General features: G+C 41.8%; 1 protein-coding gene and 1 long non-coding RNA gene across 2 annotated transcripts; both read right to left on the bottom strand.

Moving 5' to 3' along the window:
• Positions 1-46769: 46769 nt before the first annotated feature.
• On the bottom strand, positions 46770-114061 carry CLIC4 (chloride intracellular channel 4). The gene is made up of 6 exons (XM_036914756.2): positions 113765-114061; positions 73660-73769; positions 63927-64052; positions 57982-58088; positions 48547-48728; positions 46770-47984 (listed from the first exon to the last, which is right to left on the bottom strand). The coding sequence occupies exons 1-6, from the start codon at positions 113834-113836 to the stop codon at positions 47820-47822; spliced, it is 762 nt and encodes a 253-aa protein (XP_036770651.1). The 5' UTR covers positions 113837-114061; the 3' UTR covers positions 46770-47819.
• Positions 114062-124746: 10685 nt separating this feature from the next.
• On the bottom strand, positions 124747-128857 carry LOC118926867 (uncharacterized). Its single transcript, XR_005030644.2, has 3 exons — positions 128724-128857; positions 127827-127977; positions 124747-126196 (listed from the first exon to the last, which is right to left on the bottom strand). It is a non-coding gene; the product is annotated as an uncharacterized LOC118926867 (long non-coding RNA).
• Positions 128858-143219: the final 14362 nt, after the last annotated feature.

The following is a 143219-nucleotide window of genomic DNA, read 5'->3' as shown; positions in this document are numbered from 1 at the left end:
TGAAAGAACGAACTGTTCCTTGTGGAAACCCAGAGCGCCCCCCACTGCTCCCCAGAGGGATGGGGGGGCTTGGTGGGGAGGGGCCTCACCCCCCAACATCCGCATCCGCACCTGTGTGGCCCAGCGGCTGGAGGGGCCGGGGAGCAGATTCCAGCCTTCCTATATTTAGTTCTGTAGCTGAACGCACACTGTTTTATGTATTTATATCCACCCGCAGAGAGAGCCCAGCCCGAGCCTGTCCCGGAGGGCGCCTGCCGGCAAAGCAGGTGGAGCAGCCCGGGGGCCAGCTTTCCGGCGCCACCTTTCCTTCATGCCCTCTCAGACTGCTGGAAACAGCTGTGGCCTCGGTGGCCCCATTGGGTGGCCGCTGTTTGGGCCACCCCAGCCCCCTCTGCTCTTTGGGTCTGCTGTCTGCCAAGCCTTGGCAGAGGTCATCCACCCGTTCACCAAACAGACCCAAGCCCGTCCTCACCCCCAGGTGCCAGAGCAAGAAGAAAAGGCAAATAAGCCACAGGCATAGGAGCGCCCAGGGCAAACAGGAGAACAGGTGTGCCAACACAGGATACACGGTGTGGGTGAGGCAAGACGGAAAGAGGAGCAGAAATTCACCAGGCGGAGAGGTGGCAGGAGGGCCTTCCAGGCAGAGGAAACTGCATGCGTAAAGGCTGGAGGACAGGAGCGCAGCCGAGCTGGAGAGGACAGTGGGGAAGGTGAGTAATTGCAGTGCGAGAGGAGGCATAAGGCCCAGGTCATGGGGACTGAAGGCTAAGCTGAGGGTCTTGGATCTGGGCCTGCAGGTACCGGGCAGCCAAGCCGAGCCATGGCGGCACACTCAGGTGGGTGCGCATTGGAGTGTGTGGTGGTGTGGAGCTTGGACTGCATGGGGGTGCAAGGACCTTCACAGGTTACTTCAATAGTCCAGGCAAAGGATGAAGGCTGTGCAAGATGGAGGGAGGAAGAGCTAAGTGATCCTAAGACATCTTTAGTCCTGACATCACAGGAGGACCCTGTGCCCCAAACCTCTGGTTTCAAAGTGTCTCTCAGTTTCTCAGGGCTTATGGCATTTGATGGAGCCACTGGAGGTCTTAATAATAGTTTTTGTTATTGCCAACTGTGCAAAAACAATGGCCCTGCCCTCCCCCTGGCCCTGCACCCCGCAAGATCTTAGTGAAGACTTAGGTTCTGCTACAGGACCCCCTGATCACACCAAAGGCCACATGCAGTTTCTCAGACTAAAGTATCCAGACACCCACTCACTCCATAACCTGAAGACATAACTGTTGTAAGACACTGAATCTGATGTTCCCAAGTTCTGTGTATTACATTTTTAAATCACATTTTAAAATTGCATTCAATAATACATAGTCATGGGGAAAAAAGTAGATAATACAAATTACCTCCCCCCACAAAAAAGCACAAAAAAATTATCCATAATCCCAGCCTTCCAAAGATAACCGTTGTTAATATTTTCAGGGTTTTTTCCCCATCCAGATCTTTATTTTCTATAAATATATAAATGCTTTTCTAGGATCACACATTTTTCTAGCCAGGTATGCATTGTACGTACAGTAAATCAATTAATACAATGAAAAAGTAGAAATAAACATGATCTAGAAAGAAATCACTAGAAGGATGGGGTTATTGCTGTTTTCTATTCTCTTCTCTGTATTTTTGGCATCTTCCAACTTTTCTAAAATGAGAACATCTGTTAGGAGTAGAGTAAATTAATTTCTAGACTTTGATAAGTATCCAGGCAGAGGAATTCAAGACCATTGTTGGACTAACTCAGTTGACATTAGCTGAGGCATCTTCCAGGTAGCCTTCCCTGAAAACCTCATACTAAATTTGATGCCTTCTCTGTGCATTTATCTCTGAAATAATAAAACAGTGACAACAGCAATACTACATGCCAGGTGCTATTATAAATATTGTGTCATTTTAAACTCAGCCCATTGAGGTATATACTATCATTTCCCCATTTTACAGAGGAGAAAACTGAGGAACAAGGACAGAATTCCCTCCCAATCCTAAGAAGAGCAGAACGATACCTGAAAAGGTTGAACTTAAGTTTCCAATCAGGTAAAGGTATTAGAGGATCAAAGTAAGAATTCAGCTGACTTTAGGGAAAAGGTTATATTTCTTGCACACCTGAGTTTGTGCCCCATGACCCATACTTGCCCTATAGGTGGATCATCAGAGGGAAGAAGGAAAGAAGAAATGAGAAAATGTATTTTTGTGAAAAACAGAAGCAGAAAAGATGCAAGGGTTTAGGGCCCTTTCTCTGCACCTGAGAGTGATGTGTATGCCTTTCTGATTTGTGATTCTCAGATTTCATGAAGCATTATATCAAAAGATAGAAATCACTGTCTCTACCTTTTGGTGACCCCCATTCCATCCTTTCCCACTCAAGGGACATCCTGGGAATGAGTCCTCATTATGGTGGGGCTCCCTCACCCTGGATCCGCACCCAGTGGGATTATCTGCCGGGGTGCTGGCCTTTCTCTGCCTCAGACAAGTCTATTTCTTTTTCCATGAAAACAACTCAGTCCTGAATCACTGACGCCTGAAATTACAAAAATACGAGGCCCATATTATCATAAAACTATTTTAACACACTGGGGCCCTCTTGGTGGCAGGAGGGGTGGCCAAGAGCTCCATGGCAGCTCCTCCCAGTTGCAGCCCCTGGAAATGCTCAGAGGGACAAGAAATTTGGTTTTCATTAGCAGCAAATGTGAGGAGTCCTGTCGCTCTGAATGGACCTTTGATTCTGGCTGGCAGTGGAATCTTTCCAGGACCCAGCGAGTTTTGTTTTGTTTTGTTTTTTTCATAGAAAATGGGTCAGGCCCTTCCAGCTTATATCTCCCCAAACTACGCGGGAATTGGGCAACACCCCAACCTCTTGACTTCTAAAGTCAACAGCTGAGGCCGGCAGGAGGGGCACCCGAGACCAGCTTTATTGACTCTGAGATTTTATTAAAAATGTTATGTTTCCTTGAGGTCTGCGCCAGACCCAACAAGAAGACTGGCCAGTGAGGAGCTGGCGTGGGCCAAAGGGATTTTCACCACCTGGAAGACAGCCCACCTTGACCTGCTTTCTTCCACCCCAGTGACCCCCAGAAATGGCCTCCACTTTGGAGCCTCCACAGAAAAACCCATTTCTTCCCTTCTGTCCACCACTCCACTTCACGTGAAAGAACATTGGCCTGCTCTGCTATTCATTCAACACATCTTGGTTAAGCACCTACTGGAGTGTTAGGTGCTTGAAATGCAGCAGTAAGTCAACATGCTCAGCCCCATGGATCTGACACCCTGACTGGAGAGAAAGTCCATTAACGGGCAAATAAATGCATTACATGATTTCAGATAATAATACGGGCTAATAAATAAAGTGGGTGAATATGATGGAGGAAGGTGGACACTTGGAAGGCAACACTGGAGAAAGTGGTCAGGGAAGTCCCGCTGAGGAGGGGGCCGCAGACTACCGTGAGCTTGGCCAGGTACAGCCCAGTGTCAGCTGCTGTGCTAGGTGGGGTATCTGTGCTGGGGGCAGATCGACACAGTGCCTGGAGTTTGGTGGGCACCTACTGACTTGGCAACAACTTTCCTGATGATGTGCGACGGCAGAGAGGAGCCAAAGCACTCTCCTCTGCCTGGCAGAGACAGCAGTACACCTTCGCAGCCCTGCCCAAGGGCTGTGTTCACTCTGCTCCCCATCACAGCATCATTGCCAGGGGCAGCTTAGGTCAGGCTCCCTAGAAGCAGATCCAGAGATAGGGATTTTTGTGGGGTGGTTTTTCAGAAGTGAATTGAGGGAAGTAGGGCAGAGCAGGGGAAGAAAGCTAATCCCTGATGCCTTTGGGCCAGAGGCTGGCCTCACTGTAGTCGCATGGGGCCCTCTGGAGCTTGACTTGCACCGCTGAGTTGCCCTTCAAGGAGACAGTCTCTTGTACTTCTCTGTGTCAGTCAGCCAGAGAGGTGACACATTCCCGGTAAGATCCCTACTAATGGGTAGAGAGCAATTTTCCAGTGAAGGGAGCGGATATGAGCTCTTGGCAGCCAGCACTCACATGATGTCAATGTGATGGACAGGGATGATGTTTGTGAAATGTCAAGATTATCAGGGACATTGTAATGCTTACCGCTGGGAAGTTACTCACACCCCCTTTGCTGGGCCAGTGCCCCCCACCATGTACTGTGAACCTTGGGAACAGGAAGTGGCAGGAATATGCGTGCAGAGGGTAGAAGATAAACCCTCTTCCACGAGAAAGCTACTAGCTCTTTTTTTTATTATGTTAAAACACACATACTATAAATTTACCATCTTGACCATTTTAAGTGTACAGATCACTGGTATTAAGTACATTCACATTTTTGTGTAACCATCACCATTCATCTTCTAAACTGAAATTCTATATCTATTAAACAATAACCCATAAGACCCTGGCAACCAGCACTCTGCTTTCTGTCTCTATGAGGTTTACTAACTCCAAGTACCTCATGTAAGTGGACTCATAGTGTTGGTCTTTCTGTGACTGGCTGATTTCACTTAGCATAATGCCCTCAAGGTTCATCCATGCTGTCACATACAACAGGATTTCCTTCTTTTTTTAAGGCTGAATATTATTCCACTGTATGGGCATACCACATTTTGCTTATCCATTTATCTGTTGATAGACATGGGTTGTTTCCATGTTTTAGCTATTGTGATAAGGCTGCTATAAAGATAGGTTTACAGACATATCTTCAAAACCCTTCTTTCCATCCTTTTAGGTACATACCCAGAAATGGGATTGCTAGATCATATGCTAATTCTATTTTTAATTTTTTGAGGAGCCACCATACTGTTTTTCAGGTGGCTGTACCATTTTACATTCCCATCAACAGTGCACAAGGGTTCCAATTTCTTCACACCCTGACCAACATTTTTAATAGAAAGCTATCAGTTTCTGGAGAAAGACAGAGATAGTTCTTCAGAGGTCCAAGCTGCCCAGCTATTTAAGCCACACGACCAAGAAGATTCCATAGTACTAGATAAGGATATTGGGTGGAGTTTTTTGGTAAACCCAAGGGCCAGTGAAGATTCCTAGGATTTTCTGAAGGAGAGAACAACTCTCCTTTTGAAAAACAATTTCTGGCATGCTACTGGATCCTAGTAGAGACCAAGTGTGAGACCAAGCGACTGTATGGCCCAAACTTCCATCACGAGCTGCATATCATCAGATCCACCAAGTCACAGTCTCAGGAAGGCGGAGCAGGAATCCATTATAGAATGGAAGTGATAGACTGTTTGGAACTGGCACTAAGCAGATCCAGAAGATCCAGGTAGGCTCCATGAAGAGGTGCACCAGACCCCCATGTCACCTATTTCTGTCACATCTACACCTACCCCTTCACACACACCTGTGACCTCCCGGTCACAGTTCCCTGCAGTCAACTGCCATAGGAGGGAAGGACTCAGGTCTGGTTCACAGGTCGGCACATGGACTACAAGCAATAGATGTCGTCATCCCTTCATATGGAGGAAGAAGCATTACATGTCGGCACCAGTTCCCGGGGTGGTTGGTCGGCAGCCTGAAAGGACAAGATCAGATCTTAGATGGTGTGGTTGGAGGAGACCTGCCTGAGGAAGAGACAATCGGGCGGGAAGTGTGGGAGACCTCAGTGCGCACAGAGAGCCTCTGCATGTACGAAGCCCCCCCACCCACGAGTCTCTGAATCTTGGGACCCTGTGAGGCGAGTCCCTCCGTGGCCACAGCAGGCTCTAGGTGTGGGCTCCTGTCTCAGCACCGTCTGCCCAGAGCCAACTCTGAGAAGAGGATTCATGTGAAAGTGAATTGCTTAAGGACGTGCTCACCAGACAAGCCAAGAACAGAGTGGGGGGCGCTGGACCCCGAAAACGAAGAAGTCATCTTGAGCTTGGCCTGTAGGGGGCCTGGAATGTCAGTTACTCCTCAGAGCTTCTCCCCAGCTGGAGGCGAGTGAGCTGGACTTCCATGCTCCTCCACGTGCACCTGTCAGACATTACCATGCTAAGGTTGCTTGACAGGGCAGTAGTGCCCCCACACCTCTGGCTGTGTGTGTGTGCATGTGTGTGTGTGTGCATGTGTGCAAGCAAAGCAGCTCTGGTAGCTCAAGGGGAGGCCTGTGAAGACAGTTGCAGGTGTGTGCTGTTAGAAGCAGAGGCACACAGGAGGGGCTCATGGAAATGGACTGTCAGCTACAGCCTGACATGCCCTTGGCATTGCCCGGTACACTGGATCACATGGTGTTACCCCCCCATATCCACGTTCTTCCTGGAACCTCATTTGACTGGCCTTATTTGGAAATAGGATCACTGCAGATGTAATCAGTTGAGATGAGATCTTACTGGAGTAGGGTGGGCTTCTGATCCAATATGACTAGTGTCCTCGTAAGAGGAGAAGAGCCACAGAGACAGACGCGGGTCACGTGAAGCAGAAGGCATAGATTGGAGTGACGCATCCACAAGTCAAGGGACCACCAAGGATCAAAGGTCAAAGGACCACCAGCAGCTGGAAGAGAGGCATGGAACAGATTCTCTCTCAGAACCTCCAGAAGGAACCAACTCTGCCAACACTTTGATTTCAGATTTCTAGTCTTCAAAACTGTGAAAGAGTAAGTACAGGGATGAGTACAGCACAGGAAATAATAGTCAAAAAAATTATAATAACTATGCATGCTGACAGATGGTAAGTACACTTACTGTGGTGTACTTAGTAATGTATATGATTGTTGAATCACTATGTTGTGCCCCTGAAACCAATATAATGCTACATATCAACGATATATTTTTTAAAAACTGTGAAAGAATATATTTCTGTTGCTTTAAACCACCCCATGTGTGGCACTTTGTCACAGCAGTCCTAGAAAACAAATACACCTGGGTGACTGGAAGGAGGGCAGTCCACAGAGCCACATGGCTTTGACAGGGAGGCCGACAGCCTGGCACTGTCACCTTTTGGCCAGTGAGAAGTGGAATAATACTTAACGTTCCAAACACAAAATGAGAAAAAAGAAAAAACATATACTTCACCACCTTCCAGGAGGCAAGGAACTGCCACCCCACCCGAGAGGAACCTGGGTCCGGGCTACGGACAGGAACACCGCTAGTCCAGGCTGGACAGCATACTCAGATGTTCCTGAGGTTGCTTTTGGAATCACACCTGCCCAGGTGGGAAGGTGCAGGGCTTGGCAGCTGGACTGAGGCCCAGTTAGGGGAAGAGGAGGGAGCAGCTGGGAGCAGGTGAGCAAGCAGGGGGCCCCTCTCTCCTTTGTCCATGAATGTACTTTTAGGAAGAACAGAGGAGTGAGGAGCCTGGCTGGGGTCTGGCCAAGTTGTCCCTCTGGGGGGCAGGCCAACAGCCGTATTGCCTTAGTTCTGGCATCTTGTCTTGAACAGGGCATCCACCAGGCCAGGGGACATTCGGGAGCAAGAATCCACTAGAAACAGCATCTCCCAAACTTCACTCACTCAAGTACCACCTTCCTGCTTTTTGCCACATCTGGCACACGGCTACATTAGTATTTTACTTAACATTTTTTAAAATTTGCCTCTTTCTAGTCTCTTCAACAAGCATATGAAAAGATACTCAACATCACTAATCATCTAGGAAATGCAAATCAAAGCCACAAAGAAATACCACTCCACACCCTCTAGAATGACTATAATTAAAGGAAAAGAAAATAGCAAGTGTTGGCAAAGATGTGAAGAAATCAGAGCCCTCTACACTTCTGGTGGGACTGTCAAATGGGGCACTTTGGAGAACAGTTTGGCAGTTCCTCAAAAATTTATACACAGAGTAACCATATGACCCAGCAATTCCGCTCCTAGATCTATACCCAGAAGAACTGAAAATAGGTATTCAAGCAAGTACTTGTACGTGAATATTCATAGTAACACTATTACCGACAGCCAAAAGGTGAAGTGAGTGTCCATCAGTGGATGAATGGGTAAACCACAAGTGATATAGCCATACAGTAGATTATTCAGCAATAAAAAGGAATGAACATGAAAGAACCTTGAATACATTATGCTAAGTCAAATAAGTCAGACACCAAAGATCACATATTACATGATTATGATTCCATTTATATGAAATATCCAGAACAGTTAAATTCAGGGAGACAGAAAACAGATGAGTATTGCCAGCAGCTAAGGGAAGGGGATAAGGAGTGACTGCTTGATGGATACAAAGTTTTCCCTTTGGGCTGATGGAATGTTTGGCACTAGGTAGAGGTGATGGTTGCACAACATTGTAAATGTACTAAATGCACTGAATTGCCACAGTCAGTGTACAAGGGAATTAACAAAAGATGGAAACAATCCAAATGCCCATCAGTGAATGAAAGGGTAAACAAAATGCATTACATTCATACAATGGTATATTCTTTGGCCATAAAAAAGAATGGAATACTGATACATGCTACAACGTGGATGAACAGGGATTTATCACAGGGGTGTGTCCAAGGTGTGACCCCACAAAGAACATGTTGAATGATCCCCAGAAGGCACAAAGCCAGCCCTCATCTGCACCCAGAAAAGACCATCCGGAAGCAGCCTGGTGTCAGAGCCGAGGTTTCCCAGTGCCCTGGCCCCCTCTTTCCAGGTCAGGGCCAAAGATAGTAACACCTGGCAGATCTCAAGAAGTGGACAGGCACCATCTGTCCAGGGATGGGATGCCCCATGAGACTGCTAGCCATGAGGAAATGGAGGCACATCTTCATGGGGCTTAATCATCAAGAAAATCTGCTTTTCCTAAGAAAGTTCTTCCATAAAGGAATTTGTTCAAAGGGAGAATAATACACTGTCTTTCAGCAATTCTAAGAGGCACCATTTCTCACATGTTTGTGTCTCTGAACTCGGGATGTGTCTTACAATAGCTGTTGGCCAGGGGCCCTCTGGATGGAATTATCATTGCCTGCTCAAGCCAAACATGACTCTAGTATGTGTTTCTGTGGTTTGGAAGGAAATCATGGAGACAATACAGGAGTATTCTTTTAACCTCTAAGAACCAAAGGGCTGTGGGGACGGGGTAGGGAGGTGGTAAAACAGACGTGTTTAGCAGCATTCCTCACCTGGGAGGGAGCAAGATACAATGGCAAAGCCAGTATGAAGGTCCAGTGCCAGGGTCTCTCAGTCCATCAATGGATCCTTTTTCCTGGTGATACTTATGCTCAATGGTGTGCTGGTAAACCAATCCCTGAGGGAGGAGAAAAAGCTGTGAATTGTAGCATTTGCCAATTGCCATGGTGTAAATATTCCCACCATGGCTGATTTTATTCAATTAACAGTTTAAAAACCAGTTCATAAAATTTCTGAATATTTAACAATCAACCCATTACTAAATCACAGATGTATACACACCTGGATAAACACTCATCAGATACACTTATGATTCGTCCACTATATTATATGTAAGCTTTAGCTCAATAAAACATTTTAAAAAACAAAGAAAGAGAAATCTGTGTCACCAACACTTGCCAGGGCAGAGGGAAATATTTCAAAAAAGCATGGGCATTGGTCACTCTGGGTAAGAGTCAGACTTTGAATGTGAAGTTTATTTTCATATAAATTTATTTCCATATAAATTTTCTTTTTAGGAATGCACAAGAGTGTTCAATATATGATATGCATCTAAGTGAAAGCTTAGGTTAAGTATAAGATAAAAAATACCAAGTGATAAGAAAGTATTATGTCTTAGTTTAATTAACAGCATTTTGATTTCCTATGCTATATAAATTAGCGGTATGTCTATACTCCATGATCTTATAGATTTGTTGAAATAACAGGTTCATTTATTCTTTTTTTTTAGCTTTACAGCTGTTCTCAAGAGTTGAGTAGAACACTGGACCAGGAGTCAAGAGATGGGTTCTAGGTCTGCTGCTGTGTGACCTTGGACAAGTCAATTACCCTCTCTGAGCTTCAGGTTCCCTATGTCTAAAATAGGGTGATAACACTATCTACCTCATATCGCTGTTGGAAAGATTGTGTGCAGCACAATTGAGCACCCTGCTTTTGTGGGTTGTGCTGAGAGCTCAGTAAAGGCAGCAAATCGTCGTTGTTACTGCTTAGACTCTGAGCCTCCATCTATGAAACGAGCCCAAGTCCTAGGTGTGCTGGGGAGAGCCACTGAGCTAATGCATATAAACGTGCTGTGCAAACTGGGAAGTGCTCTGCTAATGGAAAGGATTGTTAAGAACAGTCTAAAGACTGTGCGCAATAGACTCCGGAACACATCAGGGCAGCCCAGCCACAAGTGCTCACACCCCCCAAGGGAAAACATGAAAAGGGAACCACGAAAACAATGCATTGAAGCTCAAACCCACACTTCCACATGTGGAAGCATCTGTCAGCCTGCGGTTAGACCTGCCGTCCCAGCCTGGCCTCTTGGTCATATCAGAATGAAGAAGTGGCCATGGGAACAGCCTCCTTTTCTGGAAGGGGTGACGTAGGGACTCGGACAAGGGTGGGGGACGAGGTGCCAGAAGCCGAACTGAAAATGCTCCCAGCGAGGGCCCTCATGCAGTCCCATCGGCACCACGGCAAGACCGGAGGGCCCCAAGACCGAGGAACGTGGCCTTCACTGCCAGAGAAGCTGGGTTCAGATCCCAGCTCTGCCCCTCCCTAGCTGAGTGGCCTTGGGCTCACTTCTCTCTGAACCTCAGATCCTGTAGCCAAGAATAATAACTGCTTCGGGGATTGTTGGGAGAATTAAGTCAGACAATGTATGCAAAAGGCTTAGCAGGCCTGGCACGTTACGGGTGCCCCAGAGAACATCTCTATAACGCGGGAGAAGCAAAATCAAGTCCGTCAAGCTCCTTGCCCCCAGTGAATCAGGAGGGGCCAAGAGGGAAATTCACATTTAATGGGATGCAGTTAGTGCTAAAGATAGTAGGAAGGACCGGGTGCTGCAAAACGCACAAGGGTGCGGTCGCCCTGTGTGGGGGTGTGGCAGGGTTCCTGGGAGAGCCGAGCCTCATCCGGTGGGTATCAGGCAGCAGTGGCAGCTGGGAACCGCATTCCCGGCACAGTGTGAGCCAAGCCTGGAGGCCTGGAGCTGCCAGGCGCTACACAAACGGACGGAGCTCCGAAGACAGACCCCTCATCTCCAGGTTGGGAGTCACAGGGAAGCCAGTGTTTCTTCCTTATTTCATCCTTACTCAGCTGACAGTGAAACGGCTGTTGCTTCCACCTGTAGAATTGGAGACTGAGCTCCCCAGCACCCAAAGCATTTGAGTGCAACCTGGGCTGGTGTCCGGCCTCTCACCTCAAGCACATTCCTCTCTGTGCTGTAGGGGGCTGATGCCTGCCGCCTGCATTTCCCAAGCTCCCTTGCCAGCGGGTTTCCAGCTGGGTTTTGCCAAGGCAGGGCACTGGCAGACTTAGAGCAGGGTATGAGGAGGGAAGCCGGAATGTTCCTCCTCAGTGAGATCGCCAGCAGCCACTGCATATCCCCTGTGCTCCCGGTCCCGCCCAGCAAGGCTCCAGCTGGCACCGGGTGGCCCAGGGTCCCGGGCTCTGCCGGCCCCACCACCTCCCCTGGTTCGCCCCTCCCCACGGGGGTGGTAGTTTCCCCCGGGGACTACTCTCTGGGTTGACGCATCCACCCCTCCCTGGCTTCGCAGCTCTCCCATAACCTGGTTACTGAGGCCCTCTGTCTGAGATACTCAGTCTCCTGTTTCTTGGTTGGACCCTGAGTGACATGAGACCTTCCTGAAGGCATGTGACAGGACTCTAAGTCATGGACTTCCCCGTGTGGGGACAGGCCGGCTCCACCCCGCCAGGCCCTGAATGCCCACTCCGATCGCCAGCCACCAGGGAAGTCCAGTGGCCTTACATGGTACCCCCGAGCAGAGAGTCAGGTCGGGATAGCAGGGAAGAAACACAGATGGCTGGGAAGGGCCCTTGGCCCACAGGTTTACAGACTAGCTCCGGCTTGCGAGCCAGGAAAGGCCACCAGCACCCTCTGCGGCAGCATCCCCAGGGTGTTTGAGGAAACTGAGGCTCACGGGGCAAGTGGCTTTCTCAGAACTCCCAGACGGCAAGCAGCAGCGCCAGGGCTGGAACCCAGGTCTCCTGGCTCCTGGCCAGGGCTCTTCCCTCGTGTCCTCCTGTCCCTGGCCCACCCCCCGGGAAACAGGTTCTCAGGTCCTCTGTGAGAGTGGGCATCACCTCAGCTGCCTTCGGGGGCTGCTGAGGCGCCCCGGGGCGCCACCCTTCAGGAATGTTGCCTGTGCAAGCCTAAGGATGCTCACCGCAGGCTTGGTTAGAGTGGGGAGCTAAGCGACCCTCAGCGGGGCGTCGGCCCAAAGTGTGGCACGCCCACACCTGGCGCTCCCGCCCAGCCATCAGACCAAAGGTGGTCGCTGTGCAACCCCCGTGTGCTTTCATACCGGAGACCATGTTAGGGGTCACGGAGAACCCTGAGCAGGGGTCGGTGTGAGGGGTGGGTCCACAGGCAGGAGCAGGAAACAACTCGTTTTTCACTGAAAACCCTTTATGCTATTTGTGTGGCTGCCATGGGCACAGCATTGTTCTAAGAATAGTTAATAAAGCTGTTTTTAATATTTCATTTTAGAAAATAAGAAAAAAGTAGAGCTGGGCTCTGAGTGCTAATGTGGAAACATGCCCCCGATAAATGAACCATCACTGTGCGCAGTGTTCCCTTTGGGAGGAAAAGGATTTGCTTACATATGGAAAGAAAAATGCCTGGAAGGGCCCACACCAAACTGTCGACAGAGGTTAAGATTTGGGAAGGGGAAGAGAAGATAAAGGGCTTTGCCTTTTACTCTATATACTTCTGAATATTTTCACATTTTCCTGAAGAATTTGTTTTATTTTTGTAATTAAAAGAAGAAAGAAAGAGAATGTATTTTTAATTAAAAATCTCTGTGGTTTGCTGGAGTCTCCTCTGGTCTGCTGGCACAAGGCTGGCTCAGCCTGAACCTCCTCTGGCTAAAGGAGGGATCGAGACAGCCTCGGAGCCCTACCTCCGTGCTGCAGACAGCTGGGCCTGTGCTCTTAGGACGCCTAGAGAAAGAAAAAATGAGGTGGGGCAGGGGGTAGTGGCAAAGCCCTTGGCGTCAGCTAAATCCACCCCATATAACAAGTATGCCAAAGGTCCCTGTATCTTATGTACGTTCTGCATCCAGAGTTTTGTGTTCAGCTCCCCACAGAAGAAGGATCTGGACAGATAGGAGGGTTGAGAAGTGGGAGGTAATAAGAGTGAGAAGTCCAGAGCCATTTGAAGGACGACTGGAAGGGACCAGAGAAGAGACCGAGATAGCTGTGACTGGTAAGTGGGTTACATGTGCAGTGTGTTCCATGCAGTCCCAAGAGAAACGACTGGAATCTATAGGAGGAGACATCCAGTCTATGAAGCTGGGCTTTGTATCAGAAAGAACTACCAAAAGAAAAGAACAAAGGGGAAGGCATCACGCATCCTGGTTCCAAACTTTATTACAAAGCTATAGTAATCAAAAGAGTATGGTGTTGGCATAAAAGATGCATAGATCAATGGAACAGAAAATAAATCTCAGAAATAAACCCATGAGTATACTGTTAATTAATTTACAAAAAAGGAGCCAAGAATAATACTATAGGGGAAAGGACAGTCTCTTCAACAAATGGTGTTGAGAAAACTGAACAGCCACATGCAAAAGAATGAAATGACCATTTTCTTACATGGTATACAAAAATAAACTCAAAATGGACTAGACTTGGATATGACATCTGAAACCATAAAATTCTAGAAGAAAATTAGGTAGTAAGGTCCTCTACAAGAGTCTTGGCAATTTTTTGGATTTGACACCAAAAGCAAAGGAAACAAAAACAAAAATAAACAAGTGGAACTTCAAACCAAAAGGCTTTTGCACAGCCAAGGAAACCATCAGCAAAGTAAAAAATTAACCTACCTAATGGAAGAAAATATTTGCAAATCATATTACCTGATGAGGTTAATATCCAAAATATATAAATAACTCATACTCAGTGGAGAAAACAAACTCCAAGTAAAAATTTGGTGGGGGATCTGAATAGAGAGTGTTCCAAAGAAGACAGATAGACGGCCAACAGGTATGTGAAAAGATGCTCAACATTACTAATCACCAGGGCAACGTGAATCAAAACCCTGATGAGCTATCACCTCACACCTGTTACAATGGCTATTATGAAAAAGACAAGAATAACAAGTGGTGTTGAAGATGTGGAGAAAGTGAACCTTTATATGCTATTGGTGGGAATGTAAATTGGTGCAGCCACTGTAGAAAACAGTATGGAAGTTTTTCAAAAATTAAAATAAGATCCAGCAACTCTACTTCTGGGTATTTATCTGAAGAAAACAGAAACACTAACCTGAACAGCTATATGTACCCAATGGTCATTTCAACATTATTTACAATAGCCAAGGTGAGAAAACAACCTAAGTAACCATCAATAGATGAATGGGTAAAGAAAATATAGATACAATGGACAATGAGCCACAAAACACAAGGAAATCTTGCATTTGTGACATAGATGGACCTGAGGGCATTATGCTAACTGAAATGTCAGACAGAAAAAGACAAATATTGTATGATCTGTCTTATATGTGAAATCCAAAATCAAAACAAAATAACCACACTCACAGATACAGAGACTAGACTGGTGGTGCCAGAGGCAGGCATTGGGGGAGTGGGCAAAATTGGGGAAGAGGGTCAAAGGTACGGTACAAACTTCCCATTACACAATAAACGTCCTGGGCATGTAAGGGACAGCCTGGAGACTATAGTTAATAATACTGTATTGCATATTTGAAAGTTGCTAAGAGAACAGATCCTAAAAGTTCTCATCACAAGAAATGAAAATGCAGAACTATGTATGGTGACAGATGTTAACTAGACGTATTGTGGTGATCTTTTGCAATATATACAAATGTGGAATCATTACGTTGTGCACCTGAAACAAATATAATGTTGAATGTCAATTAATCCTCAACTTTTTGTAAAGTTGAAGAAGAAAGGAAAAACTGCCAACAGACAGACGGAGCTGCCCTGAGCGGGGAGGGAGTGTCCCGTCATCAGAGGGGATGCTGCTGAGCTGGGCGCTGCCCAGCAGGGCACCCCAGGGATGGGTCGGCCACAGGAAGGAGGGTGGATTCTTTGACCTCGAGTCTCTTGCACCCTGCGAGGCTGTGATCCCGTGACCGGGGGACTCAGGACTGGGACAGCCCCCATCTGCTGAGTCCTCGCTGTGGGCCAAGCGCTGTGCAGAGGGCTTGGTGAACCCTACAGCCTTAATTAAGCCTCGCAGCAAGGCCGAGGCAGGGCTGCTCCGGCTCTCCTCTTTTACAGATGAGAAAAGCTCGGGGAGCCAGTCCCACCAGGCTGTGCGCCTGCAGGGCAGTGGGCAGCACTGGTCGCCCTCCTGGGACACCAGCACCCCAGGCAGCAGGACCCTATTCCTACCCACTCACTCCACCCCCACCAAGAGAGCACCCAGCCAGTCTGTCTGGTTCCATCTGCCTGTGTCTTTATAAAATGCATATTGCCTTAAATTTGCGTAAAGAGGAGTGGGGCGGAAGATGGCGGCGTGAGTAGAGCAGCGGAAATCTCCTCCCAAAACAACATATATCTATGAAAATATAACAAAGACAACCCTTCCTAGAATAAAGACCAGAGGACACAGGACAATATCCAGACCACATCCGGACCTGAGAGAACCCAGCGCCTCGCGAAGGGGGTAAGATACAAGCCCCGGCCCCGCGGGAGCCGAGCGCCCCTCCCCCCAGCTCCCGGCGGGAGAAGAGCAGGCAGAGCGGGAGGGAGACGGAGCCCAGGACTGCCGAACACCCAGCCCCCGCCATCCGGGACAGAGTGCAGGGCCCTCGATACTGGGAAAAAAGGGCAGCAAGAACAGTGAGCAGGCACTGGAGGCTGGGCGACAGAGGACATAAGAAAAGCGCGCGACCATTTTTTTTTTTTGCTTTTTTGCTGCTTTGTTTTGGCGAGCGCTTTTTGGAAGTCTTAAAGGGACAGGGACCCCAATATTAGGGAAACAGGGCAGAAAGACCGGTGAGCAGAGGCCTGAGGCTGGCACCGGAGAATAAAGAAAAACGAACGACCACCTATTTTTTTTTAATTAAAAATTTTTTTTTTTTTTTTTATTAAAAAAATTTTTTTTTCTTGTTTTTTTTTGTGGTCGTTGTTTTGTTTTGGCGGGTGCTTTTTGGAAGCCTTAAAGGGGCAGGGCGGGCCACTTAATCCAGAGGTAGGGAATCCGGGATCTCTGGGCACCCTAACCCCTGGGCTGCAGGGAGCAGGGAGGCCCCTTACGGAGATAAATAGCCTCCCAGCAGCTCCTGCTCCAACGCGACTCCACCATTTTGGAGTAGCTGCCCGAGCCAGGCCACGCCCACAGCAACAGCGGAGATTAACTCCATAGCAGCCGGGCAGGAAGCAGAAACCCTGTCTGCGCGCAGCTGCGCAGCACAAGCCACTAGAGGCCGCTGTTCTCCCAGGAGAGGAGGGCCACAAACCAACAAGAAAGGAAGTCCTTCCAGCCGTCACTCGTCCCAGTTCTGCAGACTATTTCTATCACCATGAAAAGGCAAAGCTACAGGCAGACAAAGATCACAGAGACAACACCAGAGAAGGAGACAGACCTAACCAGTCTTCCTGACAAAGAATTCAAAATAAGAATCATAAACATGCTGACAGAGATGCAGAGAAACACGCAAGAAAAATGGGATGAAGTCCGGAAAGAGATCACAGATGCCAGAAAGGAGATCACAGAAATGAAACAAACTCTGGAAGGGTTTATAAGCAGAATGGATAGAATGCAAGAGGCCATTGATGGAATTGAAATCAGAGAACAGGAACGCATGGAAGCTGACATAGAGAGAGACAAAAGGATCTCCAGGAATGAAACAATATTAAGAGAACTGTGTGACCAATCTAAAAGGAGCAATATCCGTATTATAGGGGTCCCAGAAGAAGAAGAGAGAGGCAAAGAGATGGAAAGTATCTTAGAAGAAATAATTGCTGAAAACTTCCCCACACTGGGGGAGGAAGTAATCAAACAGACCACGGAAATACACAGAACCCCCAACAGAAAGGATCCAAGAAGGGCAACACCAAGACACATAATAATTAAAATGGCAAAGATCAAGGACAAGGAAAGAGTGTTAAAGGCAGCTAGAGAGAAAAAGGTCACCTATAAAGGGAAACCCATCAGGCTAACGTCAGATTTCTCAACAGAAACCCTACAGGCCAGAAGAGAATGGCATGATATATTTAATACAATGAAACAGAAGGGCCTTGAACCAAGGATACTGTATCCAGCACGACTATCATTCAAATATGACGGTGGGATTAAACAATTCCCAGACAAACAAAAGCTGAGGGAATTTGCTTTCCACAAACCACCTCTACAGAACATCTTACAGGGACTGCTCTAGATGGGAGCACTCCTAGAAAGAGCACAGCACAAAACACCCAACATATGAAGAATCGAGGAGGAGGAACAAGAAGGGAGAGAAGAAAAGAATCTCCAGACAGTGTATATAACAGCTCAATAAGCGAGCTAAGTTAGGCAGTAAGATACTAAAGAGGCTAACCTTGAACCTTTGGTAACCACGAATTTAAAGCCTGCAATGGCAATAAGTACATATCTTTCAATAGTCACCCTAAATGTTAATGGGTTGAATGCACCAATCAAAAGACACAGAGTAACAGAATGGATAAAAAAGCAAGACCCATCTATATGCTGCTTACAAGAAACTCACCTCAAACCCAAAGACATGTACAGACTAAAAGTCAAGGGATGGAAAAACATATTTCAAGCAAACAACAGTGAGAAGAAAGCAGGGGTTGCAGTACTAATATCAGACAAAATAGACTTCAAAACAAAGAAAGTAACAAGAGATAAAGAAGGACACTACATAATGATAAAGGGCTCAGTCAAACAAGAGGATATAACCATTCTAAATATATATGCACCCAACACAGGAGCACCAGCATATGTGAAACAAATACTAACAGAACTAAAGGGGGATATAGACTGCAATGCATTCATTCTAGGAGACTTCAACACACCACTCACCCCAAAGGATAGATCCACTGGGCAGAAAATAAGTAAGGACACGGAAGCACTGAACAACACAGTAGAGCAGATGGACCTAATAGACATCTATAGAACTCTACATCCAAAAGCAGCGGGATATACATTCTTCTCAAGTGCACATGGAACATTCTCCAGAATAGACCACATACTAGGCCACAAAAAGAGCCTCAGAAAATTCCAAAAGATTGAAATCCTACCAACCAACTTTTCAGACCACAAAGGCATAAAACTAGAAATAAACTGTACAAAGAAAGCAAAGAGGCTCACGAACACATGGAGGCTTAACAACACGCTCCTAAATAATCAATGGATCAATGACCAAATCAAAATGGAGATCCAGCAATATATGGAAACAAATGACAACAACAACACTAAGCCCCAACTTCTGTGGGACACAGCAAAAGCAGTCTTAAGAGGAAAGTATATAGCAATCCAAGCATATTTAAAAAAGGAAGAGCAATCCCAAATGAATGGTCTAATGTCACAATTATCGAAATTGGAAAAAGAAGAACAGATGAGGCCTAAGGTCAGCAGAAGGAGGGACATAATAAAGATCAGAGAAGAAATAAATAAAATTGAGAAGAATAAAACAATAGCAAAAATCAATGAAACCAAGAGCTGGTTCTTCGAGAAAATAAACAAAATAGATAAGCCTCTAGCCAGACTTATTAAGAAGAAAAGAGAGTCAACACAAATCAACAGTATCAGAAATGAGAAAGGAAAAATCACGACGGACCCCACGGAAATGCAAAGAATTATTGGAGAATACTATGAAAACCTATATGCTAACAAGCTGGGAAACCTAGGAGAAATGGACAACTTCCTAGAAAAATATAACCTTCCAAGATTGACCCAGGAAGAAACAGAAAATCTAAACAGACCAATTACCAGCAACGAAATTGAAGAGGTAATCAAAAAACTACCAAAGAACAAAACCCCCGGGCCAGATGGATTTACCTCGGAATTTTATCAGACATACAGGGAAGACATAATACCCATTCTCCTTAAAGTTTTCCAAAAAATAGAGGAGGAGGGGATACTCCCAAACTCATTCTATGAAGCTAACATCACCCTAATACCAAAACCAGGCAAAGACCCCACCAAAAAAGAAAACTACAGACCAATATCCCTGATGAACGTAGATGCAAAAATACTCAACAAAATATTAGCAAACCGAATTCAAAAATACATCAAAAGGATCATACACCATGACCAAGTGGGATTCATTCCAGGGATGCAAGGATGGTACAACATTCGAAACTCCATCAACATCATCCACCACATCAACAAAAAGAAAGACAAAAACCACATGATCATCTCCATAGATGCTGAAAAAGCATTTGACAAAGTTCAACATCCATTCATGTTAAAAACTCTCAGCAAAATGGGAATAGAGGGCAAGTACCTCAACATAATAAAGGCCATCTATGATAAACCCACAGCCAACATTATATTGAACAGCGAGAAGCTGAAAGCATTTCCTCTGAGATCGGGAACTAGACAGGGATGCCCACTCTCTCCACTGTTATTTAACATAGTACTGGAGGTCCTAGCCACGGCAATCAGACAAAATAAAGAAATACAAGGAATCCAGATTGGTAAAGAAGAAGTTAAACTGTCACTATTTGCAGATGACATGATACTGTACATAAAAAACCCTAAAGACTCCACCCCAAAACTACTAGAACTGATATCGGAATACAGCAAAGTTGCAGGATACAAAATCAACACACAGAAATCTGTGGCTTTCCTATATACTAACAATGAACCAACAGAAAGAGAAATCAGGAAAACAACTCCATTCACAATTGCATCAAAAAAAATAAAATACCTAGGAATAAACCTAACCAAAGAAGTGAAAGACTTATACCCTGAAAACTACAAGTCACTCTTAAGAGAAATTAAAGGGGACACTAACAGATGGAAACTCATCCCATGCTCGTGGCTAGGAAGAATTAATATCGTTAAAATGGCCATCCTGCCCAAAGCAATATACAGATTTGATGCAATCCCTATGAAACTACCAGCAACATTCTTCAATGAACTGGAACAAATAATTCAAAAATTCATATGGAAACACCAAAGACCCCGAATAGCCAAAGCAATCCTGAGAAAGAAGAATAAAGTAGGGGGGATCTCACTCCCCAATTTCAAGCTCTACTATAAAGCCATAGTAATCAAGACAATTTGGTACTGGCACAAGAACAGAGCCACAGACCAATGGAACAGACTAGAGAATCCAGACATTAACCCAGACATATATGGTCAATTAATATTTGATAAAGGAGCCATGGACATACAATGGCGAAATGACAGTCTCTTCAACAGGTGGTGCTGGCAAAACTGGACAGCTACATGTAGGAGAATGAAACTGGACCATTGTCTAACCCCATATACAAAAGTAAACTCAAAATGGATCAAAGACCTGAATGTAAGCCATGAAACCATTAAACTCTTGGAAGAAAACATAGGCGAAAACCTCTTAGACATAAACATGAGTGACCTCTTCTTGAACATATCTCCCCGGGCAAGGAAAACAACAGCAAAAATGAGTAAGTGGGACTATATTAAGCTGAAAAGCTTCTGTACAGCAAAAGACACCATCAATAGAACAAGAAGGATCCCTACAGTATGGGAGAATATATTTGAAAATGACACATCCGATAAAGGCTTGACGTCCAGAATATATAAGGAGCTCTCACGCCTCAACAAACAAAAAACAAATAACCCAATTAAAAAATGGGCAGAGGAACTGAACAGACAGTTCTCCAAAAAAGAAATACAGATGGCCAACAGACACATGAAAAGATGCTCCACATCGCTAATTATCAGAGAAATGCAAATTAAAACTACAATGAGGTATCACCTCACACCAGTAAGGATGGCTGCCATCCAAAAGACAAACAACAACAAATGTTGGCGAGGCTGTGGAGAAAGGGGAACCCTCCTACACTGCTGGTGGGAATGTAAGTTAGTTCAACCATTGTGGAAAGCAGTATGGAGGTACATCAAAATGCTCAAAACAGACTTACCATTTGACCCAGGAATTCCACTCCTAGGAATTTACCCTAAGAATGCAGCAATCAAGTTTGAGAAAGACAGATGCACCCCTATGTTTATTGCAGCACTATTTACAATAGCCAAGAATTGGAAGCAACCTAAATGTCCATCAATAGATGAATGGATAAAGAAGATGTGGTACATATACACAATGGAATACTACTCAGCCATAAGAAAAGGGCAAATCCAATCATTTGCAGCAACATGGATGGAGCTGGAGGGTATTATGCTCAGTGAAACAAGCCAAGCGGAGAAAGAGAAATACCAAATGATTTCACTTATCTGTGGAATATAAGAACAAAGGAAAAACTGAAGGAACAAAACAGCAGCAGAATCACAGAACTCAAGAATGGACTAACAGGTACCAAAGGGAAAGGGACTGGGGAGGATGGGTGGGTAGGGAGGGATAAGGGGGGGAGAAGTAGGGGGGTATTAAGATTAACATGCATGGGGGGGTAGGAGAAAAGGGAGGGCTGTACAACACAGAGAAGGCAAGTAGTGATTCTACAACATTTAGCTATGCTGATGGACAGTGACTGTAAAGGGGTTTATAGGGGAGACCTGGTATAGGAGAGAGCCTAGTAAACATAATATTCGTCATGTAAGTGTAGATTAGTGATAGCAAAAAAAAAAAAAAAAAAAAAAAAGGGCAGTTCCTGTGTGGTAACCTCCAACGAGTTCTACACAAGGGTATAAAGGGCATATAAAAGTGTAGGCAAAGGGTCTGTTTGTGTTTATACAGAGGATCAAAGCCTAATTGGGCTACCCCGAAAATGAACTAAGATACGATATGAAAAAGAACTTCCAACATCTGCACCCTCTGGAAGACTCATGCCAGAAGATGATCATCAAAAAACCCCAACAAAGATCCACGCACTGCTACAGCTGTAGATGCACTCATCCCACCAGTTCCTGGACCTGCCATGGGAATGAGGAAGGAGATATCTAAGCTGGCCTGTGCATATAGTAAAACAACAAAATTGGACTGGATCTATACTGTTGGAACTCAACCAAGAATTTGGAGAAGTGCAAATTGTAGCGCTCCAAAGTCTTACAACTACAAACTATTTATTGTTAAAAGAACATATGGCATGTGAACAGTCCCCAGGAATGGGTTGTTTTAATTTGTCTGATTTCTCTCAGACTGTTCAAGTTCATTTGGACAATATCCACCGTATCATAGATAAGTTTTCACAAATGCCTAAGGTGCCTAACTGGTTTTCTTGGTTTCACTGCAGATGGCTGGTAATTACAGATATGCTTTGGTTATGTAACTATACTCCTATTATGTTAATGTGTGTGTGCAATTTAAGTAGTAGCTTAAAACCTATTCATGCTGAAGTACTCTACAAGAAGATATGCCAAAGAAATAATCAATCTTCCCATGTTTTCTTCCGCCTGCTACTTCTATAGCTTTTCTTCTTCCTTCCTAATTACAACCCTTAAATAGAATGCGTGCCTCATATCAAATTTACCGAGTATCATAATTCTTCCAAGTGGTAAAGATACCTCAAGACAAATGCTGGGCATAGAAGCCACAGGGCATAAATATGCAAAGAAGTAAAAAGCCAACTTTTTCAAACAATAAGGCTTCTCTCTCACTTACCAACTTCACATTTCCCTGTATGGCCCCGGAAGATGACTGGTTAGCCAGAGACGGGTAAGATTCCTCAAGGGAGGAACAACCTAAGACAGGCACAGTCGCAGGGGGGCCATCAGGTGAGAAATTGGGGATCAACAGAGGTGAGGCTTAGAACCTCACCCCCCCGTTCTGAGAGAAATCTTCTGCATACGTGGATGTTTTATTGCCCTGGTCTAGCTTGGATTAACACATAGTCTACAGGCACACACCTGATCATCTACATGTGCTCTCTTACAACACTAAACTATGTTTTCTACCTTTATCTTGTATCTACCTACCACTTCAGCATTTTATTAAAAATAATAATAATAAAGAGAGAAATGTGGTATCCACATATAAATCAAGTATAAAAACCAAATGAGTATTCATATTTGAACTGTTTATAGTTCATAATGCATGAGCAAAACCGAAAGTTTCTGTGATGACTGCCCTTGTACTGTTCACTATGTAACTTATTCATTATGTAAGAATTTGTTCTACATGTAAAAACTTGTTTGTTATGCCTCAGAAGATTGGAGACTGACAAAAATTAGGCTTGGGGTGGAATAATGATTGTGCATTGAGCATTGACTCCCCTATACAGAATTTTATTGTCGTTAACAACCATTTGATCAATAAATATGAGAGATGCCCTCACAAAAAAAAAAAAAAAAAAGGACAGACTTCCAATGGTAAAATAAATTAGTAACCGGGATGTAATGTATAGCATAAGGAATATAGTCAAGATATTGTAACAGCCTGGTAGGGTGATAGCTGGAACCTAGAATTATGTATATAAATGTTCTACCACTGTGTTGTACACTTGAAACTCATGTAATGTAATACTGTGTGTCAACTACCCTTCAATAAAAAATAATTATTAAAAAAAAAAAAAATTTGCGTAAAGGCCTTGTGCTGATTTCTTTAGTATTCTATTTTACTTTAATTTTGAAAAAAAGGTTAGGCCCTCACAAATGCGACAAGGAGAACACAATAAACTCCCACGTTCCTTTCACCTGGACCCACCAGTTCACACTGTGCTGCGTTTGCTCTCTGTCCACATCTCTCTCCGTATGTGCATATATGTGGAGATACATACAGAGAGAGTTTTTTTTCTGAACCACATGGACGTACATTGCACACATCAGGACCCTTCAGCCCTAAATGTTCCGGGTGCCTCCTGAAGGCAACGATGTTGTCTTACATAACCTGGGACAATGATCACATTCAGGAGAGTTCACAAGACGCAGCACTGTCCCTGACATAGAGTCCACATCCCGTTCCACCACCTGCCCCGACACTGCCCTTTGTGCCATTTTCCACGGACACGTTTCTAGTTTACAGAAACGGCTTCACGCTGGTTCCTGTCCTCCTGCCTCTCTCACTCAGCCTACAGTGCAGGATTCCCGCCTGTCCCTGCAGGCATGGGGCTGCCTTGACTTCAACTGCCGCAGGCCCTCCAAGCTTCCCGGCCAGCTCCCCCGGTGAGGGACACCTGCCATAGATGAGGCTGTGATGGACATTGTCCCCCCATCCCCTCGGACTTTATTGTGCTTACAAATCACCTGGGGCCCTTGGGAAAAGGCAGTCCTGTCACAGTTCACAATACAGTAGGACTACAGGAGGGCTGGGAACCGCATTTCCGGCCCACTCCTGGGAAATGCTGCCACTGCAGGTCCACACCTGGGGCCGTGAGGCCCTTGGGCGTGGACTTGTGTGTGCATCTGTTGGGGGAGGAGGTAGGGGTTGGCCCCAGGAACACAACTGCCACCTTTTGGGTCTTATGGAACTTAACATCACAGCCCATGGCCTGTCTGTGCTCCACCATGGCTGCCCCCTGGTCTGCTCGCCCACAAAGGCCCTCACCCCTTGCTGCCTCCCTTGCCCACCCCCAGGACTCCCCTTCCTCCCCCACACTGTGACCGAGATTGGCAATTGCAGCCACTTCCTGTGGTGGACAGGGACCCTCTGTCCTCCCAGCTGAGTAGCAACTGAAGGGCCGGCTGGACCTGAAGCCCAGCCCTCCCAGTAAGTCCCAGACACCCTTCCGAGAAAGGGATCAACTCTGAATGAATATGCCTGGAACTGAGCATCAATTATCACCATGGTAACAGACCTCATCTAGATGCCGTGCTTTTAGTTCACCTCAGCTTTACAGCCAAGGAAACAGAAGCACAGAGAGGTTGGGCAACTTGCCCAATGCTACACAGGCAGAAAAACAGAATGACTGGAGCTCACTCCATGAAGGATGTAACCAACTATCCAGGACCTTAAAATGTGAGAATTCTTCCACTCAAACCAGTTGCACTGGGAGAAAATAACATTTCTGGAAAGAACCATTTGCTAAGGCTCATTTTCAGTGGATGAGCCCCAGGTATTTGGGTTTTTTGAGGGGTGGGACCTCCAGGTCGACGAAGAAAAACCCCTGACTCTGCTGGGGGTGCCCTTGAAAACTGCCCTGGAAACAGGCTCCTGGGCCTCTGTGGAGCCCCCTGGTCCCTGGTCCTGCATCTCAGCCTCCGTCTGGCCCCACACCTCCCACACCTGTGACATCAGGGCTCATCCTGCTCCCTCACTTCCCTGCCTTTCTCCCCGGCCCCATCCCTGTGCACCCAGCTCTCGGGGATAGCGGCGTGGGGCAGGGAACTCATCTCCTTACGTCCCCAGGCCCAAACTCAGGGCCCCTTCCAGTTGGCCAGGCCTGGAAAGCAAAGGACATGAGTCCTCAAACACATGCCCACCTCTTGAGACCTTGTGCATAGGTGCCACCAGACAGACCCCGGCGGGCGGCGGGGACACGGAAGGATGATGCGTCGGCCGATCCCCGGGAAGGCCCTCTGCTGCCTTCCACGTGCCTCCGTGCCCCACGCCCTGCACACTTGGGCCCTTGCTCTGCTCCAGCCGCCCTGGCCTTCTTTGGTTGCTCAACCACACCAGCTCTTCCCTTCCCAGGGGCAGTCCCTCCACTCATGAGCTTTCCTTTAACGAGCTTCATACAGCTGACCTCTCACCTCTCGGCCTCCATCCAGATGTGAACTCCCCACAGAGGCCTTCCCTGGTCACCGTGCAGGGGCCCAGCCTCCGCGGTGGCTTTGCCACTGGCTGGAGCCAGTCCCTCCCGCTCTGAACAGTCCCTCTGGTTGATAGTGTGCCTCCCGCCACTGAAAAAGTCACCTCCAGGGACCAGGACCTCATCTGCATGACGGCTGCTGTTTCTCCAGCTCTAAAGAAGGGCCTGGCATGAAAACAGGTACATTATAAATGCTTGTTTCAGGAACAAGTAAGCAACTTACAGTTTACCCAGTGTAATCATGCCTACCACCTGCTCAGGCCACACAAGCCTGAAAGGCAGGTTCTTGCCTCTTGACGAGGAGCACGGTGAGGCGTGGAGGTGAAGGGGACTTGCCTCTGGTCAGTTAGCCAGGAAGTGGCAGGGCTGGATCACAGCCCGTGTCTTTCTGATGTCAAACCCCTTATACTTCAACACAACGTTATAAATGTTGTCCTGGTAACACATTCGTTGTGCTGTTTCTCCCCTTGAGTGGGGAGACCACTCTGAATCCCTGCCCTGCCGTACCAGTCGCCCAGGGGCCACCGTGCTGAGTGTCCATTTGGGGTCTCCTGATTCCCCACAGGCGCAGCCATCCTGGAGTCTGTCAGCCTTTCCCGCCTGTGCCAGTTACTCACCTCTGGGGCTCCAGCATCCTCATCTGTAAAATGGGCATCTTAACAATCCTCACAGCCTGCTACAGAGACACAGTTCAGTAAATGGAAACTAAAAGTTATTTTATTTATATACATACATACTCAAGTATTTTCAGTACAAAAGTACAACCTTGGTACACTGCTGTTACCAAAAAATTTAAACACTGCAAATAAAGCTAAAGAGTACCTGGCAGCCACTGTTGGTTGGGTGAGTAACTTCCAGGCCTTTTTCTCTGTATCTGGAGAGAGAAAGGAGGACACTAAAATGGTAAGCATCACCATCCAGCGTCCCTCGGTCCTACCTGGATTTTCCCACTCAGCACCTTGCCTCCGACATGGCCTCTGCTTCATCTTCCACGGAGTGTTTTTCCTTTCTGCCTTCTGTTTGACAGTCACAGTGTGCGCCTCGAGCTGGGCAGGCAATATCCCCATTTCGCAGCTAAAAACACTGACGTTTCAAAAAGTAAATGATACCTGCCCAAGGTCACACGGAAGGAAGGGGTGGGGCCACATCCCCAAGGACCTTCTGGCTCCAGGCTGGCGAAGACTGCCTTTGGGATCACCCGCCCACTCGCCACTGCTCAGCCCCTCGCCCCACCTTACATTCACTCATTCATTCATTCGGCCTTTGCCAAGGGTCGGCCTTAACCAGGCCTGCGGTGCGGCAGATTGCAACCGTGGCCGCTAGCAACTCACATTCCAGCGGGGGGATGAGAAGTCCGCAGCTGCCCCGGGACAGTGCGGGTCGCACTGCGCTTGCCACGAGGGGCCTTGAGACCAGGAGAGGATCTTCATGTCTACACTGATTTCAGTTTTAGAGCCCAGCATACACTTCTTTCATTACTAAAAACAAAAACAAACACCCAAAGCCAGCGAAGTCCACAGACAGAGGTGAGGAGGGGTAAAACCCGAGGAGAAACGAAAGGGCTTTGCGCACCGCGGGCTCCCAGGCAGCCTCGGGGGGCGGGCGGGAGGGCAGGGGGAGCCGGGGCCCTGGGCAGGGCTCAGGCCCATCAAAGAGACCCCGAGACCTCAAGGCCATTTCCTCCTGCACCCTGGATGTATTTATTTTATATACCTGGCCAAACGCAGGGGAGAAACCCAGGCTATAGAGCAGAGGGGCCAGGAGCGAAAGGGGAGAAAAGAAAGCAAGGCGAAGTGGCCCTGAACCCCCTCGCGCTGAGTCACGCAGGCTGCTAACGAGGATGACTCGGGAAGTCTAGGGCGCGCAGCTGCTGGAGATGCAGGAAATCGGATAAACGTAGATAAAAATGCACGTGCGCCCGTGCACACACACGCACACACGCACAGCAAGGGGGCTGCCTGAGGGAAAGAGCATTAGAGGAAGGAAACATACCGGGTTCGAGTTCTGGAATGATCTCAAGAGTCCCTTTGTGTTGAATCTTCCACGGTCAGAGGCCGTGGGCAGCGAGGGCAAGACCACCACCGTCTGATGCTCTGCTCAGCACCACAAACTCTCCAGAGACGCAGTCCCCTGCGGGAGCACCAGGGTCTCACTTCTTGTCCCCCCTGCCCTTCTGGGAACTGGGCCTGGGGACTGGGCCTGCTGCAAGGCATGGTGAGCCCAGAGTCTGTCTCTCTCTCACACACACACTCACTTACACACTCCCACATACAGACACACCGCACTGCTTTAATGTCTTTTCCTCTCAAAGGGAGCATCTTGACAAACCATCGAAACCATCAAAAGCCCTCCCATGTTTTCCACTGCCAGCCCCCCACCCTCTGGGCTGCAGTGGAATCCGGCTTTTCCTCACCTGTGGGGTTGGGGAGAGCCCGGTGAGGCTTGCAAGCACTAGGCACTGGGCCTGGTGCTAGTTTCGGCAAATGAGAGGTGTTACTCCTCATGGCATGTTATGGTCATTAGCAGGGACCGTGGGAGGGCCTGTGTCAAGGGGGTGGGAGGGATAAGAGGGCCTAGGAAGCCGGAGCAGGCGTGCCCAGGGGTGGGGAGAGGGGCAGGGTCCCAGCGGGGAAGCAGGCCCGCAGCCAGGGGCCGAGAGCGAGGGTCTGCTGCGGGGCGCTGGTGTGGGGCCTGAAGTCTCTGCAGGTCACCCAGACTGGCAATCACAACGGTGAACTGACGTGGATGGGGGCCAAGCACAGTGGGGACAGTGCATCTGCTGCTGAGCATGGGCAGGAGAAATACGGGTTCTGTCAGCAGGAAGAGGGACGGAGGGTGGCCTGGGAGATGCCTGCTGTCCACTTGGTTGTGCTGGAAGCTTTGCCTCAAACTGCGTGACTCTGGGCTCACACCAGCCTCTCCAAGCTTCAGTTTCCTCCCTGGGAGCTTGGGGTCTCATCTCCCCCCAGGTCTCTGTGTCAATCTCACTCCACCTAACAGCCCCCTCCTCACCTCAGAGCCTCCATAGCTGGGGCAACAGTCAGGAATCGCTACTAATTGCCTCTCCCTCTAAAACAAACAGACCCTAAGGAGTCACAGTCGAGGCAGCCGTTTGGTCTGCTGCCTGATCTCCTTTAAGCCCTGCCTGATTTCTTTTAGGCCCATTTATACAAAACATAACCTTATCTGACAACAGTGCTGAGTTCTGCTGTGGGCCACAGTGAGATGTTTGCTCTGGAGGACAGGCAATATGGCAAATCCTAGATGGGACGGGTGCCTGCAGAATCCAAATAATTTGGGGCCGCACCCCAGCCTCCTGATCTCCTCTCCAACTGTGCAGCCTCTGTAGTGAATCTGTTGACGTTAACAGCAGGTTCTACAGAAGGGAGTGCCTGCCGGAGCCCACAGACCCTGGGCCGATGCGTGGGTGGGGGTGCGGTGGCTTGCCTGCCATCTGAAGCACGGGCCGTGGGGAGGCTTTGGGGCTGATGGCCTCAGAATCTGCCCCCAGCCCATGACTCCCCGCTCCTCTGGGGGATGTGAGCTGGAGATTCAGGAGCCCCCAGCCCCCAACCCCACCAGGCTCCTCAGGCCCACGCTGATGGTCATGGCCAGGGCAGGGGGAGCTAGCAACACTGCCCCATTTTCTGGGGGAGCCTACGGCATGGCCCAGGGTAGCCAGGATGGCTGGGTGCCTGCATGGGCCACACGCAGCCTCACCTCCTTCCATCTAATGCTGAAGGGAGGGGAGTGAGGAGCCTGGGCCTTGTGTGTCCTTGTCACAGAAGTCCCTGTACCTTTGTGACTCCCCTTTCACCTCCAGGTGACTCGACTTCTACCTTGGGGACTTAATCAGGGTGGTTCTTAACCGGGGTAGTTCTAAACCCAAGATCGGGGTGGGGGCACCTGTTTATTTGAAATCCAACTGCTCAGCTCCCACCCCAGACCTGCTAAATGGAATCTCCAGTGCCCTGGCCCCAGAGTGGGCTCCTGGGCGAACAACTGCCATGTGGGGCACAAGTCCTAAGGCTCAATCCCAAGAGTCAAAAGACCCAGGACAGAGCCCTGATTCAGCCCCTTATGAGCTGTGTAGCCTTGAGCGAATAACTGACCCTCTCTGAGCCTGTGTTCTCATCCTTAACATGAAGAGGTAATACAGGAGGCGTGAAGAAAATCAGTGATTTCAGAAAAGCACACCACTGCTGTGTGCCAGAGAGCCTGTTGCTAACGACTGCCCTGCCTGCTTCCGGGCTGGAATCACTCTCTGCCCTGCTTTATTGGCCACATTTCCCCTCCCAGTCAGGGGTGCCGCATATGGATGCATAGCCTGTGTACTGCACAAAGTCCTGTCGCCAGAACTGGGGCTGAAATCCAACCTGACTCCACCTGCCAGGCACACCGGCACGTGAGCTGCGACCACAGCGCCCATTTCTCACCTGCCCAAAAGCCCCATATGTGCAGCAGTCCATGTGTCAACATCAGCCCAGCTCAGCCACCCTGTGAAGGTGGTGCCAACATCTGCCTCCCTGTCTCTCCCAAACAGGAAAGTGCCCGCCCCCAACCCTACCCCCACCTCCAGCTCACAGCTCACGCAGGCTGCGGAAGCCCCACTGTCTGCCTGTCCCCAGCGAGGCCCCGGTCATCGTTATACCCCAGGTGGAGGAGAGGAGAACAGCGGCCCACCGAAGCCTGATTTCTAAAACCAGGACAACTTGGGAAATTTGGAAAGCATTTTATTATTAGATAATATTAGGAAATGACTTAATTTTCCTAGGTATTTGGTGTTACAGGGGAATGTCCATATTCTTAGGAGATGAATGTTGAATTATTTAGGGGGGAAGTGTCATGATGTTTACAACTTATTTTGAAATGTTTCAACCAAAATATACAGACAGAGTTATAAAGATATAATACTGATAGGGAAAACAATTGTGGCCAACTGTCAGTCGCTTTTACAGCTAGGTGGTAGGTATATAATATATGTTGGACTATCCTTGCAATTTTTTCCATGCATTTGAAACTTTTCAAAATAGCAACATTTACATAATAATAAATATAATTAAAAGGAGTAGTGAGGAAGGGGACCCAGAATCAGCTGAGTTCTCTTTGTCCCGTCCCCAGCCTGTACTGCTGTCTTGACCTCCAGGAGGGACCCTCTTGGGCAGACGTGCCTCCTTTGGGCGTGTGCTGGCGGGCCCTCCCAGGAGGGCACAGTAGAGCCACTCAGAAGCCACTGCCCCCGCAAGGACAGGCATTACTGTCTCTGACTGGGTGTCCAGACACCATCCCCCTTCTCCCTCCTCCCCCTCAGGACACTCCTTTTGGAGTGAGAATCTCTAGAGAAGGGTGTCCTTTGCTGCACCTTGCATAATCCAAAAAACATTGGAAATGTCCATCAGGAAGGGATTGGAGACAGACAATTAAACAGCTGTCTGTCTGTACATTCTGACCTGAAAGTATGCCCATGACTCTGAGTGAAAAAGCAAGGTGCTTAACAAAACGTTTGATATGATGTTTTTTGTTTGTTTTGTTTTAATGTATCATTGATATACAATCTTAGGAAGGTTTCACATGAGCAACATTGTGGTTATTACATTCACCCATACTATCAAGACCTCCCACCCCAATGCAGTCCCTGTTCGTTAGCGTAGTAAGATGCTGTAGAGTCACTACTTGTCTTCCCTGTGCTGTGATGCCTGCCCCATGACCCCCCTGCATTATGTCTTTCTCTGCCTGCCTTATTTCACTGAGCATCATACCCTCTAGCTATGATATGGTATTTTAAAAAGGAAACACTAGCTATAGATGAGCATCATTATTTCTAGAGAAAAATCTGGACGGTGGCCCGCTGAACTGTTCACAGTGGTTACTCTTGGAGGGTGAGAGTAGGTGGAGGAAGAGAAACTTCATTTTTCTTGTCAAACACACCTGCATTCTTGGAATCAGTTTACAGTTCTAAACAGTACACAACTCAGAGCACTTACTACATTTCAGACAGCACAACAATACAGTACAACACACAGCACCTACTATGTGCCAGGCACTGTTCTAAGGGCTGCATGCACACTAACTCATTGAATCTACATATAATGTAACCCACACATTATCATCTTTCCCAGTTTAGAGATGAGTGAGGCACAGAGCAGGCGAGCAATTTGCCCAAGGTCACACGGCCAGTAAGCCCTGGCGCTGGGATTCCAACCTGAGCAGTGTCTCTCTACCAGTGTGGCCATAACAATTTCATTATATCACTTCAGGGGCCTCTACAGGCAGTGTTTTATTTACTCCTCACAAAGCTCTCAGAGTTGCTCTTTGCCTGGCCCAGGCGCTCCAAGAGCAGCTTCAGGGGCTCACCGGAGACGGTCCAGGCATTACCACTCTCGGCGGCTGGTGGGAGGCTCACCCTCTTCTTTGTTAAGGAGCTGGTAAGGGCACCAGAGGAATAAAGGTGTATGGGCGGGTAAGGCCCTGCCAGCCCCAGAGCACCTTTCCTTTCACAGACGCGTCCAGTGCCACAGAGAGTCCCGGAAACCAAGGCCCAGCTGCTCATTTGGCAGATGAGGGAAACTGAGGCCCAGAGACTGGCAGTCCCGAAGTCTTTCAGGGGAAGGGGGAAGAATAAAGGCCATCCTGTCCTTCACAGGTTCCTCGTCTCGTTCTCTATGGGCAGTAAAGACTGAGTCTTGAAATCCTATCTGCTTCCCACGCGCCACGAAAGGTAGGGCTGCTTCGAGGACTCCCGTTCACAGCTGGGGCCGGTGGCTCCTGGGCTCACCCCATCTTCAGTGTCGTTGGGGCCTGGATGGACATGTCACACTGCCCCAGAGCCACACCTCAAAATTCTGAGAATAAGAAGTGGCCCAACACCCTGAAGGAGACACACCCAAATGTTAGCAGCGGCGGATCTGGGGCGAGAAATTGTGGGCAATTTTTATTTCCTTCTTTGTACTTTCCCACAGTTTCCAAATTTTTATTTGGTGAACATTTATCACTGTTATAATCAGAAAAAAAAATACTGTACTTCTTTTTTTTCCTCTAGGAGAAAGCAGTGACATGTCACAGGAAGCTCTTCAGCTATTGAGCGTAAAATGTGTGACCCTTGTTAAACCAAGAAGAGGAAATGGGAGAGGGAGAGAGGAAGAGAACTAACATCTGTTGGGTGCCTACTATGTGGCAGACGAGGTGCTGAGAACCTACACTCATTGTGTCTGTAAACCTCACAACTATCCAGGGAGTTTGGTGTTCTGACCCCCATTTTACAGAGGGGGATACTGAGGCACATAGAAGGGAAGCGATTTGCTTGCAATTTGTGCCTCACCATGCTGCCTTTCCATGAAGTGGCAGAAAATACGACTTCAAAACCAGTTTGGTTTAAGAAGATCCAGAGGACCTGTTATCCTGGTGCCTCTTAGAGGAGAGCCCCCCCTCCCACATTCTTCCTGATACGGCTGCCCTGTCAGGCATCCTTGTAGTAACCCAGAACAGGGACCGATGTCTGTATTTACCATTTTCTTAATGACAGAAGGTCATTTTATGTTCCATGTACAATGTTTTGTCTTGCATTGATCCTCAATGCAGAGAGAGCTGAAGTGGACCCCATCTGCCATTTGGTTACCAGTAGTACTGAAAATTTGTACAATCCTTTTGGAAGAAAGAGGTGACAATGGAGCAAAAGCTATTAAACAGGTTACTGTCTTTTGTCTCAGGAATTCCATTCCCAGGGATGTATTGGTAAGAACTACTTCCGCTGAAATAGGAAACCACATGCATAAAGATGTTCGTGTCAGTATTAACTACAATAGCAAATAATTTGCAGTACAGCAGTGTGGTGGGAGATGCTATAAAAAGTGATCTTTTACAATGGAGAAATAGTTGATTCATATGTGGTAGCCAACCCACAAGAGACCGCCCAATGATCCTCGTTCCTGTAGTCACACACTAGAGCTAACTTGGTGATCAGTAGGATGGCACAGAGGTGACCGTGTGTGACTTTCAAGGAGAGGTCCTAAAAGATGTGGCAGCTTCCACATTGATCTCTTGACCCCTCATTCTGGGAGAAGTGAGCCACCGTTTCATGAAGAGACATGAGACGCACTACAGAGAGGTCCATGTGGAGAGGCACTGAGGCCTCCTGCCAACAGCCAGCTGAGGGCGCCATCTTGGGAAGGGATAGCCTCAAGCCCCAGTCAAGCCTTCAGATGATAGCAGCCCTGCCTGTCATCCCAGGTGCAACCTCATGTGCAACCTTGAGCCAGAACTGCCCAGCAAAGCTGCTCCTGAAATTCCTAACCCACAGAAACTATGATGGACAATAAATGCTGCTATTCAAAGTCACTATGTTTGGTGGTAATTTGTTCCACAACAATAGATAACCAATGCCCCAATATAATGGCATATCATGAATGAACTACAGCTACACACAACAATATAGGTAATTTCACAAACATAATGTTAAGTAAGCAAAAGAAGTCAGATACCAAAGAAGATATTCTTTGTGATTTTAACAATACAAAAGGTTGGAAACACTTAAAATTAATCTATGCTGTCAAGGCAGTGGCTTCCTTTGGGAGAGGGAAGTTAGTCAGGAGAGGGACCCCCAGGGGCTGGTAACATTCCACTTCCTGATCTGGGGGCTGTTTGGTTTGGATCATGCAGGTGTTTAGTTTGTAAAAATGTATCAAGCTGTACATTTATGATTTGTGCACTAGTACACTGTACTTCAATACAAAATATTTTTAAATGACCCTTTCATATGCGCTGTATAAAATGAAGACACCCATGATCAGGCTCTGGCAGAAAAAGGGCAGAACCTCAGGAGAGCCCGGACAGTGATTTGCAGTCCTGTCAAATGCACACGCACACAGAAGGCAGGGTGGAAAAAAAATGAAGTGTTTGTGTTGGGAGGCAGAGATTCTGGGTAATTTTTAAATCTTTAAGTATTGCATTTAAGAATGTATTATACCGTCTTGTCAAAGAGAATGAAAAAAGGACCGAGAGGTAGAATATATCTGCACAGTGAGTCTAACCAGAAGTTGAAATACAGTCCTCCAAGGAGTAAGCTTTTTATTCACCAAAAATCTGGCCACCCAGAATAACTCCTTCCCAAGGACTTTGCAAATTGTCCGAGTGTGGTTTCTCTAGCTGAATTGGTTATTGAAACTACTGCTTTCATATGGCAGAAGAGCAGAGGCCTGCTCTGCACGTTCGTGGTCTGGTTGGGCTTGCAGGGTAGGCGTGCCAAACAGAGAAGGTGTCGCCAACCTGGGAACCAAACCGAGCAGTAAGTATCAATTTGCTGTGAAGTAACAATGAAACTGGCAAGCCGGAGGATCCTTCCTGGTGCTGATAGTAACAGAGTCAGAGCAGAAACATCACCCTCAAGTCCCAGATGGTTGCCAACTCAGAAGGTGGATTGAATTCTCAGGTTTCATTGAGCTGTGAACTTTGGACTTTCCATAATGGCTTTCCAGAATAAGTTTCACACTAGGTTCTCAGTAATCAAACATTCCAACATTCAGGTATGGTCCTGAAGACACAGAATCTGTTTTGCAGCCCCTCCCAGGTGCCATTCCCCAGCTCAGAAAACTTCAGTGGCTCCCCTGCCTGTAACCTCACCGCCCAGCCTTAAGAGAGGTCCCTGATCTGGTTCCGAATTACAAGCCCTATCTGTTACCCAAGATTGTCACTTCTGGTCTCCCGGCCGAGTCCCCTTTGTATCCCTCACCTGGGAACTCCTTTCACCGACCGATATCTACAGGGAGGAGGGCTTTCTAAGCTTCAAAGCTGTGGAAGAAACCCACAAAGAAGTATTTCACAGATCCATGCTACAAAAACCAAAAAAATCCTGGTGTGATTAAAAAATGCAGGCAAAATTTAAAAACAACTGGAAGAAAAAAATGTTTGCAGCAAATGCCTCAGATGGTTTGAATCTTTAATTTGTAAGGAACCCACTTAAATTAAAAAAAATAACACACAAAGACACCCATAGATAAAAGGGCAAAAGACATAACAAAAAGTAAATTTAAGTGGCCAATAAACCTTTGGGGGAAAAAGAATGCTCCATCTCTCTAAGAAATACAATCAGCAGTAAGAGAACATGTTAGGAAAGACACTGCTAGCCGAAGCCACAGACAGATGGCCCTGGGGGTGTGTAACCTGGTGAAATGCTTCTGGTAAGCCCCGTGCTAATATGTATCAAAAGCCTCAAAAACGGTCCTACTTCTTGTCCATGTTCTTAAACCATTTCTTTCTAAACTCTCGGGCAAACAATTTGGTGATATTTTTCACTCTTAAGATATTCATACTTTCCGTTCACATTTCTGATTGTTTTCTCCAAAACCCAGAAGTTGAAATATGGCTGAAGATAAACCTACAGAGATTTCTATTGCAATGCAAATGTGTAATAATGAGAAGCTGTAAACAATCCATTGGACAAATAGCCTTGTAATAATCAAGAGTTTCAGGCAACGCGGGAAAAGGGTTATGTTAGCTCTAAAATTCTTAAAGAAAAAAAAGTCTTAGCCAACAGGCGGAAGAAAACGCCACAAATGAATTGCATCTGGGTGGTAAATTTGGGGGAAATTTGTGTATGTGCTTCTCTATTCTTTTCTGTACTTTCCAAATTTTCTACAATGAGCGGAATTACTGTGATAATCATTGAAAAGTTGAAAGCCTTTTATAAAGTACTGCCTTTGATACACTGTCAATTTTCCTAGTGAGAAGCAATTGTCCCTTTAGGAATCGGCACAGGGTAGGCTCAATAAATATTCGTGAGTGAATGAACAAATAGTGCTTTTAAGTCTCTTGTGAATCATTTCTCACCCTCTGCTTTTATTGCCTGGTTATTTGTGTTTATGTCTTTTCTCCCTAGAAGCTCCTGGAAGGCAGAAATCACATGTCTCCATTATTCACAAAAAGCCAGTCAATACTGTTACTTTTTAATGAATGAAGTATCTCATATAGTTAAGTGTGTTTTAACACGAGATAAGAATTCTGGATGCCAAGAATCTGTTTGTTAAACCCATTCCTTATGAAATCAGGGAATGCCCTGCAGGCCAAGGAGGGGGATTAACTGTGGTTCTGTAGCAGCTCTGTCCCTCCCCGGTGGCCACTGCGTGTATGTACCAAACCCACTGCCTAGGCCTGCGAACACTGTCTTGGGGGTCCCCGTTCTGCAACTAACGAGCTAAGGGGCCTTGGACAAGGCGCTCGCTCAGTGATGAGCCCAGGGTGCTGGAGTATTTCCAGCTTGCTGTCTCCATGATTTCTAAAAAGCATCTGATAATGAAAGTTGGTTTAGAATTCAAGTTGAAATGTATCTTTAAAACACTGCAGAATTTTTCTTTTAAAAACTCCATTGAAAAATCAATACTGCGCACCAGACAGACGGGCTCTACTTCAGGTTTTTTACATTTTTGTCTTTATGTGTAATTTTAAAAATAAAATAAAATAGGCAACCTCAAGGTTCTGGCAAGGATCATAGGATTCTTGGAGCATCTGTAGAAATTAGAAACAGTTCCTCTGCAGTAAACGATTTAAGAGAATTAGATTGATTGTTGAAATAGCAGTGTTTCCAGGGAAGGAAGGGAATGGAGAGAGATCTGGGCTTCCCCTCTCCTGCCCCTCCCAGTGGGAAACCTCCAGGCAGCCACAGCAGGACCGTGTTGCTGGCTTACAGTGACCTCTGCAGACAGCAGGTAGCTGTCTATCTCTGAGCCACGGAGGTGGAGGCCCCTTCGGCCCTCCCTGGCCTCCCAGAGTCCCCTCTCACCAAACAGGATCCCTCCCTTCTACACAGAAGTTGGAGCGCAAGTGCACTTGGCACACAGATTTGGGGTCCTTTGGTTCTGCTTGCTTCCCGCCACCCGTGGGCTTCCCGGGTACAGCTATGATCCTCCTGAACTTCCCACTAGAAAAGTCCACTTGGGAAGCTCTGCACTGCTCCATTTCTGATTTCTGCTGGGCCAAGAAATCGGTCTTCTGAGTCTCCACTTGAGCCCTTCCCAACACAGGGGGTGGTGACAGCATCGAACCCAGAGCCTGTGTTTAAGCTCTGGAGCCAGACGCCCTCCATTAGTTCCTGGGTATGTGATCTTGGGCAAATTATTGCACTTTTCTATGTCTCCTTATATATAAGACAAATTTCCTTATCTTAAAAACGGGGGAGAAGTGCGGAATAATCATCTCTATCTCAACAGATTGTTGACAAAATTAAGACTTGAAGCTCTTTATTTATATTTAAATTTATATATACATATCACAATACAATAACTGGCATATAATGTTGAATAAAATTATTCGTATCTGAGGAACTCAGAGAAACAGGGAGGTCTTGACAAAATTGAAGTTTACCCATTTTTTACTGTATAAGAAATAGAATTAGGAATGTGTCCCTGGCTTTTCCTTTTTTTTCCGAGGGACGCCCCAGGCCAGCCCTCCTCACTTGATACCTCTCCTTCTCCCGGGGAGCTATTTCCTCCCGAGCCTGCAGACGGGGACCGCTGCGTGGGCCCTTTTCCCACACCCCAGACACAATGTCACCGCCCTCCGCGGGGGTCGCCCTGCCTGTCTGACCGGGTGGCGGGGGTGCGCCCGCGGCCGCGCGGTGCTCCTGCGGACGGGACAGCGGCCCCGCCCCCGGCGCGGGGGCGGTGCTCAGCAGGCCCGGGAGGGGACAGCCCTCCGCCGCAGGGCCGTCCAGGGGACTGGGCGCCCTGGGCAGGGAGGAGTGGGGAGGAGCCGGGGACTAACCGCAGCAAACCCCTCGCCCTCCCTCGACCCAACTGCCACCCAGACCCGACAGTTTTGCATCCGAAGCGCTTCCTCCTGCTGCCCAGTCGGGCGGCCGAGAGCTAAGGGTGCGCACAAGTGCAAAAGGCCTGCAAGACCCAGGCGCACGCGGGACTGGGCCTGATGCAAGCAAAGCCCAAGGGCGACTTGACCTCAAGGCAGGGCGGCCCTTGGGGGTGCCGGCGGCAAGCGCCGAGGTGCAGCTTAGCGGCGCGCGAGCGAGCGTCCGTTCCACACAGGAAGGAGTGCAGGGGGCCGGAGGTGCCTTCTTTGCGCGCAGCAGCCCCACAGATCTGATAAAGAGGAAGGAAGCCCGCGAGCTGACAGCTCCCCAAACCGACGACGTCCTGCAGCTGTCCTCGCCCTGTTTGCAGCCAAGGGCCGAAAGAAGGGGACCCTGCGCCCCCTGCTGGTCATTCTAGACCCGCAGCAGTCCGGCGGGACGAGCCAGGGGAACTACCGCCCGCTCGCTCTGGCAGAAGGTGGCCAGACTTCCCCGGGACGCTGGGCGGAGTGAGCCTGGACCTCTACCTTCTGCTCCTTGCGAGAAACCTGCCCCAGCAAACGAACACAAGAATAGACTTGCTGGACACCCAATCACCTTAGCTGTCAGGGGTGGGGGAGGCAAGTCCACCCTGAGAAAGCAGGAACACTTCTACAGACAGCAGAGTACCGTCCGCATATTGCTACGTTCCTTGGGCTCTGCTTTGACTTGCCACTTACTAGCTGTGTGATCTTGAGCAAGTGTCTTAACTTTCCTGTGCCAGTTTTCTCATCCATAAAAGCGGAATCATAGTCTCTAACTCAGACCTGTTTGGGAGATGAAGTGAGTTAATGTATGTTAAGTGCTTAGAATGGCTCCTGGCGCATAAGAACGTATGTTTGTTAAACTAAAAAATTTAAATTTCAGTGTAGATTGTAGGCTTGTTTAGCAGCACTTGCTGTAACTAGTTTCTTATTATGGGGATTCTCTGGCTTTTTCAGTCATTAATGTCTAGTAATTTCTAGTAATTCCACTGTCAGACGTACTTTGTATATGATTTCATTCCTTTGAAATTTGGAGGCTTGCTTATGGGCCAGTATATGTTCTACTTTCAAAGTTCCACGTGCACTTGATCGGGTTTTCTGCAGTTGTTGGATATAGTGTTCCAATGCCAACTAGGTCAAATTGGCTGTTACTCAAACCTGTGATTCCCTTCTGGTTGTGGGTGTTTTCCTGCTTGTTCTATCAGATGCTGAGAGAGCTACTTTAAAGATCTCTAATTATGATGTATTTGTCTATTTCTCCCCTTGGCTAACTTTTGCTGTATGTAATCAAGGGTGTACTATTAGATACATATACATTTAGGATTGTTGTATTGATAAGGAAAATATTCAACACAGCCATCAAGGTCAGCAAACCGCTTTTTCCCTCTGGTTGGCAAAGCACTCCCAGCTCCCCGCTCCCCTCCTCCGGGCTCCTCCTTGCCCTGCACATGCCGATATGCCACATATCAAAATAATATAAATGCTTTCCTTGCTTGGGCTCAGGGCTCAGACCGTGGGAGATTACTCCCCTCTGGGTCCACGGGCGTAAAAGAAAACCTCAACACTCCCAGACCTCCGAGTGCCGCTTGGTTCTTCCATCAGTGATCCAGTCCAGGTTTTCCAATATTTTCCGTAACAGTTGTCTTCCTAGTGAACTTTTCATTATAAAAGGACGTTATAAATGTCCTATATTATAAAATGTCCATCTCTAGTAATAACTTGTTTCAAAGCCTCCTTTATATAAGTGGTAACATCTACTGATGTTGTTTACTGTGTCAACGGATTGACTATTCCATCCTTTGATTTCAATCTGTCTTATAAAATTTGTTTCTTGTAAACGGCATGTATTGGTTTTTGATTTTTTTTATTCAGTTGGGCACTCTTTTTTAATCAATAGTTTAGCCCACTTACATTTAATATAATAGCTAATGGTGTATGGTTTGTAGTCAACCTTTTGCTGTTTTTCCAATTTGTCCTATCTTCTGTTCCTTTAGTCCTCTCGTCCTTTCTTTTGAATTCATCAGATTTTTTTAAATTCCATTTTCGCCTTGAATCATGTATTTTTAAGTCTTTTGTTCTTATAATTCTTAGTACCTACCTTAGGGATTACAATATTTATTTGATTTATTGTAGTTTTCTTAAATTAGCACATTTACCACTTGCTAAATAATGCAAAGATCACAGAAGTACTTGACTCCATTTACCTTCCACCACTAATACATACCACATCGTATATGTTATGTCCTCAAACATTATTGTTTAAATTGTCAGTACTAACATACATTTATTTACATATTTACCTTTCCATTGGTCTTTTTTCTTCTGATTCCCTATTTCTGGGGTCATTTTCCTTTGGGCTGAATTACTTTCTTTAGTATTTTTCTTTTGTAGCCCAAGTATGCTGGTGCCAAATTCTCTCAGCTTTCGTCCGTCCAAAAATACCTTTATTTTGCCTTCGTTCTTGAGAATATTTTCACTAAGTATGGAATTCTAGGTTAGTAGATTTTTCTTTTTTTTTTTTAGCACTTTTAAAGATTCCTGTGTTCTAGCTTCCAGAGTTTCTGCTGAAAAGTCGGCCATTGGCTTTACTCTTGCTCCTTACATGTCATTTCTCCCTGGCTGTCATTAGGATTTTCTGTCTTTGGTTTTCAGCAGTTTGATTATGCTGTCGATACACGTGGTTTCTTTGCTTTTATTCCATATGGAATTAGCAGCTGATTATAAATGTGTGCGTTGATGTCTGTCAACACTTTTGGAAAATCCTCAGCCATTTTTTCATCACATACTGCTTCTGCCTCATTTCCTGTCTGTCTGGAACTTCAGTTACAGGTACCTGTATGTCCCAAATGTCTCTTATGGTCTTTTCTTGCAGCTTTGGGATTTTGTTGTTTTGTTTTGTTTTGTAATTCTTTTTTACCCTCTTCACTTCGGTTTGGATTTTTCTATAGACCTATTTTCAAGCACAAATCCTATCTTCAGCTGTGTCCATTCTGCTCGTGAACCCATACTATGAATTCTTAATTTCAGATTTGTGCTTTTTAGCTTTTAGAAAACAGATTTATTGAGGTATAATTTTACAAACTGTAGAATTCATTATTTTTAGGTGAACAAAATTAAGTGATTTATAGTAAATTTATCGAGGTAAGCCATCATACAATTTTTTCCTTTTCCCTTTTAAGAATGTACTTTGATGACATTTAAATTGAGTTTTAATTCAAACACAAAGGAAATCTGTCCCACTAACTATGTCAATCAACCTGTCAATACATTGATTATCCAAAATTTTAGCAAGGCAGAATTGCCCCCTTGTGATTTTTAAAAATTGATATATATTATATACCATAAAGCTCACCCTTTTGAGTATACAGTTCAGTGGTTTTAAATATATCCACAACTTTATACAATCATCTAATTCCAGAACATTCTCATCACTCCAAAAAGAAACCCCATACTCACTAGCAGTCACCCCCATTCTGTCCTCCCCAGCTCCTTGCAGCCACTACTCTGTCTCTACCTGTATGCCTGTTCTGGACATTTCACATAAATGGAATTGTACCATATGTGGTCTTTTGTGTCTGGCTTCTTTCACTGAGCATGTTTTCAAGGTTCGTTCATTTTGTAGCTTTTACTAGTTTTTTTCAGGCCAAACAGTATTATCTGAAAGATCGTATTTTGTTTATCCATTTATTGCTTGATGGGTATTTGGGTTGGTCCCACTTGGGGGCTATTATGAATTATGGTGCCATGAACATCTATGTACAAGATATGTGGAAGTAAGTTTTCCTATTTCCCTGATTATAAACCTAGGAGTAGAACTTCTGGGTCATATGGTAGCTCTATGTTTAATTTTTTGAAGAACTGTCAAACTGTTTTCTCAAAGAGGCTGCACCATTTTAAATTGCCACCAGCAATGAGAGTTCGAATTTCTCCACATCATTGTCAACACTTATGACTGTCCATCTTCCTGATTATAGCCGTCCTAGACGGTGTTTTTTTGTGTGTGTGGGTTTACTTACATTTCCCTAATGGTTAATAATGTTAAGCTTCTTTTATGTGTTTATTGACCATTTATTTATCTTCCTTGGAGAAGAGTAGTTATGTCTATTCAAATCCTTCTGATTTTTAAATTGAGTTGCCTTATTATTTATTGTTAAAATTCTTTTATATTCTGGATACTAGACCCCCCTTATCCTCAATCTGTATCCTAAAACAGTTCCATTGTCTCTAAAAGATCCCTCCTGCCTGTTTGCAATCAATCTTCACTGCAATTTCTACTCTCGGTGCTAATCAACTAGGCTACTTTGTGTTTTGGGTAAGCTCATCCCTCTAATGAGATTTTGTATTCTAAGTATTGTGGGAGACTTCACTCTACTTTTTGGAAGCCCTGGGCCGTTTCTAGCATGCCACGAATAGCTTTGGAGTTGAGCAAATGTCCTGTGAGAAAACTAGTCATGCATTTGGGGTGTTTCAGCTTTCCAGGGTACCCTGTAACTAAGAGCCTTGTGATTTTTCTCCAGTAGATCCCCGCTTCATGGGCCAAACTCAATCCTCAGTTCCAGGCACATAATCAAGAAATGCCCCCAGGGGAGAAAATGGCCAGACCATCAGTTCACCCCAGGAAGGCTTCCACCTCTGAAATTCCAATTCAGTCCTTAGTGCTTCCACAGCTTAATGTTTAAAAACAAGTTTTATGTTTTAAACATTTTCTCTGGTAGTTGCAGCAGGAGTGTTGTGTTGCTGTGATTTACTGTATCTTCTTACCTATCATTTACTATAAGCTTGTCTTTATATTGTCAGGCAAGATTTTTTCTTTTCCTCCCCCTTCCACATATATGTTGGCTATTTAAGAATTCTTCCTTGTGAATTTTCAAAATCCATTTATCCAGCTCCAAAAAAATCCTGGTGGGCTTTTGTTACACAATATATTGAATTTATAAATTACTTGGGACAACTGAAATCCTTATGCTTTTAAGTTCTCCATCCATGAACAGTTTACATAACAATTGAGATTTCTATAGGCCCTTTGATAGTATTTTGTACTTTTCTCCATAAAGGAACTGCACATTCTTTATTAGATCTGATCCTCGATAGCTTAGTTTATCTTCTAAATCATATTTTATTTTTTGGGTCAGATAATATGTTACTATAAGCTCAAAAACTATACATTGACCATTTCCCACCTGTTTTCCTCAGCCACCCAGATTTCCACCAGAAGAAACCAATGTTACTAGGTTATCGATTTTTAGTGTTCATATTTATAGTAATTACATTGATTTTCGTTCCCTAATCTTGTGTCTAATAATCCAGCTGCATTTTATTATTTCTAATAGTAGGTTATTTTGGATTCCTTTTATGTATATCCATCATCTGCAAAGGGCAGTCATTAGGTTCTTTCTTTTCCACTCCTTGTACTTTTTATTGATTTTACTGCATTGGCTAGGATGCCTCTAATAAAGCAGCTATAGAAAGGAGCTTGACAACAGCTGCCCTAGATGGCTCCTGTCTTATTCCAGACTTTAATGAGAGGGCTTCTGTTTCATATTATATATGAAATTTGCAGTAGGTTCTTGGCAGATGTCTTTATCAGGTTAAAAACAATTACCTCTGGTCCTATTTTGCTATGAATGAGCATCATGAAAGTTTTTATCAAATTATTTTATGTGCCTATTGAGATGACGATATAGTTTTCTCCTTTCAACTAGTAAATGTGCTCAATCACCCATTTATGGAAAAAAAGTAGTCTCAAATAAAACACTTTTACCCCAAGTTGTTATTTATTTTCATGAGGGGGGAAAAAAGAACCTTTTATGATAGTGAAAATATACTTTATTTTTTTTTAATACAACAGCTGCCAGCAATATACTGCCTCTAAAGAGAGAAAAGAAAATACAAGCATTCTACAATAGGTTTTCATTTGCCTTTTCAAGTAATTCTAAAGAAAATACTCCAATTCTGTTCAACATCATGATGTGAGAAGTTGACTATTTTTTCCATGATAAAAATATAATTTTGACACCCCCAAACTCAATAGTTTGTAAAGGGTGGAATAGAAAAAGCCCACATAGTATATCAATAATGAATGCTTCCCTCTCCTTGAATCAAATACTGATTATAACTAGTGTAAGAAGTTGGTTAATCAACAAACTTAATGAAACGTGTATCAAAATGTTCATGAAAAAATACATTTCTATTGATCCTCATTTTTTACCTTGTAGATATTTTCTAAGTGGATATTTTAAATGTGGATAAATAAAAGCTATCTACATGTAACTCTGGAGAGATTGAAAATTTAACAGAAATAAAAATGCCTAAAGTCTAGAGTTGATCAACTGAATGTAAGAATAAATGTCAGAAACCTCTTAATTGTACACAGATTGCTCAAGGGTTTCAAGATCAGCTGTGTAAGCCAAAGTTACCTAAAAATAGTATCTTATATGAATTTTATCACAAAAGTCAATCCTAGTAAAGGATTATACAGAATGGTTTAGATAATATGCATCTACATTTAAAAAAAGAGGAAGTTAAATCAACTGAAATAGTAAAGAGCTTTCCAACTGTTCAACACAAATATTTCTCAGAATCCCTTGGAATAAAGTGAGAGCTTCCCCTCAGACTCTAATCTGCTTGTAGGAGTGGAACAGAAGGGTTAGTTTAAGTGAAGGAGGAAATGATTCAGTGGTTGTAGAAATAACAGATGATTTCCATTATGTCAATCCATACACTACATAACTGCCATAAACCTTTTATGTCCCAAATCTCCCAAGATTTTAAACTCTATTTCTGCAAATATAAGAGGGAGTGAAAAGCATGCTATGGGATCAACCTTTTCACTAACTTTTGTCCATTTACCAGTCTCAATTTCATTTGACTAATTTACCTGATAAAGCTATCTTCCTACAGATAAAAATAATTCTGACTTCATCAAAATCATGACAGATAGACCTGCCTTCCTTGAACATCCAGAAAGACAGCCAAATATAATCATGGGATAAATTAAAAAGAAAAAAAAAATGAAGAGAATAAATATCCAAAGTGAAAAAAGGTCACAACTGAGTTTCAGGAAGTGTTTTTTTCATCACTTTATTTTGAGGAATGTAGCTCTTTCCTCATTAGCCCTCTATTCGACACTACTCAGTCTACCATTTACCTGAAAGAACAGATGCCCCTTTTCTTGAGTCTTTTTATACTCTAAGCTATGAGGCAAGGTTCAGCATCACCTGAACACCAAGTTGCCACTATTTTAAAAGCAGGTGAGAAGTGCTGATGGCTGCCTGCACACCGCTGCCGATGTGACCTTTTCACCCACTGAAGCTCTGGCTGTAGAATTTCTAAACATATAACCTAATCGTGCTTCTTCCTGGAACCAGAGAAATAATCATCCAATATTTAATTAAATAAGTGGTGCCCCAATTTTCTGATCAGCAATAGGAGTTCTAAGAAAGGTAGGGTAAAGAAATCTCCCTGAGCCAAATGGAGACAATCTGGAGCTTTTCTTATCTTTCTTTACCAAGCTAATTACTGATAGGTTAAAAAATGCAGTTACATTTACAAAAATCAGCTGCTTCTATAAAGTCAGTGCTTACTGAATGTTAGCATTTCAAAGGACGGAAAACACTGCTGTTTGAAAGCAGTATACTTGAAAATTGCCAAAAAACAGCCTATGAGAAATAGCACTTCTTAAACAAGTTAGGTATAAAAAAATTACCAAAAATGTATTACAGTCACAATCACAGTCTTTGGAGTAGTGCTTAGAAAGCCCATTTTTAAAAAATGAATAATTACATAGCAAGCTTTTGTTTTATTTATCACCATGTTCATCCTCCCTTAACAGAGCACATACGATTCCTGGTTCAGACTTCAATTTAAAAAATAAACACGCAGAGTGCTATTCCTCAATGTGGCTGTAGAAAAATTTAATTGAAGGAAGTGCAATGACTGAGATTAGGCAAAACTGTGGTAAATATATAATCACCATAACAACTATAATTTAGTCCAAAAGGAGTGAACCATTCTCCACTAAGGTCTAATAGTAAGTGAGGGTGGAATGGAAAAGGTGGCCATCTGTGTTTTATCTTTTTTTAAAAAATATAGAATGGATAATGCATTCTTTAAATTATCCACATTATATTAGAAAGAAAATTTACTTGTCATTTCGATAAACCCACCCTAAGGTTAATGTCTGTAAGTGTTAATTTTTCCATTACCAATCATTGTACTGCTACAGCTTAATCAACTAAGTAGTTTATATAGTGTTGCTCAAAAGATCTACAAATATCAAGGTCTATGCTTACCTAAAAAGGAGCTTTTTAAAATAAAGAAAGAAAGCACTTATGTTCAAAATGAATGGCACTGGGCAAAATACATACAACAACACATTTGGACAGATTATCAGGTGCCCATTGGTTTCTTATATGAATAAAATGCTTGAGGAAGATCCTGAGACTATCATCCCCCCTCTTAACTTTTAGCTTCTACATAGTGTCAGATGTTATAAGTGGTAAGATACATGCTTTCAGGCAAAAGTAAAAATCCATGTACAAAGTAAAATAGCAAAATCTGTAGTGACTTTGTGCAGAAGGCTCTCTTTACTCCTGGTAACATCCTTCAGCAACTTATCTAGGATAGACTAAATTGAAACAATATTTTGATACAGTAGCAATCCTTTCATATACTCATACTAAATATAAAATTCCAAAAATACATAAATATTCCTTGTACCATGCATTATGCGCCAGTTTTGGGCTGACTGATGAGGTCATGGTCACTCTTTTAAGTTAAACATCACATCTCAAAAGTTCTGCCATTGATCTGGCAGTGCACGGACACAATGGTCAGGGCTGCAGAGAGATGGCAAACTACCTCTGCAGTGAGTGCGGATGGAGTGTCTCCAAATAAGAGAGGAGGACATGGGGTAGGGGAGGTAGGCAGGGTGAAAGAATTTTAAAATAATACTGCTTAGGAGTGTATATTGAAAGATGGCTACTATAATTTGTCTACCCTTTATCCTGATCTTGAATAACTGCATGTTCATGCAAAATAAAGTCTCTACTTTGTAGGAAGAGGAGCAGTCTGTTAGGAAAAGCATATTCTTAGTCAGGGGAAGATGTGAAGATATCTCTGTCAGAAGTGCTATTTTACTTGGTAAGTCTTTTGGCTACATCACTATATGCTATTTCCACCTCCTTATCACTGGGACAGGTATTGGTGAACTCATCCCTGCTATAAGCATTAGTTAAGTATCTCCAGATGCCAGTCATTCCTTTTGGAATATCGAAGTTGCGATATTTTTTGGCCACCACCTGAAATACAAAGGGATCAAAAGTTAACATTTATTTTCTGTGACCTATAAACCAGACATCTCTCTGTTTCAGAGCAAACTAATTCTGTGAATCTCTGAAAACTGCTTCTATTTGAAAAGAAGTCTGTCACCTTCATTCTAACTAGAGTTTTCAATAATGGCAAGGGCTGCAAACTACACCAGAGATTCAGAAGCGTGACAGTGATTATAAATGCCTGTGTCAGCCATCCATCCAGACAGCCAAGTGTCATCACTGGATAAATAAAACACACGCACTATTTCAAATCTCTGTTTCTCCTTCTTGTGATCTGTAATGCACAACTAGTACTTATTATTATCCATTTAACAGAGTGTCTCAAACAATAATAAGGGATCAATAAATGTATTTCCCCTCAAACAGAAAAAGCCAGTTGATCACAGAACAGAATTTGACAATGTAAGTCAGTGTAGCAAACTCCAATTTAAAGTTACCTGTTACATCTTTGAATATTTTGCAGTCACAGAAAAACACACACAACATACTAGGCCTAAGAGTAATGGGACACCACATGTTACAAACCTACCTTGACAATGTGTAGTTTAGGCAGCAGGTTGCAATCAGCTAATGTCATTTCATTGCCATCCAGAAATTTACGTGTAGAAAACTTAATGTCCTCCATACTATTCTCATCAATTTCATCAGGGAGGGGAGAATTCAGATACTCATCCAGCTTCTGTAGTGTTTTCAAGAGACCCCTCTCCAAAGCTGAAAGAAAGGTGGGGATACTATAAGAAGGAAAGACACACAAACCCCAAACATGGATATTTTCTTGACTCCATATTCTGCTCCATCTGCTTTAGTACCACACTGTTTTAACTACTGTAACTTTATAAGCAATCTTGATATCAGGTAATGTTAAGTTTCCAAACATGTATTTTCAAGATCACCTGAGCTATTCTTATTCCCTAAAAATTTTAGAATTAGCTTGTCAATTTACACACACACAGTGAGAAAACCTGTTGGATTTTTGAATGATCTAAATTCAACACAGTTCCATCTTGAGAAGAACTGGCATCTTTACAATACTGAGTCAATTGATGAATACCATTTATTTAACTCTTTAAAGTTTCTTCAGTGTTTTATGTTTCATATGTAGAGGCCTTGCCCATTTTTTCTTAAGATTTACTCCTAAATGGCTGACATTTTTTTTTGTTTTGATATCATTAATGTACAATTACTTGAACATTATGGCTACTAGACTCCCCTATTATCAAGTCCCCTACACATACCCCATTACAGTCACTGTCCATTAGTGTAGTAAGTTGTTATAGAATCATTACTTGTCTTCTCTGTATATACTGCCTTTCCTGTGTCCCCCCCGCTACATTGTGTGTGCTAATCGTAATGCCCCTTTTTAAATGGCTGACATTTTTGATGGCATGAATATTTTTGTTATGCTATTGTTTGTGGCTAGAATGCAAAAAAAATACAACTGATGTTTATAATAGCTTTATATCCAACAACCTTGCTAATTTGCTTGTTATTCTTACAGTTTACCTGTAGATTCCTTTGGATCTTCTACATACAGAAGTATATTATTTAAGAATGATGACAAATTTATTCCTTCCTTTATAATTCTCATTCTTTTCATTCCTTTTTCTTGACTACTTTATTGGCCAAGACCTCCAGTACAATGCTAAATAGAAGAGACTGTGAGCACCCTTCTCTAGTTCTCAATCTCAACAGAAAATTTCCCTAGTTCGCCATTAAGTATGTTCATTATAGCTTTTTTTGTAGATTCTCTTTGTCTCTGCTATATCTAGTTTGCTAAGACTTCAATAAATAGATATTTATAATTAATACGTTTTATCATGCATTTTTTCTTCTTCTGAAATGATGTAATTTTCCTCCTTTATTCTATCAGTGTGATAATCTATACAGATGTTTTTAATGTTTAAACAATCTTCCATTCCTGAGTTAAACCCAACTTGGTTGTATTATCTTTTTTCTGATATTACTGCATTTGGCACACTTTCAGACTTTCACATCTATGTTTGAGAGAGACTGCCTGAAACTGTGCTTTCTTTTGATGTTCTTGTGTGGGTGGATATCAAAGTTGACCTCAAAGAAACAAGTTGAGAAGTATTTTCCTCTTATCTGTTCCCTAGAAGAATACATGCAAGACTGATGTTACATCTTCCCCAAATGCTTAGAAGAGTCCACAGTGAAGCTCTCTGGATCTGCAGTTTTCCTTGTGAAATGGTTTTAAAGATTAAAGACTATTTACATTTTTAATCCCTTCTTATAATAATACCGTTACACTATACTTTCTGTAAATTTATCCAAGTTTTCAAATTTATAAGCATACATTTTTTCAAAGAATTCTCCAAAAACCACGTAAAAGATATGAAAAATTTTCATATTTGCTTTATGGCTCAGCTTTATAATAAATTTCGCTAAGTGTTCCATGTTCATTTGAAACATTAAAGCACATTCTTCCGTTGTTAGGTACAGTGTTCTATATACATCAATGAGATTAAATGTGTTCATTGTGTTGTTCAATTCTATACTGTGACTGACTTTTTCTTTTTTGGCTGATTCTAACAGTTACTAAGAGAATGAATTAAAATCTCCCACCAACTGTGGATGAGTTTATTTCTCTTTAAGTTCTATCAAATGGCTTGTGCATTTTGAGGCTATTTGGTAATACAAATATAGAATTATCATACCTTCCTGGGAGATTAAACTTTTAAATCAGTTTGAAACATCCTTCAATTATCTCTAGTAATGCTTCTTTCCTTCAAGTCTACCCTATCAGTGTAGCTTTGCCAACTTTTTTGGCTAGTATTTACACTATTTTACTTTCAACTTTCATGGATATACATATATATGTATGTGTGTTTTTGTGTGTGTATTCTTATACAAAAGCAACATATTTTTAATCCAGTTGGCAAAGTTTAACTTCAATATGGAGTATTTAAATCATTTATATTTAATGTAACTACAAGCTGATCTAAATGTGCCATCACATATTTTCTACTTGCCCACCTGGCTCTGTGTTCTACTCTACTTTCTTTATTTTGGATTGTTTTAAAATTATTAACTCATTTCCCTCATATCCGCATGTTATACATTATTTTACTGGTCTTTGTTCTCTTGACTTAAATTTAAGTTTAATTACAACTTTCACCACTTCCAGGATAATATAAGTACCTAAGAACCCTCTAAGTCCATTAAATCCCTCCTCTCCTGCATGCACTTGTCACATGTATTAATTCGACATATATTTTAAATTCCACATGGTATTAGTTTTGTATAGACAGCATTCATTTATATTTTACAATATATTTTTACTACATTTTGCTTTCTCTTCCTTCTTGCATCTCTGGGTATTCATCTGAAATCATCTCCTTTTGCCTGAAAAGTACTTTAAGTATTTCTTTTGGTATGGGTCTGTTGGATGAATGCTCAATTTTTGTTTGCTTGAAAATGTTTATTTTGCCCTCACTTTTTAAAATTCATAAGTACAAAGTATGTCTTAATTATTATATTCTTGCATTTTTCAGCTGACAAACTTTGAACATTTAGTAAGAGAATTAATTCTCAGAGCAGCCAACGGACATAGGAAGGATAGATACTATCTTACTTTATAGATACGGAAATAAAGAAGTAGAGAATTTGCCTTATTCTCAGTATCAAAGAAAAGAGATCTGACTTCTTAGAATTTGACTTGTTATGACTACTTGGAATTGATAATTGAATGGTGAATTTTAGAGGCTCACAGAAACGGCAATAAGAAAAAGCTGACTGGTTTAGCAAGTACACATAATCCAGTGCTATAAATATAAATGTCACATCTTGAGGCGAAAATAAATTATTTGGATGTATTTGTTTTCACTCTTGGAGAGTTTTTAATTGCTTACAGAATTCTAACTCACTTTCTTTTTCAGCTCTTTGAAGATCCCAGATTGTCTTTTGGAGTCTACCATTTCTGTTGAGAATCAATGCTCAGTCTTAGTGCCTTTATCTTGAAGGACTTTCTCTCTGCCACTTTTAAGATTCTATCTCTGGTATTCAGCAACTGATCATGGTGTGCACAGATGTAGTGTTCTTTGTACTTGTCCTTCTTGGGTTTTGTAATTCTTGACTCCATGGCTTGTTATCTTTCATCAAATTCTTGGCAATTACCTCTTTTAACTACAGCTTTTGACTACATTTTCTCCTCTCCTTCTGGGACTCCAGTTATGTATCTGTGAAACTTTTTTCATTGTGCTCCACATTTTACACTGTTTGGTTTTTTTTTTTTTTTTGGTCCTTTTGTCTCTTTGCACTTCCATTAGACATTGCCTTCTGGCCTATCTTCCAACTCACTCTTTCTTTCTTCATCATTGTCTAATCTGTTAAATTCATGTATTAAAGTTCATAATTTCAGTATTGTTTTTTTAAATTCTAGAACTCCCATTTGGTTCCTTCTGATAATGGTTCCTTTGCTGAAATTTTCCACTTTGTTCTTCTACTTTGAATATATACATTAGTCATTTTAAAGTCAGTATCTGATAAATGAATTCTTTATGGTTTTTAATGTTTTCAAAAAATGTATTAGTTACATTCAGTCCTTGACATGACCACTATTACTGTTAGATTTTTAAAGCCATTAAATGTTTAAACTCAGCATTGATTTATATTAAATAATCTACTAAATCATGAGCTTTTTCCTTCTAATTCTTGTTATTAAATTTAATGCATTATTCTTACTTCTCAAATCATACTGTATGTCTGCTGAAGATAAAGTCTGTGCCTTTTGCTTCTGCATATCCCATCAAATCCATGGCAGTGTACCTATGCACATATTAGACACTGCCCCAGACTAAGTAGGGCCAATAATTAAGTATAAAGTTTTGAATTTCTTAAATGGAGATGGCTCAAAAGTAAATTTGGTGGAAATATATAGTAGGCTCTTTTAAAGTCCGATGAGATATTTGACTATTATATCTTGTGGGAAGCTAGAAATGAGGTGCACACTGCTTGTTGCTATAGAACTCTAGTAGCCACTTAGATATAAAAAACTGGTAATATTTTTTACTTAAGTACGTATCAAACAAATTGGAATATCAAGTGACAGACGACAAGATCAAAGAACTACCTATTTTATTAATAAAAGGTCACTCTAGTCATAGCCAGGATCAAGTTAGTTCATTTCTTAAAAACAGTTAAGCAGCATGGCACTGGAATCCAGTAAAATAAAGTTGATGAGTTAAGAGAGTCAATTTTTCAACTGGAGAAATGACAAGGAGTCAAGATATTTAAAAATAAAAGATCAAAAATACAAAGGCAATATATAACCTTTTATTAATTATATACAAGCTCTGATAATGCATACAGTCAGCTGAAATTTAAAGTTTATAAACTAAAAAGAATGCAATGTGAGAAACAGCTAGGTTAGTAAGGAGTCCAGGGCCATGACAGAAAACTTTTCATGGTTGTACTTAAAAGGACAGAAGATGAGAAGGAGACAAAAGAATCTCAGGACTATAAAAGATCAAACTTAAAAATTCAATGTGCTTCCTATCGAAAGCAGTGAATACAGAATAAATACACAGTATATATAAAGACTTGTTCTTTGATCAGATCACAATGAACACATCATAAGGAAGATAATAAAGAAGGAAGATTATATTAACTGAACTCAAATACCAAAATAATGTCTCAAATAGCACTTGAGTTGTATGGCAAATTTGAGTAAGTTTATGATCTTCAATCTGCTCTAAATCAATCCCCTTCCTGAATTAGTTCTCAAATGTATACAACAGAAAAATAAAGTATCCTAAATGTACAAGGTTTATAACATACGATGCTTACCATCCTAGATGCAAGGCATGAATTAAAATTAAGAAGCTAAGCAAAACGTTCTATGTACTGTTCTTTATAGTTTTAGACTTAGCAAAGCACCTGCAATGAAGATGAACTGCTGTAGCTGACTAAAATGTTAATGATTTTTCATAGTTAAGAATCTCAGAACAAAGGATATATTAAAGAAAACAAAGAATGCTGAATTAGTCTGATAGCAATTTTTATGCATCAACATAAGAAATGGCCAATAAAACAGAGAAAAACAGAGATTACCAAGAGGTAAGAGTATCACTAACAGTTTTGAAGATAAGCCATTGCAAAGGAATCTGAAATGGTTAAGCTAAAGAAAACATCAAGACTGACCACTAGAGGGCACTAGAAGGCCATCAGAAAGTAGCTCCCTATCTTCTGCAGTTAAGCAGCGCTATTATTCTCAATTCCCTCTCTGTGGCAATAATGCTGCTATCTCTAAGAGGTATTTCAAAAACTCTCAAAAAAATTAAGTAATTGCAATAGGGGCCATACAATTAGCTTTAAATTCATTATGGAAACCAAAACAGCTTTTTTTGCCTATGAGAATACAACAAAATTAAAAAGATTCACACACACACACTTACGCACCCACGCATACACACACACACACACACACACACACACACAAGAATACAACAAAATTAAAAAGATTCACACACACACACACTTATGCACCCACGAATACACACACACACACACACACACACACACATGAGAATACAACAAAATTAAAAAGATTCACACACACACACTTATGCACCCACGAATACACATACACACACACCAGGGTCAGAAGTGTGGGGAATGAATACTTGCACGTGTACACTTTTACGAGACAAAACCTTTTGATCTATTTGGAATCTAGTACAAGGACATTCATTGGCAGCATCGTTTGTCATAATAAAAAAAAGTGAGACAATCTGGATGTCTATGAACAGGGTAGTGATTAAATAAAAATTCACATTATGGAATATTAAGCAGCATTCTTAAAAAATAAGGTAGATCTCTATTTCAATATGGAAGGATTTTTACCACACAGTATGTGAAAAAGACAACTGTAGAATGTAAGTAAATACATGAATATACATTTATATACAAGGCTTGAAAAATTTCATAGCAAAAAGAAGGATACATACTATTAGGGAAGAGGTTGTATGAAGTGATTAAGAAGGGGCACTGAAATTTTATTTCTAAAATACTTTAATTTTTTTCAATAAGCATGCATTACTCTATTACTTGTATAATTTGAATGAGTAAATGCAAGATAGAAAGTATTAAAAATATTAAAACATAACCATACCTGCTGTAGAAAACAATACAATTTACAAAGAAGAAAATGAAAATTATCAGCACTTGCATGGATAAAACTGTATTTTAAAGTTATTGCTAGTCTTAATATAAAGGGTAATCTTATACAAATAATTTTTTAAAGGCCAGGTAACACATCAGTGGAAAACAGGGAGAATTACTGAGTATTTAAAGGTGATGAAATATACAATGCAGTTTCATAGCTACAATGAACAATCATCCTGATTCTAAACACTTCCAGAGACAGAGAGAGGGAAGGAAGAGAAAAGGGAGCCAGGAGGGAGAGTGAGTCTTGAATAAAAAGGTATTAGAACCTATAGATGCTTTGCCTCCATTTAAAAATAGGAATTTGGACATTATGAAATATGCCTCAAAACATAATAGGCAGATTTCATCATTGCTAAATTCATTGATCTCTTAAGAATATTGTAAGTACCAACAGACTAATAAAACATCTATTAGTTACATTTGGGAGCTTAATAAAGTATATAAATTAAATTGCAAAACTGAAAAAATTTAGTATATCTGGGATGAGCCATGCCTAACCCATCCCCATGAAGGGAATTACTCATTAATTTCTCTTTTAATGCTTCAAAAGATCATACAAACTCTTACTCCCATTCAACTTGGACATGTTACCAAAATAATTACACATTTTGTCTATCATCAGTATTCCTTTATTTTATTCTTTAAATCTTACTTACTTTGTACCCCAATCTATGCATTGGTCTTTCTGTTTCACTTTCACTAACCCAACACCATAGCAGCTAGGCATCAATCCCTTACCTAAAATTAAGTTTTAAAATGTCTTAAAATTGTCCAAACATACTACGTTTTGTAAAATATTTAATAGGCTGGTAAAACAAATCAAAGACTTGCCCACTCTGATTTGCCAAGTAAAATGACAAATCCATTTCTGTGTAAGTTGTTTATTGTTTGGGGGAATAAGGAGGTGGAATCACTTATTTCCTAGTCTTTCATAAGGCATTTAATTGCACTAAACAGACATATAAGAGACCTGCGACAAATAAACCTAAGGGAGACCCATGATGCTCCAAAGTGACTTGGAATATTGTTTTCTAAAGTCTCATGGTAATGACAGGCCCCCTTGGGAGGAAGTTGCTTGGCAACTGGAATTCTTATTTACCAATAGGTAATTTAATATAAAGCCCTCTAAGTTATGCACTGTGTAATCCATTATGTTGTTTGTTCTTGCTGGTTATAGAATTCTAAGGACAGTGAGTGTAGGTGGCTACTTAAGACAGTACCAAACTGATAGGAAAAAATAGAATACAAAGTTATACTTAAATGAGTCACTTTCTTCCCTATTCTCTCCCCATTACCCTATCCCTCAAAGCATTTTTTTTTAAGCAAACACATTTTATTCCCCTTTCTTCCCCACCAAGTATCAAAAAATTCATCCACCCTCCAGCTTCTAAAAGCCACATGGGGAAATAAAAACATGATTTAACTAATAAGAGCTCAAAGAACTATGCAGCGAGAGCACCTGGGTATAAAAAGGACAATTTTATGGAAAGAACATCACCTGCATTAAGGAATGACACAGAAAAGGTACTATCTGTGGATAGAAGGGGCTCCAATATAACTGTTTACTTTGTATGTGAAATACTTAGACAGAAACATTAGTCAGGAAAAAGGCAATTACTAAGGAAGATGGCTCCCAGAAAAGGCAGCTACTGGAACACATTTAATAGATGTAAGCGAGGCCTGAGCAAAAGGTTTTTCCCCTTTTCTCTTCTCTGTAGAAAAACAGTTCATGTAGTGATTATTATTCCAGACACCACTGAAATTCAATACTAACTTATAAAATGCTGCAATTTTAAAATTTAATTATCAAAAAATAATAGCCTGAATAGCTTGGAAATCTGCCTACTGAAATAACATAAGGAAATCAGCAAGTGTTTCAATTTATAAAAGATGTTTATATTTATATGTTTTTTTATTTCCTTTTGGTATTCTTGTTCATTTGCTGCTATAACTTCTACCCAAAAGAACCCCACCCGCACTCTCAAACTGTCTAAAACTATGATGGATTAAAGTGTCTTCAGGAGCTGGGACATCTCAAAGAGAAGAAAAAGGAAAATACTCAGTGCTGTAGTTAAAGACAAGGTTCATTAAATGGGACCTCTTTGAAAGAGGCTTCCCTTCGCTATGTATGTTTGGTAAAAGGAATAAGAGACTGTCCTTTAATAAATAAAATTGCATCTGTACTATCTAAGCAATTCTCACCATGAAAATATGACTTAATATAGAAATTCTAGGTTTAGGATGCACAGAAATTAGGAAGGCTGGTGAGTCTAAATGCTGTCTTAGAGCAACTCCAAAAATTGCTCTTTAAGAATAATTAGCACAAAAATCTACCCAGACTGATTTTAGGCTGCTAGCACTCAATAATAAACAAAAGGTTCAGTAATAATTTGAGCTAAATTACATCAAGCTATCTCAAACCACCCAATCTACTGTTTTTGATGCACTATTAATTCTATGCATAACTCCCTTCACAGTAACTTCTAAGAATATGAGAACAAATTCATTTAATAAACATTTTATCACATACCTACTATATGCTAGGCACAGTCCTTCTAGCTAGAAACAGAAAAACAGTAACTTAAGGATTCACTCTAGTTTATCATCAAATTTCTGATCAACTCTTTAGTCCAATTTTTTAACACTTACAGGAATGTCTGGACTCCAAAGTAATCATTTATAATCACTGTCATTATCGGGTATTTGGGTTTTGTTTATTTGTTTGGGGGGTATTTTGCAGTGGCAATTCAATCATTTGGAGGTGTTTTTGTTTTTTTACCTTCATTAGCCTCTGGCCTTGAATTCTTAATATATGCAGAGAACTTGGCAAAGATGTCCATTCCCGCAGTATTTGATTCTGGGTGTTTTGGTGAAAGCTTTAAGTACCTAAATTTAAAAAGTAATAATGGATTATAGATACTCCAAAGATACATTAGCATAAATTCAATCAACAAACCATTGTGCTAGCAGTTACAGACATCTTTTAACAGTTATTACTCTGAGAAATGCCACCATCTATTTTATATGTTTTTTCCTTAGGAAACAAAGCTCTACACAATATTTTATTCACATATTAATATTCTTGGCAACCGAAAGGCATCTGCACTCCATCTCCATCTATAAATTAGAAGGCTGGGGAAACAGTCAACCTGTTCAGAGACCTGTGCCAAGCCAACGGGCATCTTAGAAAGAGAACTCTGTAACAGTGCTATCCAAGAGAACTTTCTGTGATGATGGAAATTTTCCATATCTGAGTTGTCCAATACAGCAGCCATTTAAGATATTTGAGTGTGAATTTAAATTATCACAAAGATTAGAATTCATTTCCTCAGTTGCAACCAGCCACATTTTAACCGTAGAGTTTTCTCAAAGAGGAATGCCAACCAGATCCTTGGTGTGCCATGCACTGAACTAGCCCCGTGCGACAGTACCGGAGAACCCTGGCAGCAGGAAAAGAGTCTAGGCAGCACCCTGATCACCCACAGCCCGTTAAGGACAAAAACAGCAGGAGGCAGATTACTCACTTCAATCCTATTTTCAGGATTTTTTAAAACCTCCCATACATTAGATATTGTAAGGCCGGAGCACAGAAAAATGAGCTATCAGGAATTTTGCTAGTAAGATTTCTGTTGTGCTGTTATAAGGTTTTTCTACTTTGAGAAAGAGACATTCATGACACAGCTTTAAACACACACACACACATTTTACATATTTGAATTCCAAATACTCATACTCAGTATGTAATTCTTCCTCAAAACTGGAAAATACCTGTGAAAAAACTCAATTCTTTACTTCCTGCTTTGGCAGAGCTTATATCAGCTCCAGGAGTCAGGGCTGGAGGAATTCAAACCATGAGCACCATTTCAGGGAACTCATCAGCTTAAAAGAGGTGCTGCAAAATTTCATGGGAAAACGGGCTTGGGGGCAGTAAGATTATGAAAAAAAATCTCATGTTGAAAAAATAATTTAGATTTATTCACGTATTTTAAGATGCTGTCTTGCTACTTTGCTTTAAATTGAAATGAAGATGGAATTTCTTTTAAAGAAAAGTTCCATTGCAAGTTGTAGTTTCAGGTTAGTTTTTATATTCATATTTTTTATATTTACTATTCTGAATTCAAGAAAAGAAGTATCTTCTAAAAATTGGACATAGTATATATTGACAAGGAGAATATAAAATATCTATTGGATACCTATGTATTCAAGATACTCTTTTTAAATTTCTCTCAATTTTTACACTTGAAGACTTCTTATAAATGAAAAAATTTTAATGAGTTTTTCAATGAATAGTAAATGAATTTCACCTGAGTTTACATATATATATATATATACATATATATATTATATATGTATATATATATATAATATGTATATATTTTTTCCTCCTAGTTCTAGAAAACTTTACCCTCTGTTTCTTTTCTTTTCTTTTCTTCCGTCTCAGCTGAAACAGTTAATCCCAGATTTGACATCATGGATTTCCCTTGACTATAAAAACCACCAGCCTACAGTTTAAATGTTTTTACTGCTAATAATACAGTACATTCATTGACTCAGTCCAAACAAAAAATAGTGCAAGAAACACAAGTGCCTCTTTAATACATCTGTGTCTTCCTCTGGCCAAGTTTCCAAAACCATTCTTCTCCTCCCCAACCCATATTTAGCTGTACCTACTTTTTTCTAATGAAGTAAGCTTCAGAATTCTCAAAATAACAAGCTTGTAGGTAGGCTTGAATTACAAATCATTTATATATTCATTCATTATTCTTACATAGATTCATTTACTCTAATTATTAAGCATCTACTATGTCAGGCATTATACTAAGTGCTGGGGATATAATGATGAGCAAATAGAAGCATACTTACTAGAGACTCATTTTAATGAAGAAGGATTTGCAATCAGCATATCCTTATTCATACTGAAAAAAATGCTGCTACAATTCTTAAAAAACGAAACACTCTTCTTTAAAGCAAGTTAAACATGCCCTGTTCTTCTCCAAGACAAACCACTGAATTTGTACTATAAATTTATTAATTTAATGCCTACACCACTACAGCTACCAGAGACCATTCACCTCAAACTCTTATTTTGCCTAGAAGGAAATAATACTCTAGAAAGCTTACATACTTGGCAGAATCACTGAATTAAAAGTACCACCAAACTTAAACTCAGATTTCCGTGCCCAGCTCCAGTGTTGTTTTGTTTTTATTACAGATCAGGTTCTCTCTAAAAGATAAATCAAATTCTAAACCAGCAGGTCCAAAATCAGTTGCCAAGTTTTTCTGCATTCCCCACAAACACTGGATTTTAATAATTTGTCCATTATTATTAGTTGCAGCAAACAGCTTGATGAAACAATACTTTTCACTTATTGTGAGCATTCATTTCAACGTTATACTAAAGGAAGGCAAATAACTAATTTAAAGGCTATATGTCAACAACAGCACAGACATGAGCATCCAGGGTATTTAGACTTTCAGAGCAGTTCCTTATTCTGTGTTATATCACAGACCTTTAACAGTAGACTACTGAACAATAGTTCCATCTTAGGAAAGATCTCAGCCATTTTTTCCTTTCTCATGTTAATGTAACAATAAAGTCTGGTTACATAGCCTATTAAATTATCCTTGTAATTCAACTTTCACTGTCTATATTTCTTATTTTTAATAACACTTTGTAGAGTTCTTCCCCAAAATTTTTTAAATAGCTTTCTCTATCCTTCTATCAATGTTAGCCATCTATATAGGCCTGCAACATTTAAAAATGCAAATTTCAAAGGTTTTTTAAAAAGCTTTTTTTTTGCAAAGCAGTTCCTTCATTAAATCAAGTGGAACTAAAAAAAATCACATACTTTCCCCAGAAAAGAAGTGAAAGTTTCTTTAAAACCTGTAGTAACACAGACCAACAAAAGTTTCTTGATTTAAGCTTTTCATTAGTCTCTCAATTCTAAACAACTCTACACAGTTGCTTGTATTTATACTTCTCATGATTAAATCAGAACTGCTTGCATAAAAACACTCTGTTCTCAGTATCATCAAATGCCAAAAACATGTCATGAGAAATGCTAGATTCTAGTCTACCAGCTTATACAACTCTTCTGCCTTTTCTCTTCATCCCATCTGGAAACAAAAAGGATTAGTGTGGGAGAAGGATCAGCAACAGTTAGGGACCTGAAGACCTCCTGGTCCTAAGGGGAAAAGGCAGTGAGTCAGGATGGTCCCTGGATTCCCGAGACCGACAGGGGAAAAGGGAAAGGAATGCAAGTGGTGGTCCCAGAAGCACCTCCTCCCGCCCCTGCTCTAGTAACATTTCTGAGTGACAGAGATTATTACGCCGTTGGAGCATTTTCCGTTATGGGCTGCAGACGCTCCCGATCCAAACACGCTGTTCCAGCGCACATAAATAAAACCTCCTCAGAACTGAGACCTCATCTGCTTCTTAAGGATTCATTACATTAAGTTTGACAACCAACTTTGCTGGAACCACTTACTCACTACAGTAAACTTTCCTTCTTTCCTACCTTTCCTCTACACTTGAGCTGGCCAGCCTTCAATTTTTTACTCACTAGAGCACAATCCCAATTAAACACTGACATGTTACCTCTTTTACAAAAGTCAAATTCAATGAAATTAGAGACAGAAAGAAAAGAATACAGGAATCACAGTGTTTTGAAGTCACGAAGATCTGGCTTTGAAAGTAAACCCGTCAGCTCTGCCACCATTAACTGTGAAACCTCGGACAAATAATTGCATTACTCTTTTTCAATTTCTTCAGAAAGTCTTTGAGAGGACTGAGGTAATATCAAAATAATCCACAATGCGTAGTGCATGGCATATAATGAACACTTGAATGTTATTAACAGCAGAGTCATGAGCAGCATCAAAAATACTCCCTTCTAAATAAAGTAAACATTTTAAACTTTATTTTAGAAACTTTCTTGAGAATATAAACTACAACATGAAAATAAGGAAAGTACCTTCAGAAAGAATTTAGGTGAACAGTAATATCTCCAAGTTTTAAGTGAATTATTTAAACTGAAATAGACCATTTCTCCTTAGAGCATCTCTATAAATATTCCCTCACCACATGGAGCTGAAATTTCTATCACATTTATATGTATATATATTCAAAAAGCTATGATGTTTTATAGAGTATTGGATGTCAAGAAACCGAAAAGTTTTGACATTTGCTTTATTATTTCTCTTAATGTCTATTCCCTCTGAAAAAATATATGAAGGAATAATGAAAATTATTTATGTTGTTGCTGTTATTGGTGGAAAAGAAATTTAGAAGAGAATATGAGAAGATGTCTGTCTGACTGAAATGGGATGTAATGTTATCAGCATTCTGAACTCAAAAACTTACACTTCCTTGGAAGGATTTATACAAAAAACATTTCAGACAATGCTGTAAAACAAAATATAGTTTCCTTCATAGAGAATGAATAAGTTAGTCAACCTGTTTTTCTGTTTATAATTGAATGTTGATACAGTGATCTACAGTTACATGAGAGGAAGATCACTTTCACTAGTGTCTGAAGACAAGTTGGCAAATACAGGACTTTTTGGAGCTGACAGACTTGAGAATAAATCTAGTAGGTTCTGCAACAGTCTTACAACTTTTTTCCACTAAGTTGAACCCATGTGTATAATAGGTCCTTTCTGATGTGTATAAATCTTCAATTTATATTTTACAATGATCCCAGTTTTTGATTTATTGGTATTCTAATTATGTAACATGGCCTGGAGGAAAAGTCAAAAATAGTTTTATTAACGTTGGTCTGGAGAAACTTTAGTGGAAATGGAAGGGAGATCTGGACTCCTGGGAAGTAGAGATAAAAGAAGTTTGGGGCTCTTAAAAAGACAGGAAAGAAGACAGAGGATAAGCTTTAAGCAAATGAAATTTTAAGGTTGATACAAGATTGCTAAACAGAGAGCAATTCTGTTCACGACAGAAGGCCTAGATGTAGACAGAGGCATCATTATTCAGACTTTTAGTAGCCTTCCTGCCTACCAGCCCTAATCCTGCATGCTATGCTCCACCATACCTTCAGGGCCCCAAAATAAACACTACTTATTCAAAATTATTCTTCTGACTGGAATGCCTGTCACTCCTTCATTTACCTGCTGAATGCCATTTTTAAAAATTAAAGCTTAATTCAAATGTTATATCTTCTCTAAAGCCTTTCCTGAGTCCACTCACTCAGCCACACCACCATCACCCCCAACTCTCCACCCATTCTGACCTCAAAGAAATACATAAATAAAAACAATCCAAGGACACAGTCTATAAAAGCCAATTCCCTTTAAGTGGCCTGACAGGAACTCCCCCAACAGCCCCCACCACCCTTCTGCTTACACATTCTGGCGAGGTTCATTTTGAACCTGTCTTTTCCCATCCCTTCTCCATCCTCTTTCAGTTTGGGACCTATATCCCTCAAATAACCTGTCTTTCCTCACCTATGTCACTGTACTAAACCTACTTTCACCATGCAACCTACATCTTAATCAGATTTCTACCTTTTACAGTATGGTTTACTGGCCTAACCAGATTCTAACAACTGTGTAGCATCAATTACAATGAATGAAGAAAATTCCTAGTCATTTCAAGTTAATACTCTGTGAATTTAACTCAAGTACCATCAGGAGAAAAGTTTCCAACAGCCAGATAAGATAAATATTTAAAGAGATGGAATTATTTCCAGGCACATTTTCTCTGATACTCACTTAGGAGGACATAAGACTTCTTCAAGGAATTCTTCAATCTTATTTACATCCGTTTTGACTTCATTGTTGAAAGTTATAAATGGTGGATGGGTCCCAGGAGCCAAGTTTTGCAGGTCTGCAGGCTTCCTGTTAGGCAAAATAGTGGTCAAAATCAGATCATTTTTTATTCTGAGAAGGCATCAATACTTCACATTCTCAGAATTTTAAATATAAATTTTAAATATAAAAATGAGTAAGAAATAGTATTTTTTTCTACTAAGTATAACAGCTGCAATAGTACTCTAAGAGTCAAACCTCCATGAAGCACTTAATTTATATGAAAATTGGGAGAATCTGACTTTGACCAAAGACAAAATTCCTTCATTCCCATTCCAAATCTAACTGAAATGGTGGCAGAATGGGGGGGAAAAAGACTTGGTAAAGTTATTCTCTAGTCGCAATTCCGGCACCAACTCACTGCACAAACCATAACTTCTCTAGGCCTTCTTCTTCTTTTTCAATAAAGGAGAAGAGCAGCTAATTCCTACAGGTCTTTTCAACTATAAGGTTCAAAATCCAAGTGCTAACTCTTTACATTTTCTTAGAAGTCTAGACTTAGGGAGAAAGATCATCAGCTTTGACTATCTAATACTGAAATCACTTAAACATAGAAAAGATAGTGTAACCAAAGATAAGAGGCAACACAGAATAGACAAAATATTATAGTGAATAAGGAAGTCTTAAAATATGTATTACGTATGTGTTACTTTAGAATTTTACCCAATTCATTTAAGAAGTTATCAAAAAATCAAATAGAGATGAGTCAAAAAAATTGGTGTGTGATAGATAAAATAAATGAACACAAGGAAAAACATCAAAAAACTCACCAAAGAAATTCAAAACTACACAATGAAGACACTATTCTATTAATTAGGAAAAACTAAAAATACAGAACACTGATAAAGGTGGTGAAACTGGTAGGCTTACAAGTATTAATAACAAGGAATGTTGGTAATACCTATTAAAAAGCAAAATGGCTCCCCTAAGCCCATCAATGAATCCTAGAATCAGTAACATGACCCAGTAGGGTTTGCATCCTAATGATTAAATAGGAAGCACTCATCACCACCTATGAAGTATTCATTCAAAAAAAAGTTGAACCTGAATCTAGAATCAAGCCTCTTAGGGCAGTTGTCTCTCCAAGTGTGGTCAAGGGGACCCTTTCACCAGGTGGTCCATGAAGTCACAACCAGTCTCAAAATACTAAGACATCATTTACTTTTTTCACCCTTATTTTCTCAGGCCTGTAATGCAGAGTTTTCCATAGGTTACTTGATGGGTGATATCACAGGGTAGTATGTACAGAACCAGATATTATAATCTGGCTTCTATTAAGTCAGACATTAGAGATGTGCAAAAAATGTAAAATAATGCCACTCTTCCTACTAAATATGTCTTGAAAAAGTTATTTTTAATTAAAATTATATTTTTGTGATAATGAGTTCATGACTGTACTGTTTGAGTTAGTAGATAAATAATTTCTCAGCTATAATTTCTAATATAGTAAAATCGATAGATATAACCCACATAACTAAAAGCTCTTTGAGATCATCAATAATTTGAGTACAGGGTAGTCCTGAGATCACAAAGTTCATTTACAGGAAATATGAGGAGTTTAGAGGACAAAATTAAGTGATACCACAAGGAAGTAATCAGCCAAATCCAGAATTTGGGACAATCTACACTTCAACTAATTAGATGTCTACCAACGGCATGGAGGAAGCAGCAAAAATTGGGGGTTACAAGGGGCTGTTGTAGATTCAGAAGAATTTAAGAGACAGAACAACCAAATATAATGAGTAGAATTTGTTTGGATGTTGATATAAACAAATCAAAGGTAAAAAGGCATTTTGGATGATTCTGTAACATCTTTCCACATTGATAGATAGTAACCACACTAAAGAGAGTGAGGATTTACTAATATCGGTAACTGCTGAACCACTGTGTTGTACATTTGAAACCAATAAAATTTTGTGTATCACCTTTTTTTTAAAAAAAGGTATTTTGGAGATAACTGAGGAAATTGGATTATACACAGGAACTAGATGTAATAATGGCATTGTGGCTGGGAAAGAAACTGTCCATATTGTCTGGAGATGTACACTGAAGTAAGTAGAGTTGAAATGACAAGATTCTTGGGATTTGCTTGAAAACATTTCAGAAAAAGGAGGATAAAGAAAAGAAGGGACAAAGCAAATGGGCAAAATAACTAAATGGAGGCTCCCAGCAGTTTTTTCTATTCTTGGGTATGTTTGAAATCTTTCATAATTAAAAACATAAACTTAAAAAAGGCAATATGACAAAATATTGCTTCCAAGAACTTGCCCCCATTACAGCCCTTCCTGCCTCTTCTCCTTACCACAAATGCACAGAATTTGAATAAAAGGTATCTTTAAGTGTATCATGAAGGTGAATTACTTTGTCATTAAAAATAATTTTTAAAATAGAGTGTACCCTAACATCTATAGTCAGCCTACCTTATCAATTTCCCCTGGTCTTATTCATATTCATTCTCTCCCCCTGTCTTTCTCTCCTTCTCCTCCCAGCCCCGGTTCTGGCTTTAGTGCCTCATTGCTCTGTGACTACATTCCAATCAAAGATAAAAAGATTGATTAATTACCGGATCAGCCCAAATTTTCTAACTCAGAGCCTCCCTCTACCCAAGTTCTAGAGCCTATCTTCTCCCTTCCAAGCCAAAGAAAAATAAGATATGTTATCTATCAACTTCTGTCAGAACCTAAGCTCCAAAAAAGGACTTTAAAAAGCCAAAATCTAATTTATTTTTCAGCTTTCTTTTACTGAGCAATTTTTGATCTGACAAGGTAAAATTGAGCACAAATGATCAGAATATATGAAACTTAACTCTCCCAGATCCACATGTATTTAAACAGTGTGGTACATCTTTAAGATGCCAGTAACTTTTTAAAGTACTCAACTCCAAATCAGAACTAATCCTTTCCTGTTTCTCGTTTCATTGGTTGCTTTTGTTACTCCTTTTACTCATCACCCAACCACCTGTTCTTTGTTCACTAATGGGTCCCGCACATCCAAGACCATCATCATCTTTAGTCTTCAGGCCACCCAGTCACATCCTTACTCACAGACCCATGTTTGATCCCACTTATAATTTATTTCCTCCTCAACTAGGAAAGACCTTGTACATAATCAAGAGTCTAGAAAACCTAATGGTTTAGGGTTTACATATTTATTTTCAAATCTTAACATTTTAAAGTTTTTTAAAAAAATAGCACAAAGGTAAGAAAGAACAACAGTACCTCATCAAAGTAAGTAGAGCTAATAAAATTTGTATAAACACACAGAGAACTACACACACATATCCCGTGAATGTTCCCAGTGATGAGTTTAGAACGTTCCTTAACACTGTCATATACAAACTGTGATCACCTGGAAAACACTTTTCTCATACCAAAGTTACAAAATATACCCATCAACATTTTTATGTGTAAGGTAATAACATACATCCATATTTTTTAACAAATAAGTTTTCATGAACAGGGTGGAGTGAGGGAAAGGGAAAGGATTAATGCTTTAAAATAATCCATGGGGGGAGGGCAGCACAATAAATAACAGCTATTACATCTATAGTAAATTATGAAAGCTTTTAAGCTCACCAAACAAAAATATTTATAGAAGAGGGATAAAGTTAGTGTGATAGATAAGACAAAAACAAAGACTGAATAAAAAAAGACCTGGTTAAAGTCCCAAGTTGAATAGTTCTGCCATTTACCAGCTCTGTGACTAAGTAAATCACAACCTATTTGTGTCTGATTTCCTCATCTGTATTATGGATATAAGACCTACTTTACCAGTAAGGATCAAATAAAATAATGCCTGTGAAAGTGAACTAAACCAAAGTATGCAAATGAAGTCATTGCTCCTCTCACTGTACATTAACAAAGCGTTATGCAGGAGTTAAGATTGGCAGTTTTAAACTATTTGAGTCTATATTGAGTCAAAACGGGTTATCTAGCATTTACTGATTGGTATAAGAAATTTGATTAATGTAGAGGTATGTATGTAAAGTGAAACCATTTTACATTTGTGACTCGTGAATAGTTCATCTTGTTTGTGCTGAAAAGCTATACAGACTTTTTTTTACAGAAACAAAAGTGATGAAACTATTTCCCCTGTTTAACTATTGAGATGAAGGATAACCATGTTAGGTCCTTAATACAAGAGTGAGAATAGATTTGAGAAGAAATTTAATGTCTCCAAACAGATTAGTAGACTTCAAATAAATGGACAAGTTGTAAACATCGTGGTGACTTAGAAGACATATCAAGTCATCATAGAATCTAAGATTCTTCAACTTCTAGTTCTCACATGGCATTCTAAGGCCTCAGGTGTTTTGTGTGACCCACAAAGGCTCATTTTACAGATGTTTCACAGAAACTTAACACTTCAGAAACTACAGTGTGAGACAAACAAGACTGAATCAACAGGCAATGACTAGAAATTTCAAGGCATTTTGGTTTACTTCATAAAAGGCTTTCAATGAACATTTCACAATTCATTTAAATTCATTTAAATGTTTCCCTTAAGTGATACCTAGAAAAAGCAAACTGCATAGAATTCACACCTTGAGATAAAAACATGAATATTCTTCAAAGTTTTGGGTTTTTTTTTAATTACTTATCAGAGTAGTATTTTTTTTTTAGTCTTCTAGATAAAAAATGTATTCTGTTCTCTTGCGTTTTATTTCCAGATGAGGAAAAGGAAATAAGAGAAACTAAAACAAGAAACAGAGCTTTGAAATGGAATGAGAAGGAGAAACCTTATAGAAGCTAATGTTTTAAGCAATTTAAGTGACTTAACTTCAATTAAAATTTAATTCAGTACACTTGTAACAATGGAAGGATGTTAGACTGGTGGCTCAGTTCCAGTAGCTTCGGATAAAATGAGTAGAGAGTAGCCACAGGACATTGGAGCTGGTTCACAACAATGACTTACCTGTAACTAGGTAACTCATTAAATGGAGAAAAAAATACTAAGTATGTAGAACTTATCTCTTAAATTGAGTTCTTTTTTGAAGGTGCTGATTTTTAGGGGATAAAATTAATTCACAGAAATCAAGAGAACAGTGGATGCTAAATGACAAGCAAAAAAAAAAGTTAACACCACAAACCCTTTGTTTCAGAACACTTTACTTCTATTAATTATTCTTTACTATATTTGCTATATTCTAATACTAGAATCACTAATTGAATAAATGAATCATGGACAAACTAAAACACATGCAAACCAAGATCCGAGTTTCTAAGCATTTATCTATGTGTCCCAGTTCAAACAGTCAAAGGATTTTATTTATTTTAATTAAATATAGTATACTATTAATCTTTGTGTGCTTTAGTGTCAATTTGTGGACCTATCATTTTAAAACAAAATAGTATCATGAAAAGGTTTCAAATACAGCTTCTACTGATTCTCAACAGATTTTATTAACACAGTTTATGTAAGTAGAGTTCATACTGATTAACAGCTTTAGAAAAACATTCACTTAACAATCCATTTTTGTAATTCAGCTCTTAGAGGCCTCAACAGGATTTATTGCCTTTGAAATCATCTTGAAAAAAATAGTAATAAAGATATGTGGCTCCCTCTGTCTGAAAGTCCCTGTCTCTCTCTCTCCCTTCTCCACAACACACCCCCACCCTGCCCCCCCACACTGGGTATATATGTGACTCAGAATGCACTCATGCGACACATATTGTGGGACTGTTCTTAACAAGGGCTTCATGTAGCTCAAGTCAACTCTACAAAAGAGAAGAATGTAGTCTGTCCTTTCCTAACTGGCCAGCAGCAGGAAATGGATGATTTCTCTAGAAGGCTGGCCTGTGTATTCCATTTAGTCTCTCTGTATGTCATTCATGCTGCTGTTACTAAAGATCTACCTGGAAATCAAACTGATCTCTCAACTTGCTGAAGACTGTTTTCAGAAGTGTGAAACCACAGAGACATGTTGATGAGAACAAACTATCTGATGAATCTCTTTGGAAATCAGATTTTGTTCTGAGTTTATAACTGCCTTTTAAGATATGCAGAACTATAAGTTTTAGAGCTTCATTGTAACATTTAAACTATTACAAAATTGTTAAAGTTTAAACTATCACAATAATCTTGCAAAACCTTAAGCCTTTGTTATGGCAATTTACACATGGGTCTCACAAAAAACGTTGCAAATGGTATGCTGACATGTGAAGCAGAAGGAAATCATTTGTGACAAGACAAAGGATCAGCTTCAGTGTTGATGGTGGAAATGGGAAAATAGAAACATACATTTCCCAGACTTTTTTAAAGTGTTCTTCTTCAATTTACGTATTTTCTCAGAGAATACCACTGAAGAGGGAGTCTAATTCACTGGTAATATAGTAAAGATCACTGCTTATACAATAAAAGCTGATTTCTTAAAGGTGTCATTTCTATTCTCATTTCTGAAAACCAGAGAAGTTTACACCAAAAAGTATAGGACAAAATATAGCCACACTCAGCTATAACCAGAGACTTGGTTATAGCTGTTCTCATATTTCCATTGCTGTTCTCATATTTTCTTCTTTCTCTTCCCCCTTGCCCACCTCTCTGAGTTAACTGTGCTCTAAAGAGGCTGACCTCTCACTTAGGAACTTCAGAGCATAATGAAGACAGTGACAGTCTTCAAATAAAGATCTTGATCACTGCCATGAACCTGTCACTAAAAAGGACCTATAACATCAGTGTAATAAAACAATGAATTCTTCTATTCAATTACAGGTCTATAAATGGTTTGATAAGAGTAGTAAAAATACCCTGAACAGTGTTCAGCACATAGTAGACACTGAAGAAATGTTTGTTTATTTTTCCCTTCCTTTTACCTGAATTTAAAAATGAGGTTAACTGACCTCCAAGAACATGAGGTGGCTTGCCCAAGGTCCCAGGGAAATCAGTGACAGAGCTCTTCCCACAGAACCTGATCTCTACTCCTAACGCTTTTCACTTTGCCATTTGATGACATGTGATAACATCTTTAATATATGCCTCAAATGTTAATATTTTCACTAACAATTATCTGACGCTTTTGTTCAAATGGTAGTTGATATAAACCTAAATTCCTTCAGAAGCCTGGGCACTTCTTTTATCTGCAAGTTCCATAATACAATTGCAGCATGAACATAAAATTAGGTTTAGAAATGCCTCCCACTAAAGCATTAAGGCTGCACTGGCAGGCAAGCAATGGGAGATAGTTCCAGCCTCACAGGAGTGCATGAGTACCACCAGCAGAGTCATAAACACCAACTGAGATTTCAAAGGGAATGTGTCACACAGTCCCAGCACTAGAAACCGGCTTGTTCTTATGGATGAAATGTCATGTAACTATAATTTTTTCAGAACACAGAGTGGGCTTCTAAAAAGCTCTCAGCTGAGTTCTATTGCTCTCCACCGGTTTGTTCTGGGATCAGAGTTTGTAAGGAAGAATTGGGCAATTAACAGGAAAATAACACGCTAGGCATTTTCTCCCCCACAGCTTTCTAAAAACAGTCATATTCAGAGTTTTGAAGTTACAAATGTATTATGAAAGGTACTTTTTACCACAGGACGTTTTATTCCTCTGTGATAACTTCATTTTACCCTGGCTTTTAGAGCCAATGTTCACTTCTTGGGGGTATCTTCTCTTTGAAATCTTATTCAAGACTATAACTGTGCAAAATCTTATTCAAGCCTGTAAGTGTGTAAAGGTCTGGAAGGATAAAAACCAAACCTAAATGCAATGATATCTGTGAAGGGGAAACATCACCAGGGGCTGGGGTTACAGTACCAGGTACTACTGCACACTTTTAATTGCTCTTAAGAAGCATTTTGTAGGTGTACTGTAGACCTAAGATTTCTAAAGAAAACTAAACATGGCTCCAATCTTGAATGTTCTCTGTTGATTTTATGCAAGGCCCTAGGAAATAAACATACATCCTACTTTGAGTAGTAATATTTTCTAATTAGGAGGTCTTGAATATTTCATCCTACTTCCCATGTGTCACTTTTTACATGTTGGGTATATTGCTCTTAAACATACACAAATTTTAATCAACTTAAAGGAAAAATGCCTTATAAAGTTTATAAATGAAAAGTGAAAGATGATTCTGAAATAGCCATTATAAGTTCACTTCCTTTTCTGAACCAGACTTCCATGTTTATGGCACTATCACCGGTATGTATCACAATCAAGCACTGTATTGACCTGCTCAAAGGAGGCTTTTTCAAAGCATGGCAGTCAACTCCCTTGCTCCAAGCCAAAAATGGAATAGGAGAAATCCATGTATTTTAAGACACAATAAGGGTGTGTGCCTAGTGGCATGGTCTATTTTTAGAAGTCACACTGGCAAACTTCCTTTGTGAATGCACGTAGAGAAAAAATAGTAATAGAGGGGTAATTTCATGAATTATTTCATTCTCATAATAGCTCTGTCCAGTATGAGCTAGGTATTTCTTCAGAAGAGACTGTAGTTTTAACTCTTACTACCCCAAAGGCTTATCTCTACATTCATATACATAGCTAAAGGGGTTCCTGGAAGACTTCATGGCTTTTCTTTCAATAAATTTTTAGTCTACAAAATCTCAAATAAGTGCACTAGCATTAAGTGAAGAATAAATGTTAAAGAACTGACAGAGGTCCCAGAGAATGCTAACCTAGAACTAGGAATGAGATTACAGTTCTCAGGTATCTCTCACCTTGTGAGGCCCAGAGGGATAACATACATGAATTCTACCACCCATCAAGTAATAGCCTGTCAATATTTTCCCCTGGACACTATTCATAACTGATACACTTAAAAAATTAGCAGGAAACCATGCTGTGGCATCTGTATAAAGAGGAATACATTGCCACTGCTGAATCCCAGATTTTTCTGTTGGTATATCTGTTCTTAACCCTTAATTTAACTCTTGTTTTCCCCCTAAGTATGAACTCTTGATTCCCCTCTAAGTATGAATGTTCTTCACCTCAGGCCTATTTGCTAAGGAAAAAGAGAATTTCCTGAGTAAAAGGAACTTATTCATTATTAGGTCTCTTCTCAGTCCCCTCCACTTTGGTCTCTGGAAAGTAAGTTAGAAGCAACTCTTCAGCCGGTGTGAACAATCACAGAGCCAGGAATAATTTCTCCTATTTTACAATTATGTTCAACCAAATGTGGTTCAAATAGAAATTTTTAAATGGTTAACTCATAGAAATTATTACTTATAGAAATGTACTATTATTCCCTGCAAAGCAGATTAAATGAAAGACCATAATAGTATTCACCCTCCTAAAATCCCATTCTTGTCTTTAAGGATCCAGATTACATATGCCGTGTGTTACAAGAAGTTGTCTGCTCATAAAGTTCTTCATAGCACTGTGTTTACACCAGAAAGTCAAAGACTTCACTGCACCCACACGAAAATTTAGCCCCTGGTACTGCTCTTGATATTCAAGGTAAACATACAGTAAGTTCCTAAAAATACTGAGTGTCCACATGCAATTTACTGACATTGTGAACTACCGATAATACTTTAACAAAGTAAATTTGTCCATAAATCACAGCTGAACTTTAATACATTTCCTATAGAGAACATAGGCAAGCAAAGTGAGGAATGGGGAGAGGATCAAACTGAAAACAGTAAAATATATACTCAACTTACGTTTGATCCCAAACTGCACCCCAAGTCTTACCTTTTCAGATCAACAGTTGTGACACTAAATACAACTCCTTTGAGCCAAAGAATCATGAAAAGCCTCTGGGAAAAAGGGCAGTTTCCTATGCTTTCACCATCACTGCCAGCCTGAAAAACAGAAATAAACATTAAAAAACAAGGCCAAAGTGATGACACTCAAAACAGACCTTTTTCTCAATTTTAATCAAGGATACAAGAAGGCAGGAAAAGTTGCACTGCGGAACAAAGGGTAGAAATTCAGGTTTTTATTATTTTCCTCTTCATTTGCCTCTTCTCTTTTAAAAATGGCCAGTCTGGTACAGCACTGTCCAAAAGAACTTGCTGCAATGATAGAAATTATCTGTACTACTTCTGTCCAATAGAGTTGTCATTTGTGACATATGGCTAGTACTTAAAATCTGCCTAGTTCCAACCGAAGTTACTTTTTTATTACTTTAAATTAATTCTATGAAATGTAAATCATTTCGTGTTCTATAAGACACTATTCTTTATAAGGCAACATAAAAGGAAAACTGGTAGGTCTGTCTGTTTCCAAAGATTTAAATATAATCACCAATCTCCCCATTCAAAAAAAATTCATTATAAAAATCTCATACTCTGTTTTACACATTCCTTCAGGGAGCAAGAAAATAACAAAAGATATCTTTATAATAAGCTATTTGGAATCCTACTTAATGAATGGAGCAGTTGACTTCCCTGAACTCAATGACGAGGTAGAATTTTCTTAAAAATCAGAGTGGGACAAGTCTTTAATTCCATCATGTTGCCCCAAGTTTAAAAAGGAGGGAGAGGGGATGGGGTGCCAGCATGCTGAAGAGAACATTCTGACATTTGCTAGGGACCAACATGAAAGGGCAAGCTCCCAGATTCTATTTCAGCCAATTGGGACCCGGATCCTACCTCAGCCAATCGGGACCTGGATCCTATTTCAGCCAATCAGGACCAGGATCCTATTTCACCCAATCGGAGCTTGGTCTCTCTCCTCTCCAGTCAGCAACGAGCTCACCCACCACCCTTAGACCCTGCCAATTGACCAGAGCCATGACCTATCACCCCACCAACTACCCCTAGATCCAGCCAATCAGTCAGAGCCATGACCATCACCCCACCAACTGCCCTAGAACCCCATAAAACCTTTGTGGTATTGAAACTCGCTCTCTTTCTCTGGCATCTTGCCACTGCGTTGGTGTAGATGAGAGGTTGAGCTCGAGTTAGCTCGAATAAAGGCTCTTTGCTTTTGCATCGGTGTTGGCTCCTTGGTGGTTTTCTGGGATTCGTGACTTTGGGCACAACAAACACAGCCCTCTTGACCATCAAGTCTATGCAGACAGCCAGAAATAATGTTCACCAACAAGTCATACAAAGGTGATGGTTGAAGTATTGTTTATTATACTACAGTAACTCTCAAAAACTCAGAAGCCATTTCAGTAAAATTCTATTAGTAAGGACATCAATTCCTAAACTAATGAGAAAACGGTTTGGGGGAATTTTTTTTTTTTTTGGTACCATTAATCTACAATTACATGAGGAACATTACGTTTACTAGACTACCCCCTTCACCAAGTTCCCCCCACATGCCCCCATTAGTCACTGTCCATCAGCATAGTAAGATGCTGTAAAATCACTACTTGTCTTCTCTGTGTTGCACAGCCCTCCCCGTGCCCCTGGGGGAATTTTTTTAAAAAAGCAACTACCTGATTAAGCAAAATACAAGCAACAAAACACACAAGCATATGAGGAGGATTCCAGAACCCTACCCTCATCAGACAACATAGTTACAACTGAGCTTGGTTAAAAAAAAAAAGTCATTTTTTATCAGTTAAAAACAAAACAAAACAAAACACAAACAGAATTGTAGCCAGAATGAATTATATTAATTTCTACTGTTGCAACTTGTACAAAAATGTACTTCCTAAAGAAGGTCTAGTTCTTAAACTTTAGTGTGATTAAGAATAACCTAATGAAACATTTAAAATGAAGATTTTAATCTTCCAGGCCTTACATCCAGAGATTCTGATTCCAAAGAATTCCTGGGGTGGGGCCCAGGAATCTTCATTTTGTTATAGGCACCTCTGGAGATCACAAAGTAAAGCATCTGCTGGACACATAGAGAAACACTAGTTGTAGGAAGGTCAGGATGATATTCCTGCCTCAGAGAACAACAAGTCAGGTTATAGTCCTAGGTTATCTGCTATATTTATATAACAAACTGGTGTCCAAAGTTGTTTTTTTGAAGATGCTGACCATCCATGCACATATAGAACACTGAATAGTATTTCAGTTTGATGTTTATTACAGAAAAGAAAAACTTAACACATGATCTTTCTACATAGCTTGATGATTAATGTTTTCACACAAGGTTGTGGCTTTAGATTCCCAAATTTAATTATCATTGTTGTTTTGCTCTTTTTCCCCCTCCCAGGTTTTACATGCTTAGCAGCACAAATGTAAGAAAAAATACGCCATATCTGAGACCTAGTGAAAAAGCAGTAAAATTTCATAGACAAAGAACAGGTCTGACTCAAGGTCTTCATCCTATTCCATTTATTTAATCTAAACTATGATTTCCCAAGCTGCCTGTCACAGCAGTGCTAAAATAATTAAATTGGTAAAGAAGATGTAATAAAGATGTTACATGTAGACACTGGAAACACATTAAGCTAAAGGCAAGATGGAGATAAACCAACTGGCTACAGATCAAAAACGCCACACCATAATTTCCTACAGCAGTGTCCGTAGAGCACATCCTAGAGTATGGCCAAAAGGTTGTCAGTACACAGACCACTTCATAAAGACCTGGTCAGCATGCCTCTGCTTTCACCTCCTTTGTCTATCTATAATTTGCTCCAAATTTTACCAGTTTACTTCTCTTTCAGGTATATCACAAGCTTTTACACATTTAACCCCCTTATAAAACTATTTTTTTGTACATATACAAATAAAAGCATGTGTACTCTTTAAGATAGATCTAAAAGACTGTTTTATTAACTACTCCCAAAACTCATGAAAATTCAAATAAGAAATACTGCCACATATTAGTTTTTCCAAAGTTTCAAAAGCATTAGAAAATTGGTGGCTACTAGCCAGATGATGTTTTCAGAAAGTATAATGAAAATAAAATATAGTGAAACTGGAAAAATTCTAATTTCCAGAGGTCACAAGTCAAAAACTTTCTCCTTTAACCCATGTTGCATTAATAAAACTCCTTTTCAACATTTCAATAAAGTTCCATTCAAGTTAAGGATCAAAATTACTCTCTTCAGTATGAACTACGTAGAATACTACCTACTGGTACAACTGAGGAGGATATTATGGTATAGCAGACAGTACTACACACTGGAAATCAAGATACCTTTATTCTATACCCTGCTTTATTTATTAATAACAATAAAAGTTAACACATAAGTATATCTAACAAAAGCATCTAACTATGCCTTTTTTAAAAGTTTGCCTTTTACTGCTTCTAACAGTACAATCATTATTTTAAAAATAAATAAAATTGAAATGCTACAGGAAAGTCAAGAATTCCTGTACCCTTGGACCATTCACTAGTTTTTACTCATTCTTCTAGATTTTTACTTTCTATGTACATAACAATTTTTTCTTTTAAAATGCGATCACACTACATGTAACATTTTTGCAACTTACATATTTTATTCTCTATTTAATGTAACCAGTCCTCTGGCCAATAGTGCCCCGCCAGGATGGTGTCAGCGAAGGCCAAGGAAAGAACCAGGGCTTTCAACCCTGCCAGCCAGTAACAGGAACCCCTCCTCCTCCCTGCTGGGGTGGGGGTCAGAAGAAGCCTAGTACAGAGTAGTCAGGACTTTCACCATCAACCAGAGGTAACGGAGACCATCTTGACTGGGGTGTCAGTGGAGACTACATGGGGAGCACCCCACTTAGCAGTAATGAGAAACCTCTCCACCTTGGGTATCATCAATGGAGGCCAGCTGGGGCACCTGGATTTTTATCTCCACCTGGCTGTAACAAGGCAGTGTTGTAACCCTTCTTGTCTCCCACCCCACCTCCAGAGCAGTGTCAGAAGTCTTTTCCGAGTGTCAGAGAAGTCTAAACAGAAAGTTTAAACAAGATCCAGAGTCTTATAACACAAAAATGTCCAGGTTTCAACTGAAAATCACTTGTTATACCAAGAACCATATCAAACTGAATGAAAAAAGGCAAGCAATAGATGTCAACATCAAGATAACAGATGTTAGAATTGTCTGAGAGATCTTAAAGCAGCCATGATAAAAATGCTTCAATGAGAATTTATGCACAGCTTGAAATAAATGAAAAAACAGACAGCCTCAGCAAAGAAACAGAAGATGTAAAAAAGAACCAGACGGTAATTTCAGAACTAAAAAATACAGTAATTGAGGATGGCCTCAACAACCATATAGAGGGGACAGAGGAAAGAACCACTGAACTGACAGCAACAGAAATTACCCAATCTGAACAACAGAGAAAAAGCAGATGAAAATGTAATGTTTCTTACATATATATCCATGTTTTTTTCTGTATTCTTTTTTTTTATTAAGGTATAATTGATAAACACTCTTATGAACGTTTCACATGAAAAAACAATGTGGCTACTACATTTACCGATATTATCAAGTCCCCACCCATATCCCAGTGCAGTCACTGTCCATCAGTGTAGTAAGATGCCACAGATTCACTATTTGCCTTCTCTGTGCTACACTGTTTTCCCCGTGATCCCCCACACCATGTGTACTAAACATAATACCCCTCAATCCCCTTCTCCTTCCTACACCCCTCCTCTTTGGTAACCACTAGGTCCTTCTTGGAGTCTCTGAGTCTGCTGCTATTTTCTTCCTTCAGTTTTGCTTCATTGTTATACTCCACAAATGAGGGAAATCATTTGGCACCTGTCTTTCTCCGCCTGACTTATTTCACTGAGCATAATGTCCTCCAGCTCCATCCATGTTGTTTCAAATGGTAGGATTTGTTTCTTTCTTATGGCTGAATAATATTCCATTGTGTATATGTACCACATCTTCTTTATCCATTCATCTACTGATGGACACTTAGGTTGCTTCCATATCTTGGCTATTGTAAAAAGTACTGCAATAAACATAGGGGTGCATGTCTTTTTGCATATATCCATGTTTTTATGTCATCCATATAATGGTTATTTTTTTAAGGATAAAATGTATTTATCCATATAGTGGAATATTATTTGACAATAAAAAGCAATGAAGTATTGATATATGCTACAAATGGATAAACTTGGAAAAATTATGCTAAATGAAAGAAGCCAGTCACAAAAGACTGTGTAGTATACAATTCCATTTATACGACATGTCCCAAATGGGTAAATCCATAGAGACAGAAAATAGATGAGGGCTTACCAAGGAGAGAAAGGGAAGGTTTGGGGGGTGACTGTTAATGGGTACAGGGTTTCTTTATGGAGTGATAAAAGTGTTCTAAAATTAGACCATTTGGTTGCACAACTTTGTAAATACACTAAAAACCAATACATTATACGCTTAAGATGGGTTCATTGTATGGTATGTGAATTATACCTCAGTAAAGCTGTTTCAAATATATAGATACAGATTACAAGTATAAATACACATATTGAAAAAATTTTAACTTGGAGTAGTTTTAAAATTATTATTTCATATTACCAAAAAAATACATGTCTATATGTTTTCTTAAAAATTAGAAACACAAATAATCAAAGCAAAAACTTGAATTATTTCCACAGACCCAGAAATAACCACCAATTTCCAGATAAACGATGAGTCTAAGCATTCATTTAGGTTTTGTTCTTATAAAAGGGGTAGTTTTGTTTAACTTGCTATCTGGAGTTCCTCTCACACACCTCACCCTCCCCTCCCTCCCAGTCTTTGCTGTAATTCCTGAATTGCCTAATACTAGTATTTAATCATTAACTGCTGGATTACTCCTACATTGTGGAATAGGGGTCAGTGGTAGATGACATAAATATATAAATGTTTCATTAATTCAAGGTTAAGAAACTGCTTACCTAGAAAACCCAGTTTAATCAGCTTTTGGAGTAGATTTTAAAAACCCAAGAAGTTAAGCTTGAACTTTGCTCCTCTCTATTTCTTTGTGTTTATGGGACTGAAGGTGAGGGGAGATGGTGATTAGAGGAAGAGAAAGAAATTGGGACCTGAAGGTAAGAATGGGCTCCAACTCTAGAGGGTATTACGCTCAATGAAATAAGCCAGGAGAAGGACAAGTACCAAAAGATTTCACTCATTTGTGGAACATAACAAAGGAAAACTGAAGAAACAAAACAGCAGCAGACTCACAGACTCCAAGAAGGGATTAGCAGTTACCAAAGGGAAGGGGTTGAGGAGGGTGGGTGGGGAGGAAGGGAGAAGGGGACTGAGGGGCACTATAATCAGCACTCACAACACAGGTACGTCACTGGGAAGGCAGCACAGCACAGAGAAGACAAGTAGTGACTCTATAGCATCTTACTACGCTGATGGACAGTGATTGCAATGGGGTGTGTAGGGGGGGCTTGATAACATGGGTGAATGTTGAAACCACAATGTTGCTCACGTGAAACCTTCGTAAGATTGTATATCAATGATATCTTAATTAAAAAAGTAAAAAAAGAAAGGGCTCCAACTATTTTCCTTGACACATTTTCTAGGGACTGTAGAGAACACTGTGTTGTAAAAAAAAAGTTAAAAACTTTAAGATCTCATTAACCTTTAGTGTGGACTCTATCTAAATTAGCTGTCTGAATACACAAAATGGCTTGCTTTGACTTAGATTACCTGAAAAGTCACAAAACAATATGATAAATGGGCAAAGTTACCTGACTTCTATTATCTATTTCTTAAGAGATTTTCCTAAACACATGCTTCTTCCAAGGTTTAGGAGTCTAAAGGTTTAATAAGCTGTTTTTCTTCTAGGTCTACAGAGTACGCAGGAAAATAACAAGGTTTACAATCAGATACATCTGGATCTACATTACCTTCAGTAAACTACTTAACATCTGTGAAACTTGACTTCCTATACCATGGGGATCAAATCACTTAGGGTACACACAGTTCCTGGCACATGGTAAGAGTTTAGTAAATGTTACTTGACTTAAAAGATACTTAATGCACAGAACTCAAGGCCTAACAACAGGTTCTTCAATTCAAGGATTGAACATTAGAATCTGTAGATTACTTTATTCTTTCAGAAAATAAGAGAAGGAATCTAAGTATCTTCCACATTATCTTCCAAATGGCATATATTATGGCCCTGTACTTCACCACAATCTATATAAAGTTTAAATAGCCCTCTAAATGGAATGAAGAAAAGATATCACTTAAGAAGACGTCAAAAACCTCTGGCCATGCAAAGAATACATCATGGTTTCCTGGTCATTATCATATCATAGGACTAATTCTATAAATAAAGTCAAAGGCTACATAGAGAGAAAAATTACTCTATCCCAAGCTCTGCCTATGTACATGAAACACAGCTGATGGCAGGACACTGGAAAGACCTCATTTGCTAACTATTTTCCTGCTCACTATCACCACCTCATAAAGTCTACTCTCCAGATAAAAAGCTTGTGCAATTTAGAGAGGAACTGATTAGTTTGAAATTACACGAGGATACCCAACTACCAGGGTTCGATGACATTCCAGGCAAGACTGTTGGAGTTCACATAAAACATTTACCTTATTAAAGATGAACTCTACTCTCCCAGTCTCTTCACATTATTAATCTAGTTAATCCTCATGTTCTCTAACTCAGCAGAAAATGGTGGGTAAGAGCCAGACTCTCAGACACCACCACCACTTCCTAGCTGTGTGATTTTGAAAAACTGATTTAACCCCTCTGTGCCAGTTTTGCTCTTCTATAAAATGGGGACAATAAAATGACCTACCTCATTGGATTGTTGGGGAGAACAAAATGAGTTAATACATTAAAGGACTTAGAACAGCACAATGCTCTAAAACCAGGGGACAGGGAGGAGTTATTAATTGTAAACCCTTTCATACTTTCTGATATATGTGCCAGGCACATGAATCTTTTATTAAAACAAAAACAAGCAAACACAAACATCCCTAAACACATGAAAATGAAGTAAAATGAAGTTCTAGAATGAATGTGGTAAAGCTCTGAAGATGAAAGACATCTGTGTAACAGAAGTATGTAAGAGGATTCTCCCATCTCAGGATACATAAAAGTCCATAAGGAAGTGGGTTTAAAACACAGATTACCAGGTCTCACCTCCTGACACTCTGATTCAGCATGTCTGTGGGGGGGGCCCAGGAATCTGCAATTTCTAACAAACACATTGATTAATTCTAAGTCTGATGCATTTGGTGGGCAGACCATATTTTGGTAAAGGCTGACATAGAATAAAAACATGCCAAAAAATACTGAAGTTTACTCCACAGTTAGACTTTGAACATGATGCCTTTTGGACTTTGCTCTTTGTAGGCCAGCAACCTGGTCACCATTTGCTAAGGTCAGATTTGGTCAATAACACTCTCCTCTCACACTTTAAAGGAATGCCACCCTATCTTGCCTCAAACTTGGGCATTATCAAGACTTGAACCAAGCCAGCCTAAAGTCCCTAAAACCTAAACACTCAAATTCAAGAACATTCTTATTCCACACAAATAGCAGAGGTAAGTACATTTTAGCACAAAAAAGTAACATTTCTGTATTTGGTCTTAAGACCAAATATAATGTTAAGGACAATTATGGTGACCCAGAGTCCTTTACAGATCAAGTCCTTTATGCTGTAGGCTGGGTATATCTGGTTTAGAAGAACAGCTACAATTTGTAATTACTATATTCTACTATTAAATGATTTGACTTACAGGAGGAAAAAATAAAAGATTCTGCTGTAATGTTAGGGACAAAGGTCAATACCTGACTTGCAATATAGGCTGGATTTTCCACTTAGAAGCCATATAACCCTGGGTAAGTCACTTTACCTCTTTGGGTCTTAGTTTTCTATTCTGGAAAGGGGAGATTTGGGGTAGGGAGTGGAGAGTGCTTTACAAAGGTGACAACTGTAATGTTGTAGTACAAGATGCATCCCTGCTCTTAGGGAATGCACAGTGAAGTATTTAGGGATGAAGGGGACAGTGTATGCAACTTACCAGAGAAAGAGTAAATAATAAAGCAAATGGAAAAATGTTTACAGGTAAACCTGGGTAAAGGGTGTTCTTTGTACTGTTCTTATTCCTACAACTTGCCTGTAAGTTTGAAATTATTTCCAAATAAAGCCTTTTAAATTATTAACCTAGTTTCCACTTCTGTCCTAATAGTTCCTAACTATATTATAGTTTACTTTTTTTTATAGTTTACTTTTATTATACCACTTATGTATTATTTCCAAAGGCAGGTAAAAAAAATCAATCTTTAAAAAAAAAAAAAGATTTATTTTTTAATCATTCATCAACCACGTGAGGACCTACACTAAACACTGGAGATCCAGTGATGAACAAAAGACATGGTTCCTGCCTTTGTATAACCTGTCACATATAAAGTTTAATCTGAATAATTTAAGAATTTGAGAACATACTTAAAGTGAAAATTTCAATATAGGATACAATGAAACTCAAAATATAATCCCCAGTCGTATCACACTTCAAATAACACTGTGTAAGCATCCTTGTGAGTTTTTACAGGCTTGCCATGGCTCCTCCTCTGAGCTGGTGATTCAGCTTTTAACAGGACTTGATGTTCTCTCGCTTTAGTCTAAATCACTGTGAATTCATTCAAAACCATGCAAAAACATGTTTTTTCACTTTATTTTTAAATTTAAAAAGAGGGAGCAACTATAAGTAGTCAAAGTTTTCATGCTTACCTACCTGAAATAATCTACTATAATTTGCAGTTATTACTAAAGTCATTAAAATTCAAAGCTACTTATATGCTGTTAGAGGAAATAGCTAAATTACACAATTTAGCCCAGTGTTTTAGCCAAATGTCATGGTTTCGTGAAACAGCTCTTTTTTAAAGCTTCCTATTCTACCCACAACTAGGCATAGTTAAACCTGTTGAATGGGAGAGAATCATCTTCCAGGAGTGTCAAAGGTTGTCTGTTTCTGTTTCCTTTGGTAAATAACCAAATTATGATTCAATCACCTAATATAGCTAATAGTTTAACTTTTTTTTAAAGAACCTGTAGTTCTCTCTCCTCCTTTTCTAGGATGATTTCCCTACCAATGTCCTTGAGGACCCATACTACTTTTTCATTGTCCCCTCCCATTCACCTTGCACAATAAGGCCATCTCCCTTTCATGACTAAAATCACATTACCTTCTGCCTGAAATGCCCATGGCTGCACTGCCCTTCAGGTCAAGCTCAAGCCTCACCTCCAAGAAACATTTCTAGAGCACTCTAAGCCCAATTACCTGTCCTCTCAACTTCTATTCTGGTTTCTTAAACTCTGATGTCAACACACATCATCAGAAGATCTTGTTAAGATGCAGATTCTCGTTCAGTAGATAGGGTGGTGCCCAAGATTGGGCACCTCTTACAAACTCCCACGGAACAGTAAGCCTATGCCACTTACTTAACAATTGATCCTGACTGGCCTTTTAATCTCTTAAATTGTTACTGTGTATTATTAGTTTACTATTCACATATCTGCACTGCATTTTCTGGGCTAGACTGTAACTTCATTGGGATAGCAACTTTTTTTCAGTCTTCCCGTAGGTCCTCATCTGCTGCAGATGCCTTACTGTTTACTGGCTTTCTATTGATTAGCTGTCTATTGAAAGGCTAACAATGAGAGATTTTTGAGTTGAGAAGAATGTGTTCCAGGTTGTCAGGATAGAAAAAAACCTTATTACATCAGTCTTCCTGATTAATAATTTTCTCAATCTCCAAGTGTCTTGAGACACGGCTAACAAACCACAGAAGCCCTTAACAGCCAACTGTGAAGGTTACCTACCCAACATCCAATCTCCCATGTTATACTGCTGATAGAACTCCCATTTTTGACCAGACATACATTTCTACTACAAGGGATGGCCCAATCCTCAATTCTAGGGGTAAATTCTAACTAACTCTAATCCAGTCATGATAGTTCCATTCCTCTTGCCAGTAAGTAAGCATAATCACATGACCCAGTTCTAGACGTTGAGATAGCCTCCTGAGAAAAACCTCTCTCTTAAGACAAAGATGCCAGAAGAGGAAACCCTTGGATATGAAACCTGTGGCTCCTGTGGCCAACCTGACAGTAATGTGAGGCCGCAACCAATACCAAGGAGGAGACAGCCAAGAGAATCACAAAGGGAGCCAGCCCCTGACATACTATACCCATCGAGCAGTCCTCCTACTAGACTTCTTTTGTTAGATATGTTTCCTTAGTAGCTCAAGACAATCTGAGCTAAAATTTTCTATTATTCACAACAGTAAGCATCCAAACCAATATCACTACTTATCTCCAATTAAGACTACAGGGAAGAATAAAAATATTTAAGTGTGGTAAAGAATGAAAAAAGAACTCTCAATACAAGTTGAAGGGGACATCAAAACCATTCCAGAGCTCTGGCTTATTTCCAATTAAGCCATTCTGTTTTCGACAGGCTGCCATTTAGACTTTGCTCTAGGATTATTTCAGCAGTCTGGGTAGCATTTTCCACTGAAATTCAAGCTTGGAGTGAGGGGGGGGTCTCTTTCCTCATTCACAGAACATCGTACAGAACACATCGTACAGAACCCCTCATTTTGTAGGAACCAGATATATGTATTCCAAATGTGCAACACATTTACTGAGGACCATCTATCTTCCAAGCATTGGGAGTTGACACTGGGGAAACAACTGAGAGGCAGTTAAGACCTGACTTGACGAAATTTAGATTTTTGTGGAAGAAACAGACAATAAATCTATCAAGTTAAAACCTGTACACTGCAATAAGTGCCTCAAGGGAAACAAAGTACTAAGAAAAAGGACAAGGAGCACCTATTTTAGATAAAATGGTCATGAAAGGTCTCAGACTTAGAGAATGAGAAGGAGCCAGCCATGCAAAGGGCCAGTGTTGAGTATGAGAAAAAGTAGTATTGGCAGAGGCCAGATCATGAAGGACTTTCTAGGCCTAATTATGGAGTTTAAATTTTATGTTTACAGAAGGAACAGGTTAATCATTCATACAACAAATGTTTACCAAGTGCCCACTGTGCAGAAAGACATCATTTAACACAATAGTTAACCACTACACACACACACACACACACACACACACACGTTCTTCTGCTTAACCTACTCTAAGATATTAGGCACATAACTTAACGGCTCCATGACTCAGTTTCTTTATATTTCCCCATTCCTTATAATGGGGAATATACCTACTTCACAGAGTTCTTATGAGGTTAAATGAGTTAATACATGAAGATCTCTTAAAATACTGGCCAACATCTGGTCAGTGTTCAGAAACAAAATATGTACCAAGTAGCAAACATATTCCTGACCTATTGAGCTGGGGGGCAGAGTGTGGGGAATGGGGTAATGGGATATCATTGAAGGGTTTTGGTAAGTGGGGGTATACATGAGGGCAAAATCCAATTACCATGTTAAGACAATAAATAATGCTACCATATGTAAAACAGGTTGGGGCCATGGAGCTGATAGTGAATGGAAGCTGGGAAACCTACTGCAGTAGTCCCAGTGGAATGTGGTTGGATTATGTGGAGGCAATGGAAATGGAAAGAAATGCATGGATTGAGCTCACTTGGAAGAGTACAATCCTAAAGACTTGTGGAAAGTGAAGGAAAGAAAACAATCAATTAACCCCTAGATTTCTGGTCTGAACAACGGGTAGAAGAACACCTCAAGATAGACGTGAGGGTGCACCTATACTTTGCTGGAGGATAGAACAGGAAACCCCTTCAAAAGATAACCACAGAACTGCAACCCTGGCCCTAAAATACTTCTCAAGTACGAAAGGCTACAAACGAAATTTAACGTTGTGTACCACAGGATGGACTTTGGGAGAGGTAGAGACAGGGTTATTAACTTTATACATCTCTGTACTGTTTTATTTTTCTTCTTTCTTTCAGATTTAAGAAAATTCTAAAAGAAGATGTTCCAAATGTTTACATATATTACAATCTTGTTCCTGTCCCTAATCACTGCCAAATATTAAACTGCTTAAATACAACAGAACTTCTTTTGAATTCTTCATATTGCTTGAAAAAATACTGAATGCAAAGTAGGCACTCAAAAACTACTGCTGAAATAATGAAGGGAATTAATGACAGTTGAGAAAGTATCTACTGAGTGCTTTTGTTCTCTGTTACATATTTGAAGCATATGCTAAAAATGAAAACAAAGGCTCTAATCTGTACTAAAACCAAATCTGAAATGTCTCAACCAGAATCATCTGTTAAAACAAAGCATCAGATATACAATAATCAGACTTTCTATCTAAGCACAACAGGACCATAATGAAAACAAGTTCTCCTGGAATGTTTACATTCACTCATTAAAAGCCTAAGATAGGGGGAACATAGTCAATTATATCTTTAAAAGAAATTATAAACAATTAAAAATACTGAAGAATAAAAGAAGAAGACCAAAGTATAATAACCCTTTTTCCTGTCTGGATCAACCTTCACTCTATTCCCTATAAGAATTAACTACAATAAATGAAAATGTCACCAAAATTGCATAGAAACAAGTTAATAGCTACCATTTAATTTAGCAGTTTCTTACTTGATGTTCACTATTATGAAAATGCTATATATAATATATATATATTAAGTATTTATATTAAACTTCACAATAACCATATGAAGTTAGGTATTATTTTCCTTAAGTTTCAGATACGGAAACAGATTTAGAGAAACTAAGTAGACATAGGTCATACAACTGAGGAGTGGCAGAACTGAAGTCTGAACTCTGAAGTCCACACTAATAACCACTTTTACAGTTTCTTACACTAAGACAAGGAGATGCTGGAATCTCACCCACTTAGTCTCAAGACTTTTATGGTACAACTCACTCATATGGACATTACTATCAAGTAAGATAAATTGGCTGAATTATAACTATTATAATGAGATTCACACATGTTAGTTTTCTAGTAACCATATTTTAAAAAGTAAAGAGAAACAGGTGAAATTAAATTATATTTATTTAATTCATTATGTCTAAAATATTATCATTCCAACAGGTAATCAATATAAAAAGTTATTATATTCTATTCTTTGTACTAAATCTTTAAAATTTGATATATATTTTATATTTACGGTATATCTCAATTCAAACTAAACACATTTCAATCACTCAATAGCCACATATGGTTAATAGCCATCATACTGCTCAGTACATGCCTAGAGAAAAAGTCTCTGAACAACCAACACTGTGTCACTAGGCCTATGTACTAAAGGTCACGTACCTGACTCATCAAGTCAACAGTCAAGCTCTTGGAAATTATTTATTCTTATTCCAAGCAAATTTTAACAAGTTTGTTTATCTAGCTTACCAAACCACAAAAGTCTACAATATTAAGTTAAAAGAAATGGGCTGTATCAATAGACCTAAGTTGGCAAAAGAAGAAATAGAAAAAACACACATAAACACACACATGCACCCATGCATGCACACAAACAAAGGAGATCTAGATTCAGAAAGCATTAACAGCTGAGGCCATTTAGCAGAAAGGCAAAAATAGTCTTACGTACCTCAATAGTTCCTGAGGCCACTGCTGCATTACCAGATTTGTCAGAGTGCTGACATTCATCTACAGTTAAATTCAAAATTTTTAGTAGTCAGGGAAGTACTAAGATATTTTACAAATGTTTTCATTTAAAACAATTTGAGAACTCTGTCCTATTTTTGCATTTTACATATAAATCTAAAACTATTCTAAAATTCTAGAATTTTTAAAAAACAATTTGAGGTTCCCCATCTGGCCAAGTAGTTCCAGTAGACGAACCCTCTACCCCCATAACAGTAACTTCTAGACAAAAACAACCATTTGACGACACTGGACAGGAAACAAAAGCACACAGATGCTCGAGGGGAACTGACACTTGGAAGAAGGGATATACATTGGAAAAGTTTCCCCATTTTTATCTTTCAACCTTGTGCCATGCTGAGCAGCTAAAAACTCCAATGGAAAATCCACAGTCCTGCTGGCTTGAAGAACCAAAGAACAGAAATCAGAGTAACCATAACCACTCAAAAATAAAGTAAAACATAAAAAGAGGGCCAGAGAATGGGAGCCCTAAAATATGCATAAAATTCTGCCCAATCTCTGGCTGACCCCAGACATATGTGCACAGTTGAGGACTCTGTGTAGGCTGGCAGAAAAGAACTGAAATTTGAGCAGCCATCCACCACAGGGAAGACAGTTTTACAATTTAAATTCACCTGAGATAACTACCTGCTTTAAAAAAAGGAACATAATCAGTACTCTTCAGAGGAACATAATACAATCCAAAGTTTCTACAACTTGTCATTTGCAATAACCAGGATGCAATCCAAAATTATTTCCCACAAGGAGAAACAGGAGAACATGACCCATTCTTAAAATAAAAAATAATCAAGGAAAAATACCCTAACATGACCCAGATACTATAATTTGCAGGTAAGGATTTTAAAGCAGTTACTATAGCTATGCTCCAGGACATAAAGCAAAATATGCTCATGATATAGGAAGAACAGGAGATCTCAAGAGAGACCACCAAAAAAAGAAGAAAATGTAAATTCTAGAACCAAAAAAATACAATATCTGAAAAAGAGAACTTTTAAATCACTAGTTGAATGTAACCACAATATAGAGGAAAGAAAGAAAAAGATCAATAAATGTGAAGACAATCCAAGAAATTACTCAATCTTAAAAAGAAAAGTGGAAAAAAATCAACAAAGCCTCAAAGACCTATGGGAAGATATCAAAAGGTCTATATTTTTAATTAGTATCTCAGAAGGAGACAATGAGGCAAAAAATTTTTCAAGAAATAATGGCCAACTTTTCCCGAATAAAAATGAATTTAGTTTCAAGAAGTTTCAAGAACATCAAGCAGGAATAATATAAAGAAGGTCACACCAAGGTATATCATAATTAAAATGATAAAAAGCAAAGAAAAAAGAAAAATCTTAAAGCTAGAAAAAAACAGCCTGCATACAAAGGAATACTTATTTGAATAACACGTGAGTTCTCATCAGAAATAACGAAGGCCAGGAAACATGAAAAAACTCTTTTAAAGTGCTGAAATTTAAAAAAAGCAACAAAACAACAAAATCACCCCAAAATCTTATATCCAGGAAAAATATCTTTAAAGAATCAAGGTATTTTCAGATAAAATACGTAGAATTTGAATATTTGACATTTGAATGAGTTAATTTCAGGAACATAGAAAACTAATTTGTTTTTTATATTAAGGTGTGATTATATTATCAAAAAAGAAATATGTACTCTTTATGATTAGTTTTTCTCATTTTGGTCATATAGAAAAAAATGTACCTCAAACTTTTTCACTGTCTAAGCCTCATTCTTTTAACATCTTCTAACCAAAGATAAATTCACTAACTGCTAGTCTTCCCTTGTTCATCAGCTAAAGACAAAAATATGTTGGGGTGGGGTGGGGTGAATTTTTATGCAAGTCAAAATTCAGCAGCCCACTTTCCCTAAAGACAGTTTAAAAATATACATGCTATAGAATAAACTAGATTCTAAAAGAGTCCTGGGAGTGAAAGAAAACAATTAAGTGTTCAAAAAATATTCTTCTGTGCTTATGGCAGCCACCTAACTTTAGTGGATGAAAGCCATTTCTCTTTACCAGGAGGTTCCCAGACCTAGAAATTCCACTGAGAGTTCAGTCATAGAGTCAAAACTCAAGTCTCTCCCTCTGTAAAAAATCAAAATCTCCAGATTTTTTTTTTTTTAATGATTACACTTCAGGTAAACAAAAGGAAAAGAAAGAATTCAGAGGATAAATGAGGTATGTGAGAGATTTTAAAAACAGAATTACATATGCTATGCACAGAAAATTTGCTCAAACAATATATTTCACAGGATTGATTAACAGCTAAATTTTGGGCCTCAAAATGACTAAGAACAGTGGATTAATAATGATAACAATGAACAATGAAAAACTGCAGTTATAAAAATGCTATAGAATATCTTAATTAGCACTCAATAAACATAAATGACTGAATCTTCCTCTGGTATTTTACTTCGGATATCTATGTTTAAAATTTTCACTGAAATATATTACATAATAAATAAGTTTCCTTTAAAATTATATACTTAACAACATATTGCAACTGCTAAAAGTTAACACTCAGAATTCTTGTCTATCTTCTTGGCTGCCTAAAGTAAACTTCTAATATCTTGAACAGTATAAAAGAGCTTGTTTATTACTGAAATTTTTACTTACCATTTCAATATACAGGTGTTTCAAATATGATAAAGGCAAATTCTAACTTAGAATGGCTCTGCATCTGTCTTCAGGCAAGACAAACAAAACTCCCTTTATCTTTCAGGTAGTTCAAGAAAATACAATACATTGTTTTCTAGTCAAAGAATTCATTCTTGAAATATTTTTCATATCTCTGTCATTATCATAGAGAATTTTTGCCCCCATTATCACTAAGAATTTTTAGTGGCTCCATTATTTGTTTTCTAATGAGCTGCTTCTAATTATGAGAATTTCATTATTTGAATCTTACTTTGAAATCGGAGGTTTCAGCTTTCTGTCTGTACCAAAATACCCAAGACTAAGGTTACTTTGGTATATGAAATAAACCAGACTAGACTGGACATCACCTCTAAGAAACGCACCAACTTTACATATCACAACAACTTGAACCTGGTCTTCCAGTTATGTAATTTGAAGTTTCTAGACTTCTAAACCGATCTGTTATTAAGTTTAGATTAATGGCTATCTGTCTAGTGAGAGACTCATAAAATCCAAATTACATGTCTCAAATTCAGTAATTGAATACTATTTTTCTCTGGTATTTTACTATGAGGTAATATAGAACACACCAAAAACAGACTTCATACTCTCTTGGACGCTTTTATCCTTACACTAGGCATAACAATTTGCCCCAAAATGCTAAAAATTATTTACTGTTATATAGGAGTTATCTCTTATATAACAAGATTTGTGTTAGGTGGGAGATACAAAAGATGAAGAAAATAGTCTCTGATCCCTTATCTCCTGAAATTCACATTCTAGCCTGGAAGACAGAATGATGAAAAACTATTCAGATGAGCGACACAATATACAAATGCACAAAGTGCTCCAGAAAGATAGTAGGAAGAAGTAACTCTGCTGAGGGAGCAACAGGATCAGAAAAGGATTCAGAAGATATCTGAACTATTTGGTTTCATGAACTAAAACCCTTGAAATGATACCACCTCACACCAGTTAGGATGGCCAACATAGAAAAGACTAGGAACAACAAATGCTGGCGAAGATGCAGAGAAAGAGGAACCCTTCTACACGGCTGGTGGGAATGTAAATTGGTTCAACAATTGTGGAAAGCAATATGGAGGTTCCTCAAAAAACTAGAAATACCATTTGACCCGGAATTCCACTCCTAGGAATTTACCCAAAGAAAACAAGTTCTCAGATTCAAAAAGACATATGCACCCCTATGTTTACCGCAGCACTATTTACAATAGCCAAGATACAGAAGCAACCTAAGTGTCCATCAGTAGATGAATGGATAAAGATGTGGTACATATACACAATGGAATACTATTCAGCCATAAGAAAGAAACAAATCCTACAATTTGCAACAATATGGATGGAGCAAGAGGGTATTATGCTCAGTGAAATAAGTCTTGCAGAGAAAGACAGATACCAAATGATTCCCTCATTTGCAGAGTATAACAATGAAACAAAACTGAAGGAACAAAATATCAGCAGACTCACAGACTCCAAGAAGGAACTAGTGGTTACCAAAGGGAGGGGTGGGGAAGGGTGGGTAGGGGGGTAGGGAGAAGGGGATTGTGGGGTATCATGATTGGTGCACTTGGTGTGTGTGTGGATCACAGGGAAGACAGTGTAGCTTTGAGAAAACAAATAGGGACTCTGTGGCATCTTACTACACTAATGGACAGTGACTGCAATCGGGTATGGGGAGGGATTCCATAATAATGGTGAATGTAATAACTACATTGTTTTTCTTGTGAAACCTTCATAGGAGTGTATATCAATGATACTGTAATAAAAAAAATAAAATTAAAACCCTTGAAATGAAATGTTAAGCTAAACTTTACAAAGTCAGTTGTATACCAAAATATTTCTAATAAAATATGCCATAAAGGTGTATCATTCTTCTCTTTGGAAGTTTAGTACATTCCTAAGTGCCTGAATGTTTTTGGCACACTTGCAAAAGGCTCCAAAAAGCAGGACGAAGGTTGAAAACAGTTATTGTGAGTTAAGAATGCTTGTGGGACTTTTAAAAGTCCTTCTTTGAGAACAATATGTGCTTTGGCCAGAAACAGGAGATTTATTCCTTCATTCTATTTTATCTATAACCCATATCTATAACCAACCAATCAGAAGAATCCTTTTACCACTTGGCCACACTGAGATCTGCCTTAATGGTAAAAAAAACGAATAAACCAAGAAAATACTAAGTAAAACAGATGTCCCTTACACAAGACGAGAGTCTAGCTTTACCGCAAAAAATATGTGTGAAAAAGATGGATAAAACCACCAAAAGAAAAAAAGAGAGAGAGAGAAAATAGAAGAGAAGAGAAGAATTGGTGATAGGAAAATGACAACAGGGTCGAGAAACTAAAGAAACTAACATTTACAACCTCCCTCAAAAGAGGCATAAGCAACTATTCTTTATACACAAAACAGAATTTTTTTAATTTGTGTGTTTGTTTTAAAGAAAGATTCCTTGTAAATGGTTTGTGAATTTTTTGTTTTTGTTTGTTTTTTTAAGGGACAAAGGAAGACAGACCATAGGACTAATTTGGTAACTGCTTAAGTGAAGCCCAAAGTTAAAAAACAGAATAAAACAAACAAAAAACAAAACAAAACCAGATCCAAAAAAGCACTGGCTGATCTCATTAGCTCTCCTTAAGAAACTTTATAAATGTGACTTCACTCCTGGATTACATGTCTATATTTAGTTTATACCTAATATGGATAAAGTCCCGAACTAACAGCCATTTCCTCTCTCCACAAAAAGAAACTTCCTTGCTTTTTTTTCTATCAACAATGCAAAGATTAGTGTAGGCTCCTCTGAAGGGAGAGGTTTAAAAAAAAAAGAACAGAGAAAAATATTAATAATTTAGAATGTTATTTTTGCTAAACTTAGACTGCTTTAATGCTTCGAAATTGGAAAACAATCCTAAAATCAAATATGTGATGTTCAAGTCAAGTGCCTTAATGAGTTTATAAATAACTCCTTTAAAGAACTTTACAAAGTACTAATTAACCAGGACCCAAAAATGCACAGAGGTGAGGTAATGGAAATTTTACTGTTTCCTTTCAAATTTAAGCAAGAAAACTGAAAGCAACCAAATTCATTTAAAGAACCATCAGACTCTCCAGTTGTATGTTTTAGAAATTACCTTAAACATTCTCAGAATTTTTTGTTTTTCAGGATGAATAAAACAACAAATACCCTGTTAGGCAAAAATTCAAGTTTCAAACAGAGAAAAAGAATATAAACAAACAAAAAAGCTTTTGGGGGTTAAGAGTCATGCTCTGGCTGACAAAGACCTTAGTACAAATCCCAGTACTGATACTTACTGGCCCTGAGACTACACACATGCAATGACCTCTCTAAGCCTCATGTGTAACAGTACTGATAGTACGTATTTCAGAATTTATATGTGAGGATTAAATTAGCTAACATATGTAAAGAGCTTGGCACACTGTACCTGGACCATAGCTAGCAGTCAGTGCTATCTACTACCTTATGACTATTCACCTGACTTAAACAGAAAAACAAATACCTACTGCTCATTTTTGTGTATCATGTTTATAGGAATAAAGTAGCTTCAAGAAGCTTATAACATTATAAAACAAAGGATTTTAAAGTCACTTTATGATCTTTCCATTATGTATAATTGACAGCCATGCTGTTTTAAAATTTTATCACCATCCCATTGTAGCATACTGTGAAAAAAAATTTTTTTAAGAAACAATCACAGGGTCTAGAAATAAATTAAGAATTAGGAGACTTCAATTCTTTCTGCCCTTAGCCATTAAAAATTACTCAACTTAAAACCTGTTACTCTACGCTAGCTCAATTTCTTCTGCTATAAATCAAATAGGAACAACCTAATCTCTCTTAAGCATGTCCTGTATTTCCCCTAAAGAAAGCATTAGGTAAATGCCAGTTAATATATGATCAGTTCAACTTTATAAGTGAATACCATGAAATCGCAATAGTGAAATGTAGCAGCATAGGGAGCTAAGTGAAATATATGCCAAAATCCATAATTAAAAAGTAATTCTGCAGAGCCACTAGATCCTATATGCCATAGATTATTTCTCTTTACTTCTTTTATTCTGTCACCAGAAAAACAAAAGAGGAGGAGGAGGAGAAACAAAGAAAAAAGAAAAACCAACACTCTCACTAATAATGGACTCTGGGGTTTAGTTACAAATCTAGAAAGGGTGGCTGAGGCAGATGGTCTAAGATGGCAGAGTCCAATCAGACTGTTCTTTAGTTACCTAGTAAGTGTCAACAAGATCATGGTTCACTGAAGTTAATGCAGGAGTAAGTTCAAGTCTGATCTTGGACTTTTTCTGTACTAAACCTGCTCTTCTGATAAAGACTGGAAAGTGGCATCCTGGCAAATGCTTCTCTTAATAACGCCCTGGGGACTGAAACCATGTATACTGAACATATAAACTAACCATGGGTCAATTCAGTCTTAATGCAGCATTCCAAAACACCCGTGGAATAATAAGCAAACAGTGCTTACTACATGTCCGATGGTTGAGTGCTTTCCTTATATTAACTCTTTTAAAAAGCCCGAGAGGTAGATACTATTTACCCCAGTGGAGACACTAAACTAGGGAAAGGTAAAACTAGGATTGAAACAGTCTACATGGCTCCAGAGACTATGCTCTTAACCACTACACTATGATAACATAACACAAAGAGTCGTCTCCCAAATGACAACTCAATGGTCTACTTGAAATATTAATTCTAACCAACTTCAACTCTGAAATAGACTATTTATTCCCTATATAGGACATACAAATGATACTTCAAGTCAGCATTCATCCCCTGGCTCTGACTTTGGGATCTCAGATCTCAAATATTACAAAGGAACCTTTACAAGCAATACGGAGGCAACACTATAATCCAGCACAGAGATAGGTCCCTGCTGAGTCATCTGAATGACTGCAACTCTTCATCCCATTGGCTGTCAAGCCACATACTCAGGGCCAGAGAAGTCATGGACTATCCCTTTGCTCTTTTTATTTGCAAGGAAGAAAGTAAATCTGTTCATTTCAATCTAAAGAGTCATTTTGAGGCACTAAATCAAAAGAGCAAATGAACTGAGCCCAGTGATTTGCATCATATTCTCGGTCTATTTCTCTGGCTTCTTATATGAAGATTTCCATGAACTTAATAAGCATTTGCTATTCCCCAATCATATATTTTATTTCTTCTTTTCCAACCAGCCTCCTCTGGAATCAACCATATGCAAAGGGAAGGGAAAAATGCTTCTGTCTATTCCTTCAGCAAACATCTTATTGAAGAACAATCAAATGAGTTAATACAAGAAGCACCCCATTAATGCTTGTATTATTTCAACTAAGTACAGAATTACTTTTCGATATATTTCGTCTACCTCTTGCATTTGAAAAATGCAACAGAAAAAGAGGTCAGTAGGAATAAGCATCTATTCTAATTACATACAAACCACATCTACATCTTTCTAGCAGTGAAGAAGGCCTCCTAGTCAGTGAATTATGATGAGTCTCACAGGAATACTTTCCCCTCCAAAATGATGGTGTACAGTGCTCCTTCTGACAGTATAGCTCTCATGGTTCATACTTTTAAAAAAAAATACCTTCCCTTGACATGTATCCCCTTCCACCTACCAAAACCTGTGTCTTCTACATAGCCCAGTTTCTCGTTAGCACTGGATTTACACATTAACTCTACTCTCTTACTTCCTATTCATTCTTCTACCCACTCTATTATGGCTTCCCCACCACCATTCCACAAGAGCTGTTACTATGCAGCCAGTGACTTCCAGGCTGAAAAATTAAATATTCATTCATCTTACTTGACACAAGTGGTCATCCCTCCTAAAAAACCTCTCCTAGCTTCTTTGGTACCTCCTTCTCTTAGTTTTCCTCTTCCCACTACTGCTCTATTGCAGTCCTCCTTGTTCTCTTTTTCCAGCTTCTCCTCTATTACACATCTCCTAAGTGTTGACAGTTACACAGAACTTGGTCCTGGGCATGTTCCCCACTTTTCATTCATCCACTGAATGATTTCACACACTTTGCCACCTAAGTATCATATATAATACAGCTCATTACTCACCTTCTGACTGTCCATTCATTAGGTTATGCTGTAAGATCCTTGAAGACAAGGAATCATCCCATATTCCTTTATCTCTCCAGCTCTCCAGCATGCATAAATATCTATGTGTATTTACATTTACTCACCTATGTATATATCTACCCTGCCTAGACTTCTTTCTGAGCATCAGATTTGTATATCCAACTTTCTACTAAACATCTCCACTGACATTTCTGTTACCTCAAACTCAACAAGTCAAAAACTGAACATTGTCTGCTCTTCCTTCACCTCAGTAAAAGACATTTCTATCAGCCAGTGATTCTAATTAGAAAGCTAAGTCATATGTCACATCTCTCTCTCACACAACTCTCACTATTTTCCTGACTCCACCTCCAAAATTTATCTCAAATCCATTCCCTACTCTCCATCACCACCCTACTCCAAGCCACCATCACCTCCTTCTCAATTGCAATGGCCTCTAAGTGGTTTTCCTTATTTCCATTCTTGTCTCTCTTCAATTCATTTTCTACAGAGTGGAAGACTATTCATTTTAAAATGCAAATTGAACCACGGCACTCCCTTCCTTAAATCCTTTTAAGAACCGCGCTTTTTACTAAGGATAAAATTCACACGATATACAAGGACCTCCATGATGTAGCCCATCTATTCCTCACTCTACACCTTACTTTTGTACCCTCTTTTCCAGTTACACTCTGAATTTCTTGAATATTTCCAGCCTTTACATGTACCAATTCCTCCAGCTTGAATGCTCTTCCCCTCATTCTTCTAATTACTATTCATGTTATTTCTCAGAGGCCTCCCCTCAGCTTCCATCTCAACTGGGTTTCCTGTCACTGTTTCTCAAGACACTCTATTCTTGTCCTTTATTATATACTGTCTTTGGGTATTTCTTTAACATGTCAAAAACTTAATTCCTGATCTCCTCCCCATTAGAATCAGCTCTTTCCCACAGACTTCTCCATCTCAACTAATGGCAACTCCATCATCTTAGTTGTTCAGAACAAAAATCTCAATCATCTTTAACTCCTTTTTCTCTCATATTCCATATCCAATCCTTAGAAAATCCTGTTTTCTCCATCTAAATATATCTAGAATCAGACCACTTCTCACCTTAGTCCAAGACACTATAACCTCCTGCTTTGAATTACGGAAGAGCTTCTTCCCTTGCCTATATATACTATTTTCTGTAAGGCTACCAGAATGTTCCATTAAATCAAAAATTGCACCCCCATCATTCTCTACACTTGTTACCCTACCTCCCTTTCTTCATAGCACTTATTACTAGTAGACATACATTTATTGTTTGCCTTCCTCAAGTGAAATATGAATGCCATAATGCTCAGTGATATATCCAAGCCACTAGAAGAGTACCTCAATATTTGTTGAATGATGAATGAAAGAAGAACAAATACTACTCTGGCAGGCAGAACTGGAGGTGGGGAAGAGGTTAGGGAAGCCATAGATATTTCAAAGGAAGGAAACACCAGTAAACATCTTCAATTAAGGCAGAGATGTGCAGGGCATGTTCAGAACCAGTCTAGTCAGAACATTAAGTAAAGTTGCAGCTGCAGTGGGGTAAGACTAGAAACACAAGTTGGGATCAGAGTTCTTTCAACTCTGAGTACCAGATCAAGGAGTTCATATCTAATTCAATGAGCAACTAGAGGATCCATTTAATATTTGAAGCAAGAAGTATCATTTTATTTTAGATATATTAAAATTATAGAATATTAACACACAACTAATTATTGAGGGAAAAGATGAAAGTTTCTTAAACTAATATACCATACTTGTAAATTCAGTAACACTAACTACCCTTCATCTGTTAGCATAAAACATGAACATTTCACTCATCTTTAAGTCAGTTATGTCATTTGGCTACCATGTAAATCATTTTTTACAGTCTTAATTCAACTGGATTTTAAAAAGCACGAGACAAAAAGTCACTGCACTATATAGGAAAAAGCCATCAGCAATCATAGCTCATTTACTCACCTTCTGACTGTGAGCTCCTTGAAAACAAGGAACTTACCCATAAATCTCTCTAGCACTTAGGACATAGAAAGTACTCAATGTTTGCTTCTATTAAGATCCCTATACAGATATACCTCAGAGATATTGCATGTTCAGTTCCAGACCACCACACTGCAATAAAGAGAGTCAAATGAATTTTTTGGTTTCCCAATGCATATAAAACTTATGTTTACACTATAAACATAGTAGACTGTAGTCTACTAGGTATGCAACAGCTTTATGTCTAAAGAACACAATGCACATAGGTTAGTTTAAAAATACTTTAGGGCTGATCAGGGTGGTAGTTGCTGAAGGTTGGGATGGCTGTGGTAATTACCTAAAATAAGATGAGTAAGTTTTCTGCATCAATTGACTCTTCCTTTCATGAACGATTTCTTTGTAGCATTCAATGCTGCTTGATAGCACTTTACCCACAGGAGAACTTTTCAAAACTGGAGTCAGTCCTTTCAAATCCTGCCACTATCTTATCAACTAAGTTTATGCAATATTCTAAATTCTTTGTTGTCATTTCAACAGTCCTCACAGCACCAGGAGTAGACTGCATTTCAAAAAACCACTTTCTTTGCTCATCCATAAGAAGCAACTCCTCTCTATTGAAGTTGTATCATGAGATTGTAGCAATTCAGTCATGTCTTCAGGCTCCACTTTTAATTCTGGCTTTCTTGCTATTTCCACCTCATCTGCAATTACTTCTACTTAAGTCTTGAACCCCTAAAAGTCATCCATGAGGGTTGGAATCTTCTTCCAAATTTCTGTTAATGTTGATATTTTGAGTTCTTCCCATGAATCATGAGTGTTCTTAATGGCATCTGAATGATGAATCCTTTCCAGAAGGTTTAAAATTTACTTTTCCCAGATCCATCAGAGGAACCATTGTCTATAGCAGATATAGCCTTACAAAATGTATTTCTTAAATAATGAGACCTGAAAGTTGAAATTACTCCTCAATCCATGGACCGCAGAATGGGTGTTAAAAGACATGAAAACATTAAACACATTGCTCATTTCCATCAGAGTTCTTGGGTGATCAGGTGCATTGTCAGTGAGCAGTAATATTTTGAAAGGAATCTTTATTTCTCAACAAGTCTCAACAGTGGGCTTAAAATATTCAGTAAACTATGTTGTTAACAGGTGTGCTGTCACCCAAGTTTTGTCGTTCCATTTATAGAACACAGAGTAGATTTAGCACAATTCATAAAGGCCCTAGGATTTTTAGAAGGTCAATAAGCACTGGCTTCAACTCAGAGTCACCAGTTGCATCAACAAATAATGAGAGTCAGCCAGTCCTCTGAAGTTTTGAAGGCAGGTACTGACTTCTTCTCTCTAGCTATGCTAAGTCCTAGATGGCATCTTCTTCCAGTATAAGGCTATTTCATCTACACTGACAATCTATTGTGTAGTGCAGCCACCTTCATTAATTATCTCAGCTAGATCTTCTGGATAACTTGCTGCAGCATCTACATCAGACTTGCTGCTTCACCTTGCCCTTTTCTGTTACAGACATTGGCTTCTTTACTTAAACCTCATGAACCAACCTCTGCTTTCTCCCAACTTTTCCGCAGCTTCCTCACCTCTATCAGCTTTCACAGAATTGAACACAGTTAGGGTCTTGCTCTGGATTAGCTCTGACTTAAGGAAATGTTGTGGCTAATATGATCTTCTATCCAGACCAGTAAAAGTTTCTCTGTGTCATCAATAAGGTTGTTTAGCTTTCTTATCATTTGTGTTTTCACTGGCGTAGCACTTTTCATTTCCTTCAACAACTTTTCCTTTGCATTTACAGCTTGGCTGTTGGCACAAGAGGCCTAGCTTTCAGCCTGTGTTAGCTTTCGACATGCCTTCCTCACTAAGCTTTAAAACTTCTAGCTTTAAATTTAAAGTGAGAGAACATGCCACTTTTTCTTTCATTTGGACATTTAGAGGCCATCATAATTAACTGACCTAACTTCAACACTATTGTGTCTTAGGGAATAGAGAGGCCCAAGGAGAGGGACAGAGCGAGCTGAGGCAAAGGCCAGTCACTGGAGCAATCAGAACATACACAACATTTATCAAATAAGTTCGCCATCTTATAGGGGTTGTGCTCCAAAACAGTTATGGTAGTAGTATCAAAAATCACTGATCACAGATCACCGTTACAAATATTGTTGGAAAATGGTGCCAACAGACTTCCTTGATGAGGAGTTGCCACAAACCTTCAATTTGTAAAAAATACATTATCTGAGGATCACTATAAAATAAGTATGCCCATACTGTGCTTGATCATCCTGGCAAAGACTGTATCTTACATCCTCCAACTATAAAATGGTTATACCTTACCTACCACATAGATGTTGAAGGGGAAAACTAACAGTGAAACATAATTTGGATTTTCAGAACATATTTTTCTAAAGAGCACAAAGGGAGAACCTTCCTTCAAACCATTTAATCAGTATCTATTTTATGAACAATTCTAGGTGTTGGAAATTCACAACATAAAAGCTTGCTTTCTTCCATCAAAGATCAAATAGGGTAAGTTCTCTTTTAGTGCCATTAGGAAGATAAATCCACATACAATCTGAGTTTCTTTGAAAAAAACTAAATAGTCAATTTTCCTTAAACCTACTTAACTCAATACATTTACATGTTAAATTGACCCTCATTTTTCATTCATCCAAGTATTCTATCATGAAGAACACTATTATACATAAATTCTCAATAATTCATGCAAGTTTATGAATAAGACTATCACATATAACAAAATAAAAACACCATTTATAGAAGGAGGTGTTATTAGTAATTTTTATGCCTTGCTTTCCTGTGTTTGCTAAGCTGCCTACAATAAACACATGTGGTTTGACCACAATGAGATATCACCTCACACCAGTTAGGATGGCCACTATCCAGAAGACAAAAAGCAACAAATGCTGGCAGGGATGTAGAGAAAGGGGAACCCTCCTGCCCTGTTGGTGGGCATGTAAATTGGTGCAACCGTTGTGGAAAGTAATAGGGAAGTTCCTCAAAAAACTAAAAATAGAAATACCATTTGACCCAGTAATTCCATTCCTAGGAACCTACCTAAAGAAAACAAGATCCCAGATTCGAAAAGACATATGCACCCGTTTATCTCTGCCCTGTTTATAATAGCCAAGATATGGAAGCAACCTAAGTGTCCATCAATAAATGAATGTGGTACATATGCACAATGATATATTATTCAGCCATAAAACAAAAAGAAATCCTGCCATTTGCAACAACATGGATGGATCTAGACGGTATTATGCTCAGTGAAATAAGCCAGGCAGAGAAAGACAAATACCAAATGATTTCATTATTTGTGGAGTATAGAAACAAAGTAAAACAGAAGGAACAAAATAGCAGTAGACTCACTAGATACCGAGAAGGGACTAGTGGTTAACAAAGGGGAGTGGGAAGGGGAACAAGGGAGGGGCACAATAATTCACAATCACAATATAGATTGGTCATGGGGACAGTAGTACAGCACAGAGAATACAGTTAATGATTCTGTAACATCTTACTATGTTGATGGACAGTGACTGCACTGGAGGGGATGAGGACTTGATAATATGGGTAAATGCTGAACCCGTGTGTTGTGTATTTGAAACCAACATAAGACTGTATATCAATGATACTTCAATAAAAATAAGTAAACAAACACATGTCATTTGTATAATTGGGAAAAAATTTTTTTACAAGAGCTAATACATACAAGTGAATATACTAGGAAGCAGAAAGGAAATAACATTACTTTTCAAATTTAGGGCCAAAATGTAAATTAAAACCAACAAAGGTTAGACATGACATGCTAAGTCAGTAAAAAATATTATATTTGTAATCAAGGGTCCTGCTGACATTTAGAAAATGTAAATAAAGTGTGAGTTATTGATGGCTAGCAACAGTTTTTACATGATTTAGTGAAGAATCAAATCCTAAACATTTTTAAACCAAAATTCTGGATTCTTGTGTTAACTAAACTATGCTGCAAATGTGATCAATATAAAACTATGCACTCTTCAAAAGTTTATGTCTTTGAAAAATTTTCAATTCAGTCTTGGACATAAGTATGGTCAAGGCCAAAACTTCATTTCTTAAGTCCAACCATCTTGTTTTTCTCCCAATTGATCTATGTAGTCTGCTGTCATGGCCACTCTTCCATTTTCCTAAGTGACACAACAGCCTGATTTGGTTTGTCTTCAGTTTTTAATGAACTTTCACATTAATAACCTACCACCTGGTCTCTATCTCCAAAATAAAGTAACTGGATGTTTGCTTTAAACAGGATGTTTGAATAAAACAGGCATAGAACTCACATATCTTCAGAAGTTTTTAATTACCTCAGCTTTCATATAATTGTTGGCTTTTGTATTCCAATTTTTGTTCAGATTATCTTTTTTTTTCTTCTCTCACACATACAAATAAATAGTTATGCTGCATGGTGGTAAAATTCAATACTTAAATTATTACAGATGATTGATTTAACAATTCTATGATAATGAGAACTAAATCCTTTTCATAAGAATGAATTATTTCACATATAAAGTTGGAATAATTTTATTATACTCCCTGTTTAGAGTCACATGGAATTTCAGCTTCAAGAAAAGCAAAAATATATATATATATTTGAAACAAAATGTATGCATGATGAACTCTGAGGTTAATACCTGGCTCTGGTTTTAATATTGTTACTTCTTCGAAACATTAACCATTAATATTTAAGATACTCCTAGTCCTAATGCAGTCTCATTTCCCAGATAAAAGAAGGCTGAAGGAATTCACCACCACTAAACCAACATTACAGGATATGTTAATAGGACTTCTGTAGATGGAAATGTTCTTAAGCTTAAATATTTTCACCAGTGAAAATAAACTCACAGTAAAGGTAGAAGACTAATTACTTACCAAGCAAGTATGAAATTAAAACAGAAGTAGTAAAACAAACTATACACAAAATCAGTCAAGGGATACACAAAAAATTATACATCTATATATAACATCTATATATATATTTGGAGCAGATTATAACATCTAATACATAAAGTGTAGAGGAGAAGGAGGAAGAATAAAAAATTAGTACTTTTAGATTGTGTTTGAAATAGAGCAATCATCAACTTAATACAGACTGTCACATATTTAGGAAACTATCCATGAACCTTATGGTAACCACACATCTAAAGCCTATAATAGAGACACCAAAAAAAATTTTAAGAAATCCAATAAACTAATACAGTCTCCTATTTTTAAATAAAGGAAAAAAAAAACAGAAACCAAGCAAGGCTAATTGATATTCCTTATACTGATACTTGGGACTGAGCACTGAGGATAAAAACCAAGTCTCAAAAAAGACAAAAGGATTAAGAGTTCCAAGAGAATTCAAAAACTGATGCCCTGAATTAAATGTAGATTTCTGTTCAGTCATACTTGGATGGTTTGTAGTCATGACCTAAATGTTATTTTCCTTCAGAAGTTCCCATTCCATTCTCTACAAGAGCCTCTAAAAATGGGTAAACCCATCCTAACTTACCCTCCTACTTTGATCAAAATCATACTTAATGCCTTAACCACACTTACCATCCTGCCTAACATATTTCCCTTTTATGGACTCACTAATTCCCTATTCAGGAGATACCAGAACCCTGAGGCTCCACAGCCCTAATGAAACAGGAAGTGGGAAAGTCTTGCTTGAAATCCTTTTACTGGTTTCCATGCACCTCTGTAAGCAACCTTCCAAATCAACTTTTAACTTTTAGTGACAGCCAGGTCCTCCCCATTGCCTCCTTATTATTATTCATTCCATGTTAGCATTCTCCTGTTTTCTGGCCTCTTGGCTCAGAAACCTCCTGTCTCTTCCCCATTTTGGGTTTCATTCTGTCAAAATTTTACAAGTTAACTGAAACTGTCACCGTGGCCTTTGCCAAGAGTAGCACTGTTGTCTTCAGAAATAGCTCAGACAACATGAAACAAGAATAGAGTTCCCATTAACTTTACATTTTACATTCATTTCTAGCTCCTAAATTTTCCCCTCTGGAAACCTCAAATGAATGGCAAACCACGTAGGTCCAAGGTAACACTGTCTTGACGTTGAGTTCATTTTTGTTCAATTATTAGAGCAAAGTTCTAAGCATCATTTCCTGTAGAAAATTTATTTCATTTGTCTGTGTTTTTAAAAAAAAGGTTGAAAATTGCCCTTGAAACAAAATACAGAGAACTCCCACTTTACACTGGCAAAACAGCTGAAGAGTTTGCTCATCTGTATGATCCATTTGCACCTTCCCAAATGTCACTGGGAAAATGCTAAATAGACAGACAGCAATCCAAACAAAGGGAAGTGTTGGGAGAAAAGACACAGCTAGGAAAATTCTATGTACTAGCACAAACCTAAGTTTTAATAAAAAGCCTCATCTCAACTTTTAAATAATCTCTCTCCCTGGCACTATGGATTTGAATCATTCCTGGTTCCTTTTTCGTTAAAAAGTATCAATCTAAATATACAAAAGTAAACTCAAAATGGATCAAAGACCTGAATGTAAGCCATGAAACCATTAAACTCTTGGAAGAAAACATAGGCAAAAACCTCTTAGACATAAACATGAGTGACCTCTTCTTGAACATATCTCCCCGGGCAAGGAAAACAACAGCAAAAATGAGTAAGTGGGACTATATTAAGCTGAAAAGCTTCTGTACAGCAAAAGACACCATCAATAGAACAAAAAGGATCCCTACAGTATGGGAGAATATATTTGAAAATGACACATCCGATAAAGGCTTGACATCCAGAATATATAAAGAGCTCACACGCCTCAACAAACAAAAAACAAATAACCCAATTAAAAAATGGGCAGAGGAATTGAACAGACAGTTCTCCAAAAAAGAAATACAGATGGCCAACAGACACATGAAAAGATGCTCCACATCGCTAATTATCAGAGAAATGCAAATTAAAACTACAATGAGGTATCACCTCACACCAGTAAGGATGGCTGCCATCCAAAAGACAAACAACAACAAATGTTGGCGAGGCTGTGGAGAAAGGGGAACCCTCCTACACTGCTGGTGGGAATGTAAGTTAGTTCAACAATTGTGGAAAGCAGTATGGAGGTACATCAAAATGCTCAAAACAGACTTACCATTTGACCCAGGAATTCCACTCCTAGGAATTTACCCTAAGAACGCAGCAATCAAGTTTGAGAAAGACAGATGCACCCCTATGTTTATCGCAGCACTATTTACAATAGCCAAGAATTGGAAGCAACCTAAATGTCCATCAATAGATGAATGGATAAAGAAGATGTGGTACATATACACAATGGAATACTACTCAGCCATAAGAAAAGGGCAAATCCAATTATTTGCAGCAACATGGATGGAGCTGGAGGGTATTATGCTCAGTGAAACAAGCCAAGCGGAGAAAGAGAAATACCAAATGATTTCACTTATCTGTGGAATATAAGAACAAAGGAAAAACTGAAGGAACAAAACAGCACCAGAATCACAGAACTCAAGAATGGACTAACAGGTACCAAAGGGAAAGGGACTGGGGAGGATGAGTGGGTAGGGAGGGATAAGGGGGGGGGAGAAGTAGGGGGGTATTAAGATTAACATGCATGGGGGGGTAGGAGAAAAGGGAGGGCTGTACAACACAGAGAAGGCAAGTAGTGATTCTACAACATTTTGCTATGCTGATGGACAGTGACTGTAAAGGGGTTTATAGGGGAGACCTGGTATAGGGGAGAGCCTAGTAAACATAATATTCGTCATGTAAGTGTAGATTAGTGATACCAAAAACAAAACAAAACAAAAAAAAAAAGGGCAGTTCCTGTGTGGTAACCTCCAATGAGTTCTACACAAGGGTATAAAGGGCATATAAAAGTGTAGGCAAAGGGTCTGTTTGCGTCTATACAGAAGATCAAAGCCTAATTGGGCTACCCCGAAAATGAACTAAGATACGATATGAAAGAGAACTTCCAACATCAGCACTCTCTGGAAGACTCATGCCAGAAGATGATCATCAAAAAACCCCAACAAAGATCCACGCACTGCTACAGCTGTAGATGCACTCATCCCACCAGTTCCTGGACTTGCCATGGGAATGAGGAAGGAGATATCTAAGCTGGCCTGTGCATACAGTAAAACAACAAATTTGACTGGATCTATACTGTTGGAACTCAACCAAGAATTAGGAGAAGTGCAAATTGTAGCACTCCAAAATCTTACAACTACAGACTATTTACTGTTAAAAGAACATAAGGGATGTGAACATTCCCCAGGAATGGGTTGTTTTAATTTGTCTGATTTCTCTCAGACTGTTCAAGTTCAGTTGGACAATATCCACCATATCATAGATAAGTTTTCACAAATGCCTAAGGTGCCTAACTGGTTTTCTTGGTTTCACTGGAGATGGCTGGTAATTACAGATATGCTTTGGTTATGTAACTATACTCCTATTATGTTAATGTGTGTGCGCAATTTAAGTAGTAGCTTAAAACCTATACATGCTGAAGTTACTCTACAAGAAGATATGTCAAAGAAATAATCAATCTTCCCATGTTTTCTTCCGCCTGCTACTTCTATAGCTTTTCGTCTTCCTTCCTAATTACAACCCTTAAATAGAATTCGTGCCTCATATCAAATTTACCGAGTATCATAATTCTTTCAAGTGGTAAAGATACCTCAAGACAAATGCTGGGCATAGAAGCCACAGGGCATAAATATGCAAAGAAGTAAAAAGCTAACCTTTTCAAACAATAAGGCTTCCCTCTCACTTACCAACTTCACATTTCCCTGTATGGCCCCGGAAGATGACTGGTTAGCCAGAGACGGGTAAGATTCCTCAAGGGAGGAACAACCTAAGACAGGCACAGTCGCAGGGGGGCCATCAGGTGAGAAATTGGGGATCAACAGAGGTGAGGCTTAGAACCTCACCCCCCCTGTTCTGAGAGAAATCTTCTGCATCCGTGGATGTTTTATTGCCCTGGTCTAGCTTGGATTAACACATAGTCTACAGGCACACACCTGATCATCTACATTTGCTCTCTTACAACACTAAACTATGTTTTCTACCTTTATCTTGTATCTACCTACCACTTCAGCATTTTATTAAAAATAATAATAATAAAGGGAGAAATGTGGTATCCACATATAAATCAAGTATAAAAACCAAATGAGTATTCATATTTGAACTGACTGTTTATAGTTCATAATGCATGAGCAAAACCGAAAGTTTCTGTGATGACTGCCCTTGTACTGTTCACTATGTAACTTATTCATTATGTAAGAATTTGTTCTCCATGTAAGAACTTGTTTGTTATGCCTCAGAAGATTGGAGACTGATGAAAATAAGGCTTGGGGTGGATTAATGATTGTGCATTGAGCATTGACTCCCCTATACAGAATTTTATTGTCGTTAACAACCATTTGATCAATAAATATGAGAGATGCCCTCACCAAAAAAAAAAAAAAAAAAAAAAAAAAAAAAAGGACAGACTTCCAATGGTAAAATAAATAAGTAACCGGGATGTAATGTATAGCATAAGGAATATAGTCAAGATATTGTAACAGCTTGGTAGGGTGATAGATGGAACCTAGAATTATGTATATAAATGTTTTATCACTGTGTTGTACACTTGAAACTAATGTAATGTAATACTGTGCGTCAACTACCCTTCAATAAAAAATAATTATTTAAAAAAAAAAAAAAGTAAATGCATTCCATGTTAAAAAAAAAAAAAAAAGTATCAATCTATCTTGTTTCCTGCATGAGGAGATCACAAATGATGTCAAAACTAACATTCCCATTCCTGGCTATTCCCAAGCCACCTATCCACCCACTTTTTTTTAAGATCAAGTTCAAACCTACCTCCATCTTTCCCCTTATTATCCCTCAGCCCAACGCAATGTGAACCACACTTGACTTGCTAAACATGTGCCATTTTATTAGGAATAAAACTGACAATATAAAATTTATAAACCTAAAGATAGGAAATGTTAAATAATTTCTAATATCTTCCATAGCACCTAACTCAGTATTAGGTACTTAGTTCATACCAATAAATGCTTTAAGTCACAGATAATCAGATGGAAGGGATCTTAATGATCACCTAGCCCAAACCTTTCTTCTATACTTTGCTTACATGAGTTATGCTTGACAATTAGGATTCCACCATTTACTTTTTTAGAACAATGGTTCTTAACCCTTGAGTTAAGAATCGTCAGGAAAATAAAGACTCACATAGAATTTCGATGGTTTACAGAATCCCCTGAATCCTATAAATGAAGCCCACATTAATTTAATAATAATATACTATCACCAACAACAAAAATAAGTGTTTACTGTGTGCCTACCAACATTCCTAATACGGCGATTATTCCCCAGCCTTCCCTGCAGTTAGATCAATCCATGTGATCAAGTTCCCCCAATGGAATTAGGAAAGGAAGTGACAAGCAGAACTTCTGGGCTAGGGCCCTGAAGTGTACTTTCTCTGTATTCTCCACCTCCCTCTGGCCCTAACCAGGACTTCTCAGCCACCTACCTTAACAACTCAAAGGACAATGCTCTCACGGTTGGTGTAAAAATAAGTTGGAAACAACCTTGGTCTCCAAACGACTCTAAGGAGAAAAGCCATTGCAACATCTAGAACACCCTCCCTGAACCACTAAGTGAGAAAGACAATAAACTTCCATCTTGCTTGAACCATTATTTAGGGTGGATTATTTATTACAGCAGTTTAGACTACCCTAATCAATACACATAAATTGCCCATTAATCCCCTCACGAACCCTATAAAGTTGTTGTTACTATTACCTAATACTAGAGGTCAGGAAACTTGAGGCACTGAGAATTTAAGAAACTTGCCTGACACACTACTAGAAGCCAGCTTCAAGGCAAGCAGTCTGGCTTCCAGGGTCCATGCACATTAGAAACGCCACCAAATAGCAAAAAGGTTATTATGTGTTATGCCTTCTTACACCAGATTAACTTTTTGCAACCGCCACCCCCATCCTAACAGTTTAGTAAAGACAGTGCCAACAGTGATTGTACTGGTTCAAAACAGTACAGCAAGAAGTTCATCTTCCAGCCTAGAAAAGTAATAAACTGTACAAAGATTACAAAAGTAATAAACTCTTCCTCAGCCAAGATCATAAATTCCATCACATCATACCAAAGCTACCAGAATTGGGTGGGAAAGCAGCACTGTCAGTAGGAATTGGGCTTACATGAGCAAAACAAAACAAAATAAAAACAAAAACCCAGTCTCTCTTCAACTTCTCTCATTTTGTAGTTCAATAGTTAATATTTACTTTTACCCAATACAGAAATCTTGGTTCCCAAATTCTGAACACAACCAAGAGAAACATTGATGGAAAATATGGTAGACACATGAAAAGACTACAGGTACTAAATAATGATGCGGGTTGGGAGGCAGGTGGAAAGATAAAACCACCTGGGGCTTTGGAGGCTGGAGGCTAGGCAAAGTTGAAGGAAGGAACAAGGTTTGAGACTCAGAACATCAGAACTGAAGTAAATAATTCCCAATTCCAAAGCAAGAAAACATGTCTTAACAGCAAAATGCTTGGAAAGAAGGAAACAATCTCATTGCAAACATTTGGTAATGTTCCAAGCACTCAGAACAATATACAGACCTTACCCTCTAAGAACTTGCTGTCTATCTAGTAGAGAGGGCATTTAAATATAACTATGTACATAGAAAATTTACTTTCTTACTGCGTCCCAGATAACTGTTCTAAGTTTATTACATGTTACACATATCAACTAATTTATTCCCATGAGGTTGATCTACTAATATCCCAACTGTGCAGATGAGGCAAAGGTTTAAGTAATGTGGCTTACGACACATAATTAGTAAACAAACCAATTGGATTAGACACACAGGCAGCAGCCAGATTATAAGAGACCTTATGCCCTTGCTAATGGGTCTGAATCTCACCCTATTGGTTGGTGGTTCCCAAATGAGGATGGTATATCAAAATACATACACCTATCAGGCCCCTCAGGGTAGGGGAAGAGGGCACTACCACTGTTGTGGTATTCCCGCTGTCTTTGTAAGGTGGCCTGCCTTCCAGACGTTGGTGTAAACAAACAAAAAGAGAACTGCTGTTATACAGGTGATGGGGAGCCACTTGGCTAGACAACTTCAAAAACAATACTCACAAGGAAGGAAATGTAGCTGTGAGTTCCAGTCACACTATTTAGGAAGGTATTAGCTATTTCTCTTAAATGTAAAGCTACCTAAACAGGCTCAATATCCTTTTACACTCACGTGTTTTAAGTGTAGATAATACTTTTTGGCTACAAACTCAGATTTGGCAGAATAATTAACACCGATTAACACACCACACTGGAAAACCACAGCCTCTGCCCCTCAGTGCTTTCAAAATAACTATACTTACAAGGGTATTTCCCACCATTTGCATTTCCCTTACACAGGTTTTGAGAAGAAAGCAAGAATTCTCTTTTACCACAATTTACCTGGCCCTTTTTTCTTTTTTTTCCAACTCTGAAACAACTACCCAGGTTGACATCACTACAAAGTTTTACCATGCTGAGTAACAGGGCAGCAGAAAACATTTCAACTCTTTATTTCACAAATGCGGAAAATAAGTCTCAGAGACGGAAAACAACTTGTCCAGGGTAACACAGGCAGTGAATACAGAAACTGTGACTAAAACCCTGGTTCTCTACCACCAAGCCTCATGAGAAAAGAGGACAACTGGTGGTAAGCAGGATGCTTTTAGGTTCACAAACAATTTTTAATAGTTATGCATATAAGAAATAGTCACCACACCTAATCCACAGTTTCACAGATACTGCTTAGGGCTAAGCTACGTTTTTTAAAAAGCAAGCTGTATTTATTTGGTAAATAATACCAATCCAACACAAATATGCAAAACTGGGAAGGGGTATGCAAGTGACTGAGTTTGAGAAAAATGCACCACACCCCTCTGCTTCTAATCAAAGGGTTAAATAGTAAGCAAGCCATTAAGCTTCTCTCTCTTCCTAATTCCTATACTTCATTTCTTTTTCTTGTCTTACCATATTGGCTAGCATCACCAAGACAATACTGGATAGAAATCATTACTGCCAGTATCCTAATCTAATTCTAAATGTAATGCTACTTGTAAAGTTTCACAATTAAGTATCTTTTTTTTAGATTTTTTGTAAATACACTGTTTTTAAGTTTATGGAAATTCTTTCCTATTTCTACTTCAGTAAATGATCAAAATCAAAACTCATCTCTGACCCACCCTTCTCCCTCTGTACACTGCCTTCCACTCCTCTTCCCCTATTTCAGGTTCCTTGCTACATTCTCTGCACCTCAAAGTACTATATCTGCCACCTATACATAGTACCTGAGACTCTCTGAAGATACTCTGCACATTCTATACCTGTCTGCTGTTTGAGGTCCCTGAATAAAAATGTTTCTAAAAGTTGTAACTAAAAGAAAACCCTAAAACATTTGTAGCCATCACTTGAAGATCATTTCTTCTCTCCATCTCTCAAACACACCCATCAATGTCTCCCCTTCTTTAAAATAAAAACTCAGCAAAAAAACAAACAAAATTGTTCTAGATTCCGGTTAACTTTCCAGTTCAGAGCCTAGCTCTGAATGAGCCTGCTTAAGTAAGTGACTAAGAGAATCTCAAGGCTTTCACAGAACTTTTGAGGGAGGCAGCTGGATCCAGATGTTCGTAACTTCTACTCTCCTTTGCTAAAATGAAGAATTTTAAAGAATAAAACAGGAAAGGGGTAGTAGACGTAGTATTTGTAAACAAATGAGGCAGTTGCAGAATATAAAAAATGACGACACCAGCGGGAAAATCAACCCTTTAAAGCCCAGTTAAGTTACGAATTCTTTCCCTCATCAGTTTTTCTTTTAAAACAAAAGGGAGCACACAGTCCTTCCCGAGGCAGCAACACCGAGGGGAGCAGCCAAAATGTTGCATCATACAAACACTCCGCGTCTGAGAAACAAGAAAACCAGATGGTGGTAAAATACCTAAGACAGGAAAACCCAAGCTGGGAATCTCGGTCTTTTCCGAAGGCCCAGTTATGTCTGCTTTTATTTGCTTTTTTTGCATCGAAAATTAAAGTTACAGTTTCATAGCAGCGAGAAGCGAACTGTTCTTTCAGAAAGCGCTCCACGAAGTTCCGCTCATCATCTCCCGACTGGCTCGACGCTTCAGCTCCCTGGGGACGGACTAGGAGGGCTGGGGACGGGGTGGGGCCGGGGCCGGGCGCCCGGGCGGAGGGACGCGACCCAGCCCCGCCCCGGGGGCTCGGCGGCCGGGGAGCAGCTCGTCCCCCCCGGACCCGGGGCGTCCGCCGGAGCCCGCCGCCCCAGAGTGCCGGCTTCTGGGGTCGCGATCCCACCACCCCCGCTCCCTCGCCCAGCCCGGGCGGCGGGAAGGCGCGAGTGGGCCCGAGACAATGGGCCGGGGGAGCGGGAGCAGCGCTGCGCTCAGCCCCGGGAGCCGCGCGCCGCGCGGGGGCGCAGCGCTGAGGGGCGCCCCGCGCCCAGGGACGCCGCCAGCCGCCGCCCAGCGGCGCCGGGAGCTCAGTGGCGCGGGGCTGCCGACGAGCGCTCACCTTGACGAAGAGCTCGATGATGGGCTCTTTGTCCTCCTCCTTCAGCCCGTTCAGCGGCATCGACAGCGCCATGGTCGGCTCGGCTGGGCTCCACGGACGGCGGCGGCGGCTGCTCTGGAGCTGCTCTGGCTAAGGGCTCCGGCCGCGCTGCGCCTCGCTGGACAGTCCCGGCGTGGAGCTCGCCTCAGCTTCGACTCCTCAGCACCGCCCCACGCCCGGCGCGCGACTCCGAGGCGGCGATAGCCCGAGCCGCTTCAAGCCGAGGGGCGGGGCCGAGGGGCGGGGCCAAGGCCGGGTGTCTCGGACTCTAGGAAGGAAATGGGTCGGCGGGAGCCAGGGAGGAGGACGGAGGCTCCGGCGTCGAGGGACAGCCGAGGGGGCGTGACCTAGGCTCGGGGGTGTGATCGGGTCGTGGGCGGGGCTAATAACCTCGCCTCCCGATGGGCGGGAGGGAAAGTCCCCCGGGGGCTGAGCCTGACACCGCCTCTCGCCAAAGCGCGGGCGCGTCCTCGCAGCTGCTGCGGGCGCTGTGCCAGGTGACCTCATGCCTTCGGCGGGCCTGGAAGGGAGCAGGCGCCTCCTGCCCTCTCCCCTGCTGCAGAGCCCGGGACTCATCGCCGTTTCCCGCAGCAGCCACCTCCCCCACTCCCTGTTAGGCGGAGCTCCCTTTTCCAGGACAACTTTTTGGAAAGTTTTCATCCCCTTGGAAATCACCTTTTGTTTCGTCCTCTGACTTCGTTTTTCCCTTTGCTTCTCCTGACATTTCTATCTTGGGAGCCAATGTCTTTACAGATATTTATGAGAGCCTACTGGGTTCCAGGCCCTACGGATAAGCAGTCTGGAACTGCAACCCCAGTGCCTGCAGGCAGCAATGAACCCCCAAGCCCTTGTCCATGGTTTTCCTTCTGCTGGGAGTGATTTCTCCACCGCCCCCCATTCACCTGGCAAACTTGACTATGCATCAATATCACCTGGGTGCTACACACAGACCTGCTTCATTCAGTTCTCTGAAGAAGGGGGAAATTAGCATTTTAACGAGCACCTGGACAATTTCGATTAGGTGGTCCTCAAACCAGAAAAATTGCAGTGGGTTTTAAGCCCCTGAGGACAGGAGTGGTGGTACTTTAAACTAGGCAGAAGGTAGACACCTGGCCCAAGTCTGCCACTGATGAATGCCTGGGGCAAAACTGTTTCCCTCTGGAAACAGTTACTTGTTCCCTCTTCTGACTTTCGTAATAACTTGACTCACTGCTTCTTCTTCCCACTCCCCAGGTGAAGCTGAATGGTGGTCCCAAAGAGGGTGAGACATAGGAGGTTTTTCTCTCCACATCCTTGGTACGTAGCACATGTCAGAAGGGTTGAACAAATTGAATGCTTGCGTGAAAATACAGCGAATCATCTTCCTCTCCCAAACCAAAGCAAATTGCTCAAATATTCTTATAGGGAATCTGTTAAGAGACAGTGAACCACAGAGGTTAGGCGCCCATGCTCTGAGCAAGACTAAGTCCTGAAACCACAAGGTCCTGAAACCCCTCAGCTTCAGTTTCATTATCTAGAAGGGCGGTAGGGGGAGAATTACTGGTCCTTGCCTTACCACGTATCCTACTCAGTGGTCGCTTTTGTTGCTGCATTGGGCCTTGTACTGTTCCCATTCACCCCTGCAGGCTAGGATGGCATCATATTCAACCCCGGTGTGACAACTAGCTTGTTTGTTGAAAAGACATAGATGCCAGGAGTCCCCTAGATGGGGACTTGAGCCAAAAACAAACTGAAGTGCCTGGCTGGACTCTTGAACTGAAACCAGCCTAGTGTTCTTTTTTCATGGAATCACAAACTGAACCCAAGTTCCCTTCCAGCCTCCCCCCTCCACTCTGCCTGAAAAGGAACCAAAGTAGTGAACCAGTTCAAAGAAGATCCAGGTTTAAAACGATCAAATTCAACCTCAAAGAGTCCAGACTGACACTAAGGTAAAGCAATATTTCAAGGTGGTCCTGTTTTCAGAGGTGTGCCTGAGAGTTTATCAAATTCTGTATGAATCAGTGAATACTCCCTGTGGTGTCTGTTGTAAGCTCATTCTGGCTTCACAGGACCAGGATATGAAGATGGCCAAGACCTGGAAGGAGGAGCAAACCCGGGCTCTTCAGTCCTCATTAGCGAAACTCAGATCTCAGCTAGGAGGAAGCCCATGACATTCTCCTTCACAGAGCCCTGAGATAGGGATGATTGCTGAAGCTCAGCCCTGGGCACAGTCACTCATACCTGTTTTTCCCAATTTCCACCCCCATGTGGCTCACATGAATGGGCAGAGCCAGTCTGGAGAGGAAGAGAGAAGGGAAAATTGGGATGTTTATGTAGGGGAGGCTCCATAAGCACACTGCATTCAGGTCTCATTTTCCAACCTTGAAATACATGCATATTTTGCATTCTACATTCATGTTTGTTTCTATAATACACACACACAAATCTTGAAGATAAGTGCAGATGTGTTCTCCTCCCATCCTCCACCCACACACCTTTCTGACCTCACCTCTCTTTGCTCGCCCCTATGCTCTCCACCCCAGTCACACTGGCCTCCTTGCTATTCCTTGAACAAGCCAAACACACTCTTGCCTCAGGGCCTCTGCACTTGTTCTTCTTCCTCCATGGAACATTCTTCCCCAAGAATTCCTGCAGCTCTCACTCTGTCGCCTCCTTTGGGTCTGATCAAAGTTTCTCAGACAGATCTCCCCAAATACCATCCTGTTCAACATTGTAAACTGTTCTATTTCATCCCACCCTCCACTTATTTCTCTCCCTAACACTTACCACCCTCCGACATGTATTCTACTTACTTATTTGCATATTGTCTATCACCCCCCAGGAGAACATAAACTCCACGAGGGCAGAGATTTTTGGGTTTTGTGGCTATATCCCCACTCATAGAATCGCTCATGGTAACAATTAAAACGTACAGAATGAGTGAATATGTCACGTTTATGCTAGGGTTTCCTGTACCCCTGGCATACCCTTTGGAAGGTCCTGCTTGCCCAGTCTGAGAAGCCAAGCAGTTTATGTTTGTTTATGATTGCCACTTCACTAGAAGCCAAGCTTTCCAAAAGACAAAATGGTGCCTCCAGAAAGTCTCCCCTGTTGATACACTTCCCCCACCCCCCCTCCTGATCTGTGGTGTTGCTGGCTAAGTGTCTCATCACCACTCTCTACAGTTTTGGCAGTAGAGTGAGGCGTTAAGCACACAGACTCTAGGGCCAGACTACCTGGGGTTCATTTCTCCCCCTGACACTTACTAGCTCAGGAGAACTTAATAACCTCTCTGTGCTTCAGTTTCTCATCTGTAGAATGGGCCTAAAAATAGTACCTATTTAATAGAATATTTGATAAATTAATCTATGTTGAGTGCTAGGAATGATGCCTGGCATGTGGTAAGTGCTCTGTAGGGATTAACGGTTGGTATGGTACCCATCTGTCCATAATCTTAACCACTGGACTCCCACATTGCATGCCAGACACCTCGCTGGGAGTTTTCCTATCCAATTACACTGATTCCTCATGGTGTTTCAGAGGAATAGTTTTCATTGTCACCATTGGAACCCACAGTTGTCTCTTCACTACACTGTATATACTAAGTGAGTGTGGGGAAAAGTAGGCTCCTATGCATCCTTCAAGGTCCAACTCATATATTCCCCTGCTCCAAGGAGCTTCCTTGCACTGATGCATTGTCTGGACTACATCACCCATGAAGGAGGTCAGGGTGGTGCTGTGGGTACCAGTGTGGGCTTCCCTAGCAACCTGCCTGGTTTCAAATCCCAACAGGGGCAAGTTATTCAGGTCAGTCAGTCTCATCATCACTTTAATGGGAGATATAATAGAACCTAACTCATAAAGTCACTGTGAGGGTTAAATGAGATAATCCATATAAAGCATTTAATAAGAAGCACTTAATAAATGCCAGCTATTATTATTGTTTATATCAATATCAATGTCTTCTTTCTGGTATAATGTGAAATTATACCAGCAAAATATTTAACTTCCCGATTGTGAGATTTTAAGCAAATTACCTTCTCTATATCTCAATTTCATCATATAAAATGGTGATAATTACAATGCCTATCTCATAGGGTTGTTCTGGAGGTTAAACAGGTTAATAAATGTAAAGCACTTAACACAATGCCTGGCATATATGTTATAAGTGCTGAATAAACATTAGTATTTACATTCTCCTATGCCTAATTCAGTGCCTGGCACATAACAGGATAATAAACATCAGACTGAGTGAAAGAAGAAACTAAATAAATTTCAAACATTGCCTTTTAACTTTCTATTTCCTAAGTTTTATATTGTTGTTTTCCTCACTGCCCCTGTAACAGTTGTTCAATTATTCTTTGGAAATGCCAGAAAACTCAGCTGTGGAAAATCCCAGTGCAACTTTGAATTTCAGCTTTGACCCCACTATGTGAATTAGGTCCTATAAAATCTTGCTAATTGTGACTTACCCATAATACTGGCTAAAGTTTAACCTGAATATTGTGTCCACAGAAGCACCAATGTTTCCAGCCTCCCTGTACATCTGGGCTCCTTGAATGAATCAAAGTCACTCAACAAACACAAGAGCTGGAGACACATTTCAGTTCAGCTTTATGAGGCTCTCAGAACAGAGTTCCATTGTGTGGGTTCTGACATAGTCTTTCTGGCCACAAAGCCCCAATAAATGGACCTTCGTTGAGTGGCCATCCAGGTACCATTTGTAACAAGGATATAGTAGAGAAAAGTTCTGAGGTTCAGAGAAATTAAGCAGTTTGCCTAGGGTCACACAGCTGGTTAAGTGGCAGAGCCGATAATCAAACCCAGATCTCTTTATCCTTGTTTGCCCATGCCCTGGCCAGCCAACTCCTCATAATGCTGGTCTTAAAGAGATCTTATGAGTGTTTGAAAAGATGGTTCATAAAGTTTTGGGCCCAGTGTAGGCATTCAAAAACTGTCACCTTCTTCTTCTGCCTAACCCCTTCCCCAACCCAATCTCTGCTTTGTTTCACAGTCCTGAGGTCAAAAGACTTTGCATAACAGGCTTCAGTTCAAATTCCAGCTCTGCCACTTCCTAGCTTAGGCAAATCATTTCATCTAACCAAGCCTCAGTTTCTTCTTCTGTCAAGTGGGGAAATAATGGCTATGCCAGAAGCTTATGCTCAATCAGGGAACAAAGAGAAAGTTTACACAGATGTAAGAGGTCATTATTCACATCAAAAATAATTTATCAACAAAGCATCCACATTCACAGGATCTACAGGGTTGGCTGCTTTCAACATTAGTTCCAGAGAAAAACAACTAGAAATCTATTACCAACAATAAGAAACCTCATGAAAATGACTAGATAAAAAGTTAATATGTCTTTAGAAATCAGTGCTTTCCTATATACAAAGCCCCACCAGCTACAAATCGTTGATGGAAGAAAATATCTCATTTCTTAAGAGCAACCAAAATTATAAAAATATCTGAGAAATAGGAAAGCATCTTAATAATATGTACAAGTTCCATTTGAAAAAAAAGTGTTGATGTTTTTGAGAAACATACCTGTAAGAGAATACACACACACACACACATATATATAAATTTGCAAAAACCTTAAAAAATGCTTGGATAAATGAAGAGGCACAATCTATCCTTGGATAGGGAGTCTCAAAATCATTATGATATTTGATCTTTTTGTATTAGTCTAAAATTTATTGTGGTACCATATATCCTTTTCGCATGCCTCTGTATCACATTCGCTTATTTGTATGTCATCTTTTCAGAACCTGCATTTCATCTTTTTGTCACATACACATTTCTCTCTAGGATACACAAGAAATTGCTAACAATATTTCCCCCAAAAGAGGGGAACTGGGTCACCAGGGAAAAAGGTGTGCATTTGTTTACTACATACAGCTTTGTAAAGTGGTGGACAATCGCCTTCCTAGTTCTGCAGAAGGGAGCCATAGGGCCTAGGGCAGGGCCTGCGCTTCCCGCCACCTTGGTTTCCTAACGTCACACAGCGGCGTGCGAGCAGAAGAACCCATGTCTCCTTGCTTTACATCTGACCCTTTTCCACTGGCGGCATACAGCTCCTGTGCTGCCAGGACTGGTCTTGAGGATGGTAACCAAGCCTCTGTTCCCGATCCCCCTCTTTCCCTTCCCCTTTCCCTCTCCCCCTCTCTCTTTCACACACACCCTCTGTATTAAACCCATTTGGATGCAAGGCAGATCTGGCCCCTTGGGAGCAGAAACCCTACCTCAGGCCTTCTGCCTTGCTTGCCTGGAGACTGTCTCATCTTGGGAATGTTGCAAGTTTCATTTTGTCCCTTGGAAGCTGGAGCAGCCAGGAAGGGAACCCGAGCTGACTTGGAGCCAGGGCCTTAATTGGAGTGGATCCCTGTGGAGGACATTAACCTCCTGCTGCAGCTCAACAGGGAGGAAATACTTCCTCCCCCACCCCAGTCCGCACTCACACACACCCCAGCCAAGATCTTCAGTGGCTTACCACCCAAATAAGGTATGTATTAAGCTTCCAGCTTCCTTCCATTTGAACAGCTTTTTTCTGATTCCAGACACTAGCAAATACCACAGGCATTGTGAACAGTCTCATTTGATCTCATTCACTCATGCCACAAATTTTTATTGAGGGCCTACTGTGTGCCAGACACTGTTCTGGGTCCAGTACTGACAGCATTCTGGCTTTCATGAAGATTACCTTTTAGTTGGGAAGACAGACAATAACCAATACCCAGGCCAATATGCCTATGTCAGGAGATAGTAAGAACTATAAGGAAGAAAAAAGCAGAGTAAGAGGAGAGAGAGAGGTGTTGGGGGCAGGGAGTTGGAAGAGCTTCTGATCAGATGACCTTTGAGTAAAGACCTGAAGGAAATGAGGCTGCTATCTGGGTAAACAGTGTTCTAGGCAAGAGACAACGACAAGTGCAAAGGCACTGAGGCAGGGATTTCCTTATTGTGATGGAGAAACAGTAAAGAGGAAGATGAGAAAGCAAAGGTCCAGACAGTTTGTTGCCTTGGTTGCTGAAACCTGCCACCAAGTCAGTGGTGCCACTCCACTTCTCTGCCCTGTGAACACTGAAGAGAGGCAGAAAGCTTAGAAAAACGGTTTTAGCTGGGTAACAGAAATCATCCCATGATGATAAATAATCCTTCCCCAGAAGAAAAATGACTTCTAGGAGGATAAAGGCAAAAGATTAAATAAATAAATAAATAAATATTTGAAACTAGCAGTCATTAGAAGAGAGAATTAATGTTTGTTGGATGAATGCTGTGCTTGTAATAACCTACACTGAGCTTCCATATATGGGGAAACTATGACTCAGGGAAGATAAGTGACTTGAGACCACACAGCCAGGGGTTTAAACTGAGGTCTGGTTATATGCCTGTTTCCCTTCTAGATCATAAACATTATAAGGGCAGGTCCATGTCTGTCCTCTTTACCCTTGTATTACCTGCGCATAGCACAAGGCCTGGCCCAAAGCTGATACCCCAAAATGTTGACTAAATGATTGAGGATTTCTATCTTCAAAACCTGTTCTGATTCTAATAATACCTTGTGCTTTCCTGTCAAAATTTGATCCAGCTGATCACTGGAATATTCTGCAACTGTTAAAAATGATTGCTTACTTAAACAAAACATAGTTCATCTATGTGGTGGAATAATACAGTCATTAAAAATGATATTGAAGGTTGCTGAGAACAGAGCTGCTGATGGGGATAGGCAGTTGCAGGCGTGGCTGCCAGGATGACGGCCCGCTGGCCTCAGCTCAGTGCAGCTTGGGGCTCCTTTGGCCCACATCCCAACTCCCTCCTCCATTCCAGCTCCAACTTCCTAGCCAAGCCTAATATAACAGCCTGGAGGCTCAGAAATAATTATAAAGACTGACCACACCATCATTATCATCACTGCATTATTATTGCAGGTGTATTGAGCACTGAATGTGTGCCTGATTGAGTATGTTGCACATACAGTCTCAATCCCTACAACCTGAGTTGAGTATTATTGCTTTCCATTTGTCAGAGAAAGAAACTGAGACTTAGAGAGAGAGATTAAATCATTTGCCCAAGTCAAATAGCAGGCAAGTAAGTGGGAGATCTGGGATTTGAACCCAAGTCTATTCTGACTCCAGATGGTGCACTTTATTATAGCCCTGACCCACTCACATCGCCTACTGTCACCAGGTAGTTAGTGCCCTGTGTTCAGCAATCTTCCACCAGATGCCTGCTCTGTCCTTTGCCCTTGACCTAAGACTATGGGTATGACCTTCAATATAAAGAAAGAGCTCTCACCACAGAGGGTCCCCAGCAGAGCTGGTGGGCCTGACTCAGATGAGGTGCCAGTTTCCTACTGCCCAAAGATGCAAGGGCAGCCAGGAGACTCCCAGGGATGGCAAGTCCACTTCCCAGCTGCTCCCTGTAACATCAGAGCAAACACTGACAACCCTCTCCAGCCATTAAGTTAGATTTGAATAAGGACATTTCTACTCCATCGTTGGGTGTTCACAGTTCATTTGTTAAGTACTCTGAGGTCTGAACAATCAGTCCTTTAGATCCCAGCTAGGTAGCAGAAGGGGTGTTGAACTATTTGAAATTCAAGCAGACGACTGTATTTTTTCAAAGCCGAGAAGTGTTCTTCATGCTTCAAAAGAATAAACGCATTCCCCAGCTCTGAGGGTGCCAAGAGACCCTGCAAGCAGGGGAAAAGCAGACGCAGCAGGTCAGTGCTTCCCGGCCGCATTCCACTCACCGGCGGTCTCCCTCCCTCACTCGGTGGCGACTTGCTGAGACTTGGAGGAGCAGGCTTCCTTTGATTGTTTGTTTCCCATAGGAAACAGCCACTAATCTTCTCCCGTAGAGGTACACTTCCTACTGCAAGGTCCATATTTACACCAGGACCACCGGTCTTTGTGTGGAGGACACTGCACATGCAGGGGACAGTTCCCTCATAGAAGGATGACAGCCTTGACTGAGCTGATCACAGACATGGGCCAGAGTCCTGCAGGTTGAGCCCAACACTTATTTTCTATTTCCATTCAGTTCCACCTCTTCATCTTCTGGTGAGTTCCTTTCCCTCCTGAACCTGCCCATTCCCGTCAGCTGCTGGACCCACCCTGTCAAGGCAGGGACGGGAGGCCCTGGACTCATCAGCAGGACTTCCACCGTGGGCGAGCACGTCCAAGCCCCCCGTCATGCTGATGTAGTGATGCTAGGAGAGGTCCCGGCCCGGCCCCACGGCAGAGGGGTGGGAGACGGTGAAAGGGAGCCAGACACCGCTTCCTGCTGATCAGAAATAAACACGACAAGAATCAGCAGGAACAGGATATTTACAAGACCTTAAAGTGCACCCACACATTGCTCATTACTTGTAAGGAGGGAAATTGTAACTTCTGCCATAGAGAAACCAGACCACTTCTTAACTGGGTGCTCAAAATGAGCATCACCCTCTACAGGCAGACAGGCGTCGGGTGCTTCTGGAAGTGACACCCTGAGAAGCACACAGCATCAGTTCTGTAATATTCCAGCTGAGAATGCATGAGCTGAAAACAGCTGGGAGACATCAGACTCACCCAAATCGAGCAACATTCTATAAAATAACTGGTCTGGATTCTTCAAAATTTCAATATCATGAAAGGGAAACAAAGGCAGGTTGCTGCCTCCAGTGAGAGGCAGGTAAAGGTGTAACACCTGAATGAGATACCTGATCTAGGACTGGAAGGAAAAGAATACCATAAAGTCACTGGGTCAGTTGACAGAATTGGAATATAGATGGTGGATTAAAGTATTTTATCTATGTTAAATTTCCTGCATTTCATAGCTGTATTGTGAGGGGATATCCTTATTCTTCAGAAATACATACTGAAGTATTAATGAGTAAAAGGGCATGACATCGGCAATCTACTCTCAAATGGTTCCGAAACCATCATATACATCCAATAATTACACGTGTGTATCTCTATCTATCTAATATCTTTCTATGTATCTATGGAGAGAGAAAATAAACATGGCAAAATGCAAAAAAAAAATGGTGAATCTAGGTAAAGGGTATTTAAGAGCTCTTTGTATTATTCTTGCAACTTTTCTGTTAGCTTGAAATTATTTTAAATTAAAATAAACATCACAGGAGTCCAGAGAGAAGGAAAGCTAGGTCCCCAGCTGAAAGCCAGGGAATTTTGCCCCCTCCTCTTTGAGTGACTGAGGGGGCAGAACTCATTCTGTGAGATCTTTGGAAGGACTTTTCTGTGGGTTGGTTGGTTTCCCCTTTTGCTAATAGCCAGGAAGACACTCCAGCCATCATAAATCATCACCACCGGGGTGGCCAAGTCTGGCCATCGGGGCTGGGCCTCCCAGGCAGGCCAGCTAGGAAGCATGGTGGGTACCAGCTCATCCACCCTGTCATTCCAGGGTGAAAAGGCTGGGATTCCAAGCCTCTGGGACTCACTTTGGAGAGCAAGGATGAAGAGGGGCTGTTATGCCCTTTCCAAAAAGCCCCACATGATTCCTGCCTCATCAAAGACTGCGGTCCAACACCCCACCCACTGTTGTCTGGAGTGGGGCTGGCGGTCCAGAACCCAAAACCACCTATTCTGTTTCCTGCTTGAGGGGGGCATTCAGAAGATACTAGTCTCCTCTACCCTCCCCACCAAGTACTCTCCACTCAGTTTATGGTATGACTGTTGTCTTTTCTGAAGAGGGAATGTGTGTAGTGGGTCAGGACCCCAACAGTAAATTCAGATTGCCTGGGGTCAGGGACTGTTAGCGATACCTCACTAGTGACCTGCAGCATTCTCTCCACCTCCACGAGCCCCAATTTCCTCCTCCCTTTAAGAGTGGGTGACACCCTGCCACACAGGCTCTTTGAAACTACTAAATGTGCTACTTTGGATAAAGGGCTGGCCCGTATTAAGTCCTCAACAAGCATTCTTCTTATTAACCACAGGCCCTGCCCTCCCAGAGTTTGCAGCCTGGCTAAGAAAACCACAAATTTAAGACGCAATATCAAGGAAGCCTGACAAATGCTGGGGTAGAGAAAATGCACATTATTCACACACGCCATGAAAGTGTATGCTGGGGGGTCTATCTTAGTCTGGGTGGAGGAGAATCAGGGAATGCTTTCCAGAGCCAAGCATGCTTAACACAGATATAATCCAGTACCTGCTCTGTGCCAGGCACGGTCCTAGGCCCTTGGAACGCCGCAGAATAGTCTCTGCTCTCACAGAACTTCCTTTTTAGCAGGGAGCTGGGCTCCACTACAAACAGACAAATAAATATACAAAGTGCCAGGGGTCAATGTGCTATGATGAAAAAATAAAACAGCGTCAGAGGACAGAAGGTTTACCCATCTGTGAAATGGGGATACTACAAGTTCCTAGCTCAAACTCTCGTCACAAGGATTAAATGAAATAACAAGTAGAAAGTAGTTCAGTGTCTGACCCAGAGAGTTAGATACTTCACATGCTCTACAAATGTTCAAGAAATGTCTATTAATATGTCATTTATTTGACAATAATTTTTTGAGAATTATTAAATATGTACCAGGCCCTGAGTGAACATCAGAGGACATGACCCAGCCACAGTGTTCAAGAAGTTCATAGCAGCCTAGAGGGGGAGACAGATAAATAGGCAATTCTAAATATCATGTGATAAGAACATGAGTTATCAAGTGTTTGCTATGTACCAGGCACTATTTTGAGCATTTTGTCTGTATTAAGTCATGTAATCTTCATAACAACTCTGAGATAAGCACTCTTTTACAAATGAAGAAACTTAGGCAGAGGGGTAAGGTAATTAGCCTAGAGTTACACAGTCAGTGTAAAAGGAGCACAGCTAGAATTTTGTACTAGGGAATCCCAGTGTATTATGGCACCCCAGAGGAGGGGTCCTGACAGGACAGATCAAGGAGGGCTTCCTGGAGGAGGGCACACCTAGGATGAGGTTTGCATGATATTAGCTGGGCAGATGGGGAAGGACTTTCAGGAGGAAAGCCCTAGAGGAAAAAGCTTGTGCACAGGCTGGAGATGAGAGTAAGTAGGTCCTTTTGGTGCTCAGCCATGAGTCTGAGACCAGGGCATAGAGAATCTGGTGGGGAGGGTTAGCTGCCTGCCCCACCTGAGGTCCTCCAGGTTGATTGGGAAAGGGACTTTATTAATGTGGACACTGTGCAGGGGGTGAGTGAGTGCAAAGTAGGGCAGGAAGAGGGACAGTTCTGAGATTTTGCCCACTGAGCTGCCAGGCACCCAGTTCAGTGGAAAGAGCCACAGGGCTGGGAGACTCCCAGTCAGACCCAGGGACTCTCCTGAAGGGCCAGAACAGAGAAGGGGAAGCGAGAACAGTGAGAGGGGAGATGATCCCAGGAACGGCAGCCTTGGTACCCAGTGGGATCTGAGGCTTGGGTCTGGTTGTTCTTCTTGTCTGAAAGAATAAAAAACCAAAAACTGTTTTGCGAGGTTATGCAAATATGTGGTAAGATAGATAAATAATAATTCAGCAGTCGCATGGAGCCTGCGGCACAGACACCCCTCCCTCACCCTATGGCTCATTTCCCCTCCCCCAGGCCCCAATTTATCCATTTTCCTGAGTTGCCTTCCAAAGACAGTCTATGCATACATGCATAGGATTGTGCAGAGCTATCCCATAGAGGAATTTTAATAATGAATTTTAATGTTCTTCCTTTTGTGGGGGGCAGACTACTAAAAAGTAAAATACATTCGTTGCAGAGAACACTAGGGGGAAAACCAAAAAGCAAAGAAGCAGAAAAAGCTAAGATGCAAAGGCAATCACTGTTAACGTTTTTCAACCCAGGATTTCTGCTTTAATAAAAGAATACAAATAACCCTTGAACGCATGGTGAAAGCATCTTTGCATTCTTTACCACATTCCATCTGCCCCCTCCTAATGGTATACTTAAAATAATGAGAATTATTGTAACTTCAAAGGAGAATGGAGGCTTGGAGAACTCGAGTCCTATGGAGCAAGCTGTCCTGGCTCTCAATGTCCTCCACACGTCTGTCCTTCCACCTTCTCCTGTCTCTCAGGCCAGAGGAGGGGGCTGCCTCCCTGATCACCAAAGATGAAACCTGGCTTCCTGCCTTTGTCTGCCAGCCGCAGGTCCCCTTGCTGCAGCCACCACCAGCTGCAGTGACTCATGGAATGACACACTGGCCTGATGGGACTTCTCTCTCTCTCCTCCCTCCTGCCGACCCACTGCTGGGATAGGGACCTGGGGAGGGAGGCACAGGGCAGGTTGAAAGCACTGGCCTTGGAGTCAGACTGCCTGGATTTGTAGCCCAGCTCTGCCCTTGCAGCTGTGTGACCTGAGGCAAATCACTTACTCTTTCTGCATTTCCCCTTCCCCAGCTGTAAAATGGGGCAGTAACAGTACTTCCTCCTAGAACTGTCACAAGGTTTAAATGCTCCCGAACTGCGCACATATGATACACGCTCAGGAACATGAGCTCTTATCTTTCTGGTGAGGTGGGGAGGGCGAGTTCTGTGTCCTGAGGGCCCTGTCTCTGCACCCCCCCAACCACTACCCTGCCCACAAGCCCCAGCTTCCCAGAAGCCCACAGATCTTTATCCCCTCTGACTCTCTTCCCAGGCTTTCCCGGCTGAGGAAATCTTTCTCATAGTTGAGGATTCAGAGGCTAAGCCTCCAGGGAGCCTCCCACAAATACACCTCCACCCTCAGTCCAAATAAACCTCTTCCTCCTCCTGATCCGGCACCACCAGACACTGGATGAACACATTGTATTAAAATTATGTATGTAACCCAGGGGTCTTCCCAGGTCCTCCAGCTGACAAAGGTCACTAATTCTTTAAAGTTGCATCCACAACCCCTTTATACCTTCCCAACAGACCCCTCCTCCTGCCAGCCTCCCTATTCTGGGAAAGCTTGCTTCAATCTCAGCTGGCTGGGGTTGGGGACAGCCAAAGGGGGTAAGCCAATCAGCTCTTGGCATTGTCTTGATGCTGGTGTTGGTCCAGGGATGACCCCATGGCACAGTTTGCCCAACGACTGAAGGTAAGGGCTTAAAGGTCTTACAGGCCTCTTCCTCTTGCTGGAGAAAAGTAGGGATGTGTGATGCTCCTCCAGGTGTTTCAGGCAGCCTTCTTGCCACCAACAGGGTAGCTACCCTTGGACTGAAGCCACTGTGCAGAGCAGGAGACAGCAGGCTCCTGGCCCATAGCAGGAGCTGAAAATAAAATATTGGACTTTATGTTTTTTTCCCATTGTACAGATGAAACCAAGTCTCAGAGAGTCTAAGGTTACACATGTAGTAAGAGCATCAAACCCACATGATCTAGCTCTAGATCTTAACCACCTGATTCAAACTCCCAGTGCCTGCCTGCCAGAAGCCCTGGAGATATGCCCTTTATAGGCAGCCCACTGCAGCCTCCCAGGGCCGCATCCGCTGAACTGTCAATCTGCAGGCACTTCTAGAGGCTCAGGTGTGCTGTCTGCACGCCCACTCCCACTCCCGGAGCACCACTCCATCCTGTCCCCATCACAGCCTACCTACCACTGTCAAGGGCTGGATGTGGCAGATGGTGTGCAAGGCTGGTGGTGACAGTGCGGGAACCACCACTAAACAACAGCAATTTAAATATTAAATATCCTTCTTAAATGTTCAGCAAACTTTCCCCCTACAGAATCTTCTGAACTCCAGACAGGTTGCTTCCTTCTTTAGCCTCCATTTCTGTTTTTCCCTTCTTCCTGCTTCCAGGTCTCTAATCTCTCCTTATTTACTTACCTTAGGCCTCCCTCCAGCCCTCCAGCCCTCCAGCCCTCCAGCCCTCCAGGCCAGGGCCAGGGAGAGTGCAGGGCCTTTCACACCCAAGGCAGCCACCGCCATAGTTGGCCATGCAAAGACCCCCATCTCCCTAGAGGAATGATGTGACCAGGTTTTAATCTAACATGGCCCCCGTAGTCTGGGAGCACCTTGAGGCTCTGGGTTGGGTGGATCCAGATCTGTGGCTCTGGGGCCCATCCTGGTTCCAGTGAGCGTCCAAGGAAGGAAGGATGAATTCATGGCACTCCTGGCCTTCCCAGCCTGGCTGCTTGCCCCACCTCCCGATGAGTCAGCACTGAAGCCAGGCCTCTCCGCCTTTCCTGTTCTCTTCTTGGGCTCCGGAAGAATAGCAGGATGTGAGCTGCGCCCAGGCCGGTTTGGGACTTGGCAGCGTTGCAGGTGTCGGCAGGCCGTCCCCCAGAGGCGAGGCCCACTGCTCAGTTGCCTACAGCCACTGCCACCTCTCATTCCGAGGATGGCAGAATCCCATCCCAGGAGATGCCTGTGGATGGGAGGGTCCATGGTGCCATTGAACTGTCCAACAGAGGAGAGCAAAAAGCAGACGAGACAGGGTCAGAGAATTTCAGGAGAAGAACCTGGGGCCAGAGGGCCTGGGTCTGAATCCCTGGGCACATTACTTTAACTCTCTGCCTCATCTGTAAAAAAAAATAAACAGGGGTAATAATAGACACTCCACTCAAGATTAAGAGGAGTACGTGCATTTATATCGGGAAAGCACTCAGAAGAGAGGGCGGCACATAAAAAGCACTAAGTCAATGTTTGCTTCATGACAAACATAAACTCAGTAAACGTTTAGTGAGGGCCTACCATGGGCCAGGCCCAGACCAGGTTCTGGGGCCACAGCAGTGAGCGAGAACAAGGACAAAGGAGCTGACCTCAAAGAAAAGGCATCTGGCCCCTCCTCGAGGGGGACCAGGTCAGTAGGGTGGGACGAGCCTGGAATCTGTTAGCAAATGGCACCTACAATCAAGTCTAAATGTCACTGAACAAATGGGGAAACCGAGGTCTGGGGAGAGGCAGGTTGTTGCCCAACATCTTACAGCTGGAGAGTAAGAACAACCTGCGGAGCACTTTTAATGTGCCAGACATAAACCTGTTTTAATACTGGTTTGTTATTGTTCCCAATTTACAAGTGAGGACCTGAGCACAGAGAAGTTAAGTGACTTGCTCAAGGTCACGGTGCTAGGAAATGATAGAGCCAGGACTGAACCCCAGGAAGCCTGGCCAAGCAAATGACAGAATGTGACTAATATAAACTGTCATTTATTGAGCGCCCACAACAGGTACTGCAAAATACTTCATCTTCTCTCATCCTCACACCACCAGGGAAATTAGGTACCATTACTGTCCCCATTTCACAGATGAAGGAACTGAGGCCCAGGGAGATTATGTGATTTGCCCCAATTCTCACAACCAGGCAGTGGCAGAGCCAGGGTTCCTAGGATCTAGGCTAGCCCGCCACCCGGACCTCTTAGCAGCTCTCCCTGGCTGGGTTGGAGCCTGGGCTGTCACCCTCCATCCCTTCTGGGCCCATGTAGAGAAGGCAGAAGCCATGGGCCCTGTCTGGAAAAATGAGCATCATGAGCAGAGTCCTTCTGACAAGCAGAGAGAGCCCTATAACATGGCCAGAGCCAAGATGGCGCCATCCTGGACCAGCCACAGCTCTACTCCCTCCAGCCTGACCCCGAGATCCAGGATTCTCTGGGACGACTGGACGCCACGAGGCTCAGAACACTCCAGTGGGAACAGCAGTGCTAGCTTTGCTGGCTTCTCCACACAGATTATGTGAAGGCCGAACTTCACAACAACCTTCTGAAGAAGATTCCAGTATTATCCCCCCATTTTTCAAGAGGCGGACAGTCGCATGTTAAAAGCATTGACTCTGAAGCCAGGCTGTGAGTTCAGCTCCAGCTCTGGCACTTCCTAAGTGTGGCCTCAGGCAACACTGGACCCCTCTGGGCATCGCTTTCCTCAACACTAGAATGAGGATAATGACAGTACTTACACCTCATAGGGTGGGTAAAAGAACTAGAAGCAGCAGACCATGTAAAGCACTTAGAACAATGCCCAGCACATAATAATAAGTACTGCATGTTTGCCATTTTAAGGAAACTGAGGCTCAAGGAAGTTCTATGACTTACTCCATATCACATGAGTGCCACGTGGAAAAGCCAGGACTTGAACTCAAATCTGAACTCAAATATGCCCAACACCAAAGCAGCCCCCTAGTCATACCTTAAGGGCATCAGGCCTTTTGATGAATGAGCAGGATTTCTAGATTGACAGGAGACAGACATTTTAGGTTGGCATACAGCATTTGTACAGAAGTGGGAATGGGCCGCAGAACTGCCTAATAGTAGCGCCAGAGTCAGGGCCCCATCCTCACAGCACCAACACCCAGCCAGTCTGCTGGCAATTCAGATCAGCCCAAAGCATCTCATAAGCACCTTACTACCTGCCAGGCCAGGTACTGGGCATGAGAAAAAAAAGAGAAATCACAGTTCTCATCCTCAAAAAAGCTCAGTAATCTAGTAGAGCAGACAGATGTACAAACAACACTATGATCCAACCAAATAATGGTTCTATAGTGAATGGGAGCAAAAAGCACATTCTCCCTGGGGAGGAGTTGGGGAAGGGGCCACAGAGGCACTGGCATTTGAACTGGACCTTTAAGAGTTGAGTGAGTTCAAAAGGGGAAAAGTGTGTCCACCCCAGGCAGAGAGCCCAGCAAGAGTCACATGGTACATGGGATTGGGTGGGAATGGCAAGTTCTGTATGTTCAGAGCAAGGTTGATGGGTCTAGAGGTGACTCAAGGCCAGCGCAGGCAGGGCGTCTGTACTAATCAGAACTCCTGGATTGTAAGAGACAGAAAACAACCCAAAGAGGTTTAAATGAAAAGGACTTCTATTGATTCAAGAAACTGAAAGTTTTAGCTTAACTGCCTCAGAATACAACTAGATCTAGTTCAAATGATGCCACCAGGACTTGGTCTCCCACTTCTCTACTTCTCCCTGGCATCACTCTGGAGCAGTCCCTTTCCAAACGGAGGTGGCTCCAGGCTGACACCTTCCCAGTTCCAAGCCCGGTGAAAGAAAAGATTCATTTCTCCAAATGTCTAAACACAGGTGCTGAAATTGAATCTCTCTGGACTGATTCAGGTCACATGACTATACCTGAACCAATCACTGTGGGGGGGTGGGATACTCTGATTGACCAGATTGGGTCACATGCTGATCCCTAAGCATGATCCCCACTCAAACCACATGGACTGAGTAGGAGAACGATGGCTTCCTGAGAATAAAGGTACTTAGAGATCAGAAGGAAAAGGAATGGCTGCTGAGTGGGCAAAGATGACAGGCTACACCTTGAGGTCATGCTCATCTGGGCAGTGGGAAAACTGTGAGGGCTTTAATTTGGAGACAGAGCAGCTCATTAGATTTGGGCTTTGGGAATGGAAAAGGAACAGAGATACCTGTAGGAAGTATGTCAAGTCCCTTTAAAAGATCCTGGAGGCCTGGGGCAGAAGGCATGGAGAGGAGGGGGAGATGCAAATATGCCTGGCTGGAATGCCACTTGTTACTGGGAGGGCTGTTTCAGGGACTAACACCACGTCACCCTCTTGCTATGGGCCTGCAGATGCCAGCAAGAGTGTGGGCTGAGGGCCCAGCCTCCCTTCCCCCCAGAGCCCCGTGACTAACTCTTTCCTTCCATCTGCTCCCATATTTACTCACCCCCCTGGGCCCCTGCGCATCTGATCTCCCATGGCTCTAGCTGTGGGGTGGTCATCTTGACATCAGGTGGTGAGGAGGGCTGAGCACCTTCACCCCTCCCAGCCTTTCAGCCCCTTCCTTAGTTTCTGACCTCCCACTCCATGCCCCTGAGGCCTGGACATCACCTCAAGGGCTCCAGGCAGGCCAGCAACTCTCCCTGGTGAAAGGAGCCATTGTGAGATCAGACTGGGAGCTGGCAGGCACCGAGCTGGCACACATGGTTCTCAGAGAGGCCCTGGGTCCAGCCATTCCTGTCTCTGGAAGCTTGGGACTTCCCAGAGAGGACAGAGACTGCCTGAGACACTTGGGCTAGGGGACTCCTGGGCCTGCTGCAGCCGGGTCCCAGTGATACACTACATTCTGATTTCCATCTGCCTCAGGTCTGAAGGAGGACACTGGGGGACAGAGCCAGGCACTGGAACCTTCAGAAATGGAGCCGGAAGGACTTGCCCACTGGGAAATGGCATACCTGGGGCTTTTGCCAAACTGAAAGCCATGGTGAGCTAGAGCAGGCCAGAGCCCTGCTCCCCAGAGGCCAGCCACACTTACAGACCCTGGAGGGAGAGGCAGGGCACCCATCCAGGAAAGGTCATGAGGTCTGGGGGTGGCTGGTGAGAAAGGGAGGAGCTTAGGACTTGCAGTTTAACCACAAACTGCCAGAGACCTTCCAGACTGAGCCTGTAGTGACGACGTCACAATGTTTAGTTACTATTTATTGAATGCTTACTAAGTGTTGGGCACAGTGCCAAGAACCTCATACACATTATCTCATTTAGTCCTCAAAACAGCCACATAAAGTATCTATCCATAGCTCTGCCCTGTACTGTTGTTCAGGTTGTTCACTGCACAAGGGGCCCAGCCAACAGAGGTGTGTGAAGGCTGAAATCTACCCAGTGCTCTAGTCACCAACTGTATTCCTGCAGATCTGTGTCTACAAAAAGGTCCTATTCTCACGTTACAGCTGAGGAGATGAAATGACTTGTACAAGGCTCTGTAACTAATAAATGACAGATCCAGGATTCAAATTAAGGTCTCTCTGACTCCAAAACTCTCTATTATCCAGTCTGTGCTCTGTGGTAAGGCCTGTTTGCTCGTGCTCCTCTCTACCTTCCTCTTTCCCCAGGACCCAACTACTCGGAATCAGCAATGGGCTGGGAGGCAGAACACCTGGGTTGCAGCCCTGGCTCTATCTCTTACTCACTTTTCCTCTCCACACCTCATTTTTTCTAATCTGTGAAGTGGGTATGTCAATCACAGGTTTTTAAAGTAAGCAACAGAAACCACCTTTGACTTAAACGACAACAAAATGCACTGGAAGGATCCAGGGCTGCCCATAGGATAGAAGGAGGCACCAGATAAACCAGGTGCTGGGCCATCAGGGATCCAACAGCAAGGGTCAGGGAACCGTACCTTTTAGGCTTGTTTCCTAAGAGTAAACCAGGCTGCTGTCAGAAGCGGCAATGGTTGTAGCAGCCCAGATCAGTTTATGTCCCCGTCAGGGAGGAGGGACAGCCTGAGTCAAGCAAGCTCTGGTAGGGAAGCTCTTTGCAGGCTCCAAAGAACCACGAGATGTGTGGGAGCGTTGTGTGTCTCTTTGTTCCTCCTCTCCAGGGCAGGGAAGCAGTGTGAGTGGCGCCAGCTTCTCGTCCTGGCTTTGCCACTCACTGGGGATGGGTCCTTGGGTAAGGCGCTTTTCCTCTGGACCAGACTTCCTTTATAAAAGAAGGAAAGTGATCATCTTTAAGGGCAGTTTGCAGCTCCCTAAGGTGTTACAAACTCATCCCACAGGAATTTTGGATATTAAAAGATATTTCTGGGAGGAATTGCTCAACCTCAAGGAATGAACCATGAGTGGTGGAATCTCAGGCATCCATGAAGAAGATGCTGGGTGGGGCTTTGTGTGGACACACCAAGATGAAAAACACCCACTTCACCTAGGACGCCAAGCAGGGAGAGGGGCAGCGTGGCACAGTGCCCGACCTCGTGCCGTGAGAACCTCTGCTGCGAGAGGGCCGGTGAGATCCTCTCAGGGCCAAGAGGTGGGTCACATCTGAGATTTCATTCATAGGAGGGGCTGCAGGCCGAGGAAGCACAGCTGGCCAACAGAGGACATCAGGCCCCTGGAGTGCTCCTGTCACAGTGCTTTTGTTGAAGGGACGCACAGATTTGTGACCCCGGAGTGAGACACTGTGCAAAGAGGACATCAGTTTTCTCTGGGCCTCAGTTTCCACCTCTGTCAAATAGGGATAAGGTCACTGTTGTGCCAACCTCATGGGGCCTTTCCGAGGATCAAACGGGACAATACATATGAAAGAAAAGCCAAGGAAACATAGGGCTGAGGTGCTGAATAAGGCCTGGAATGGAAGCTTCCCTGGGCAGGGCCTGTGTGTGCCTTGTTCACAGCAGCATCCTCTGGGCAACATGGGGTCCAGCACATAGCAGGTGCTCAAAAATTATTCATTGAATACTACTAGCTACTATGTAATATGTATTTATGTTCCAAGCACTGGTCTAAGAGTTTGCCATGTATGTACTCCTTCAATCTTTACAGTAATACAAGTGCTGTTATCTTCCCCATTTAGAGATAAGGAAACTAAGGCACAGAGAGATTAAGTCACCTGCCCAAGGCCATGCAGCCAGTAAGAGGGAGAGCTGGGCTTTGAAGCCAGGCAGTCTGGCCCTAGGGCTGTCTCATAAACAGAATTATGCCTTCCTGGATGGCTGACTAAATGAGTGAATAACTGAATTAAGGAGTGTGGGTACTTATGAATGAGGTTTGGGGCTCAAACTTCTCAAATCTTTGCTTTGGAACATGAGCTTAAGATGAAGCTTCCAGCAAGAATCTCTCCTCTAATCTATTAGGTTCTCATATTTACAGAGGACACATTTTAAATGCAACAGTATCCAAAATTGGTCTCATCCTCTTTCTCCAAACCTGCTCATCCTCTCCTTCTCCCAGTGCAGCACCTGCTGGGCTAGGGACGGTTACCCAAGACAGAAACTGCCAGTCACTGTTGATACCTTTGTCTCTCTCACCTGGACAGTGTCCGGGCCAGTTCCTCAAGGTCACAGCAGAAACTTGATCCCACACCAAGTTCATCCAGATGTCACCCATCATCCTCCATACGTAACAGCTTGCTGAGGCTCCCCTGTGCTTTAAGATTTCATGAAAAATTGGCTCTCATATCCCATCTTACTGTGAGGGGATTCATGGCTTTTGTCCTGTACAAGTTGAACTATTGCTGCAAAATGAATCAGTATCATTTTATTATCATTTCTCACAGTCCAGGGGGTTCACCAGACCCAACAAGGGGCTTCTCTTAGAGGGGCTTTGTGTGGTTGCAGTCATGGTGAATGGCTAACGGAGTGACCTAGAGATTCCTCAGTCACATGTCTGGCAACTGACGCTGGCTGTGAACTGGAATCTCAGCTGGGACTGTTGGCCAGAACACCTATACACGTTCTGTTAATATGCCCCAGGCACAGTGTGGCAGTTGGACTCCAAGAATAAGTGTCCCTGGAAACAGAAAGTGGAACTTATCAGTCTAAGATTTGGGTCACTTCTACTATATGCTATTAGTCAAGCAGTCATAGAACACATATTCAAGGGGAGGGCGTACAGGCCCCCACATTTCAATGGAGGGGTGTGGAAGCATTTGGGGGACAGGTTTTAGAACCAACACACCTTCCAGTCTCTCTGGGGACTGCTGGGGAGGGAGCACATTTCTCCTAGTCAACCTCTTCAATTCCTCCTTCCAAATAACCTGCTTCTCAACTCCCTTGAAGTCCCTTTCCACTCTACTGGCAGCCCAAAGATGGAAGATAGCCCGTTTTTCTTGATTTTCCCCAAGATCGTGTATCAAGATGTAGTAGACACTCACTGACTCATGGATGACGGTGATGGCGCTGCATGGCAATGAGGCTGTGCACAGACGACTTAACTCTGCTGGAGCTCTGTTCTCAAGAGGCCTTCAGCCATCTTGGCCCCTGGTCCTCCTCCCGCCTGGGCTCCACTTGCCCTCCAGATTGCCAGACCCTCTCCCACCTTCAGCCCACTCTCATCTCCTCTTTCATCTCCCCTCTGAATTCCATTCCTTTATTACCATGAATAATTAAGTTCTCAGCTTCCTCTCCTTCCCAGAGCATCCCAGCTACCTTGGGAGGGCTCGCTCCCACAGTGACTAGGGCTTTTTAGCAGAGGGAACTCTTTCCCTCCCCTAAGAGGAATTCAGTTGCCAAAATGGGTTCCCTTTCTCCACTCCTGGAGTTGGAAGGGTGCTGAGAGATCCTCTAGCTCTCTCACCCCACAATAATACAGACCACATTCCCAGCAGTATTACTTCTTACGGTGGTCATAGATGTTCCGTGTAGGTGGTACGGCTGAATGTGTGTGGGACATTCTGGGATAAAGTGAAGCAGGCCTCTGCCTTTCTGCCACGGAGGGAGTGCTCTGGCCACTTCCACACTGTATGTGTCACTAGTCACACGTGTCTTTGGAGCACTTGAAATGTGGCTGATGAGAACGAGGAACTGAATTTTACATTCTAGTTGATTTTAATTAATTTTAATCTTAATAATTGCATGATGCTAGTGGCTGTCATACTGGACAGCACCGTTTTAAAGCCTGTAATATTCTAAATGGTGTTAAGTGGCTCTTCCCAACATGTTTGGCCAAAGATTCATTCTCTTTATTTGATGGTATGCTCTTAGGCCTTGTTTGCAATGTGGTATATGCTTCTCTGGTCCAACCTTCACTGGACAGTTGGGGAAATTGATCCCAGGGACGGAAAGGGACTTTCCCAAGGTCACACAGCAGTGTAGCCACACAGGTGAAGCTTGAACTCAGGCCTCTTCCCCCTCTTAGTGCAGTTCTGCCTGTAGGGTCTTTGACAGCTTCAAGCAAGGGCTGAAGCTGAAAGGAAGGACACACAGTGAGTCGGCCTGGTGCTTAGCTCTACAGCAGGGGCTCATGCATACAGGGACTCCTTTCATCCTCTCAATAACCCTGTGGGGGGGAATCAGTCACCCCAATATATGCATGGAGAAACTGAGGGTCAAAGAGAGGAAGGGACTTGTCCACAGACCTAAGGTGGCCATGCTCGAAATGAGCAGAGCTGTGTCCCAAACGTGCAATCTGCAGGAAAAAGGTGGGGAAACACCAGGGAGGAGAAGAATAAGCCTCTGTAAACAATGAACAAAGAATTGGGGTGGGGGTAGGAACACAGGGAACTGGCCTGGGCCCAGAGGAAAACCAGGATAAGCAGACAAAACGTTTGCGAAAACCAATGCTAAAAATGACCCCAACCATCAGTGTCCAGGGGTGGGGGGGCCTCTGGTCTTCAGGCAGCCACTCTATTGTCTGGGGGAGGGTGGGCTGTGCTGGTGTGAGTGCTCTGGCCAACAGGGGCAGCCCTGATAAGTTGGTGATGGGGAAAACCATTCAGATCCTTTCTTGTATGGGGTTTGGATTTACGAGGTGTAAAAATTGTTCATAGCAACCAAAGGAGCTGAGTGAGGGAACAGTTGTGTTGTGTTGACTGAAACTTGCATAAATGCTACAGCCACAGACATGAGCAAGTGAGCCATGGCTGGGTGGAGAGAAGGATGACTTAAGAGCCCTCAGCCCGTGGTGAGTCATTAGGGACAATGGATGACCTTGTGCTGTGTGGGCACTGAGAGCTCCATCATGGAGATAGTCAAGTCTTCTTGTCTAGGAAGAGGGGGCCTGGGAAGGGAGTAGACCAGCTGACTGGACTGGGGAGGCATCGCTTCCTCCACCCTCTGCATTCTTCTTAGAGAGGCCACCCACACCCCCATTCTTGGTCTGCACCCACAGCTTAGCCCTGGGCAGGTCCCAGGACCCAGGGGCTCCCAAAGCCAGCTGGCCAGTCAGTGATTGAGACCTAGACACAGGTTTCTGCTGGGGGTTTGAGCTGAGAGGGCCCGTGTGGCTGGGCCTGAGGCAGCCAGGGGCCCTGCGAAAGCACGTGAAGGTCAGGGCCTGCAGGCCAGATGGGCAGGGGTGGTGGTGGTAACAGCATTTTTTATTTTCTGGTTTTGTTTCTGGCCCCTTGAGAAAGCTGGCTGCAGTTTCCTAGCATTCCTTGCGTTGCGCAAAGATCCTGCCAGTAAGCCCCCACCCCCATGAGGCCTAAGTGAGCTGAGTTCTGTGCCCACAGCTAAAGTGAGGCTCACATGTGCTTGTGCGTCTGGCTGTCTGGGGAGGCGTATTAAATGTTGTGCATGGGATAACCTGCGTGCCTGGTGAGGTATACATTGGCTTTGGACAAGCCCCTTTCCTCTGACCCCCCAGTCTTCCTGCTTGTGATGGGAGCAGGTTGAGAAGTGGCCCTGTTGCGGCACCAGCTTTCCTGGCAATGCAGAATGCCTCGGAAAGACCATGCTCATTCAAGGAAACTGTCACTCCTTCTACAAAAGCTTATTGAATGCTTACTGTGTGCCAGGCATTGTTCTGGGCAACAGGAATGAGGCAGTGAATAAAACAGACAAAAGGAAACAGAGTCCTTTATGTGAGACTCAGTTTCCCTACCTAGAAAATGGAGCATTGGACCAAAAACTCCCCGTGGTTTCTCTGGGCTGTAAGTGTCCATGGTTTTTGAGGTGTCCTGTGAGCACTGGTTGCCTATAAAACCTGAATCTGAACTTCAGGATCCTAGAGGGGCCTGGGGAGCCCTGGAACCTGAGAGGCAAAGTGGGTGGGAGGTGATGGCTTCTGGGCTCGTGTTGCAGGCTCAGCTGGGCCTGCCATCTGGCCTGGCCCTGGCTCTGTTCCTGGCTTCTGGGCTTCCCAAGCAGCAGACCTTCACCTGTTACTGCTCAGCAATCCCTGTTTGGCCTGGGGGCTGCCCCACCTGCCCTCTGACTCATGGGCCTGGGCTTCCCCCAGGGTCCACCCTTGACCTTCTGCTACAGCAGGATCCTGGAATACCAGGCAGGGATCAAATACCAGGGCCACCATTTTCTGGCTGTGTGTCCTCAGGCAAGTTTCTTATTCTCTCTGTGCCTCTGTGTTTCCCTCTGTAAAATGGAGATAATAATAGCATCTTACCTGTAGGTGATGGGGTAAGAACACGGCTGGCACGTAAAGCATTAGCATCCTGTTACACACAGGCTCCTCATGGAGCCATGGGGCCCTCCGGGGTTCCACAGCAGGAGCCTTTGTTTCTCCCTCAATGGAATGAGGATAATGAAGATGGCGAAGATAACAGGTAAAACAGCCTGCATGTTTTAGGGGTCAGCTCCGCCTCTGCCCAGCTGGAGGGCCCTGAGCAAGCCTGCCCTCACCTGAGGTAGCCCTGTTCTTCCTTAAGAGCGAACCCCCATGTGGTTTGCCCTTCTCACAGCCCGCCCCGGGGGTCTCGGTCCCTTGCCCAGGGGCTGGTTTGAGCAACTCTGGCCAATGAGAAGTGAGGGGAGGTCTGCTGGGAGTTGTTGGGAGAGTCTCCTCTCTTCAAAGGAGGTGATGGAGGAGAGAGCGTCCTCTCTGCCTCCAGGTCCCACTGTTGGTTCTTGAAACCACTGCAGTTGTCTGGGGACCGTGAGGGAGACACGGGCCAAGGGGCAAAGGAGGGAACCCACGAAGAGGCCAAGAGCCTGGGGCTCCAAGGCCTCCGGGGTTCCTGCGGGGCCAAGCTCCAACTTGCCAAACCTAGACCTTTGGGGATTCTGTCAGACAAATGTCTTTTTCGAGCCGCTTTGGGTTGGCTTTTCTGAAATGAGGGGGCCTGTACGCCCTCCCCTTGAATATGTGTTCTATGACTGCTTGACTAATAGAATATAGTAGAAGTTTCTTGAGGCTAATAGAATCCTAACTGATAGACTCTCTTGAACCTCAGTTTTCTCATCTATCAAATGGAGATGATAATTCCTATGTCAGTTACTGTGAATATTATGGGAGGCAACATGTGTGACAAGTCCAGTGGCCTCTACCTAACCAGGGGCCCCCTCTCGTCTTCCTCCGCCTGAGGACCAGGTGCCCCTCCGGAACCTGTAATGTGGCTGATTCCCTCCTGCTGCTGCCCTGGCCCCAGCTCCCCACCACACCTCCCAGGCCTGACTGGGTGCCCCCAGAGGGCCCAACACGCTGAGACCCAATGCAAATGTCAACCTCAACCACACAGCGAATCAAAGCAAGCCAAGGAGCCAGTGCTGTTTCTCCTCACAGGCATGCGGTGGCCGCGAGCCTGGGCCTCAGCCCAGGCCTTGGGCAAGCAGCCCTACCTTGGGTTTGAGTCATGGCTCTGCCACAGCCTAGATGTGTGTCATCGGACAGCTACATTCACTCCTCCGTGCCTTAGCTGTTTTGTTTGTAAACTGGGAATAACAATGGTGCCTGGTTCACAGATGTGCTTGCTCCAATGAGCAAATGTGGCTAGTTGCTTGACAGCAGTGGGGCTTCTTCCGTCCTCGACTCCCCAGCTTGACTCACCACAGCTTCAGGTCTTTAAAGGCCTGTGACCTCAGGAATTATCTGGCCCAGCCTTTTCTTTTAGTAAAAATTTCTTCAGAGAAAGTCTTATGTGAAGAAAGGTTCACAGCAGTGTCATTTCTAATAGCTAAAAACTGGAAACAACCCAAATGCTGACCAGCAGGTCAATGAATAAACAAATTGTGGTGTGTCTACACAACAGAATACCTCTCAGCATTAAAAAGGAATGAGCCCTTGATATATGTGCCAACACAGATGAATCTCAAAACAATTATGCTGAGGAAAAGAAGCCAGACAAAAAGGAATTCATACTATATGACGCCATTTACATAAAATTCTAGAACATGCACACTAATGTATGGTGAGAGAAAGCCGATTGGCGGCTCCTGGGAAATGGGGGGAATTGATTCAAAAGAGGAATGAAGAAACTTGAGGTTGATGGGTATGTTCACTGTCTTGATTGTGATGGTTTTGTGTGTGTGTTTATATATATAATATATAAATTCTTTAACTTATACATATAAAAACATGTCAAACTATATGACATATATATATGTCAAGACTTACCAAATTGTATGCTGTATGTCAGTTTATTATATATTAATTTTCCCTCAAAGCTGTAAAAACAAAATAGAACAAAAATCTCATGTGAAAGCCTCTTGTGTAAAAGTTGAAAGTGAAAAGTGGAGCAGCCCTGGGCGGTGGGGGTAAGGGCTGGGGTCCAGCTCCTGTCCTTGGCCTCTCTCCACCCCTGAGGAATATCCCCTGCACACTTGGTCCCCGCCAAGCACATTCTGAAATGCTCGAGGAAGGGGAAGAGCCTTACCTAAAGTCACACAGACTGAGGCATGGAGCTCGGGGCAGGAGCTGGAGTTCCTTCCTGTGTGGCCGTAACTCTTCCCAGCAGGCACTGGGGATCCGGTGGATGTTCATCAAGGCCCTCATGGATGGCCCAACAGCACAGTCAGTCAATGGGACTGAAGTTCTACTCTGTGCTCCACCCTCCACTAGGCTCTTGAGATGAGCAAAGTAAGCAGACCCCTCAAGGAGCCCTCAGCCTAACTGGGAGCAAGAAAGACCTGGAATTCAGGAAAACTTGGACACAAGGTTACAAAGATGGGTTGAGCGTGAAATCCCTGGGCTGGAGGTACTGTTGACCACTAACCAAGTGGCCAGCCTGTGCAGAGGAAGCCATTTCTCCTACAGCCCAGGAAGAAGGAGTGAGGGGCAGCATTTGGTGACGGGTGTATTGGGGCGGGTGTGGGCTTTTGTTGAAACCAAGGATGAAGCTTAAGCACTGGAACCACAGAGGACAGCCCTCTTGGGCTAATGTTCTCATTTCACAGTGGAGACTCTGAGACCCAGAGATGGGGAAGGGCCAAACCAGAACCAGAGCCTGGGGCTCCCGACACTAGATTCTGGTCACCCTCTGAAGCTGCCTCTCTCAGGGCAGTTCTGCTGGAGTCTGGCCTTCCTCTTGGAGAACAAGGCTGTTGGGGCTGGACCTTGGGCTGGGTCCTGGATAATGAGACCAGGGCAGGGCAAGGACAGAGGGTGAGAGGGGAGGAGTACAGCCAACCCACCAGGCCTTTCTATGGCTAATGCCGGGTCAGGCGATGACAGACATCCTCCCCACTGAGTCCTTTGGAATGTTTGGAACTCAGTGGTGACAGTCCAGAAGTTTCTCTTCCCCTGGAATGGAGAGAAAGTTCTAGATAAGAACCCAGGGCTTTGGCCTTTCCTCCTGCCCTGCCTCCTCCTTTTCTGGGGACTTGATGTGCCCCAAGGGTAAAACAGCTAACTACCCTGGGACACCTGGAAACGTGCCCACTTCCTGCTCCAACTCCTTCCCTGGGATTAAGAAAAATTACAATCTCTTACATTTAGACAGCTCTTTGAAGTCCACAAGGAATGTTCACATACATGGCCTTACTAAAAATTTCTCCGAAATCCTCACAATTCAGGTGAGAATCCTCATTATCCCCATTTTACAGATAAGGAAACTGAAGCTCAGAGGGATGTGAGATCTACTCTGGCCACAGCATAAATTAAGTGTTCAGACGGGGACAGTGGTACAGCATAGGGACTATAATCAATGATTCCGTAACATCTTTCTGTTTTGACAGATGTAAGTGCACTAGAGGGGGTGAGGATTTAATATGGGTAGTTGTTGAACGACTGTGCTGTATATTTGAAACCAATATAAGATTGTGTATCAACAATACTTGAATTAAAAATATAAGTGTTCAGAGTTTGTTCAAGAACCCAAGTCTCTTAGTTTTGCGGCCGCCTCCTAGCTCTGCCCCACCCTGGTCTTATCCTTGTGCTCCTGTTAATACCAAGAGGGAATGTTGTGTAATGGAAAACACGGGCAGGCTCTGAGACATTTAAGCTGGGTTGAATC

The sequence above is a fragment of the Manis pentadactyla genome, chromosome 4 (assembly GCF_030020395.1).
Source record: "Manis pentadactyla isolate mManPen7 chromosome 4, mManPen7.hap1, whole genome shotgun sequence".
Lineage (NCBI taxonomy): Eukaryota > Metazoa > Chordata > Mammalia > Pholidota > Manidae > Manis > Manis pentadactyla.
The sequence above is the reverse complement of the archived record's forward strand: the minus strand, read 5'-3'. Positions and strand labels throughout refer to the sequence as shown.

Excerpts from the sequence above, each read along its gene's own strand:
- CLIC4 (XM_036914756.2), bottom strand. The coding sequence starts at position 113,836 with ATGGCGCTGTCGATGCCGCTGAACGGGCTGAAGGAGGAGGACAAAGAG. Across the intron at positions 64,053-73,659 it reads ACAACTGTTGATCTGAAAAG|GAAGCCTGCAGACCTGCAAA; the intron begins GTAAGACTTGGG and ends TTTGCCTAACAG. Across the intron at positions 58,089-63,926 it reads GAAGTCTTATGTCCTCCTAA|GTACTTAAAGCTTTCACCAA; the intron begins GTGAGTATCAGA and ends TTTTAAATTTAG.